Source organism: Chionomys nivalis, chromosome 4, assembly GCF_950005125.1.
Source record: "Chionomys nivalis chromosome 4, mChiNiv1.1, whole genome shotgun sequence".
Classification (NCBI taxonomy): Eukaryota; Metazoa; Chordata; class Mammalia; order Rodentia; family Cricetidae; genus Chionomys; species Chionomys nivalis.
In genome coordinates, this window is record NC_080089.1 from 89,614,242 (window position 1) to 89,758,420 (window position 144,179).

The 144,179-nt window shown below is 39.0% G+C and overlaps 1 protein-coding gene across 2 annotated transcripts; it reads left to right on the plus strand.

Annotated features, from left to right (window-relative positions):
• The first annotated feature begins 38,392 nt into the window (after positions 1 to 38,392).
• Plod2 (procollagen-lysine,2-oxoglutarate 5-dioxygenase 2) lies at positions 38,393 to 101,361 on the plus strand. Of its 2 annotated transcripts, XM_057768185.1 has the most exons (20): positions 38,393 to 38,743; positions 64,538 to 64,629; positions 64,951 to 65,087; positions 71,607 to 71,770; positions 74,857 to 74,969; positions 76,986 to 77,049; positions 78,612 to 78,709; positions 81,922 to 82,023; positions 84,517 to 84,642; positions 86,113 to 86,234; positions 88,129 to 88,233; positions 90,598 to 90,723; positions 92,368 to 92,509; positions 93,608 to 93,670; positions 94,598 to 94,711; positions 96,597 to 96,662; positions 98,037 to 98,141; positions 99,526 to 99,672; positions 99,772 to 99,897; positions 100,060 to 101,361. In XM_057768185.1, exons 1-20 carry the CDS (start codon positions 38,635 to 38,637, stop codon positions 100,213 to 100,215), a joined length of 2,277 nt encoding a protein of 758 aa, XP_057624168.1. In that variant the 5' UTR covers positions 38,393 to 38,634; the 3' UTR covers positions 100,216 to 101,361. The 2 variants fall into 2 exon arrangements, with proteins under 2 accessions (XP_057624168.1, XP_057624169.1); XM_057768186.1 differs by lacking the exon at positions 93,608 to 93,670.
• Positions 101,362 to 144,179: the final 42,818 nt, after the last annotated feature.

Here is a 144,179-nt window from a genome sequence, read left to right on the forward strand (position 1 = left end):
ACTAATACTTCTCTAACAGAAAAAAAGAATTCTTAAGCATAATAAGGTGGTGTTATATTTTAATGTAATTCATGCAATTTTGTATCGCATAATGGAATTTTATTGTAAAAAATTGACCAACGTAACTAAAAAAATAAAACAGACTCTTTTTTTATAGTTAAGTGGTTTCTTGTCCCCTTAGGTTCTTAGACTTTTAAATAAACATGTAATAGAACTAATTGTAAGATGGTATTTTATTTCCTGAGTTGTGAGTGAGTCTGAATGCTTTCCAGTGAGATATTAAAAGTAATGGCTTATTAATTACTAAGCTCTTTTCACTCTTATATAGATTTACTAATTAATTCCTGAGGCACTGAATAGTAATAACTAATATTCCTTTTTAAATATTTTGTCAATTATATTTGATAATTTGAGATATTTTTTCGTTTCTTTATTGATTTTATTGAGCGTTCTCTGAAGGATTTCTGTGATGGTCTCCATTTGCTACAAAAGGAAGCTTCTTTGGCTAAGTGTTGTTGTTGTTGTTGGTGGTGGTGGTGGTGTGTGTGTGTGTGTGCGTGTGTGTGTTGGTTTTTTTGAGACAGGTTTTCTCTGTGTAGCTTTAGTACTTGTCCTGGAACTCGCTCTGTAGTCCAAGTTGGCCTCGAACTCACAGAGATCTGCCTGTCTCTGCCTCCCAAGTGCTGGGATTAAAGGCATGAACCACCACTGCTTGGCTGTGTTTATACCAGTTTATATTTGCTCAAAATTTCACTGCCAGTCTTCATTAAAGAAGCTTCTTACTGCAGCAGACAGAGACTGGTACAGAAATCCCCCAAGTGGTCAAAATACAGAGAACAAATGAGAGTCTTATGCCCAGCCCCAATTAATATTTGACATTTATTTTATTTTATCCAAAATTTTAGCCAGGCGGTGGTGGTACACAACTTTAATCCCAGAACTTGGGAGGTAGAGGCAGGCAGATCTCTGTGAGTTCAAGGCCAGCCTGGTCTACTAGAGCTAGTTCCTTAGAAGTTAGGGCTGTTACACAGAGAAAGCCTGTCTTGAAAAGCCGAAACAAGAACAACAAAAAATTATATACACGTAATATATTTATAACATTTATATCATATACTATCCCCCCTCTAATTTTCTTATCCCTCCCACTCCACATGTAAAACACAACTCGTATACCTAAGACTCCAGGAGCATCACAGAAGAGGTGGCAAAAGATAGTAAGAGCCAAATCACTAAGATATCTGCTGTGATATATTCTCTTCCAAATGAAAAAAAAAAAAAAAAAAGGAAAGATCATGAAATGTGGTTAGGGACAAGGGCTAAGAGTGGAAAGTGAATATGATCAAAATATAAATAATGTCAAAAGTCTCAAATAATTAATTAAAACACTATTTTTGGAGATTCTTCTATCTGTCTGTCTGTCTGTCTATCTAGATCCTTAGGATGAAAATGGAATTACATTCATTTAAGAAAGTATCAGTCACAGGTCCTCCTTTAGAGTACACAGCATCACCATCCATGGGTAGTTGGCTAGGTTTAGAGTACTGGACCTAAATTCCCTCCTATTAAGCAGGCCTTCAGTTCAATTAGGCAGCTATTGGTTACTCTAGGGATATAAATGTCTCTATTGTACCCTAGGTATATTTTGGTATTCTGGTCCTTGCTATGGTTTCTAAGCATTACACCTGTATCTTGTGCTGTGATAAAGCACCACAACCAAAAGCCACTTGGGGAGGAAAGGGTTTCTTTTACTTAAACTTCACAGTCCAGGGAAGTCAGGGTAGGAATTAAGCTAAGAAACTAGAGGCAGGGACTGAAGCAGAGGCCATGAAGAAGTGCTGCTTACTGACTTATTCTTTATGGCTTCCTCAGCCTGCTTTCCTATAGTACCCAGCACCCCCAGCCCAGAGGTGGCATTGCCCTAAGTGCGATAGACCCTCTCACATTGATCATTAATTAAGACAATGCCCTAGAAACTTCTGGCAGATGGATCTTATGGAGTCATTTTCTCATTGAAAGTTCTTCATCCCAAATGATTCTACCTTATGTCAAGTTGACAAATACATATCCAGCGCATGGTGGGTAAGAATATTGATTACCTTTCTTCCTTGGCAGCTTGTATTGCACCTTTCACTACTTTGAAAGTTAGCCCTCAGGAAGGGGGCCTCCAGGTCAGTTCCAGCTCAATTCCTCCAAGTCTCTTGCCCTAAGTGTGTGGTATCTTCAGCAATAAAGTTTTCCCTTCTTTTTCTGGAAGGCACACATGGGCAACAGTGCCCTTGTTGATTTTGCTGTCAGCTTGATTCAATCTAGATTACCCGAGAAGAAGGAAGCACACGATTGAGAAAATGCCTCTGTAAGATTGACCTGCTGGCAAGCTTCGTAATTAATAATTGATGTAGAAGAATCCAGGCCATCACTGAGCAGGCGGTCATCATCAGTTAAGGACATTTAAATTATATCTATTTCTTAGCTATTGTAAAGAGAATAGTGAATGTGGCTGAGCAAGTATCTATGGAGTAGGACGTTGAGTCCTCTGGGTATCTGACCCAAAGGTATGGCAAGATCATATGGCAGTTTTACTTTTAGCTTTTTGAGAATTTTCTGCCTGGATTTCTAGAGGGACTGCACCATCTTGCAGTCCCACCAACAGTGAATGAGAGTTCCCTTTTCCCACATCCTTATCAGTATTTGCTCTTGATTTTTTTCTTACCATTAGCCATCCTGACGGTGGTAAGATGAAATCTCAAAGTAGCTTTAGATTTCATTTATTTAGCTGCTAAGGATGTTGAGAACTTTTGACATATTTCTTAGCTATTTTTATTTCTTCTTTTGAGAACTCTCTGCTCAGATCCCTAACCACTGTTTTTTTTTTTTACTTTTATTGAAAATAGATTTTTTTTCTCACATAACATATCCTGAATATGGTTCTCACATGTTACTTTGCATAAAAGGACCAGGAGTTACACCTTAACTATATGCTGTGTTCTTCTGGGTAGTGTTCGGTTAATTTTCATTTTAATGTCATATATAAAAACAGAACAGAATGGCATCCTGTTTGATATTCTGGAATAGAACTGAGAAGAACGTGAGGCAGGAAGGAGGTCTTCTCTGAGGTGTGCTCTCTTCAGAGTTCAGTATCATCCCTGCCAGTGCCACAGTGGTGCCAAGCAATCATACGTCCTGTGTTCATACATGTCTTAACACATAAAATCCTAAACAATGAGGACAATATTTTGCTTTTAAATTCTCCACAAGCAATGTAATTTTTTTTACCTATAGCACAAGAAAAATAATATAAACATATTGTAACTAATACATAATATTAACTATAGAATAGTATATACATAATTCTCTTCTTGTCCACTTAACAGCAGGTGAATTTTTCTAGTACACTCTTTACATTGTGTTTACCTATAGGGCTTGGAGAGTCTCTGTTCTTTTGGTTTTTCGAGACAGAGTTTCTCTAGATAGTCTTGACTTTTTTGGAACTTGCTCTGTATACCAGGCTGGTCTTGAACTCATGGTTATTCACCTGCCTCTGCCTCTTGAGAATTAAGGGCGTGCACCACCCCCACCACCCAGTCCAAGTCTCTGCTCTAAAACCACACCTGTTAAGACGAAGGCTGACCACCAGCCTCATAAGGGATGATAAAATTGTTGCTGTTTGTTAATGGGGACGGTAGACTCCCATCCAGCCTCTCTTCATAATCAGACATTCAGATAACTTCTCACTATTAACTTCTTCCCAATTCTTACTCGTCTAGAATCAAGCTGTATTCTGCCATCAGTATCTTTGGTTTATACTTCAACCAGAATTTCTAGGCTTCCTACAGCAAGAGAATTTTGTAATCATTTACTTTGCAATCATAACAGCAATAGAACGGAACTGCTGAAAACAACAAACAAACAAGCTAGCATGAAATTTGGTACTAGGTAAGCATGGGAAATTCTATAATATACGTATGAAGCAGTTACATTGTGCTTGCAGATCATTGCAGTATGTTAGGCCTCTGTTTTCTATTTGAAATGTCATCATCTTTCAATCAACACCTCATTAAATTCCAGATTGTATTTAAAGCTTAAAACTCCTAATACTGTTGTTAGATAAAAGATTCTTGATGTGGAAACACAACTCTCACCTCAAAGGGAACAAGGAAGAGTTTGTTCTGGAGCCAAATATGTGTGGCCATGAACACAGATTTAGTAACCCCTAATTCCGTGTTCAATGGAAAAGCAGTTTCAGGAAGCTTTCATAGTAACAGATAAAAGAAAGTCATAAACCATATACACTGGTGGGGAAATCAGAGAGGCAGGCTATAGCAAAACAGAGAACCTCAGCCATGGCCTCAGTGCTCTGTGTTGTCTCTTAGCCTTTGATTTGGTGTAAACTGGTGTTCTGCTAAGTTAGTATGTTCCAAAGGCTTTCATCCATCACAGAACATTAGGTCCCACACTGAGGTGGTCAAGATACAGCTCTTTAGGGGCTAAAGCTAGCCCAGGGTAAATTGCAATTGAGCTCGAGAACTTTTCAACCTCCCCACAATTGTAGACGTTCCAATTAGCCTAGAAGGTGCTTCAGGTGGAAGGTACAGCTTCTAAGAACTTTTGTCCCCACCACATTTATTATCCTAGACTCAAATAAAGTCTTTTGCCAAGTTATAGGACATCTTCACTGAACAACCTTTTAAAAACTTGGCCCAAATTGTCTTCACTAAGAGTCATTAAGACAATTAGAGTTTAAATTCTTGCATTATACTATATAACAACAGAATTAAAATTGTACTGTTGGTTTTGTAGGTATGCATAAATGGAGGGTACTCAGGAAAAGCAACTGAAGACCAAAGCATTGTCTGTTTTTGCAGCCTTCCCACCGCTGGAGTCAGGAAGCTGAATATGAATGGTGGGCGACAGGGGGCAGCACAGGCTTACGGGTTTCATTTGCAAACCACAGTCGTTCTCAGCCAGACTCAATCTGTTTCCGTCCATGAGGTTTAAGGATTTGAGCCAGGAAGTGACATTTAGGGCCACTTGCTCTACATTCGAATCCACAAATGAGGGAATTGAAAGAAATAGAGGTGCGACATCAATGTACCCTGGAAACTCACCGCAGAAACAAGAGTGAAAGCACAGGTCTGGATTTTTTTTTTTTTCTTTATTTTCTTTTCCATGTCCTTGCCATAAAATCATGACTTTCGCAGAGTTTTGAAAACATTTAACGCAACATGATTCACAATGTTGGTATTTTGAATTATTCTTAGTTTTCAAAGGTGTTTTTCAACATTCATGTGGTCTGTCTACATAAGTAACCTAGCACCCGTAGAGACAGGCTCTCACTGCTGGGGCAGTCCAGTCCGCAGGGCAAGAAGAAAGAACATCAGCAACAGTTACGTTCTTCTTGCCGCTTCGGAGGTCAATTTATCCCAGGGTGGTGGAAAATGCCAGACATCAGAGTTGTCTATCTCGGTCATTTGGTGGAAAATGATTCTTTCCAGAGATTCACTGGACTGATCCCTTAATGTGGATCCTAATGAGCTCTAAGGAACACCTTGGTCCTCCTGAGGAAGAAGCCATTGGGTATGGCTTCTTTTGGCTGCATACCATTTCTGCGGTAATGAACTCTGTAATAACGGGAGCTCTGTGGGCACTTCTGACGACTCAAGGCTTTGCAGGCAGATCTATTACATGAAGGACAAATAAACATGGTTTTGTAAGGAAGCAAACACTTTTTACAGCTTTGAGATTTTTTTAATTTTACTTATTGTATGTGCATATATGTGCATGCCCGCTTGTATGTATAAGGTCAAAGAGGGCTTCAGATCTCTTGAAACTGGAATTATAGGTGGCTGGGAGCCCCCATGTGGGTACTGAGTCATCTCTCTAGCTCCTGTAACGTATTTTTGTGATGAAAATGATCCACCTGTTTCAGGTAACTGTTGGGCAAATAATAACCTTCCTGCATAAAAACACAAATTTAAAAATTTAAAAAGGGTGTGTTTCATTTATGTGTGTGTGATGGCAATTCAAAGCAGGGAAATCTACAAACACGTTTCATTTGACTAAATCGATACTATTCTTATATCCCTAGCCATGTCCTCCAGGTGTCTAAGAGAAGTTTCAGACAAGCAAAAATAAGATTTTGTTATTTTATTCATTTATTTTATATTTTTATTATTTTCACAATAAATTAAAGGGTTGCCTTGACTTTGGTAGATAAAGGAAATAAGACCAATGGCATCATTAATTCTGCCTACATGTGGCCTAACCTGCCTGCTGACCCAACAAACACCGTTTAGACAAATGGCTGGGGTGTGAGAATATTTTATGCATAAAATTTGACAAGTGGAATGTGAAGCCTCATCAGCTGTAATGATGTAATCATCTACTTAATTTCCCTATTACATTTTTTTCTGGTTCCTCTGCTTCTACTATCTTCATTCCATTTGCCTTTCCTGTGGCTTTCTGTTTATAAAGTGTCCCTGCTATTTCTTTGAAATATGGACAGAAGAAATCACATTCAGGTGGTGTTGTTTCTTCACTTTATAACTTCTATAGGAAAATGTTTTTTATCGCCAGTATTTTGTGATCTTCCTGTGTGAATAAAATCGGTTTTGAAACGGGGGCAGGAAGGAAACAAACATCCCTTTTATCCTGGTTAGGCTAATTAAAGAACATATTATATTCTCTTGTAACAATCAGCCTAACGATGCTACAGCAGCATGCGTTTCTTCCCTGTCCCAGGCAACCAAAGGCCCCATAGAGTCTTTTCTATAAAATCTGTTCCATGGGTGTGCTAAGAATATCCACTCTCTTAGACAGGCTGCCTCCCCAAAGACACACAAAAAGGGGTAGATCTGCCCATGCCCACTCTTGCCTTTCACAATGATTCCTTGTGAACTCCATTCACAGCAAGGACACGAGGGCTGAAAAGGACTCAGGTGTCTTCTCTAACACCTTCTCTCTGCACAAGAATGCTGTAGATTGTGAGTGACCAAGATGGAGGTTGTGCTCATCCATTCAAGCCTGTTGCCTGTTTTCTAGGCAATACTGCATTTCTAATTTGCTGTGAAGCCTGGGACATAAAGTGTTTCTGCACAGCTAGATGGAGACCTGGTGACTGCCCATTCTGTGCAATGGTAACTGGCTTTTATGTTTTTTGTCAATGACCTTCTCTGTCTCTTTTTTTTTTCCTGTGGGCTCCAGTGTCAATGTCATGGTTGACACAGAGAGTTTCTTATACTGTGCGCAGATCTTAAGAACAGAAATTGAATGATAGAACAAGATAACAGAAATATGGACTTCTACCCAAGACTTTTAAAATAAAGTAATGCTACCCCATAGCTGTCAGAAAAATCCAGTGGCAAACCTGCTTGTAAAGAATGAAGAATATGTTTTCTTTGTTCTGAAGGACTTTTACATTTAAGCACAACAACAACATATTTACCCCTGAACACAAATGCTTTTCTTTAAAAAAAAAAAGAAAGAAAGAAATATGTGTATGATATGTGTGTGTGTGTGTGTTATGTGTGTGCATGCAGCTACCTCTAAAGGCCAGAAGAAAATGTCGGATTCCCTGGAGCCAGAAGTAATCATGCTTCAGTGTACTAGAAGCTTCCTTGGAATATGAATAAGCATCTGTCCTTAGCTATTGATTTAGCTGTCTAAAGATAGATGCCAGACAGTGTTCTAAAGACTCTTGTGGGTTTTGTGTTGGTTAGATCAAGAGCTATTGAGCATTGGTGTTCAGTTTCTTGTGACACTTGGAAGTCACCTGGAAGTTGTGGGAAATCCTACATCTTGACTGGATTCCATAGCAACAGCAGGGAACCACAGTTCCCCAGAACTCTATCCTGACTTCAAATTTAAGAATGTCTGCCTCCAGGAAATTTTCACCCAATTTGCATATAAAACAATAAAATACACTTTCTTGCTTTCATGAATTTTAATGAAATTGCTACATGGAATACAAGAAGTCTATTTCAATGCAAATTTCAAACCAAGTGTGGAAGCCCAAGCCTTGTAATCTCAGCCCTGTGGAAGTTAAGACAAAAAGCTCCAGGCCACCCTGGGCTACATAATGAGACCCTGTCTCTAAACAAGTACACACATAAATGTCAATTTCAGAAATCGATATTTTTAAGTATTATTTTCAATCATGGTAGTTGTATAGGGGAGTAGGTGTCCTAGGAGTCTGGACACACAGGATCTTAGAGTTGGAGCTAAAGACAGTTCTGAGCCACCCAAATGGGAGCTGGGGAGATATTTGGGTCCCTTAATGGGGTAGTACATACTTTTAACGTCTGCCATCGCTCCAGGCCCCAAACACCATTTTTTTTTAATACAGACATGTTCCAAAAAATACTTGAAACTTACTTACACTCACAATAAAATAGTCTGCTTTTCTGAATACACTTGATGAAAATCCAATCTAATTGGAGAGCATCCTGTAGTATTTCCCTAGGATTTTACCCGTGAAATCTTGCAACCCTACAGACACAAAATTACTCTAAAAGTCACTGAAGAACAATTCTGCTGAAAAGAAGGAGAAAGGGGGTAAATTTTGGGGGAGAGAGCAGAGAAGAATCTCTTAGGTAATGTTGACTGGAAATGTCTATCTCTACCCTTCTCTACAAGTCCTCAATATTGAACAAGCTTCCCTTACTCAACACAATAAATAGGCAGATGACTTCCAAACCCAACTCATTTCGCTTCCAACTGTATTAACCAAGTGAACTTGCTTTAGCTTTGCTAATCTTTTTTTTTCTTTCTTTTTTAAAATCTGAATCATGCAAATGGTTCTAAATCAAGACAGTACAGGTGGACTGGTGTGTGTGTGTGTGTGTGTGTGTGTGTGTGTGTGTGTAGAAAACTCAGGTCTTTTCTTGCGACTTACTATCTATGTGGAAAGAAACTTCAGAGTACAGATGTGTCTGCTCAGCTAGGAATTCAGAGAAACATATCTCCTAACTGATGATTTCAATGTCATTTTCCAATATAAACTATGCAATCTTCTTCTGAAGGAAAGACTATAATCCCTGCCAATATAGAAACGCCGCTTCCCAGAACGTTCCATTAATCACACAAAAGAGACATAATGAAAAATAATAACAAAAGCTTGCACTGCAAATGAATGATATCCAACTGTGAGTATTATGCATCTCCCTCTCAAGTTCTAGGTGTTTTCTAGAGTCACAAGGAGTCACTGCAATTGTTCACTATACTTTGTGACCTGAAACTTACAGCAACCCTTGCTAAACTGCCTACATCCTAGGAAGGAAGTTCTGTGCTCTCCACGGCTGTGTCTAGAGAACTAACTCCACAATGACCTAATTGCTTTGATGACAATGTTATGGTGAGAATTTTCAGATAACTGGGTTTTTTGAATCTTGATGTAGCAGTGATGTAAAAATGGAAAAAAAAGGTTTTTCTTTGCTCTATGTAAGGCAGGTTAGACAGGCTTTTGTACAGTCTCAAAGCAAACTAACCCAGAAATATCCAAAGAGATAAAAAAAAAAAAAAATCTGGTAACAAGGCTAACTGTAAGTACTGACTTTCTGAAGGGAAAGAGAAAAGATGAAAGCCAAGCCACAAGATTATCTCCTCTGAGACTGCAGCCATCCTAACTGGGGATCATGGACTGAGAAAATAGTCATGTTCCCCTCTGAGTGGAAGCATGAAGTCATTGGAACCTACTGCTGAGTCACAGACAAACTTACGGGAAGATCCTTCCAGTCTAGACGACAAAGTAAGGGAAAATTGAAAAACGTCGGTCCCTTAAGTCTTGGTTAGCTCCTTCAAAACTCTCAGTAAGCTTCAGATTCCATTTCTGTTTTCAGAGCTCAGGGAAATCACATTACTTTAGGGTCCTCTTAAGTGATATTAAATCATTCCAAGCTTACAGTATTCATGAACTAAACAAGCCATAACACATCCAACCCTTCAAAAAGAAATATGAGTAGCCATATTATCTGTCTAGGTATAATTCAGATGTTCACTTTATTTATTTATTTATTTATTTTTGGTTTTTCGAGACAGGGTTTCTCTGTGGTTTTGGAGCCTGTCCTGGAACTAGCTCTTGTAGACCAGGCTGGTAGATGTTCACTTTAGAATTCTAGAAGTTTTACAAATGTGATCAACTGCATGTGTCTATCTATTCTAAACTAAATATTTATTCCTAGTGAGGAATTACTCACTTGGTGAGGAGGACTGCTTAGAGGAATGTGTTGTGGGATATTCAATGCATGCAAGTTTCATTTGGGTTAATTAAAATCAACCTTGGGGCAGGAGCTCAAGTTAGCAGATAGTTGGTGGAAAGTAATCATACAGAGTCAGAGAGTGAAGCCCAATACGCTGATTTCCAAAGAGAGTTTGGATTTGATGATCACACCTTGACCTGATGTTGTTTAGCAACTTTGAATGCTTGGGACAAGGTTAAAGAACAAGGTCTGAGTCCTTTACTAAAATTATACAAGGTACCCAAGAAGCCTTTACTGATTTTTTTTCAAAGATTGCTTTCAGTTGTAAATAGAATAGTATCAGATCTAGTAGTCAGAAAGATATTAATTGAATTTTTGACTCTTGAAAATGTTAATTTAGGATGTCAGAAGATAATTAGGCCTTTAAAGATAAGATCAGCACCCATAGATGAATGGATTAGAAATACACCTGACATTGCACATCACATTTATAATGCTGCTTTAATAGAAAAAGTGATTTCTAAAATATTTAAGGAAAATTAAAATATCTGATATTTTAATTATGGAAAGTAAGGTCATCTGAAGAAGGATTGTAGGCAAAGCTTCCCTGGAAATAAAGCTTTGTTTTGTATTTTCTAGAGATAATCCAAATAGAAGGCCCCAGCCTTTGGGAGTCTGCAGAAGGTGTGGCAAAGGCCAGTGTTGGACTGATGACTGCAGATTCACGTGGGACAGGCAAGATAACCCTTTGCCATTAGAAGCACCCTAGGGGGCCTCTCATGGCCCCAATATCAAATTTGTTTCAATAATTGTCTGTTAACATTGAATATACTCATCCACAGAACAATTAAAAGATGTAATGCCAGTTTTTAAAAACCATATTGCTCTGGATAATAAAATAGCTTCAGTAGATAAAACAAAAAAATTCAGGAGAGAACATAAAACAAGTATTTTGGTAAATTTCTATAAATAATTAGAGACCAAAGCTAAAAATAAGAATAAATGACATTGTAATTGAAGATTTAGTAGACACAAGCACAGATGTAATAATAGTTTCATCAAATAACTTGGCATCCAGATTAACCTCTTCAAGAGGTAAATATTTAGCTTCTAGTGATTGGAACTATATCTCAGGTGAACAAACTGAAAAATGGGTTGAGCGTATAGGACCAGAATAACAGGTAGGAAAATTAAAACATATGTGGCTTACATAGCCATTGAATTTATGGGGACATGATTTACTGCAACAATGGAAAACATGGATTAACATTTCTTCAGTCTCAGAAACAAGCCATAAAATAAAGACTGCGTCTGAGAAAAATATTAAAAGGTGTTATCAAGAATTGTCAAAAATTATTCAGATTGTATTTAAGCAGAGCACAACAGCTGCTGATATTTCAAAGGCATCAACAACCCTACTTTTAAAATGGTTAAATGGGAAAAAAATAGACAAGAGACAACAGAGTCAGGAGGCCACTCAGTAAATACTGAAAAAAGCTTTGTGTTTATTTCTCATAGCCTTTATATATACTATTCCATAAATGACAGGAAGGCAAAGGACTTCTTTACCAAAATGCAAAGAACAAAGTAGCACCTTCTTAATACCCAAAATATCCAGTAAGAACATCCTGTTAGTAGCCACAGTGTAGGTCAAATCTCCTGTCATATCACCTTGAAGGAGCAAGAGCAGGTCTAAGCTCTCTGACCTTTAGTTAAGGTGGAATGGATCCACTTCTCTGGGCTTCCACAACTGACAAACCTGTCTTGGTGGAACAATGACCTTGGACATCATAAAAATTAGATCCTCACAGAACTCTTGGTACAGGAGCAGTTAAATGCTCAACCAGTTGATGCTCAACCAGTCCTTGGGAATCCCCTCTATTTGTCACTAGAAAGAAAAATGGAGAATGTCGACAGATTTAAGAACCATAAATAAGGTGACTCAACCAATGGGCTCTTTACAGCCTGGAATTCTCCTGCCTCCTTCTCTATTACCTAAAGTATGTTTTATTGTAGTGACTGATTTAAAAGAGTACTTTTTAATTACACATTTACAAGAACAGTAGAGAGAAAAGTTTGCCTCCACAGTGTCCACTTATAATTCTCAACCTATTAAAAGCTACCAGTAAGGGGTCTTGCCACAAGGAATGTTAAACAGCCACACCTTATGTTAATGTTTTTCATACAGCCATTAGAAATCTTAAAATTTTCCTCAATCTATAATTTATCATTATATAAATGATATCTTAGTAGCTTATTTAGATGCACATATCTTAAAAAAAATTATGAAGAAAAGAGAATGTTGCCTTGTTGGAGATTTTGAATTGCTCCTGAAAAAATATAAAGAGGAGATTCTACTAATACCTAGGATATAAGACAGGTTTCCAGAAAATTCAACTACAAAAGTACAAATCAGGAGAGACCAATTACAAACTCTTAACGATTTACAAGAATTGCTAGGAGATATTAATTGGCTATGGCCCACAATTGGTTTGACCACCCATGAATTACGTAATTTATTTCAAAACTTACAAAGTGATAATGACTTAAAAGTCCAAGAAAATTATCAGCTGAAGCTGAGAGAGAATGGGGTCTAGTAGAAAAGAAATTAAAGGATGCACTTGTGGATCATTTGGATCCAGAGTTGATTGTATTTTGCTTGTTTTACCTTCTACTCATTCACCTATAGGAATTCTTATGAAGTTTTATTTTTGTTTTCACAGGAGCAGAAAAGCTATGGATACCATCAAGATTGATAAAGATTAGATTTGAACAGGAGGGAGAGAATACTTGATTAAAGAGGGGTGATGGTTCATCAAATAGTGTGGCCATTCAATCCAAACTAAGTTATAATACTAACAAATGCCTTTCATTTTATCAAGATTAAAAAATGAATAATAATAATAATAGTATTTTTTTGGATGATAATTTCCCAGAAGCACAATTGCCTTACTGACATGAAAGGAAAAATGGAATTCTTAATTCCCATATAGAATGTTAATTTGTAGATTGCCATATGACCCACACCATCTTTGACATCAGCTTTTGAGTTTTCTTCTTAAGTAAAAAGGATATTTTTGTTGTTTGGTATTAAAACCCCAGTTAACAGATTTAGAATGATTTAAGAAAATTCAAAGGATTACTGTGAAGACAGGTTAGAATTCAAAATGAAGGTCCCTTGTGATCTAAATTAAATACATCTTAAGTTTATATGTATGTGTATACATATATAATCACATAAACCATGATACATTTAGTTTCAAAATTTTTTCAATTAGAAAACCATGTTTTTTCTATTGCTAAAATACATTTTGCCTTAACAAAGATAGAACCTGTCAAAAAAAGAAACTCCTCAAAGTTAGGTTTGGGGCAGAGTTCGTTTTTGTCTTTCCAGGAGAATAAAAACATTGAACTAAGGAATCTGGAGAACACTGGGCAAATGAAACATCTGAAGAAGGATGAAGCATCCAGAGAAAATGTTCCAAGAAAAAGAGTAAACTGGCCTGATGGTATAGCACGCCGCCAACAAGATGGGATTTCATAAATCTTCCCAAATGCTTGTTTCTGCTGTTCTCTGGAAACATAGAAGGCAAATTGTCTTCTTTTGGTCTCAATTCAAGCAAAAATTAAGCTCGCTTTGGAGTTGGAACATGGCTTTCTCATTCTCTAAACCCAAGCATGCTTGTTAAATAAAAATTCAAAATCTTTGTCTTATGTCAGAAGGGACACATGGAATGGGACAGAAGGAAACTAAAATTAAGTGACCATTCTATTGCCCACAAATCTGTTACTTCTTTAGTTTTATTTTGACCCTTTAAAGCTATTTTTAAGATATAAGTATTATCTCATAACCTACAGGACTATTGCATAGATGTATATATCTGTATACCTGTATCTATATATCTTTCTGCCAGGATATTAAGTCATAAAGGGTACTAACTAATTCTAGAAATAAGCTTCAACTACCTTTCTGTATATGAGTTTGGGTTTGAATGTGAAGCAGGTAATTTGGAAATAAGTTTGTATATCCCAAATGCACTTAATAGATTGTGGCTCTTTAACCTTTCAGATTTTATCTGTATACGACATTTAAAATATTTAAGTTCTCTGCAGTGAACCATGGCCATTCCTAACAGCAACATCTGAGGTCTCCAAACAGATGTCCTACAATGACAAATCCACCTGAAGTGTGGTAATGCCATTAAGCTGACAAACACCACCCAAAGATCAGTTTCAGACTACAAATATTCAGGACAACTTCAAAATTGATAGCTGAGAGGGTCCAGCCTCATAGACTACTCTAGGCAGGACTACAGATATGCCCAGAAATTTTCCATTACACAGAGACTGGACAACAAATCATATAGCTAGCTCTCCTAGTACTTGACCATTATCCCAACTGGTCACAGTCTGGGAAAAAACTAAGCAAAGGAGGTTAAATTCAGAGATTTCTTTCTTAAATGAAAAAAAGGGGAGCCGGGCGGTAGTGGCGCACACCTTTAATCCCAGCACTTGGGAGGCAGAGGCAGGCAGATCTCTGTGAGTTCGAGACCAGCCTGGTCTACAAGAGCTAGTTCCAGGACAGGCTCCAAAACCACAGAGAAACCCTGTCTCCAAAAAACCAAACAAAAAAAAAAAAAAAGGGAAATATAGAGATGATAGGATAAAAGGTAGATTATTGAATCTACTTTTAAACTAAAAAATAACTATCAATCTCAAATAATTTACATTGTTATGGATTTTTGTATATTGCTAGAAATTTAAAATTAATTTTGTTAGAACATGATATATATACATATTTGTTTCTACCCTTATTTAAGGGATTTTGTATATTGATAAAAATTTAAAGTTATTTTTGTTAGAAGGTGCCTTATGTATGTTTCCACTCTTGTTTAAGGAATTTTTATATATTGATACAAATTTAAGGTTGTTTTGTTTTAACATAGTGTATATATGTTTGTATTCTTGTTTAAGGTATTGTACCTATGCAGCTCTTTGAAAAATGTAACGCAATCCGGGGGAGTTAGGTGGTGCACGCTTTTAATCCCAGCACTGGGGAGGCAGAGACAGACGAATCTCTGTGAGTTCGAGGCCAGTATGGTCTACAACAGTTAGTTCCAAGACAGACTCCAAAGCTAAGAAATCCTGTCAAAAAAAAAAAAAAAAAAAAAGAGTAATGTAATGCAATGTAAAGTTCTAGACTGAATTAGCAAATAATTGACAGAAAGTAATCATAGTCAGAGAGTGGGAGATGACAGAGAGACACACAAGAAGTAATAGGGAGGTTTTGTGCTTTTTTTTCTATTTTTTTTTCGATTTTTTTTCTATTTTTTTTTTTTTCGAGGAGCAGGAAGGGCTCTTTCAAGATACCAGCAAAAATGTCAGCTAATTGCTACTCAACCTCTCTGAGCTAGAAGGTTTTCACCCCAGTCTCTGACTCCCAAGTCTTATTGATAAACAGACCAATAGAGATTTAGTTAAAAGCTGTATTTGGTGGCAGCGACAGAGTCGGTGCCTACAGCTTGTGGGAATGCAATTCCCACCAGGCTGCCACCTGAGCAGCCAGGCCAGTGCCAGAGAAGCAGGTCAGCAACTGCAGAGCTGTGATTACTTCCTGGAGGAGCAGCAGATTAAAGCACAACCTCTGTGCTAATGAAAAAACAACAGGAATGCCTTAAATTCTCTTCTTTGTTGTGCTGTTTGGGAAACCATCTCTTAGAAGTGAATCACTACTCCTCAAACCACAAAACTCCGTTTGCTACAAAATCTCTGATTAATTAGAATCTCTTACTCCCTTCATGCACTTACTTTTAGGGGTTTAGCAAACTGGGGTTCATCTGAAAACATCTTGCTTTCCATTTACTTGTATGAGAGACAAAACAAGCCCGTGTTATGTTTTGTTATCTCAAACTATCTTCAGAAGTCATCACCGCAGAAAGGCACAACTTGCCCCTCTTTTGAAAATACTTGCATCCATGAAGAAAAAAATGTAGCGTACGACCTTCTGTGTCTAATTTCACTTAGCACAGTGTCCGCAGTTACATCTGTAGAGGAATGTGGTATCATAGTGGTGTTGGGATATCCTGACTATTGGGAAGCCAGGCTACCTGAAACTGGGGGCATGGCCTCCCTGCAGGATATAGGGATCCTGCTCTTGGATCCGCTACAGCTGAGTTCTGCTCTGTTCTTGCAGAGCTTTCGGCTTCTTCTCTGGTCTAAGACATTTCCACTGTTAACACTTTGCTAAAAGGAAGCCCCCCTGTAGAAATGTAGCAATCTCCTTTGGCTCCGGCCTTGCTCAGCCCTCCATAAGGAGCATCCTAGCTAGGTTCTTCTATTCTGCCCCGCCTTGCTGAGGCCCCCTAGAGAGGTCTCAGTAAGGTTTCTCAGCTCAGTCCCTAAGTGACAGCCCAGTCAGATTCTTTTACTCTGTGCTGGCAAATGAAGGTTGTAACCCAAGACTCTTTTGAGAAAGAAATTTGTTTGGAAGGAGAAATCCAGGAGAGTGGCTGCCTCTGCCAGTAAGGAGAATTAATGGCAGCTCTTAACTGAAAGAGTGGAGAGGTTTATATAGAGCTTCTTAGGGGCAGAGTTTTCCCAGAGAGAAGTGGGATTGGTTAATTTTTCCTTGCTCAGTTTAGCTGGTCTGGACAAAGATGGCTCTGACTTCATGGCCAAACTGTGTTTCTTTCATTGATCCTTTTTAGCTTTTTGACTCTAATCTTAGGACCAAGGCATATATCTTTCACTGGCTCTGATTTTAGGGAAAAGGGTGTTTCTTTGACACTAGTATCAGAGCTAGGGCACATGTCTTTAGTCCTGGGTTCAGGGATAAAGATGTTTCTCTCACTGGCCCAGGTCTCAAATACAGAGTGTCTTTCTTTCTCTGACTCTGGGTTCAGAGTCCAGGTGCTCAGTGATTGGTTGGTTTCCTGCTCCAGTTGTCTGTTTTACCCTACAACATCAGTTTGCAAAAATGTCAGCATATCTGTGGCTACATAGTATTCTGATATGTATGCATACCATCTTTTCTTCCTCCATCTGATCTGTTGATAAGTAGTTGCTCTGATATCATATCTTGGTCATGTCGAATTATGTAGCAATAAACTTGGACGTGAAAATGTTTCTTTGAATGCTTCTTTCAAAGAAACATTCCAAACACCCACATACACTCAGAAGTGAAAATGAACGGAAGGGTTTGGTGAAAGTGATGACCCAGATGTGGGACAGCGATTACTGGAGGGAGAAACAATGAAAGGCTTTTTTTAACTGGTCTGAGAAGACATGAAATGAAAATTATAGTATTCTACAGCCCAGCTTGGGAACTGTCCAGAGTAATACAGGGTTTTTATGAGGAGAAAGGAGAGTTCAATGTCTCCGAACACTGAGCAATGATAAGGAGGTAGGGATATTTGACTACACCAATTTGCTTAGTGCATATTGTATACATATGTTAAAATATCACACTATACTTTATAAATCATTATGGTTATTATTTCTTAATCAAAAACTTAAAGTTTCTGTGGAGGTGAAAATTTTAACTACCCTAACCTGACCCTCACACACTGTACAAGCATAAGGTTAATGTTTTGCAATTTTCAAATTAAAATAATATTTTTTAAAAACCTTCCTGTCCTCCAAAGTCACTTTCTTATTATTCTCAGAACTCAGTCATCAGAAATATAATGTATTTAGTTGTTTGTAACAAGTTCTGAAGGAGCTAGCTAGAGATGGCTCACTTGCTGTTTTTGCAGAAGATAAGGTTTCATTCTAAACACCCACATCAGGCATATCATATCTACCTATAACTTTAGTTCCAGGATTTCCAGTGACTTCTTTTGGCCTTTGAGGGGACCTTTATACACATTGTGGAAATATATACATACAGGCACACATGCACACAAACACACATACACAGCTAAAAAGTAATTAAAAAAAAATAAAGACCCCAAGTTCTGAGAAACTAAAGATGTTACCTACAATGTTTATAGTATAGCTTCATTGTTCATACAGTGACTGATAAGAATCAGAGACTAAACAAAAGTCATTAATGTTGAATAAATGCCCCACTGATAAAACAGTATGAGGGTCATTAAAGAGAATATCCTGAATTTTCTTTGTGTCTCCATAGAGATTATTTGCACCTTCAATCATCAGGAAGTAGCCTAGAACTATGCCTGCATTCCTAAAAAAATGGATTATGGATGTCTGTCTTTGTTTAGGGTGTTGCTTAGAAGTTGTTGTGGATGATTGTCAGGAAAAAAAGCTAAACAAAGATTAGATTAAGGATTTTTATTTTAAAAAGAAAAACAGGGGAAATGCTGTGGGATAATGCTCTTGTACACTGTAAAGATTTGTCACTTGTATTCATTTAATAAAACACTGTTTGATCAGTAGCTAGGCAGGAAGTACAGGCAGAATGTCCTGGCTAAGAATTCTGGGAAGAGAAGAGGCAGAGACACAGTCATTGGCCAGATGCAGAGAAAGCGCAATGAGATGCCTTACTAAGAAAAAGTACCAAGTCACATGGCTAAATATGCATAAGAATTATGACTTTAAGTTGTAAGAGATAATTAATAATAAACCTATGTTTTGTGTCCAGATTATGAACCCAGGGGGGACCACCAGAAACCAGGGAAGTCCTGACTGCTATTGGCAAGGTTTCATTGTTTTATTGCAGGCTCTGTTTTATTGCTCTGGGAAACTGGTCTCAAACACCCTGCAGCTAGGTAGAGGTAGAGAGAGGAGAGAGGACTCCCTCTGTTTGGTTTGCCTTTTTAAAGGCACAGACGACAAACGAGCCCTTCAGGGTGGTCGGGGGCGTTGGTACAGGTGCAATTTTTTTGGAGGTCTTTACCTTTTCCCATCCGACTTTGTTAGCAAGCAAGACCATGCCCTCCCTGAGTCAGGATATCCTTATCACCAGATGGTCGAGTAGGCGTCCTGACTCTATGCTTTGTATTCTCCAGAATGTGTGGAGGGGTGCACTATCCTTCCTGGGAACATAAAGCTAGTCTGGGGTTTTTGATTTTTAAAACACTCTGCTAGGAAATTCCTTCTTGTTCCTTTGAGAATAAGGGATGAAGGTCTTACACCTGAGCCAATAGGCTAAACAGTTATAATTAATATAAGTCTCTGTGTCTTTCTTTGGGACTGAACAGCTGTGGGACCAAGTTGGACAGAAACTTCCTTCTACAGTTTATGTTGTGGAACATTTATTTCATGATACAAAGATGTGTTGCATTCTTTTATGCTGTGTTTGTTTAACTCTGTAAAGCTGTATAACTTAGCCTGTCTTAAACACCCGATAGCCTAATAAGAGATGAATGGCCAATAGTGAGTCAGGAGAAAGGGTAGGTGGGGCTGACAAGCAGAGAAAAGAAGTAGAAGGAGAAATCTGGGAGGAGATGAAGGAACAAGAACAAGGGAAGAGGACGCTAGGGGCCAGTGGCCCAGCCACCCAGACAGCCATGGAACAAGAGTGAAAGTGAACTATACAGAAGCAAGAAAAGGAAAAAGCCCAGAGCCTAAATAGATGGGATAACTTAAGTCAAGAAAAGCTGGCAATAAACAAGCCAAGCCGAGACAGGGCTTTTATCAGGAAGAATAAGATTCCATGTGGTGTGTGTATTTACTTGGTAGCTGGGTGGTGGTCCCTGCAAAAGAGTAAGAGTAAAAAACAACCAACTACATGTGAGGACATTAAAAACCTAGAGGCTGAGCTGAAGACATGGCTCAGTGGTTAACAGCACTCACTGTTCTTGCAGCAGATCAGAGTTCAGTTCCTATCACCCATATGGTGACTCAGAACCATCCTTAACTCCAGTTCAAGAGCATCTGATGTCCTCTTTTACTCCATGGGCCCCAGGCATACATGTGGTGCAGATAAAAATTCATATGTATTCAATTAAATATAAATAAATTATGTTATAAAAACCTAGAAGCTCCTTGTTACCTTTAAAGGGAAAATTCTTTGAAGAAAGATTTAAACAACCTAATACCCCAAAGCATTTAAATTTTGGTACATAAATCATAAATTTAAATCTTATTTAAAAACACAACAAGGTTATCATTTAACTTAAACTCTGCCTTCTAGTACGTTTGTTTTTTCTTGACTCCCAGAACCTTCTGCTATCAAATCTAGGATTTTTTAAATCAACATGTAACTCTGTCCTACTTTGTTATCTGTAGCATTGTATGATGAATGAAAATTATTTTAAATATGGATAGGATTTCATTCTTATGACTCACTCTAAGATGTGTTCTGTAGAACCTCAGCTGCCAGATGTTGTCCTTGGTCTATCCTCAGCTGGCAGCAGAGCAAAACTTGCTCTCCAGGCTTAGAGATGGTCCATGTAGTACACACTGGCTTCAAAGTACAAGACAGATGATTAACATACAAGTTCCTTCTTCAAAAATGTTTCTGCCAAATTTCATTTGGTTCTCTAGCCTCACTAAAAATGTCTCTGGTTTCATGAGAATAACTAGCAATACAATTTCATTTGTGATTAGGTCTACTTGCCTGTACAAGGCCAGAACAAGCCAAGTTTGAATGTGTTGCAGATAACTCAAGTTCATTTTTATTAATCCCTCAAAACCTACAACTTGTCCTTTAAAAATTCTCACAACTCAGCAGCCTGGGAAAATGTCAACTGGTGTACAATGAGCGGCTTACAAGAGGAAACTCTTGCAGCATCTGCTGCTCCTCGTGCTCGTGGGGGAACGACAGGCTTTCCCAGTACTGCCATGGCTTCTCATAAAGCCAGGAAGCACACAGTTTTATAAACTCACCATAATTTTATAGTTGCTGGAGGGCAGTTTTATGAGCATCAACTCCTCCCCCCTTTTCCTACTGACTTTCATTATTAGATTAGGAAGGTGCTCCAATAGAAAACATCTTGGTTCCAGTCACATCTTCTTATTTCAAACTTTACTCTTTATTTTTTATTTTGGATAAAAATGCATACTATGTTGTAAATGAAAAATGACATCAATGTTTTGCTTATACTAGAGACTTTCAAAGTTTTAGGAAGCAAAATATGGCCCAGCTGAACTCCAGGGGTACAAAAATGCACAACATACAGAAGTTCTCGCTGAAAGTCTTTATTATCAACTTAACCCTAGGTTCCTAGAACTGTAACTAAAAAGAAGTGGTGACATAGAGATTCACATACATAGATTAAAAGAGAAGAACACATGAAAATAACGAGGCGCTACTATAACAACATTAAGAATATGGATTAGGGTTCAACATTACAAGAGATGAATCTTGCTTTATTAGCTGTCACATGGAATGTAAAACAGATGATTCTTAAATACTGAAAGCCTGCTCAGCAGAGGGAACCAATGAATTGAGTCATTATATGTAGCCAAAAGGAGAGAGAAAAGTAAATGTATTCATTCATTCATCAGGTGGTTATTACATACCTACACTTTCAAGGCTCTATGCCAGGGATTTAGGGGAATTCAAACAAGAGTCAGGCATATCCCTGACTAAAAGGAAAATACAACCCTTGTATAAGGACCTTAGTACACTCAGAAACATTGCCATTACTCTATCATGTTAGAAAATTAAATAAAGTTTGGGAATTGCTTAAACATTTGTTTGTTCCCTTACTCTTCAGATAAGTAGATCTTGTGAGCATCTGGTGATAATCATATGTGTGATAATATTAAGCAATTGCTCTAAAAAAGATGGATAATTTATAAAGGAGACTTGGATGCAGAGGAATGCCAGGCCAGGCAGAGGAGAGGGGAATTTTCTTAGGTGCAAAGATCTGGAAAACTCTTTAATTGATAAAACTGTTTACTGCGTTCCTTCTTCTTCTGAAATTCTGGTAATATCAAATTAATTCTTCAGTGGGGAAATTAATGTTGATAATAAAGTTTTAAAAGAATATATGTTTAGTATGTTGGTCACTCAGAGTTTATTCAAGGCTTCCAAAAGCTTAACACTTGGTTAACTGTAAGTTCAAATTCCACTGTGAAGCAAAGCGATTCTTAAAAAAAAAAAATTAAAAAAAAAGAATTCATGATTTAGGTTATTGAATTTAGGGGATCAGGCTATGCAATTTTCACACAAGTGAAAAGGTTGCTTTGTCCTCTGTATAGAAGATGTATACCAGTTAAACAGAGATTTAATCCCTACAAACTGTGGAGTACAAGAACTCAAATAAGATCAGCCTAACAAAGGACAACAAATCAATGCCACCCCGTACTGTAAAAAGCACACAGCTTTTCTTTCTTATCCTCTTCAGGAGCCACAATATTACAGCCAGGCTTAAAAGCTGCACTCTAATGCTTTTCAGGGTTTAAAAGCTAGGCCACTCCTGTTTTAGAAAGGGGTTACTTTGTCTGGAGATAAGGTACGTCAGAAGAAAAAGTGGACATTGACATTTAGAGCTGTCCCCAACAGAACAGTTGGCTTCTCATCCATTAACTGTCTATCCACACTGGACCCAACTTCAGCACACTCAGCTCTCTCTGGTCTGTTGAATATCTTCTTGTTGCGTGTTAAGGAGATTTGGGCATTTGAAGTAAACCTTCATATAATTGTAGTGTCTAAAGCAAAGGGGCTAGAAGACAAAGAAGTGCAGGCATGAAGTGGATTGTAACAAGCACAAAAAAATTATTCATATGTGACACACAAACAATATATTTGAATAAATAAAACAATTTTTATTTAACAATAAGCAGTCAGAAAAATAGATTATTAAAACTCCAATTATGACACCCAAATGTTGAGAGTGGCAGATAAATTTATAGGATTTTCTAAGAAGCAAGAACATGAAGGCAAGGAAATTCTACAAAGCAGTTGGAGAAGATAAGAGAATCAAAGAAGCAAATGTAGGACAGATAGAGAAAACAGAGAGGAATAACTTTAAGAAAATAATCCAGTGAAAACTGAGCAGTGTGTGGCAAACACTTACCTGTGGAACACTGCTCTGCCACCACTAGTGAACTTTAGAGTGTAGGAATCACACAAGACATTAAAGAGGAGAACAAAGGAGAGATAAGACAATGTGTTTTAAACACAGGCCTAATCCAAGTCACTGCTGACTGGACAAGCTATCCAAGATTCTGGAAGATGGAGCAACCAATCTAGAGTTCTGTGTTCAAGAAAATATCAATCAGAGCATGAGAAAGGGCAGGACTGAATATTTTAGTGTGTTGAGTTTCAAAACACTTTCATCCATCTTTGGGAAGTAACTAGAGAATGAACACTGTCAAAATATTAGAGATGTGAACCAGGGATCGGGGATAAAAGGCTGTGTGGATTTGAGAGATGAGGAATTGCATGGGAAGAAACAGCTCTATCTGTTCAGTGAGGTCCAGGATTTAGAGCAAACATTATGTCTAAGAAGAAAGGAAACCAATTCAATATGAATTGACCATCTTCTTGGCTGTTTTTCAGTTTATCTTAAAGACGTACTGTATTGATGTGCTCTTTCTCACACAGCCCAGACACACCTGCCTACAGAGGGCACTGCTGATACTGGGCTGAGCTCTACTGTATCAATTAGTAATTTAAAAAGTGCTTCACAGAAATGTCCATAGGTCTATCTGATGGGGACAACTCCTCAACTGAAGTGTCTAACTGACATAATATTAGCCATTATAAACCTGAAGGAGCCACAGATTCCTATTGTTTTTGTTGAATTGTCTAGATATAAGGAATAAACATGGATGTGTAAATAACTCTATAATAGGAAATGGAGTTCTTTGAGTTGAAAAGTCTCCCAAATTTTATTAATGTCATAGACAGACAAAGTATGACAGAGACTCTGAGTAGTGTTCTGGTCCCAGTGCCATGACAGACATCATGGCAATGAGTTCTGAAGAAAGGAATATGGGCCCTTGTAGCATAAGAGGGTCTTTTCTTATAGATTTGTGAGGATGGGACTAATTACATAGCACAGTTCTGTGGCCAGCCTCTGATGCTCAAACAAGAGGGCAGGAAGAGTGTGGGGAGCAGAACAGATGGCCGACAATACCCTTTTTGATACCTGAGTGAGAAATCAAGGCAGCTGGAAGTTCTCTAGCTAGAGATTAAAGAGAATGTTCTCAGTAGAGTGGCTGTCAGTGTCTTGTGAGAGGGAGGGCTATTGTAGGTGTTATGGCCTGAGAAGCAGTCTGATCTGGACTCTGACTTCACATTCCCACATGGATATATGCCCAGGAATGGCATAGCTGGATGATACAAACAGTGATTCTACTTTTAGCTATTATAAGTTCTTCATATTTGACAATTGTACTATTTACACTTCAGTGAACACGGTTTCCTTTTCACACACACTGATCAGCATTTGATGACAGCCATTTTGGGTGAGTTTCCATCTTCATTTTCTTTATGGCTAAATGTGACTGGAAATTTGGAAGAAATCTCAATAGAATTCTTACACGTTATCTTGGAAATTGGGGTCTCTTCCTGGGGTTGTTGGTCTCATTAATAAAATAATTTGATAATATATTGAAAAGGAATCTGGAGGGTAATTTTATTAGATTTAAAAGAAAAACCCCAGAGCAGGCAAGCTATAAATCCTGGCAGCTGCCTTGGGGAGGAAGATGGAGCAGAGAACAATGAAACCATGCTGTTGAGTTAAGCAGAGGTGGATGCCAGCCACACAAAGAAGACCTGCAGACACATGGTGACAGGCAGGTGAGCTTTAGAGAAAGTGAAAAAAAAATCATGCTTAGAAAAAAGAAGAAAATGACAAGTTTATGCTCTTCTAATTCAGAAGCAGATGATGGCATTGTGGCTCTGTGAGAAATTATGGGAAGGAAAAGTACATTGTCTATAATCAATCCACCCATTTCTTTAGTATAATTAAAGATGAATGCCCTTCATGCATGGTGGTCCCTTGGCTGGATGATTGATGTGCACTCTTGGAATGTCTGGTCTCTACCCAGGTCATAGATTCTATTCTCCGAACCAAAGGAATTTTTCCTAAATGAGTTTTTATTGCTCCTGCAAAATAAGGGTGTTAAACATTTTTTCAAATGGTCATGGTGTCTCTGCACAGCAATAGAAATCTTAAAACAGTTCATTATACAATTTGTTAATTTCTTGATTTTTCAATTGTTGAATCATTCCTGTTTCTCCAAGACAAAGCCAATTTGTTGTGGTAGTTGACCTTGTTTACATATGTCTATATTTGGGCTGCAAATACTTTAAACAGGATTTTTTACATGAATGTTCATCAGGGAATTTGTTTTGTTGTTGTTGTTGCTGGGTTATGGTATTAGAGCAATACTGGCTTTATAGGATTTGGGGGCCCTTCCTTTTGTTCCCTTTCTTTCTTTTTTCCTTCTTTTTTCTCTTACTCTTTCTTCTTTCCTTCCTACCTTCTTTCCTTCCTTCTCTTCTTTCTTTCTAAATAATTTAAGAATTGCAATTGTAGGGGCTGGAGAGATGGCTCAGAGGTTAAGAACATTGCCTGTTCTTCCAAAGGTCCTGAGTTCAATTCCCAGCAACCACATGGTGGCTCACAACCATCTGTAATGAGGTCTGGTGCCCTCTTCTGGCCAGCAGGCATACACACAGACAGAATATTGTATACATAATAAATAAATAAATATTTAAAAAAAAAAAAGAATTGCAATTGTAAATCTTTAAAAGTCTGGTAAAATTCTACTATGAATCCATCTGGACCTGAACTTTTTTTTCTTCAATCTTTTTATTACTGTTTGATCTCCTTATTTGTTAATAGTTTGATTAAACTATTGAACTATTGTTGGTCTATGATAGCAATTTGGATAAATCTAGAAATTTGTCCATTTCTTTCAGATTTTTCTATCTTGATAAAATACAGGGTTTTTAAATTGGTGCTTATAATGTTTTGAATTTCATTGGTGTCTGTTGTAATGTTTCCCTATTTATAATTTCATCTCTGATTGTGTTGGTTTGGTTATCTTCTTTTTTTTTTTTTTTTTTTTGGTTAATTGTACTATGGGTCTGTCAACCTTTTTAATCTGCTGAAAAACAAACAAAACATTTTTTGGAATTTGATTTTTTATTATTACTTGTTTTTTTTGCTTTGTTTTGTTTTGATATCAATAATTTCTGCTCTGGTTTTATTGTTTCTTCCCAAGCTCTTGGGTTTTTGTTTGTTTCTTACAAAATTCTTGATTTGCGTCTTTAAGTCAGGGTTTTTTGTTTGTGCATGTTTTTAATTTTTTTAAAAAGATGTAGGTACGTAGAGTTCCAAATTTACCAATTATGTCTCTTTTAATGTGTTTCTGAGGTTTTTATGTGTTGCATTTTCACTTTCTTTAAGTACAAGGATTTCAAAAGTTTTTTTTTTCTTTCTTGGTTTCTTCTTTGGCCTACTCATCATTTAGTAATGTTTAGGTAATGGAACCAGCCTAGATGTTGATCAACAGACGAATGGGGAAGGGAAATTGCTACATATGCACAATAGAATTTCATTCAACTGTAAAGAAAAATAAAATCATAAGGAAAACAGAAGAAACTTGAAATCATTGCAAGCAAAGTGGCCCAAACTCAGAAAGGTAAATACTGAGTATTTTCATTCATATGTAGATTCTATATTATAATTTTTATTGCATGTGCACATGTGTGTGCATATATGTGTGTTATAAAAGTGGAAAGGAGATTATAGAAAGGGGAAAAGTGTTAAGGGAAGGTTGGGAGAGAAAAAAGCAGAAGCAAATAAAGAGAATAAATGTGATGTAAAAACATAAGGTAGTCTAACAGAAGGAAGGGGACAGCAGGAGGTGGGATAAGAGGGTAGGGGTTGAGAAGTGGGAATGGAGGATCAACCAAAACAAAGCCCATGCAAAAATGCCACCAGGAAACCCACTACTCATGTGCTAACTTAAAGAGAAAGGAATTAAAAATATTAAATGAAAAAGCAAAATAACTTTATGAGAAAGAACTTAGAGAATATTTAAGTTAGGTTGCAAGCCCTTTTGTTCAACAGTAAAAACTACAAATAAGAAAGACAAAAGGAAGGAATGAAGGAATGAAAGAAAGAAGAGACAGAAAAAAATTGTCTCCTATTGTTTATGCTTTGAATAAATATTTGGTCGTAATTATTTTTTAAAGTAATAGAAGGTTCAAAATTCTATCTTTCCTTAGTTTGTATTACATTTTTAAAAAATGAATGCTGTAAACTAACATAGACAATATGTTGGTCCAACGGTTGGCAACAAGACTCAACAAGTGAAGATGCCTGCTGCTGAGCCTGATGGCCAGCGTCCAATGCCCAGGGCCCACATGGTAGAAGAGGAGAACTGACTTCTGCAAGTTGTTCTCTGAGCTTCACACATGTGGTGTAGCATGGACACACACACACAAAGCAAAGCAAATAAAAATTTAATAATTTCCTTAAAAGAAACAATACAAAAGATCATAAATCTCATGTTTTATTATTTAATGATATAGCAATATCAAGCACATCTTAAACTATAAACAAGTTATCTAGATAAAGTTATTCAAATTATTTTCTAATCTAGGATCTTGAAATATCTTTAAAATCTCTACTATCCAATACTCAAATAGCATTTTTTTCTACCTTTTATTGAGGCATACTATAGATCTGAAAAACCCAGCATTGTGTGGGTATTTGAAGGGAGAGTCTGACTCATCTTGGAGTCTGGTATTGTCTGGAATGCGATAGCAACTTGGCCTTTGTGAGCTAGAGCCATGCCTCTGGTAAAGACGGTTCCATTCTGGTTAATGCTGTTCCATTCTGACAACAGCAACGCTTCTTACCTTTCCTGCCTTGCTGACTCCTATGACCTTCCGATGATGACTATGTGACAGCCTTGAATGGAATAAAGAAAAAAAGAGATTTTCCTTCTTTTAGGTTTCTTTCTATTTTTTTTTTTTGGCATTTTTGCTGCATGGCTGTTATAAATGTTATTTATTTTGAGTTAGGTAATAAATATTCAGTGCCTAAAAGCTGAACAATTCAAATGAGCCATTAAAGTAATTCATTTTATAGTGTTTTCCATTTTATGGGTTTAAAGCTTTCATGGAATAACTGAACCTTATTTAAAAACACAGTCTAAGTGATCACATGACTTTTAGAGCTTATACCTGCATTTTTGGGTAGATGTTGATTATCCTTTGAACTTAGTGGTTTTGACTTTGGGGTAAAATTCACGTTAATTATCTCTAAATTGTGATTTTTAGCAATCATATTAATGGCTACAAGAGAAAAGCAGAAGTGCCCCATGCTTTAACAAGGCAACATTACAGTTATTTAGGAAAACACTGTGATTAAGTGGGAGATAAATTAGAGGGCAGCTTCCAAATGGCAGCTTTTTGGTGCTGGAGGGGTATGATGAGAAAGTCAGAGGACCTTAAAGAACAGGTGTCTGCAAGGAGCTGGTGAGCCTTTCACGTGCCGTGAGCAAGAAAGCTGCATGCTCATTACAGTGAGGTTCACAAAGTATCAAATGGCTCTGAACTTTGCCATCTGTGCCTGGAATACGGAAAATTACACCTGATGTGAAGTACAGCTTTAGAAGCCTGTAATGTAATGGAAACTAGTCCAAAGGAGATGGCACGGGCTTTCTGAGGTGGTGTGCGCAGACTCAGCATTAATGGCCACGCTACAACATTTTCTTAATTGGTACACCCTTTCGAGTACATGCTCCTTTTCAGTTCCATGGCAAAGGCGTGTCCTGTAGTATATGCCACAGTACTCATATTCCAGACTAAGCGTGGGTAGTGTTTGCATGACATATATCTGAATAATGGTCATTTGTCTAAGACCAAAGCTTTATAACTTCTGTTATTTCATATCCTGTCCATAGTATCTTATAGTATCATTATCAAAAATTATTTTCATTACTGATGGATCTCTTTTTCTTTTCAACATTAGATTATACTTCATTTCAGGGTGACATTCTTGAAGCACTCACCATAGGGCATTATAATGGAATTATGTAACTCAAACTGCTCTTGTTGTACCAAACAATGTAATATATATATATATATATATATATATATATATATATATATATATATGTATATATATATATGTTAGGATCTGCTGGAATCAGATTTGCAAGTATAAAGATTAGTATACCACCAGCAGTGGCAGGGCATGAAAGGAATCACTCAGTAGCAGTAGGTGTGTAAAAGAATGGTTTGTGCCACCAAGAGGGCTACTGGGGTTCGAGGCTCAAGGAAGTGATAAAATCCCATTGTTTGGGACTGTATGTAATGGTAACCTCAGCTTGAGATACCTCAGTGTAAAAAGCACAGCTCTTATCTCAATGGGAGCCAAGTACGAATAGCCATAGCCTGTGAACACAGGTTCATAATTCACAAAATACCATCTTCCAACATGGTAGCAGTTCCATAAAGTTTGGATTGTAACAAAACAAAGTCATATTATTATAAAAATCAACTTGTGGCAACAGCAGCCAGGTTATGAAAAAGTGGAGAAATCTCTGCTCTAGGCCTTGGATGCTATCTGATGACAATTCTTAGCTTCTGAGTTGATGGAAGCCAGTGATGTCTTATACACTGCCAATAGATTTTTTTTTTAAGAGTCACAAGGATGAATATTAAGGGAAACACAGTGGTGGGCAATGGATGACCATAATTAGAGCTAAAGGGAACCAAAGAACTTGGCTCTTGACCTGACACATTCCAGCTCTCCACAATCACAGACGTTCTATTTGCTTTTTTTTTTTTTTTTTTTTTTATCTTTTTGCTTTATGTGGGTTCTGGGAATCAAACTCAAGTCTTCAGTCTTGTGAGGCAAGCACTTTTACTGCTGAGACATTGCAGAGGGTTTTTTGTTTTTTGCTTTTCTTTTTTCTTTATTTCATTTTTAGAGACATCCTTGACTGTTCTGGAACTTACTTTGCAGACCAGGCTAGCCTTGATCTCAGAGATCTGTCTGTCTCTGCCTCCCAAGTACTGGGATTAACAGCATTAAGAGCATGTCCCACCACCACCACCCCAGCTGCACAGAGGTTTTTATCTGTCAATCAGCATTGAGGAATCTTTAATACAGGTGTGAGTTTTTCTTTTAAATACCAATCCATAGTTGAATTCATCTAAATGTTCCATTCTAGTCCCTATTCTCCAGCCACAATTTGATATCTGGGTTGAAAGGTGAGGAGGAAAGAGGAGAGGAGAGAGGAACCAGTCTGTGATCTGACAGGGACTGTTTCCATTTTTCTCATGGCGACCAAGCTGTACCCTGCTGTAAGTGATTTTGCACTGTAAAAACAGACTGTGTCTTTTTTTCAGACTGTGTCGTTCCTTCATAGACTCTATTCTTTTTAATTAATTAATTATATTTAATTACATTTTCACTTATTTTGCATACCGACTAGTTCCCCCCCCCCCATACCTCCCATCTACCCCTCTCCCCACTCACTCCTCCTCTGCCTTCATTCAGAAGGGTAGGCCTCCTATGTGCTTGAACAAAGACACATCAAGTTGAGACAGGACCCAGATTCTCCTCCTGCATCAAGGCTGGGTAAAGTAATCCAGCATGGTGAAGAGGTTCCCAAAACCCAGCTAAGTGCCAGGGACAGGTTCTGATCTCACTGCTAGAAGCCTTACAAATAAACCAAGCTACACAACTGTGACACACATGCAGAAGGCCTAGGTGGGTCCCGTGAAAGCTCCCTAAGTGTTCAGAGTTCATGAGCTCCAGGAGCTCAGGTCAGCTGTCTCTGGGGGTTTCCCCATCATGACCTTGACCTCCTTGGCTCATAAAATTCCTCCTCTTTTTCTTCAGGAGGACTCCCAGAGCTCTGCCTGGGAGAGCAGGCAGTGGATCTCTGCTTCTGCTTCCATTAGTTAATCGATAAAGGCTTTCTGATGACAATTAGGATAGTCGCCAATCTTACTACACTAGGTGGTTGTTTCAGGTACCCCCTCCACTATTGCTAGGGATATTAGCTGGGGTCTTTTTTGTGGCTTCTTGGGAGTTTTCCCTGCACCAGGTTTCTTCCTAATCCTGAAATGCCACTCCCCCATCAAGACGGGTAGACTCTATTTTGCAAGAAGTGTTTCGTTCCATGTTGCAGAGAGAGGATAATTGCATTTAGTGAACTTGTAAACACTCTGATCCGCCTGGCACTATACAACAAGCACAGAGTGATACTTAACTTATGCAGAAAAGCAGAGTTACCTGATAAATTTATAAAAAAACAACTGGGGCTAGTGGAGCATAATGGAAGGTTAAAATCATATCAGGAAACTGAGCCCAAGAACTTACTGAACTTCAGGCTGAGGAAAAGGTTAAGCTACCTCACTTGGACCCCATAAAGTGGAGGACCCAGACACTGCCATGGTGAGAGTCCCACAGTCCTACCATCTGACCACCCAGTGTGTACATCAAAGGATAAATAGGCAGAGAGCTCCCAACTGTCCCAGGGACTTCAATAAGTCTCTGTGGATATAGCCTACTTACACTGCCATTCATTCAGCACCCTTTGTCTGTCTGCTTGGACCTGCCACCCAACTGTGCACCCGTTCCTTCACCTGGATCTGGTCCTGCTCTCCCCTCTATAGCTAGCATAGTCCCACACCTCATTCCTGCAGCTCAACTCTGACCTTACATTCTGTCTCCATGGCAGCAGCATTTCCATAATATCTCCAGTCTGGGTTCTCAATATTCCTCCTGCAGAGACTTTCTTGCATCTCAGTTACCCAGCCTCTGACTCTCAAGATTCTTTGAAACTCTTTAAACTCTGCTTCAGTCTCTTTAATCATTTTAGCTATTCTGCATCTGGCACAAGGATGTTATATTTATGGTGTGATATGGAAAGTGTGGTCTGAGAGCTATTATTAGCTATTAAGATTGAAAAGAAAGAACTTGCGTTTAAATTTGGCTAGTGTCTTAGAATTTCTATTGATGCGATGAAATGCCATGACCAGAAGCAACTTGTAGAGGAAAGGGTTTATTTCATCATACAGGCAAGTCCATCATCGAAAGAAGTCAGGGCGGGAACTTGAGGAAGGAACTGAAACAGCAGTCATGGAGTAGTGCTGCTTATTGGCTTACTCTCGTGGCTTGCTTAGCTTACTTTCTTTTAGCATCCAAGACCACTAATCCAAGGGTGACATCACCCACATCAATCTCTAATTAAGAAAATTGATTACAGACTTATCTTCATGCCAATCTTACGGAGACATTTTCCTCAATTGAGAGTCCCTCTTCACAAATGTCTGTAGCTTGTGTCAAGCTGATGTCAAGCTAGCCAGCCCAATTGGCAGGCAGAAAAGTGGGTTTACTTGCCATACCCTATGAGTTAATTTTTGTTCAATAGATCTTGACCCTGTTGAAGGACCCAAGCATGTTTGTCTATGTTTATAAAGTAGTGTGTTCATGTACTGGTCTTTTAGTCAAGGCCTTCTCTACATAGACCTGTGTACTTATTTGGTGTAAAGAAAAAAAATCTTAATACTTTACAGGATAAATGAAACTTAGGCCCTGGGTCCCTAAATTGGCTCAGTGACTTGAAGCCTTTTCACCAGAAGAAGCCATCCCTGAAAGTCAGTGTAAAGAGATAATTCACTCCTACAAAATTGTTCTTTGAGCCCCCCCCCCCACATACCTGTTGTAGCACACATGCAACCCCTGCTAAAAATAAAATTTTTAGGCCCTCTATCTAAGACTTCTATGGCAGTGGCTAAGAGATACTTTTCTTAATGATTCATGATTGTGACGTGGGTTTCTTTCCAAACAAGACTAAGCTACAATTCCCAGTCACTCCTCATATCCACAGCATATTTATGACACTTGAGATTTCTTAGCTTCAGGGCAATGTACCCCTGGGTCATACTTAATTAAGGAAACATGAAAATTGAAAATCAGAACCAGAAAGAAATCACTAGAAACTACTGTTGAACAAGAAGACATGACATTATCCCATGGCTAGTCACAGTTAGTGGAGCTTTAGTTATCTGTGTCAACAGACATGTTGACTGTGTCGACAGACATGTTGATATGACTGGACTTCAGTGAGACATGTTTGGATGGTAAATGCAGCCACCACAAATGTCTGCTGTTGGGCTTGTGGGATGACTCACAGCACAGACAGCTCTGTCCCAATCATTTTGACTAGTCAGAAAACATCTGCTAGAATCATCTTCTCAGAATACCGTGCACGATTTGGCTCTTCTTTTGGTCCTGGCCTACTTTATTTTTTTTTTAACTTGGCTCAGTTATTTTTCTGTCTGACATCATTTTCCAATGTACATGAACTTAACAACTCATGTCTACCTAGGGAAGATCCCACATAAAGTGACTAAAGCATGTAATTTAGATTTGAACAATGATATTTAATTTGAAAGTGTTGGTTGGGAACAATGATTTCTTACAGAAAACTATATGCTTATTTATCTCTAATGAAATATAAGAAATGAAAGTAAATTTCTAAAAAAGATCACAATAAAAATCAGCCCATGTTCGCTGTTTTAAGTAACTAGCTTTGCTGACTGAGGATTTGATATGCTAGGCAGCTCACTTCATTTTCTCTTACTGGCCGAAAAGGCATTAGATCTTTAGTGTTTAGTGTGTATGTGTATGACTATATATATATATATATATATATATATATATATATATATTTATATATATAAAACCTGGGAAATCATCTTTGCTTAGTTTATAGCTTGAAAACCTGGAAACTGGCTGGGGACCCTGGAGCATGTTACAAACCTTCCATCGTTGAAGGGCAATTTCAGCTTTGTGGTAACTTAATCATCCCTAAGTGCACTCTGATGTGCTCAGAAAACGCATGGTTTAGATGGACTCACAAAGGAATGCTCTGCTGTTTTCTCTCATTCTCCACCATCTGGTTTCTGCTCCCTTCTGGGGTTTAGATCTCAAACTTGTATCCCGACGACTCAAACCACTCTCCTTCCTTTAAGTCTTTTTGTGGATCCATTTTGTTTGTCTGACTTTATCGATTTCCTCCCTCTCCAGAAAGCCCTCTTTCTTTCATTTCATGTCTCGGTTGTCTGGTTATTTTCTGTCCAGTTTGTTTCTTATAACGTTCCCCCCTCTGTCCACCCCAGGTATGAAGTATGTTCCTAGAACATTACATCTCATTCACTCAACAAATATTCACTGAGTAAATATTCCTTGACATTTTTTTCTCTCACACCCACATCCAGAGCATAAAAGTTGTTGGCTGTACAATAAAACTTGCTGAGAAGTAGACTTGGATTTACTAGTGCCAATGTGTTTAAAGCCACTATGGCCTCTTTGCTGGCCTTCAGTCCTTAAATCGGTCTCTAGTGTTGCTTTTTCGCCATGATCTATCCCTTGGTTTTTCATCTAACATCTGGAGTCTTGTTCTTTCTTAACCCTCCTCAAGGCACACCTCTGCTCTGCTTACAACATTCACAGGACTTTTTGTTCACCTAGGTCAAAGGAGGAAGTCAGGCAGGTTCTCCATATGCTCAGCTGTTCGCCTCTTCATCCTTATCAGTTCTTAGGTTTTATCTCACTATTCTTAACACAACATGGAAGCCAGTGTGATCTCTTGCTTTCCCCTAACTTCAGGGTCTCTGCATTTCTGTTTATCGTGCCAGGATCACCTTGCCCATACCACACAACCCAATTATGTTCTCTGTAATGCTGTCCCAGAACCATTTACTAAATTTACAGCAAATTTCCTCTTTTATGTTTTCTTGATTTCTCTGTATCACTTATTACATTCTAACAATATCTTTTCCTCACTTGGGAGTAAAAAATGCCATAAATTTTTCACTGATATTAAAAAATGTCTCATAATAAAAGCAACAAAGCAAATAGTCTTGGACAAAGACTTAGCGTGACATAAACTCCTTGAATATTCTGTCCTATCCAAGTTGTAGGCAGAATCTCTAAGGAGGAGGAGTGGGCTGCTTATTCCTTATCTTTATACAGAAAGGTAACATGAACCAAGGAGCATAGGCTTACTCTTGATTTTCCTTTGATCTTACCATTTTGAGCATGCCATTCTGACTTCTTATAGTCCAGATTTACACAATCTTTGGGGGGTTGTTGTATCTCTGGGCATAGCAGGCTGGGAATGTGTGGAAAGCAAGAAGTGTTTCATGACTCCTCAGTCAACGAATGATAGTGTTAAAAGTGAAGATAGCCCAGATATCTTGTACCTTGGCTAGGCCATCTATGGGGGGTAAATTTTACATCAGGTCTGTTGAATGAAGGGCCCCACCCACTAAGTTAGACTACAAAATGGATCAACTCCTGATTGTCTTTTCTCAAATTTTTCAACATCACTGATGTGGGAAGGTCGTTTGTCTATCTGTTGCTTTCATTGGTTAATTAATAAAGAAACTGCTTGGCCTGCCTGATAGGTCAGAACATAGGTGGGTGGAGTTTAAAGAACAGAATGCTGGGAAGAAGGGTCATGAGGGCAGATCGCCATGGAGCCAGCTCCTAGGTCAGACATGCTGAATCTTTCTCGGTAAGCCACCACCTTGTGGTGTTACACAGATTATTAGAAATGGGTTAATCAAGATATGAGAGTTAGCCAAGAAGAGGCTAGATATAATGGGCCAAGCAGTGTTTAAACGAATACAGTTTGTGTGTTGTTATTTCGGGTAAAGCTAGCCATGTGGCAGCTGGGCAGGACGAAAAGCAGGCCTGCTCGCCTCATCACTACACCTCACCTACTCAGTTTCTTCTAACACCACACAAAATGCTCTTCCTGTATTCTTGGATCAAGGTTGGCCTATACAGGAACCAAAATGATGTCAGTCATTGCTACACAAACTTGGCAGTGTAAAAATAAATCATCTGTTGTGCTTTGGGAGACAGCAAGCCAGATCAAACAACTATAGGATATAGAACAAGGAGGCTTAATGTTTTAGTGGAATTATCTGAATTCTAGACTAATGGGTTAGGATTGTTTCCAGATCTTCTGTTAACTCTTTTGAGTTTAGAGATGAAAAAAATCATGAGTATGATGGGTCTAGCCATAAAACAGAGTGCCCCAGTTTGGGACCCGAAGCAACCATAGGAAAGTTGGCCAATGAGAATAGAACTTGAGCTATAGAATTAGGGGTGTGTTACTTTAGCAAGCAAGAAAGAATGGAAGGAGACAGAGAAAATGAAAAAGTTAAGACCTCCCTGGGTAGGTGGTATTGAGAGCAGATTGTAGCTGTGTTCCTTGCACCCGGCTGCCGTCCACCCAGCTAGCTTAGCCCCCGAAATAATTACATGGAAATTGTATTAATTAAAACACTGCCTGGCCCATTAGGTCTAGCCTCTAACATCTTGATTCAACCCATTTCTAATAATCTGTATGTCACCATGAGGTTGTGGCTTACCGGGAAAGATTCAGCATGTCTGACCTGGCAGCTCATGGCGGTTGGCTCTCTGTCTCTCCCTCCTTTCTCCCAGCATTCTGTTCTGTCTACTCCGCCTATCTAAGCTGCTGTCCTATCAAAAGGCCAAGGCAGTTTCTTTATTCAACCAATGAAAGCAACACATAGAAAGAAGACCCTCCTACACCAGCAGAGTTGTTGTTGTGGTTATTTTTTTCTGAACCCATGTGACTTAAAGCATCATTAGACAAGACAAAGAAACTGGGTGTGAGATCTGGATTGGATGAGCTAAAGATGCTAAGTGTTTGTCATGGGGACATTCAAGTAGATATTGCCAGCAGAAGGCAGGGCTGGCAACCTGAGGATGACAGGAAGGATTTGGTTTCATAATGGGGCACTTTCAGGCTGTGATTGAAGTGTCTGGCTATTTTGAAATTCTCAGAGACACTTCTGACATTGAGACTCAACAGAGCAGGAGAATGTCATAGTAACCAATAATTATTGGTGGACTCTACAGTTCAGCATGCATGGAAATTCCAGTACTAGCCCGGCAAATTGAGGACTTCGGAGGGTCGGGAAGCAGGAAGTCAAGTTAAAGGACCTTTGCAGTGAGAAGTCTGGAATTCTGGAAACATAGTTATCCAAAAGACTGGCCATTCTTCTGAAGGCTGGATCTGCTTGCCTGGCCTGGATTCAGGATGCTGGACCTGCTACCCACATTGTAAAGAAATCCATCCTTCAGTGAGTCCTTCTTCAGAGGAACCAAGTCTCACTTCATTCTTCCTTATTTCCGTCTTCTCCAGTCACACTTTCCGTCTCTTTATTTCTACACACATCTGACCTTTCCACAACTTTTCTTTATTACAAAAAGAGGGCATGGCGAGGGAGACAGACACACCAAAATCTTCAAAACACTGTAATAACTGCCTTGGGTTTAGTCTCAGAATTTTTTTTTCCTCTAAATGTCAGACTCCAAATATTTAAAAACTTTCCTACCTGTTTTTAATATGCCAGCTACTATTCCTCTTGTTTTTAATGCCAATTTTACAAAAACTATGACCACGAACTTGAATAATTTTAAGTTCAAAAGTTCTGAGTTAGAATGAGTATTTCCTTACTCCTCTTATTTCAGGGAGATTTAAGTAGAAAATTTCTGAATGCGGTCAATTTGATTCTTCTTTCTTTCAGTAAGCATACTATAGCGTGTGTGAGACAAAGTTATCAAAACTTTCACTGACACACAATTCAGTTTAAATTTTGGGCTAAAGTGTGAGAATACAGGAAATAATGACTGCATAGGCACACTTATCAAAACCTAAAGTACTGGAGGTGGCTCCCAGGAATGGCTCCTCTGCACCCTCAGAAGTAATTTTCCATGTGTTGGGCAGGAAGATCTTGTAAGACGCAGCCTCAGGTTACAAAAGCTGGCTTGGTTTCCGCCGCATTTACAAGCTTCATTACTGGAAAGAGTCTAAGACTCTCCTGGCATTAGCAGCCCGGAGAACCGCTGATCGGACAATAAGTTTCTGTTTACAGACTAAAATCAAAGCATGGCCTTCTCTGACATAGTGATAGCTAAGCTAGGAAGCCAGTGTCTGGGATGGATTCCCCATCACCGTTGCTGGGAGTGAAAAGTCAAGCAGACTGAAGCCCCGCAGCCACCTCTCACCACCACGCTAGCGCCCGGTTCAGCAGGGGAGGTCTGTCCAGGGCGCGCCGTGGAAGCTTCCAGAATGCGGGGAATGGGAGCAAAGCTCTCTGCCCGCAAGAGAGCTCCGGGGAGCCCGGGCGTGAGGCGGTGCACGTAGGCGTGGGCGGCTGGGAGGGTGGGGGCTCAGCCTCGACAGCCCGGGAACTGGGGGTCCTGGAGCAGCGCCCCGCCCCCGGCCCCGCCCGCCAGCCGGGGCCGCTCTTAAGCGGGCGCCGCCGGCACCGCGGGTTCGGCCGTCCGCTCCGCGCGCTCTCGCTTCTCCGCGTTAGTCCCTTTCGTGCCCTCCGCCCGCTCCGGTGTCCGTCCAGTCCGCGCCGTCCTCTCGCCACCGCCGCCGCCTTCCGCCGCCCCGGGCCCGGGTCTGGTCCAGCGCGCTTCGGGGTCTCCGCGTCTCGCGAGAAGTCGCCGCCGCAGGCCTCCCGGACTCCCGGGCGCAGGGGAGAATGAGGGGCCGCGGAGCGAGGCCGGGGCACCTCCTGCGGGTGCTCGCCCTGCTCTCGTGGGCGGCGGGTCTGGGCGTGGCGGAGGAGACGCCCTCGCACATCCCTGCAGGTGAGCTCCGCACGCCGGCTTCCACGGGCGGGTCCGGTGGGCACCGGGCACCTTCTCTTGCCGCTTCGGGACCTAAGAGCAGGGGCTCCATGCTTTCTGATGGACGGTGACAGTGTCCCCAGCCCCGCGGGAAGCACCCGCCATCCTGCCTCTGTCCCTAAAGCGTGCTGGGGACCCACTGCGCGCCCACCCACTCCTTCTGGTCCACTTGGGCACGCAGAGTCAGGCGTCCCTGAACCCTGGCCCTGGCCAGGGTTCGGAAGCTGAACTGAAATTAGTAGTTGGAGGCAAGTTCGTGTGAACCCGGCCGCCTATTTGTCTAAGCACGACTTGTTGCGCTTTATCGCGCAGGGGAGTTCTTTGGCGGTTTCCACTTCTGGCTCTTGGGCTCAACTCCCTGGAACGGAGCCTTGGGTTTAAATGACCTGATGTAGCATTAGTGGGTGGATGCGATAAGTCTGCCTTCTTGAATAACTAGTTAGATCCTTTTCTCCTGGAACCTAAACCCACGAGCAAACATTTCCACCCCGGGATTCCAATTAAGAGGGTGACATTTGGCACAAGTCCAGCTGGTCTGTGTAGCCCATCGTTTTGTCTTCCTCTTCGGGCAGTTCATGAAACTTAAGCTCTTAACAGCCCCTGCGTCTGTGAACAGTGCTTGCTTTGTTGGCTACAGAAATGGATTTCTTTATTCTATCAGTCACAGGGAAATCTGAACCTGTATGATTCTTCTGAATTGGAACTAAATTTAATCACACATTGAAGGTTTTTCTTTTAGCATAACACTCGAAAATCCACACAAATGCAAATAGAGACATACAATGTAAAAACCTACCTCGAAAAGTTTCTTTGTTAAAACACCCAGATAAGCTTTTATTGATAAATAAAAATAACCTTGAAGACTTGCCAATTTCAGAGTTTGGCGTCAGAACTTTTTTGTGTATGTGTTTTATGCCACTCCGATGCCACCTCTCAGTTTTTACAGAGGATATCCATGCCACACTCCTACCTTTAAATTTGTAGTCAAAACTCAATTCCTTCCCTGTGCAAAATTTCAAGTATCATGGAATCAGATATTAAAGTACTTAATGGAGTGTAACATCAGAGGAAGGAATTTCAGATATGAATGTTTTCCATATAAATTCCAGGGTTGGCATCTGAGACTTGGTTTCTTTGGTAGGTAGGCACAGAGTTCAACTAAAGGTTAGAAATTTTAGTGTGTACCAATGGGGCCAAGCAGAGCAGTCTCCAGTCAGGCGACATACGTACGTAGGTGCTCTTTCATGCTTTGTGATAAGCTAAGAAATGCAGGAGATACATTGTTCAGTAATTTGGTCAGATCGGTCAGCGGTGGTTAGTTTTATCCCTGAAAATCATTACATAAATCTAGAAATAATCTTTAAGGTCTAAATTGTCAACAGAGTGCCTATCACTTCTGACCTCCGTTACTTGTCAGTGTGTCCGAACTAGTCAGTAAAAATGTGTTCAGAGTGGGGGAGATGGCTCGGTTGGTAAGGTACTTAGCCTGAAAGTGTGAGGTCTGAGTTTGGATTCCCCGGGGTCCGCTTTAAAGCTGGGCATGGTGACCTATGCTTGTAATCCCTTTGACGATGAGATCTCAGACCCAGGCAGATCCCTCAAACTGCCTGGCCAGCTAGTTGTAGCCTGCGTGGCAAAGATGCCTGTGAATGTGAGACCCTGTGTCAAACAACGTGGAGTGACTCCTGAGATTGTCTTCATACAAGGCAAACCCATGAGTGCTTGCTCACCCTCCCACACAGAAGGAATTGATTCACTCAACATTTCTTGGCTCTATCGAAATTTTGAGCCATAGCCTTTTGCTCTTGATGGCTATCTTATGCATTGTAAGTTTGGCTGTGCCTTGATCTCTACCCACTCGATGCCAGTAGCACCCAGAAATGAATGTGAGAATGAAAGAAGTTTTCAAAAAATCCAAAGGTCGGTCTTCTGAAAGGCTTGAGAATCCCTGTGCAAGATAAATCTCTGTCCTAGAGGTAACACAACTAATGGTATGGGGAGGATAGTGGCTCTTCCTCTGCCTTTTCATTTACTTTTGAGGGTTTTTGTGTAGCTCCTGGGTTCCTGTGATCCTCTCATGTCAGCTTCTGGAGTAGCCAGGACTACAGGTCTTCACCCCTTGCCTGGCAATGGTTTTTTGGAAAGCAAAATTTTCTAGCAATTTTCAACTATTATAGTGAATGTGCTTTTGGAATATGCTTCCTGGCTTTGGGATGTGTGCTCAACAGTTGGGAGTGTCCTACTTGTTACAGCAACTGAAAAGTCTGCCGAATGCTGCCCTGCGTGCCTTTTGGCCGCCCCTGCATTCCAGACCCAGAGAGAATGTAGACAATATTTCAGTGAAAACCATCATTTGTACTCATTTGTCCTTGAAGCATTTGTCAGAATTATCTTTCTTGGAGCTTTCCCGGTGGAGCTCTCCAGTCAAGTTCATATGTGGATGCTTGGTTCTGTGCTCCATGCCTTCTAGATGAGAGGAGGAGAGTGTGCTCCTGCCAAGTCTTTGCCTCCTGCATACTAGACTGCATCCAGTCTATTAGAGGCACCTCGACGATTTTATGAACTAAATTGGGCAAAGACCAGTGCAAACTTGAAGGAAATGGTTTTAGACATTTCTGTTATGGCTGGTGTTTTTCAGCGACGTTCATTACAAGCTCTTTAATTTGCTGTGGTGCATTCGAGGAAGACAGAAAAGACTTGTCCCTATCTGCTGATGGAAACCAGCAATTTATAGGGTGGAGATGGGGAAAGGAGTCCCTGGAGAGGCTGTGGGTGGGAAAAAGGGAAACTCCTCTGCACTTTGTCTGTCTCTCTGTCTTCCCTGTATTTCTCAGTCTCTCTGTCTGTCTTCCCTGTACTAAGTCCCCTAGACAGTCTAGCACTGAGGACATTCCTCCCCTTGCTGTCTTGTTTTTGCTTGTCTTTCTTTTATAACTTTTTAATATGGTTGGTTTACACAACTCAAATCTATTTTGCTTTGTGTTTATGATTTAATGACTTACAGATTATTCAAAATATATTTTTGCTCATTTTTACAGTCTTTAGAATACAGGCCTAACCCTTTCACCACAAAGAGATTCACCGTTTATTTTGTTTAGTTTAAGTAGTACGCAGCCATTGAGGTTGCTAGCTGTTCTTTTCTCAGACTTCAACTAACTTGGCCCAGCATTTTTTTTCTCCGTCCGGTAACCTTGCTGCCAAGACTGAACATTGCAACCATGTCCATCCAGGAACTTGTTTCCAAGTCATTGTTCGTGGGTCTTCTCTACAGCTCAGGTTTTCTCCCAATTCCTCTTAATAAATGACAGTGTATTCAGTTTTCCTTCAGGTGCTCGTGTGCCATTATAGGGCCAGAGCTGAGATTTGAGACGGTCCACACCTCCCACAGGCCACTGGGGAGCAATAAGAGTGCTTGTATCCTTTCTCCAGGCTGTTCTGTTTCTCCATGCCCTTCCTACCCTCATTACTGCTCTGCTAAGTATGGGAAATAAGTAGCAGTTGGGACAGTGACTTAGAGAGATGGGCGTTTAACAGGGAAAGCATGCTGTTCGTAGGTCATGTGCATAGTGCTATATTTGCAAGACTGACCACCAGTTTGCCCCTCAGCCAGCGACAGACTGCAAACCATAGGTCGAATCCATAGATGACGCCTGACTATTTGTTTTCGTAGTACCTTCCAGCAGAAAGACTTGCCATTTTGGGGTGGATGGAAAAGTTCAGAAGGAAAGTAATACATCATGGCATGTGAGAACTTTATGAACTTTATGCTGTACTGGCTGCAGCCGCATTCATGTGCTGGCACACTGTCTGTGGTGGCCTTCGTGCTCCCAGGCAGAGCTGAGTAGCTCTACACAGATGGCATTGACTACTCAGTCTGAAATGTTCGCTTGCCTGTGCTGGTCCTTGAGATGACATTCTCATCGAAGCTGTAACACATGTAAATGGCTCCTCTCTTGGAAAGAGCCACTTTTGGGACAGTAGCAGCTGGCTCTGGGCATGCCAGAGGCCTGGTTTTCATTTTAGATCTTGCCAGTGATTTGTGCAATTTCTGAAATATAACACTTGAATCTAACTCAATATATATTTTGATGTAGATAACGTTTATGTAGTCAAAACAAAATTATCTTTACTTTGGCCAAATGGGAAGGAGATGTATTTTTCTTTAGATTTATTTATATTCTAGAAACTTGTTCAAGGACCTTGGTGATGAACTTTGGCTTAATTCTTTGAATGAAATAATTAGTACATTTGTCATTCAGAATTTTTAGTCTCTAGTAACTGTGACAGTAAATCAGCCTGAACGGAGAATGTGGTGTCTTTTCAGGTGACTTCAACTATTTTGTGTTTGTATTTTACTTTTTTCCCTCCGTGAACACATTATACAGGAGTGTTTCCCAAAGTTATTGAGATTGTAGTTAGCCCCAAATAGTTACTCAGAGTAGTGGAAGATGGGCAGTGTGGCTGTCCTGAAGCTGCCCTGAAAGCTTGCTTTGTTAAGCCATTGCTGACGTTCAGTGGAGCTCTGTTAAATTATTACCCTACTCTTTGTCTCACAAGGATGCGTTTTATACTTGGGACCCTTCATGATTTCAAAATGTAACTTCAGATGAGTTACTGTTTATGTGAAAATGCAATTTATAATTTAATGTATAGTAATTTCATCTAAGTTTTAATATTTTTCATTCAGGATAACTTCACTTAGATTGGAGATGCATTATTTTCATGCAGAAGTGTATTTTTTCTTTCTTTAGCATTATGAGTATTTTCATTTTAAAAATCAGTTCAAGCCAGAGCATTTACACACTTGCCTCTTTGGTTCATGACTTGCAAGTTTCCTCGTAGTCCTGAGAGTGTTGCCTTCCCATTAACGTGAATTTTCTTAGAGTTCTTAAAGGAGATGATGTTATGGGCACAGTGGCTTATGGTGACTCAGTTTGTTAGTCCTCCATAGAATTTCTGTACTTGCTACCCGAACTTTAACTTAATGCCTGGTCTGTAGCCCAGCCGGTGAGACATCTATATAAGGAGGCCTTGGGCATCTTTACTCATTATGTCAAGCTTAGCCAACACTGAAATCTTTCCTTTCGCTGCTCTTTTTGATCGCCACTTCTCATAAAACAAAGCCAGCATCTGTGCAAGTTTCTGAGTGACAGGGACAATCCCTCATTGCCAGGATGGGAGAGCTCTTGCCTTGGAGTAGCCTTTCTGTCTGCCTGTAGATTTTTGTTCCTGATAGACAGCTATACTTAAGACTCTTCACCAGAGATGCAAGTCAACCAACCACCACATTTCAGTTTTTATGCACATGATTATCACTACAAACAGCCCTGCCCCGTGTTGATTTTTAGTTAGCATACAGTAATATGTGGGGCTAAATGTGAACTTGTCAGGAGGTATTTCTGTCAAACTAGGGTGAATTTCTTACGGAGGCCAGAGTTAAAATTACATCTCATTTGTTGTATTGGTTATTTATTGAGCCCAGGGCACATCTCTGCCCCTGACTTTAGTTTAGTTAGCTTGGAACTATAATTTGTATATGGTTTTAGGGTGCTAATTACTTAATACCTATCCCACAGAGGGGAGTCAGTTATTAGGTACTTCTCCTTTTTTCATGGTAGCGTCTCACTCATATAGCCCAGGATGGTCTAAACTGCCAATCCTCTTGCCTCTCTCTCCTTAATGCTGGTTATAGTCCTGTGTCACCATGCATGCCTCCTATTTTCGGTGTTCTAGATTGAGTCTCTCACAGTTCCTCAAGCATTTAAAAACTCTTCTTGCTTCTGTAAGTATGGTAAACACCAGCAGCTATTTTGTCTTGAAAAATTTTGCAAACTGTTATTTAAATCACATCTTTGAAAACCCAAATGACCTGGCTAACCCACTGTCCCAGGAACTCTTGCAAGCCCTGGTGCCCAGCGCCTGCTGGTTGTTTGTTTGGGTTTTTCCAGTCGTGCCCAGGCCAGCTCTGAGGCCTCTTGTCTTCAGAGGTCCCAGCTCCCCTTCCAGCCATGCTGGTATTTCCTGGCTGCCAGGGCACTGTGGCTGTGACCAGAATGGCCTGCTAATCCAGGCCCTACTCGTTCCTGCCGGCCCCTTCTAGAGGACAGTTCTCTTTTTCTTCTTAGTTTAGTTTAGACTAGGTTGGAATTTTTCAAACAGTGACTTTACTAGGTAACCAAGGGCAAAACAAAACCAAACCCGAGTCTGGAACATCACCAAAGCAAAGCAATGAACAGACATACACAGCAGACAGAGTTCTCAGTGTTTTCTTACCTCGGCGTCCTCAGAGCCTCCTGCTCCTGGCACAGCCTGGGTTCCAAAAACCCTTGCCTAACTTTGTTTGGCTAATGTTTTATCTCCTAGTTTTCCCCAGCACAGTGTTTCACAGACAGCTGTATCCAAGGTAGGAGTCCGTGACATTCAAGGTAGAATCTTTTTAGTGGATGTCATATTTGGGACCTCTTGGCAACACGTTACTAACATAACCCTACCCAGTTAGCGGTCCATTTTCTTCAGCAGGAGGAAGACTGTTTTTATTTATTTACTTACTTATTTGTTTTACATATGTAGTTCCTGTTTTCTTTATTAGTTCTTTGAGAGTTTCGAGTCTGTACATATTTTGATTATATTCATCTTCACCAACTTTTCCCAGATCAAACCCCTTCCCTATCCACACAGCTGTGTCCTTTTTACAAAACCCTACAAGGCTAGTTTGTGCTGCCTAAATATTCTTCAAGGGGATGGTAAACTAACGCTTCTGTCGTGCTGTAATTCTTGGTTTTGAGCAGTGATCTGCAATGGCTTTTGTGATTCCCTAGTTTACTAAACACTAATTTAATTAACTGAACTATTTTTCCCCTAATAATACTTTCTGTTGGTAGCTAACAGTACCACAGGACCCATTGTTCAATACTCTAGATACAACAATATTTCAGGGCTCAGATATTCATTAAATGCTGTTTTGTTGCTTTATGTGGAGGGAAGAAAAAAGTAGCACAAGCAAACCCACCATAGGTGCAGTTCTTTTCTACACTGAAATGACAGAAATCATGATAGGAAATCAAAGACCCGTCAGGATAAATCATTGGAAAGAGTGTAGACAGCTGGCGCCAGGAGGCAGGGATCTAAGGTCCCTTGGTTCTGCAGCCGAGCCCCCGGCCCCCAGCAAACTTGATTTGCAGTGTATGATCGTTCCCTCGTTGATACGTGATACTTCTTGAATTCTAAATGTAGGATGAGTGGCAGAAACCAAGTACTGCCAGAATCAGAAAAAAGGTTTTGGGAAACTTACTGTTACTTGATTAGGCAAAAGAGGACAGAGATGCATAGTGGTCTTGTCTTTTGAAATCTGTGTTTGCTCTTAGTTACTGTAGCTCACATGGGATTTGACTGAAACTTGATGTGGCTTTTTCTTAATGAGTTTTTGCTTTAGAGGTAAGATAATAATGGCAACAGTTACTAGAATTCAATTTACATTTTAAAATATCACAAATGTTCCCTGAGAGAAAAACAGTCTAGTGTTTGTATGAAGCTATTTTCTGTCTTCTCAGAGGAGTCAGAGAAGCCAGTCATTTAAATATTGCAAAGCAGTTTTAAAAGAACTGTATATTCTGTTGCTCCTTCCTATTTAAACTGTATAAATCAACAAGGGCGGATGCTGGTAACCGTGGAATGTTAAAAGTAACCCTATATAGTGTATGCTATTTAAAATTGGCCTTCTTCAGTTTGTTACAGAAATAGTTAATTTGTCCTGTAGTTTTCAAATATGACATTTAGTGAGACAGAACCATAAGTTTAAAAGAAATCACGTTATAGAAGAAAAGTGCAGGAATGTATGTGCGTGTGTTCACCTATGTGTCTGCACCCACACGTGTACGTGCATGCTCGCATGTGCTGTTAGCTACAGAGATCACCCTTAAGCCTTTAGAATGGAGTGACATGTGAGCATGCTTTCCCTGATATGTTCTGGACTGCTGTCTCAGCTGTGTTTGTTCTTGTGTTTGTCCTTCCAGAACAGAATGTTATCTAGTGAGTGGCACAATCTTACTGATAATCCTAGGAGATTTTTTTTTTTTTTTTAATCTTCTTTTGGGAATGTTTTATCGGCTGTTTCCAAAAGGACCACACCCACCTCCCACAGTTAGGGACCAAACTTAGGGTCTTGTTCTTGCTAGGCAAGCGCTCTACCACTGAGCTAAACTCCCATCTCTCTAAAATGACTTTAGGTAAATTAACAGAAGAAGTTCAAACAAGACAGGTAGAAGAAAAGAATGTAAATTGAAAAAACAAAATTACCTTTGTTATGATACTCTCAAATTGCAAAAAAGCATTAGTCTTAAGTACTGGGAAATTAACTATGACTTGTTAAATGAGCAGATAAACATTAACAATTATTTGTCTAATATATTATGTATTAAAGAAATATCTGGTTTATTAAATGATAAACTTTTATGCACAGGTGTGCATGTACATTTACACATGTGTGAGTTCATGTGAATGTGGGTACACATGAGCGTGTATGTACATGTGTGTGAAGGACATAGATTGAGGCTGGGTATCATCCTAGATCCCTCTGCACTTTTACTTATTGAGCTCTCTCCCTGAACTCAGTGCTTTAGTATTTTAGCCAGCCAGCTTGCCCCTAGGATTTTCCCTATCTTCTTCCTTGTACTGAGATTATTAGTGTGCCATATCCACTCAGTTTTTAATATGGATACTGAGTATTCAAATTCTGGTCCTCAAGGTTGGGGGCAAGCCCTTTATCTACTGAGCCCTCTTCCCAGCCACTAATTAACTAATCTTTATCTTTTTAAGTGTTGCATACTTTGATAGTTTATATGCTCTTAAGTGCAATCATTTTCCGCTACTGGGTATCAGGTCTTAAGTAGCCAAGTCCATCATATACATCAGTTAATGACTCCGTTACCTGACTGAGGTGCTTGTGTGGCTTATGATGATGTTGGTGGGATTAGGTGCTCCTAGCTGAAGTATGAATGTTTTAAAACATGCACTAACAAAAAACAAAACAAAGCAAAACAAAAAAACCCAACCCATCACTGATAATGCATTTCCTTTCTTCTAACCAGGCTTGAACTCTTATAGGCCAGTGTGAGCAGCTCAGTGATAACAATGCTTGACCGGCCTGTTCAAGGACCTGTGTCCAGTTCCAAAGACTGAAAATGAAAGTAAACAAACATGTAAGACATGTGTTTTTTTCAGTAGTCCCACATGTGAATTGATTGAGGAGTACTTTTGAGTTAGGAAAACCTTTTGAAAAATACTCATGCAAAGAGGTGATGGAGGAGAGGCAGAGAAATCTCTTTGAAGTGTGGAAGAAATTACAAAACATATGATCTGAAAGGGTGCAGCCAATTAAGAAAAATGTTATCAGAAGCTGTTGATAGGCACTGGCATTGGAGGTATTTTGATTATGTAACCTAAACCCTAAATTCTATCCAAAGTAGAAATATATTTTGGACAGTTTCACTGTAGGGTTTTATCTAGGTTATGCTAAGTGATGCCATGGCATTTATATTGACCATATCGGATGGATTCTTCCAGCTGTTGTTGCTAGACCATGTTAGACAGACACACACGTATGCACTACGTGCACACGCACATACATTTATGAAGGAAATTAGCTGACTGCTTCCATGAATAGTGGAGATAAAGAAGTGTGGATGTTCTGCGGTGTACAGGACGCTGATTCACATGTCTCTTGGTACTTCTAAGTCTGCTCTGCTGTGAATGGCCTTAATAGCTGTATTAATTCCATTTTCAATCTCTTGAACATTACAATGAATTTAAGGACGGTATTACTTTATTCTGAAATACTGAGAGAACCGTAGAAGGAGTACGGAAGAGTGCTTGCTTTCTGAGAATAGCCACAAAGCACTGATAGATTCCAAATGGTGAGTTTAAAGTACCTAGGATGTTGCCTCTGATACTGGGATACATGATGTACTTGAAAGCCAAAGGCTTTACAAACGGTTAGCATAGTAACTGTGAGTGACAGATGGTGTAGAAAGTGTAGGGCTCTAGTTTAGAGGATAACGCTTTTGAAAGAAAACAGAGACTTAAGATGTCACACGTTAGCTCATTATCCTCTGCAAAAGCTTCTTAACCTCTGAATTATCATAGTTCTATAACAGTAATAATGAGACCTAGGCAATTATTTAATATCAAATATAATAATACCTATAAAAGAAGCATGCCTACAAATAGAAATTGCCCAATTTGTGCTATTTTGTGCCATCTTAAGAAATATAATTCTAGTTAGTATTTTTAAGTTGGAGCCTAAAACAGTGGAATTACTCTTATGTTCCGATAATAGGAGAAATACAGGATTCAGTGGGTTTTTAACAAACTAAGATGTAAAGACAATATTTTCCTAGGGACTCAAAGGTAATAAATAATACATTTAACAGTGTGGATACTGTCTTTTTGGTGATTCTTATTACTCAGTTTCAAAAGTTAACTTTTCCTTCATTTTTCTGTTATACTATTTTTTCCTCTTCATTTTTTTTTTTCCTTTCTAAGCCCAGATTTCCTTGGAACCAATGCTCATGAATCTGATTCCCCTCTCCCCTCCTGAGCCCTGCAGGCTCCCCTGATTATTCCAGGCGCTCAGATGTTGTTTCAGCCATTATTGCCCTGTCATTCCCGCTTTTCTAAACTTCAGTAGAAGAATACGCACAAGTTATTAAAGGTCTCAGGCAGCGCTTTAAATAAATAATCTGAAGCCGTCACTGTCTCAATTCATCTTTGCTGCTGTTTCTCAGAAATCCCTTCTCCAGGAGGTCTACTAGATCTGGTTCATTATCTCTGTTCCTGACCTCTCCTCCCAGCTGTCTCCACCATACTCTGGGCTGCAGAGTCAAATCTCTCCCGCTTAGGGGGTTTCAGAAAAGTCAGATAGTGTGAGGTTTTTCAGAATCAGGGAATTTTAACTGAAATGTTTTTCTTCTCTTGGTGGGGGGAGAGAGAAGGAAGGGTGGGAGAGGAGGGGAGGGGAAGGGAGATGGGGAAGGGGAGAGAGGGACACAGGTCAACTGACTGAAACACGCCAGAGCTTCTTTCGCTCAGGACACAGGGCAGGGAGAGTGTGGCACAGCTTATCTCTAGTTACAGTTATACAGTGTCTGATTTTCAGCTGTTTATTTAATTTTCCACTGTGTCCTTTTTACAGAGTAACTTTTGTTAGATTTTAGCAAATACTTAGCAACTCCATTTACATTTCTGAGGCGGGATCTGGCCTTTCTCAGGAATTTGAGAAGGGTCATGAGATAACAGAAAAATTCTGTCTCATTGATTAGGAGGAAGGGACTTGACTTTGCCTCCAAGTGCTCAGGAAACTGGAAGTACTGGATGGAGCAAAGGACCTTTGAAATGTGCTGCCTCACTAGCCAGCAGCAGCAGCAGCAGCAGCAGCAGCAGCAGCCAGAACTGCTTGCTGTTTTCTCTCTCTTGCTAAGTAGACACTGAGTAGCCTCTCCCTAGCTTCTGGTAACTATGATTCTATTTTCAGGGTCTAAGAGATTATTTTAGATCCATGTATGAGTGGAGTCATGCCTTTTGCCTTTCTGTGCAGGCTCTTTTCAGTTAACTAAATGATCCCCATTTCGTCACTGTGATTCTTTAACTCCCCCCCCCCCCAATACTTTTGGGTTTCTCCTGGTTCCTGTCCCGGAACTCACTGTGTAGATCAGGCTGGCCTCTAACTCAGAGATCCAACTGCCTCTGCTTGCCAAATGCTGGAATTAAATGTCTACACCACCACTGCTGGCCCTTTAACTCGTTTATGGCTGAGGAACATTCCATTGTGCGTATGTGTCATGTTCTCTCAAGCCACTCAAAATGAATTAATGACTTACATTTAAGGATTATACACGTTTAGTCAGCTGCATGGCAGTTGCAACTTTATGGCTTTGTGTGTGGGGGGTATGCATGCACTGATATGCATGTGCTTTGTGATTTTGTGTGTGGGGGGTGTATGCATGCACTTATATGCTTGTGCTTTGTGGCTTTGCGTATGGGGGGTATGCATGCACCGATATGCATGCGCTTTGTGACTTTGTGTGTGGGGGTGTGTGTGCATGCACCGATATGTATGTATTTAGAAGATGCATTTAAAACCTATTTGCTTTCTTTAACCTAAGATCTGTTTGTTTTTAGCTATATGTACACCCGTGGGGTGGAGATTTGTTCTTGAGTGCAGTTGCCAGCAGAGAAAAGAAGAGTTAGTAGAATGTCCTGAGCCTGGAGTTAAGTGGGCGTGGCCTGTGTGGTGCTAGGTCCTGGAGCTGGTAGCCGTCTTAACTCACTGGACCCAGCTTTCATTTTTACTGAAGGGAAGACAAATTAGTGGGTCTGGATTTGTTTTGACGCCATGTGTCAGTGAGTGCAGGCTTTCATGTGTAGCATGTTCAAAAGTAAGAGGCATCAGAGCACCAAGAGAATCATGAAGATTGATCAATATACATATCATGTCTTTACTTAAAACTGTGTTTTTTTTCTCACAGTGAAATGGATTTCAGTAACTGAAAGTACAGTTGAGAGTAAATTAAATATGTGTGTGATCCAACTATCAAGTAATAAGCAGAATATTGTGATATTTTTCCTGTTGATGTACTTTCATGTGTTTTGTATCAGTGTTGACAAGCATTTGAAGGCAATTTTGTATTATGCCTTGCTTTAAAACATTGCTCATTGTTCTCTAAGTATTTCTTACAGGGTTTGTTTGCTCTCAGGTTATGGTTTTATGTAACATTTTGACTGTGAAGGGGTTGCTCCAGACTGCCTTTGTTACTGCTCACTGTTGGACAAATACATCATTTAATGTGATGTGTTAGTACAACTAATTTTGTAGTAATACTACTGAAAATACACTTTGTTCTCCATTTTTACTTACTTGCATGTTATTTGTAAAAGAAGGATGTGTTGTGGAGTATGAACTTTTTTTCCTGTGTCATGTATCTAAGTGCATAGCAGAAAGCTGTGTGTATTGTCAACTGACCCTCACTTTTGTAGTGAATCATGGCAGCTCTGCTAATACCATAACTACTGATTTATTTCTTGAATTTGTAGGGATTTCTTTACTTCCTATTTATCAGAATAAGAGTTTTTTTTCTTCCCTTCATTTTTTTTTTCCCTGTGAGATGTCATATTATTTTACTGGAATTCACTGTCTAGTTTAGGAAGTGCAGTAAAGAATTATATCAATGAATGTGAATCCCAAGGGGGAGGGGAGAGAGAGAGAGAGAGAGAGAGAGAGAGAGAGAGAGAGAGAGATCTGGTATAAGAATGATCGAGTTGGAAATAATCATTTTAGGTCTCCTCGAGGCTTTGTTCTATATTTGTGTTCTAAGTGGGCTGGGGGATGCATTGTTTCTGGAGAGGAGGCTGCAGCAGCAGAGCTTAAGTAACAGCTTCTTGAGCCCAGGGTGTGTCTGCAGAATAGCCAGACCAGTACGCTTGCGGTGGGTGGTACCCAGAGTTCATAACCAGAGCTGGAGAGGTACAACTCAGCAGTTAAGAGCACTGGCTGCTCTTCCGGAGGTCCTGAGCGCAGTTCCCAGGAACCACATGGTGGCTCCCAGCCATTTAAAAAGGGCTCTGATGCCCTCTTCTGCCATGTGATATATATGCAGATAGAGCACCATATACATACAATAAATAATACTAAAATAAAAAAAAAGAAAAAGAGTTCAGGCCGACAGACAGGTAGGGAAGAAACACAGTGGCAAAGAGTCTGAACTTTACTGAAAACAAGAGAAAAACTGCTGAACTTTTCTGAGAGGAAAGAGAACATTTGTGTGACTTGTCAGGCCACCTTTCTGACGACAGTGTAAAGAACTGATTGATGAGGTTGCAGTGATTGCTGTGTGGTCTTTTAGAATATAGGTTCTCGTGGCCAAGGCAGGAGGTGGTGGTGTCAGAATAGGAGAGGTGGCCAAGGGAGCCTGGGCCAGTTATGCTGATAGACCTTACAGGCAGGTTGCACATGAACATGAGAGAAGAACATAGGATGTAAGGCATCTCTACAGTTCACACATAAATGACATGTTAAATGTTTAAATTTTCTTCAGTCGTTACAGAGTAAAAATGCACTCTGTCTGCTCTAACTTATCTTCTGATGTGGATGTAGACTAGAACTTTCTGAGAGCCATTGGTGACTGTTTTAGTAATCACTTACTAAAGTGTTTAGCCTTTTTGTCCCTGCAATATTATCCGAGGGCTTAATTTAGTGGTGTGCTGGGACTGAAAAGCTGACTGCTGAAACAGGATTCTGCAATTCTGCAAGAGGATTTGGAGTGTAAAACTCCAGGAGTATCTGGAACAGCTGCTGTAGGTCATTGACCCTGTGACTTTGGGACACAGCATTCTGCAGAGCTTTAGTTTTAGAACTGAGAAATTAGGTTCCCTGGAAACTTGTACAGTCCCAGCGAGGGAAATGGAAATAAGCGGGGGAGGCTCGCTCCAGGGCTCTAAGATCAGTGCTGAGGTTCCGCTGAGTCAGCTGAGTGTGTTCCAGTGTGATAACATATTTGATTGGATGCCCGATTAGCATGCTACTGGCCAAGACTCCTCCCTCATCCCTCATACTCTATTGCAGTACACTAATTAGAAACTTTATTTTGAATTTATCTTTTTATTTACTTATTTATTATCTTTTACAAATTAAATTTGTTTAAAGACAGGCTTTGCTTTGTATGTTTCAGTTTAAGGAATACGCTGGGTATTTATGTTCCCTGGGAATCTTTTCCTCCTATCCTTTAGTTCTCGGGGTTGCTTTGCAGTGCCTGATAGTCTTTTCTACTAAACATGCAGCTCAAGCAATTTTAAAAGGGTGTTTAGAGGTGTTGTCGGTAAGTGTTAGCCCTAGCTGTCAGTAAGGGACAAAAGGTGAGAAATAGCTGGAAAAGAGACTGGAAGGAAGAGGAAGAAGAGAACAAAATGGTGTTGAGAGGCATCAGTGGAGAATAGATGGATGCAGCTGGACCGTGAAGTTAGTACTAGGCAGCTCTGCTAATAGACAAGGGAATTCATTGTATTGCATAATTTTCTACTCTGTGAAGAAGGGAAAACTTTTTCTACACACTCCTCACTCTCAGTGGCTGTGGTACAATACTCTGATAAAAGCAGGTAAGGTTTTTCCAGTTACAGTGCCGTTGGTGGGGATGCCACAGTGGCAATAGCTTGAGGGACCTGGTCACGTGTTGTGTTTACAGTCAGGAAGTAGAGTGTGATAAATTCTTTTGGGCAGCTCACATCCTCCTTTTTGTATAGTCCAGGATCCCAGGCCAGGGGATGGTGCTGTCCACGTGGTTGGGTCTTTCTACCTCAGCCTAGTTAATCTCTCAGGTGATTTTGGATCTCATCCGGTTGACAGTTGATAGTAGCCGTCACATTATTCTGAATGATTCAGAAAGTAGTTTTCTTGGTGACGGGCTGGTGGAAAGAGTCGGTTCATGATTGGAGAGATGGCCCGGCAGTTAGGAGTATGCAGAGGTCGTGAGTTCAATTCCCACATCAATCCACTCAGTCTGACTGTAGCTCCGACTCTAGCACAGCAGATGCTCTGGCTCTGTGGGCCCCTGCACTCACATGCACTTACCCCACCCCCTGTTAAAACTAAAAACAAACCTTAAAAGAATTTTTTTAATGATGTGGGTTAAATAGTAACAATGGTAGTTTGTCTACAGTATGTTTAAAGGTACTTTCAAAGGTATAAACATTTTCTTGATTAATTTGTAATTCCAAGGGACTGGAGAGATAGCTCAGCAGTTAGGAGAATAGAAATGACTCTTACAGAGGATGCCTGGTGTGATTTCTGGTGCCCCCATGGCGGACTACAGCCATCTGTAACTTCCAATCCCAGGGGATTTGACTTCCTTCCCAAGCACCAGACAGACATGTGAGTTTCTTCTTTGAGAAATCTTGGAATTAAGAGCATTCGGGGCTCACTGGAAGAGGTCAGCAATTCCAAGGAAATACTCATGGCTAACACTGCTTCTTGGCTGTAGATGTCAGACATGGATGAGTAGTAATAGCATGAAGCTTTGAAGTACTGGGCAGAGTGACCCTGCATTGTAAGAGATGTTTGGAGTGCTTGCCATTCTGAGGATGCTGGTCAGAAACTGGTCGCATAGAATACTGGTTACGCTCTCATCAAGAGTGAGGATGACCCCATCTCCTGCTCCACAAGTGCCCTACAAGAATTGCTGACTGCTCAGATACACTGACCAGTGCCTCTGGGATTTATACATGAGTGCCTTGTGTGGATTTATACACAGAGGTTGGATTGCATTCAAAGAGCTATTTTACAAACATCTGCTTTAAATGTGTGTTATCTTTGTGACTGATTAGTGCCTTGCTGTGTTCTTCTGGAGTAATCCCAGTGTTTAAACAGCTACGTGGCCTGCCACTTATTTCTATTATTTTGTAGCAAGAAACTAATTGAATATGACTGCACAGAATACAGGGCAAGAATGGGGGACCAGGGAGAGGAGGGCTAGCTGGATGATCGTTTCATTGTGAGGATCCTCATCAGTGGTTTTGCCAACAGCATATCCTTTCCCAGGCGTGTTTCAATGTATGTATTCCAAACCTTGTAAAAATTGTTTCAGCAAGGGTGCACTTACGTGGGAATGTACACCAATGACTTGTTTAGTCTACAGATTAGTTTAAAATGAGGATAAGTCCCTGCATACCGACTGTCCAAGTCTGGTGAAATTAGAACTAATGTGAAGGGCAGAAAGCTTTTGGTGCTGGGATGAGCTCAGTCACCACCTTTCATACAGGGTAGTAAAAACCCATATTAACACATTTAGGTTTCTTCTTAGTTTCTGTTCATGATTTTCCTGGGAACAGCAAATATCAGTGCAAGAGAAGCTATTCTGGCAATGTTGCCTTCCAGAGGGAGAAAGTAACATTTAGGTTCTTTTAGGATCTACATTGTCACCGTAAATAGGTTTCACTTAAACATTTGCTTACTGTTTTACCCATGCAGTAGACTTGTGTTCTGGTCAAGTCATCTTAAATAATTGGGAATTCCTTCTTCCCTCCCTTCCTCACAAACTCCATGTAAAATACCAGTTAGTTCAAAACACACCAGATTGGTTGCTTTTCACTTCCTTCACTGCTACTCGTTGGTTTCCATCATGACCTCTAGTCTCGAGTGTTCCTGTAGACCCTCTCCTAGCCAGCAGTGCCTGAATTTATCCTTGCTTTTTCAGCGAAGCCAACCAATCCTGTTAAACTTTAGTCAGATGATGAGAAAGCTCTCTTGCATAGTACTAATTGCATGGTCTCCAGAGCCAGATTGTCTGGACCCAAATCTGGGATTCAGTCAGTTCAAATACATCTTATTTAGGGCAGTGTATTTGATGTAAACTAGAGAGCATTAATAGTTGGATTTGATGAATAGTAAGTAGACATTGTTAGTATTGCTATTAGCAGATGCTGATCTTGAAATCTGTTATGTTATCCCTTTCCCCAAAATTCTGATAGCTTCCCATATCAAGGTTAAAATCTGCAGTGCTCTGTGAGTCCCTGTGCAATTTAGGAGCAGGTCTGAGTTTTGCATGTGTCACAGCTTCTCCTTCTTGATGGCTTTTGGCCATATGCATGCCTTTCTTGTCCTTCTTCAAACTAGACACCATGCCATACTTTGTATCCATTGTTCCTTTTACTAGAAAGCTTCCCCAGTTACCTGCATGGCTCACTGCCCCAGCATCAGATCTCCACCTCAGTGTGCCACGTGTATGACTTCGAACTGTTGCTGCGGCCGTGATTCCCTGTGTTTCCTCCCCATGTCCTTTAGTGCAGAAAGCTGGAACGCTGTGCTTTGTGTTTGCCCCCTGGCAGCAGAGGTTGTTTGTTTTCTCTTTTACTCACTTTGGAATACCATGCTTTTAGGACCCTGTCTGCCACATAGTGGAATGCAACACACACTGAAGCAGCTGGTGAAATTCTGACATCTTCAGAATGTGTATCCTTCGCTTGCAAACCTTTCAGAAATGCCTTCTCCCCACCCCCAACACAGAGCCTGGTACTTCTCAGAGCTCTGCATGGCCTTTTTCACTTTGGCTTCTAGATGCTGTTTCTCTCAGCAATACATTTAACCATTTCTTTTCTTTTTGAAAGCAGAAGATGGAATTCTCTTGCCTCTATTTCTTATTATCTAAATCTTACCCCCTTTTCAGGAACTGCCTCCAGTGTTTTTTTTTTCTTCTGTAGAATAATCCTGAATATTCTTCAATTGCTTCTCCTCCTCTGTCTTGTTGCACACATCTTGTTGTGGATATTTGCTGGCATACCTAGGTCATTAGTTGTATAATGTGATTCCCATTCAGCCTCATCAGTATCTCCTGGTGCACAGAAATTTGTTTCTCTGAAGTTCCTTGTACACATTAATTGAAGAGCATTGTGACCCAGCATCTATGTAGGCCTTGGGTAGTTCTGACACATGTTGATAAACCAGTTGACAAGGACATTGTCAACTGATGGAACAGACTGGCCTTACCTGACATTAAGGAACTAGTTAGTAAATTATTATTACTAGCACTGAATTATCAGGGTTCAATGGTCCCTTGGAGTAGAAAAACAGAAGTGGGAATGGGGGCCCAGAACTGCAATGTCCCAAGAAAGAGTAACATGATCATTTCTCTGAATGTATGAGAAACAGGGAGATGTCCCACAGGACAAAGGACAGTGAAGGAGATGAAAATCTGTCAGTGTTGACATCTGTGGTTTGGGCTGTCTTCGTTTGAGCACATTTTAGATAATAGATGGTTAGCTGCCTCACTTCCTGTGGGGTTTGCTGTGGGCTGATTTTGAGACTGGTAAGCCATGCTAAGGCTAAATGTGGCTCACATGGCTTCCTGTGATGGATGAGTGAGTACCTTAGGTTCCAGCTTCAAGATAGAGCATGACAGGACTGGGGACTAAAGGGAAAAAAGTAAAAGTAAAAAAGTAAAAAAACACACAGAATAAACAATAACAGGTCAAATGTGTTTCAACAAGCTACATAATCCACTTCCAGATTTTAGGAAGTCTCTGATGAAGCATTTGGTCTGCAGATGGGCTGGTTCATCTTTCTATTTTGGAGACTGTTGATGCCTCTGAAGCCTTGGAATTGGATAATATATACTCTTATGGGGGTAGGTGGATGGCAGCTCTTTAATTCATTGATATTAGAATTACATTTAGTGCTCACATTTTGAGATATTTGGAGATATAGAATATTCTGTCATAAATTCTGGAAAATTGCATTGTAGCTCATTGATTTTGGATACCTTTTATTGTTTGTGGTATTGACACATCTTCCTTAGTTAATGACTCCTCTCCCATCACAGCCAGCTCTCTAAAATTATACAGAAAAAACTTGTCCCCCCCTTTAAAGGAAATGAGTTACCACAAACAGTGGTTGATTCTTTCTTCCCCTCTTACCCAAGCAGAACCTCTCAGTCCCTCAGCTATTACTGTATAGAATGACTTCCAGATCTCTTCTGCTCTGGTCAGACTTCATATACTCCACTCCTCTATGTAGCTTATCTGTGTCTTGTGATTTTCACCCCTGGGGTGGAGCGGACAGATGTTACCTGCCTTGTTAACATGGCTGTTTTCTTTGCTTGCTTTGGCATGAATTTTTTGAGCCTATGTTCAAGTTCGTCAGGTTTTGTGTTGTGTTGTGTTTATGTTCATTTTAAAAATTTAACTCAGGCTTTACTTGCTTGAATTGCAGTCCCCTTTAGCACCATCATTCTTTGGTGTCTGAATTTTGTTTTCACATTATAAACTCCAGAAGGAATTTTTTGGATCTGTGTATATAGTTTTTGGCTACCATCCAATTCTTACGTAATTTTTTATTTCAGTGTTTCTGGGAAGGAATTACTGTGGATGTGGGGGAGTGGATCCCCTTCATTTTTCTTCTCATTGTTTATCAAATTGAGGTTGGGCTCTTTTAACATTCAAGTCTGAGTAATTGAAGAGAAGCAGAAGCATGAGCCTAGAGTATCAGATGTTGGTGAGATACTCTTATAAAGTATTTCGGAATGAAGTGTATCTTGTACAGATTAAATAAGTTATATGGCTTATGTTTTATGAATCTTTTTCTTAAGCATGTGAATATTGTTGCAACAAGGGCATAAATTTACCTAAACTTGTCAGTGTGTGATGGCCAGGTTTTCTCATTTTAATTTCTGTGATTAGTGGTTGTTATCATTGCTATAAAGTACATGGCCAATAATATTTTATATTGAAAATTTCATCTCATGTTAGGGTAGAGTTTTATAGATTTAATCTTGCAATAATTTTTACTATAAAATATGTTAATTTTGATTTTAATTGCAATATAAGTGACCTACTTGCATGCTTGAAAATCTCTTTAAGCTTCTACAGGTTTGTGCAAGTTACTTTGTCTTCCAGTCACTATATGGCTACCTATAATAATAAACATAAAACAAATGGCTGCATATATTACCATAAGAAATGGTTTGTAAGGGAAACAGTATATCCAATACATGTACTGTTTATGTTCTCAATTCTAGTATCTGTTCAGTCTAGCTTGAAATAGGTCTATAGAAACATGGTTTGGAGTGTTTGGGGAAGAGCCCTTGTAATGGCTTCAGTGATGTCTGTCACTGCTTGAAACTTCTGCCAGCTGCTTCTACTGTTCCCAGAACAGTTGATCTGGCAGAAAGAACTTACTGCCTTCTGCTAGGATAGATTATCATTTGCTTTCTTGCAAATGGCTAGTGACGTCCACCCTGTCATCCACAGTGTGCACACTGCTGTGGCAGCGAGCTTCTCCTGGTTCGTTTGTGCATTTCCCACACTTAGACGGTTGTTGAGAAAGAGAGATGTGTGATGGCACCGCCTCTTCCGACTACTAGCCCTTCTCTTTGTACACGCTTTATCTTTCCATCTTGCAGCTGAGTGGAAGCGCAGGTGAAAACATGCTCTTGTCTCCCATTGTCCTTTTGAACTTATGTTAGGAATTGCTCTTGAGGCCCTTTTGTCCTGAAAAGTTTCACAGTTTCAAAAAATAAAAATTCCTCCCTAGCCACCTACACTGCAGTGCCTTTAGTTTGTTAGATTGTTTGTGTGGTTCAGTACTTAGCAACGGAATGCTACTGTAAGACCTAGGAAAAGAGGTTTTAAGATTTATTTTTTTCTATGTATGTTTTTCTGTGGGTGTTTGCCATGTGTGCAAGTGCTCACTGGGGTCAGAAAAGGGCATTATCAGCAGTTGTCTTAACCCCTGGGTCATGTCTCCAGCCCCACCAAAAACCTTATTTTTCTTTTTTGTAACTTGTATCCCAAATTTACTATTAAACTGGTAGCTGCAGGATCCTAGGAAAGTCTTACTTTCTCTTTAGACTACCTTTTTTTTTTCTTTTGTTTATAAGAAGTGATTTTGTTATTCTGTCCCTGAGATAGTAACTACTCTGTTAGGCAATGAGTCTTAATGGGTGACTAGGGCAGGCTTGCCTTCTGCATGACTTCTGGGCCTGGAATCTAGTTGCGGTCTTCTCTGAATTCTGAGTCTTGAAATGATGGACAATCATATAACTAACCAGTTGGCATTCTTGAGGGTATCAGGGCCCTCCTACACTTAGCTCTCAGGGATGCACCAGAAGACTGAGGATTCAACACTAGTTATCCTCACACTTGCGAGTTTATCAGGCAAATGCAGCTCTTGGAGATCTGTGGAGAGTCACATGTAGGTCTTCAAGTCTTTCCTGGTGAAGTCAGACAAGACAGGGTTCCTAGCAGCCAGCATGTGTGAGATGTTGGTCATCTGGGTAGCACAGCCTGTGACATTTTCAAACTCCTTACCACAATTACAAAACCCAGCAAAACAATCAGATGGTCAACAAATATCACTACATGGGCAACTTAGGTACAGTGAGCAGTGCTTCAGAGTAGGGTTTTCCCCTTGCAAATATTGTAGACAGTGCCTGGGCTCCCACTTTCCAAACACCACCGAGGACCAGCCCTCCAAGCAGGCCTTCTCAAGAGGGACAGCCCAGGCTTGCCATTCCTTCTCTGCACACACAACATTCCAAAGTTTGCTTTCTGCTCTTTGGGCCTTTCCCAGATGAGACCACCTGAAATAGTGGGAACAGACGGACTGTACAGATTGACTCCGACATTCTCCTCCTGGCTCTGCAAATAGCTTGTTTGGTGACACTAGCTAAGTCACTTATCCTATTTAAATCTATTCTCTGTACCTGTGAATGCCAGATAATGCTGTGTTTGTAGAAAATGATTATGTACACGTATGCGTGTGATATATAAAATCATTTGTCCCTGAATCCACTTAGTCAAAATGTTTATACATGCAATATATACATGTTTGAAATTTTTTTGTGCTCCATTATATGTGCAATTTTATGTATCAATTAATAATAAATTTAAAATGTTTCTTAATCCACTGACTACTCAATGCTGTAAAAACCTGGTGGTTTAGTTAATGGTTGAGGACTTCTTGACTTTTGGAATACCATCTAGTTGGAAAGAATTTGAACATAAGTTTTTTGTTCTAATAAATTTGTAAGTGCAATTGTTGGAAGAGAGCAGGAGAGTATGAAAACCGTATGTGCACTTGACTGCTGAGTCGTCTCTCTTGCCCTTATGTTGAGTTCTTTTTTTTTTTGTTGTTGTTTGTTTGTTGTGTTTTTTGAGACAAGGTTTCTCTGTGCAACAGGTGTAACAGCCCTGGCTATCCTGGAACTCACGTTGTAGACCAGGCTGGCCTCGAACTCACAGAGATCCGCCTGCCTCTGCTTCCCGAGTGCTGGAACTAAAGGCGTGCGCCACCACTGCCCAGCTTTATGTTGAGTTCTTGAATTGGGTGTTGAAAGTTTTTGAGTGGTTCACACCAGCACTTTGTTTCCCTTTCTCTAATATTAAGTACTTAGGTTCATTTCTCTTAATAGTGATGCTGAAATACAGGTGAGATGGCAGCTATCTGTGGGTGATAGTAGAACACACCTGCCTTTACAGCAGTTGTGGTCATTGTGCATTGGCTATTAGCAACAGCACAGGAACAATAAGGGTCTTTATTTGTCATATGAATGATAGTGTCACGTGTGAATTTTTTATTGGGCTTGCTAACATTTTTATCTTCCTAATGGTCACATTGAATTATGGGTCCTATTAAGATGATAAAATTCTTGTTATTAATTTATGCTAGTAATGGTAAATGTAATGATCTATTCAGTCAAATCTCTGAACTTGTAGCAGTTTTTGATTTATGTAGAAAAAAATGGTTTAAAATCATTATAGAAAAAGAGGCCCTTATAAAGTATTCTCTTCATCTTCCTAAGATCTGGTGCTCTGTTTTAACATGAACTGCGAATGGTGACCTGCCAAATTATTAATCAGTGAAGCCATGTTTTAAATATTAAAAGTGAAGTTTATTCATATTTATTTAGTTTATGTGTTTATATGTATGAATATATTGTTGATGCCTGTGTTCATATGAAAGCAGTCATATCACAGCATTCCAGTATGGAAGTCAGAGGAAAACCTTGGGGTGTTGTTCCTCACCCTTCTACTTTTTTAAATCTGGGTCTTGGGCTAGAAAGATGGCTCAGTAGTTAAGAGCACTGGCTGCTCTTACAGAGTACTTGTCTATTTCCAGCATCCACACAGCAGGTTTTAACTGTCTGTAACTCCAATTTTAGGGGATCCTAAACCTTCTTCTCTGTCCTTGGTAGGTAGCTGGCACACCTGTGGTATATACACACATGCAGATAGGGCGCCCATACACAGAAAGCAAATAAAACAAATCTTTAACACAAAGACTGGGTACCACTGTATATGGCCTGCTGGCCGAGAGCTTCTGCAGCTTCTCCTGTCTGTGCCTTGTGTCTCCCCTGTGGAGTATGCTGGCATTACAGACCCTTGTACTGCTGCTGCACTCAGCCTTCCTTGGATTCTAGAGAGCCGGCTCAGGAGGTCACACTTACCCATCTCTCCAACCCTGGAAAATTTTGTTCTCTAAAAATAATATAAAAATATCTTTAAGATACCTTTATTCAGTATCTTAGTTACTGTTCTGTTGCTGTGAAGAATCATGGTGAAGGCAAATCTTCAAAAGAAAGCATTTAATTAGGGACTCACTCACAGTTTTAGATAGTCCGTGATCATCATGGTGGGAAACAGAAAGGCATGGAGCTGGAGCAGCAGCTGAGAGCTTTACAACCTGGTATTCAGGCACCAGGGAGAGATGATGGGGCTGGGGCGTGCGGGGGCGGGGGGGGGCAGACAGACTGACAGAGACAGAGAGACAAAGGCAGATGTTGGACTTGGAAGGAGCTTTTGAAACTTCAAAGCCCACCTCAGTAACTCCTCCTCCATCAAGGCTATAGATCCAAATCTTTCCCCCAGCTGTTCCCTGCCTGGTGACTAAGCACTCAAATACACATGAGTCTGTGTTGGCCGTTCTCATCCAAGCTGCCATACTCAAATCCTCACGCCATTAATTACTAGATGACTTTATTTTTATTTGCAACATTTATTTATTAAACCAAAAATTTTGTAAGATACACTTCTTTTTTAACAGAAATCTAAAAATGCGTTACTTGTCTTAATGAAAATGTTTTTCCATTTGTTTTGAATAATGAGTTTATTTTACCTACATTATACTGATTTTCTATAGTAAGTTATTTTTAAAACTTGAGGTGCAGAATTACCTTAGTTTATTAACCGATTCCTATGTTTCATAAATCCTATGACTAAAGATTGTGTATGATTTAGAGGCCATGCAGAACCTTTTCAGTTTTCTTGTATCTCTAGGCAACAGAGAATTAAGAGGGATAACTTGGTGCTTATAATGTTGAGATGTTAGTTTGGCTGCTTTAGTCCATGACTGCTCGTAATTCTGGAAACAGAAATGCTCCCACTCTTTAGTTCTTGCTGGAAAGGATGAGTCTTTTATGAATTTTCCAACATCCTTTTGCATGATAAATATTGTCCATCTGTCTACAATAGCTTTTATAGATATTTGTCAATAAATCCTTAGTCTGCCTGCCTCTATTAAGAAGAGATACTAGACAGAATGAACGGAAAAGCCACTATAAAAAGCCACTAAAAGGTGCATATTTACTGATGACATTGTTAGCATTGCTAATTTTTGTTCCCATTACTGTTTAATAAACTAAGCAACACATAAGGGATACAAATGTAATGACTTTTAAGATTTCTAGTACAAGATGTTATGAGTATGAGGAGAAGTAAGACTTTTTCTGAAATCTGCTTTCAATTTGTTACGTTTCTTTTAGAGGCTAAGAATTAGACTTGCAGTTAGGCCACTGATTGCTGCTGCTGAGTAGATAGAGCTTGCTAGTAGGTCACGTCATAATATGCCTCAAATCTGGCAGGGTTTACAGGTTAAGCTGGCTGATGAAGTGATAGCCACAAAAGTTTAACCCTTATGGGTAAAATAGGCATTTTATGAAAGCTTTTCTCTTGTGTTTGAAATCTCACTTCAGAAGCCATTTTCGTTGAGCCACTAACGAACTTTATTTGCTGTTAAAATAATTTCTTACTACATGGCTTCCTCGTTGGATAACTCACCTGAAATGCCTTTATTTCAGTAATTCTTTGTTTAGTTTTATCTAAATTAAGTAATCAAAAGCATCCCCATGAAATGATGAAGTTTGTAATCACTATAATATAGCATGGAGTGGTGATAGCATTTAACTTCTTGCTGAATCTTCTTTTTTTTTTTATTTTTTGCAGATAAACTACTAGTTATAACTGTAGCAACAAAAGAAAATGATGGATTCCACCGATTTATGAATTCAGCCAAGTATTTCAATTATACTGTGAAGGTATGATTTATCTTTCTTTATTGGGACTTGCTAGAAAGTTCTTCATTTAAGTTTGAAAAACAAGAATAAGAGAAAATGAGAAATACTTTCAGATTCCACTTCTATGGGTTAGAGTCAACTTTTGAAGTGTGTGGTATGGTGTATTAGTCGTGGGTGGCATTGAAGAATTATGACCTGCTTATGTATTAGTTTTCTTTTCTCTAGTATTGTGCTTTTATTATAAATAAATAGTTGGTTACTATCCATGTTTCTTATGACATTTTTATGCTATTGTTACCATTGGCATTTTTCTCAGGATGAATTTTTTTATTTCATTCGTAGGTTCTTGGTCAAGGGCAAGAGTGGAGAGGTGGCGATGGGATTAATAGTATTGGAGGGGGCCAGAAGGTGAGATTAATGAAAGAAGCCATGGCGCAGTATGCCAGTCAGGAGGATCTGCTTATCTTGTTTACTGAATGGTAAGAGAATTAGCCTATGCGTTTTTCAATCTGTATTGTATTACTTTGAAAGATGGAATTTGTAACTGAAGTTTAAATGTTGAATTATTTTACTGACAAAGAATCATTATTGAAATAACTATATTTTTCTCAGTTATAACTGGTTTCTATGATAAGCAACCTCTGTTTCTAAGCTCCAGCTTAAAAGCAAGGTTGTCTTATGCTCAATTTTTTCATTAACAGGAACTTTTTTTCTATGTAAAATAAATTTATTATGCATGAAAAAAATCACAAGCTGGGCCAATCTTATATTAAAGACGATGAGTTATAATAAGAACTAATGAGTAAAAAAAGGCATAGTTTAACGTTTTTGTGAAATTCATTTTAATCTTGAGCTAAAAGTGTGATAGAGATCATACTTAAGTACACAATTGAGGGAGACAACCAAATGGATTCTGTTTAACTATGAACAGAAGTATCTTGTAAAATTACAAATACAAGATAGATAAGAGACCCTGTGCTGTCAAGAACAAAGACCCTTTCAGGCATTAATTTCTTTGCATTTATTTACTTTTGAACTTGAACTGAAATCCAAAGGAATACACATCCTAAGCATGCATTTTGCCATTGAGCCATCCCACAGCCCCCAATGCCATTTGAATAGTGCCATATTCTCCTAATTAGTTTGAAATACCTATACTCTTCCCTAAACTTCTTATGTATCTTAAAAAAACACCAAGTTGTGCCATTTATGTAACCTCTTTGTGTCTTCCTATTGTTACAGTGTTGTTACTGATCATTTTAAATCCTGTTGCGTTTACCTCATAGGTATAGGAAAGTCATCTTAAGTCTTTTTTTTTTCAGTACATATTATTTACAGATAAAAATAATGGTGGTGGTTCTTTAGCAAAACTATGTGAGGATGGCATAAGCTTTGACATAGAAGTAGAAATAATGACGCTCCAGTGCCACACTTAAAACTTCCATGCTTAGAATTTGATGTCTTCCAAGCAGCAGCTTTGCTTTTTTGTTTGTACCTTTTATTGCAAGATGAATTGTGGAATGGAAGGTATGTTATGGCTTGTGCACTGTGAAGCTTTCCACATCATCTAGTATTGTCATATGTGTGTGTGTGTGTGTGTATACATATATACACATTATAGAATATCTAGATTAAATGCTGAGCACATATTTCTTGTACTCAAATCACCAGCTTAAACCTGACCACAAGCAAATTTGGATTTCAATTTGCAATAGATAACCTGTAAATAAGCAACCTAATTGAAAGTAATCTGATTTTTAGGTTCCTGAGCCCCTGAATTTGAGGAACCTGGTTTTTCCTATGCTTCCCTTCCGAGCCTCCTTTCTTCCCTACTCGTAAGATTTAGTCTTGGAAAGTTGGCAGTATGGGAGCCATCTGTTCCTGACAGACAGAAGGGGGACGTTATGAGACACGGGTGTCCTGGGGCAGGTCATTGTGGTTCAGTTCCATTGTATTGAAGACTCAACTTGGTAGGAAAGACAAGAGTAAGGAAGGTCCAGTGTCTCTAGGTGCAGTCAGGGTCAGCCATGTGTCAGCGGACCGGCTAGATATTCCTGAGAGCAAAGCTTTAAAAGCAATACCTGTAGTTTTACATAAAAAAAGGTTTATTTGATGATGCGTCCTCCCTGGCAGTAGTGACAGCTTGTGCAGACATGAAGGGCTTGTTATTAGTGATGGTCAGGTTTCATTTTCTTAGTAAGAAGGAATTGAAACACACCACTCTGGATCCTTGTTTCTGTACTGTCTCTTTACTTTTTCCAAGAAAGGCTGAAATTGTTAGCTGTCTCTTTAAACTTAGTTCACTGTGGTCAGTTCATTGGTGCAAATGTGCTAAAAAAAAAAAAAAAGTTAAATAGGAAATGGGTGTGTTTTCGGTTTTCACACTGTCTGTGTGTTCTATTCGATACTCACAGGCTTTAGTGAGTATAGTCATGGCCACACGGAAGTACATGTTCTTCAGAGACTTTGTCAGCGTGTGATTGCAGATGTTTGCTATATATGATAGCTGTGACTGTGTGTGTGTGTGTGTGTGTGTGTGTGTCTGTGTGTGCGTGTCTTTATCTTTGTGTGCTGCAGGTACTGAAGGCTTCATAGTGTTGCATTGGAGTCTGTCTCTGGAAATAGCAAGATGTGTCTGAGGTGGAGACCTAAGACATAGTTTTCAGGTGTGGGCCTGCATCTGTTTCATTTTGTTAGTTTTTATTTCAGCCGATAACTTAAAGTTAATGGTTCCAATGATTGTAATTTCTATTTAATTCTATGCATGTGATGATCAGTAAAATATTGGATTAGGGAGGAATGGTATAAGTTACAGGAGACTTCTGTGGCTTTTCTCCTAGGCTACCCAATAGCCTTTATATCCTGTTTAGATATGATGTAATTCATATATTGGTTGAGTCACCTAGTTGTTTATCTTCAAGCTCCTATGGGCCTGTACAGATGATAAAGTCCTGAGTTCAGCTTATAAAGGAGAAGATGGAGACTGGTTTTAGGGAGACTTTCGTGATGAGGTTCATAGAATAGAATGGATGTTTGGATGGGTAAGGAGAAGGAAAGGATAGTGAGACATAACTGGAAATAAATGATATTTTCCTGCCGTGTTGGTATCTGGAAGAGCTGACTTTGGAAATGTGCCTTGAAGGCAAATGGTTTGGACCTAGGTAGAAAATACATGTTAAGTAGATGCTCATTATGAAGACACACTTGAATCTACATGCAGGAACTGAGATTAAGTTCTGAATAGGATAGTACCTGGAGATTATTTGTGTGAGCCTGATCCACGTGGATTTTATTTTATAAGACAGGTATTCATGAATGGGTCTTGTGTGGCCATTGTTCTGTAACTCAGGGACCTACACTTGCTTAGCTCGTTTGTGACTGCTTTTGTACCAGCCCGGCAGAAATAAATTTTTTGATAGAGTCTATATGGCCTTCAGAGTCCAAATTGTCTTCTGCAGGTCACCGTAAATATTTGGTGACTCGTATTTTAGGCCATAGCAATTGACTCTGGGGTTTGGTGACTTCAAGAGAGTGTTAGACTACTTGAACAAGGAGTGTGTATGACAGGGATAGCAGATCTCAGGGAAGGTGCATGTGTAGCCTGTGGGGTCTGTAAATCAATCTGGGTCACTGTGTTCAGGGAGAGGAACTGGATAGTAGAGGTAAGACGGAATCAGTAAGACAAGGCAAAATGATTTTGGTGGAAGCTGCCATGAAAAGAGGCGAGTTAGGATGGATGACGGAATTTCATCCAGTCTGGGTAACTGTGGATGAAGGTACCACAAAAATAATACAGAAGCACAAACACTCATAAAAGTTTCAACGACCTGTTGGAGATAGAACTGTGACATGCCTGGGTTCAATCTTATGGGTTTTGCAGGACTTGAGGCTATTTACCACGCTTAAATGTGGAAAGTTTTATTTTATTCTCATATTTAAATGGACTGAGTTCCTGTGAGAATTATTTTATGACCTCTGTGCATTCGATTTTTTGCAAAAAAATACATTTTTTTTTACATTTTTGTGGTTCAAATAATTTTAAGTAGAAAAACTTTTTTTGAGAAGTTTTAAATAGGCACAAAGACATTTTCTGAGGAATTTAAACAGACACCTACTAGAATGAAATGGGGAATGTTTCACCATCCTTACCTTTTTAGCTGTGTGTGGTGGCACCTGCCGGTACTGCCAGTACTTGAGAGGTGAAGGCAGAGGGATCATGAGTTCAGGGTCAGCCTGGGCTTCCTAGTGTGTTCTTGGCTTGCCTCGGCTACATAAGACCCTATCTTGGAAAAAGAAGTATTTTACATTTTTAGCCAAAGTAATATTCTTACTTGTATGAAAATAATTTTTTTCATAGACCTTTAAAGAATTATATTTTAAAAGTAATGTTTATAAAGTGCTAACTTATCAAATTAAACCTCATACTCCTTGTATGAGCTGTTGACCTCATTAATAGTCTGAGATATAGTTCTTCACTAGAGTTTTCAAAGATGAAAAACATTTGCTTCCCAAACGGTAACTTTTGGGGGGCAGTAGTGGGGATGAAACCCAGACTTCCCTCACTGGAGGCCAGTGGTGAACCTGGAGTTAAATTTCCAACCTCATTGAGTATATGGTGCTACTTTCACACTTTCTAAGGTTAGATTAGAAATCGTGGTTCTTTGACCTAGCAAGCTACATTTCTTTACTGTTTTCAGAAACTGTCTTGGCCTCCTGAGGCTCACTGTATATCTTACTCAGAGTTTGAATTTTGGCGTTATCTTATTTTTTTCTAACACACACACACACCCCACAACAACAACAACTGGTGATTTGGAATAAAACAAGTATGTTAAAGGTAGGACTGATGAATCCCAGCCCCAGGGAGGCAGAGGCAGGCAAGTCTCTGTGAGTTCGAGGCCAGCCTGGTCTACAAGAGCTAGTTCCAGGACAGGCTCCAAAGCAACACATAGAATCCCTGTCTCAAAAAACAAAACAGAACAATCACATATCTTTAAAGCTTATTTTAAGCTCATGCACACACACACATACACACACACACACACACACAGACTCACTCGCTCTGACTTTTCTAAGCAGTTCCTCCTCCAGTTAATAACCAGCAGCTGTCTTGTTTGCTTACACATGTACAGTGTGCTAGTAGCTGTTAATCAACAACATTTCTAGCCTCTTACCCTGACTTATGACTAAGGAATTAAACACGGTTAAACAACTGGCTTGGTGCTCCGATAGCTGATAGCAAAGCTTGGATTAGACTTCAGCCATGTGCTATGATAGACCTTTGACTATGCTCTTAGTACTGCTAACAACATCTCACCTATTGATTGTGAAGACAAAAACTTATTCTACTGTGTACCATGTGTCTGTAATCTTTCTGTGTCAGTCTGCCCATCTGGATTTTCATGAGCAGAAACTTAATTTTGGCATGCAATAATTCATAGTAGAAATAAAAGTAACTGATAAAATTTAAATTTTCTAGAACAATCACAATTAAGAAATTAGCTGATGTCATCATTGCTTTTAGCAATGTTTTTATTAAAAAGGGGGAGATGTCAAGAATCGTGGATTATATGAGTAATTTCAGCCCTTGGGGTGGAGCTAGGGGATTTCAAGTTTGGGGCATTCTGGGATATATTGTGAGACTCGTCCCAAAATAAATTAGTAGATATCAATTTTGTTTAACAGAATTACAGAATTTAGTTGTGCAGTTTTTACTCATCTTTGAGTTCGCTGGTCCATATTGTAAAGTACATGCTTTAACTAGTAAGCACCCTGTGCAGAGGAAAGACCAGAGCAGTGCTGACAGTGTCCTTTATAAAGGACAGGACCTGCTGGTGATGTCCTAGTTCCGTCACACTGCTGGACAGAGTGAGTCATGTGGCATGTCTTCCTTCGCAGTACTTTCGACTAGGGATTGCCATGTGTTCAACTTACATGAACGGTGCCACTATTAAAGGGACAGGTATTGTGTCTGCCAAGAGCCTAGTGGAGAACAGAAACTTACAGTATTTTTGCTAAAAGTTACCTCAAATATTTTTTGGCTTTAAAAAATATGTCATAGAAATAAGCAACAATTTGAACTAGAAATGACTAAGTCTCACATGTGCATACCCAGCGCGTACAGCTGGAGAGCACAGACGGAGTAGGTGCTCTTCCTGACGGGCTCCATTGCGCATCTGCAGTGTTAGCTGCTAAGGAGTCCTTTGCAGATCTCAAGGGTATGAGCTTGCCCTTCGCGTTGGCTGCCTAGAATAACATTATCTTAGTGTCCTGCAGGCATTTGGATTTTAGGTACACTGATGTAAAAACAAATACAGATAAATTTGACGCTGTAATAAGCTGGGACTTTCTTCGGAGAGTTTAAGTTTCTCATAATGGTTTTCGCAGTTAATTTTCTATTGGGCTGTGATTCAGTGAATTAGCTTGGAACAAATAAAGTCCAGGAAAAAAAAACTGGTAAAACATTAGACCTTAAATTATTTCATTAATTTTAAACTCGATTCAAATTTATGGAGCTTTAAAAGGATGAATTGTCTGATGAAGAGTCCATATTTCATAGTATATGCTGATGACAGTGTGAGACATTTATCTAAACCGCTTTTCAGAGATAATCGTGGATTGGTATACATGTCCCTGAATTATTTGACCCTTAAGATGGAAACTTTTATAAGTGTTTATGCCTGTGCCTACAATTTATATGAATTGTAACACTTGCACACTGACTTACAATTTTTATTTTGGAGATAAATTATTATCTATATGAAAAATATCACATATTTGTATTTCATTTGTCAATATAGAGTAAAACCAAAATCTAATGTAGTTTATATGATGTGAGGTGGGAGGAGGTTTTCTGACTTGTTCTCTAATCAGATAACTTAATCCTGTGTGGATTCTAAATTCTCTCTTTTTAGGGATTTTTTTTCTTCATTGTGTGTTTAAATTCTGAACCATGCATGCATTCTAAAGCTTTTTTTTTTTTTTTTTTTTTGAAACAGTTTTGATGTTATATTTGCTGGTGGGCCTGAAGAAGTCCTGAAAAAGTTTCAAAAGACAAATCACAAAATTGTCTTTGCAGCCGACGGGATTCTGTGGCCAGATAAGCGTTTGGCAGACAAGTACCCTGTCGTGCACATTGGAAAGCGGTACCTGAACTCGGGAGGTATGAACGATGCTGCTGTAGATGGGAGGCATTCAGCCTCACAGCCGTGATTGTGCTGTGATATGCTCTGAAAGCTCGTGTGCATCCCCATGCCATAGCCATGTGTGTAGGCCATGGGGATGTCTGAATTTCCATGGTGCAAGTGAGAATTCACGTCTTCTGGTTACCATTTATTGAGAGGTTTGGGGTCTAGGACATTAAGTTTAGTGCACATTATTAAAAACAGCCACTTGTTAATGTGATCTGCTTTAAAATACATTGTGTTGAATTGCTTATTTTGGCGTTGTAGCCAACATAAATAGTGTCTGAGTGTATAGAAATGTTGCATTCTCTAGTGAGTCAGCACAGATTAATTAACAATGATCACACACACGCCCTTAATGATAAATGAAAATTTGATTTTGGGTGTATTGTGAGTACAGAATTTGTTTTTCTTGAACTGAGGTAAATGTAAACACATTAGGATGGAGGACACGTGTTTTGTGTAAAAATGACCTGAAAAAAACCCTAATTTGGTTTCAAATGAGTGAGTTGATTTAGTGTATAAAAGTAAAATTAAAAGAAAAAGTTGCAGATAGAAAACCAAGCATCAAGTTAGGCATTTACAATATGCAGCAGTATCCAGGCTGAGACTGCAAACAAGGAGACACCATTGTCAAGTCAAGACTCACAGCATCCTGCAGAAATGGACTGGGGAAGAAGCGGCAGTACAGGGTTGCTGCGAATCCCTCCCTCAGTGAGCTTCTGGTTTCCTGTTTTTTTATGGGATAAACAATGGTAACCAGTGTTGGTTCAAGCTGTTCAGTTAAACACTATGTTTACTACCTTAGCTGTTAACTGTCTTTCCCATTTCAGAGCCAGGGGTCATCCTGGCCCAGGACATAGTTTTGGATACATGTGATGAAAATGTGCTTGAATCTGCCACAAGAGAGGGCTCTTAGCAGTTCAGTAAGCTTAAATAAGACATGCTAGTTTACCAGTATAGTGTATATTATAGCGTGGCAGAGAGATAAGTTAGGTCCAGTTGCAAGCCATGTTGGGAAGTGAGGTTTGGAGCAGTCTTTGATCCACAGTGGATCTTGTTCAGACAGCTCCATAAATACTGTTTGAGGTAAGCATGTGTGGACAATAGACATAGCTTAGTCATCTATGGTGACAAGCTTGTCATTTCTCTGTAGTGACTCAAGCTCAGCCTTTACATCTCTGCCATTTTACCCATCCACCCCACAGTCATAATTTAGAACCTCTCAGTCTGTATGAATCATGGACCTCTGAGACCTCAAGTTTTAGCCTGTACTTTTAGCTCCTCTTTCCGCCATCCCAACACATATTGTCTGTGCCTTTGGGACCTCTCGACCCTGGTATATCTTACCAGACTGTTCACCATCTCCGAGGGGCATTGTATTCAAGTCAGTATCTAGGATTGACTGTTAGACTGCTGACCTCACTGCCTTGCTATGAGCTGCCTGCTCACTCTTTCCCCTTTGGAGCCATTGTCATGGATATGGTGCTGTTCCTCTGCCCTGACCACTAAGTTCTCAAGTTCTCAGTCACAATAAATAGCTCATTTTGCAGTTTAGCCCTCATTAGAGGTTTTAGAACGTAAATTTTAAAGATGATGTATAGCTTTGGATTAGGTTGTATTTTTGCATTCAGTTATTTTTTTTTCCTGGAAAATTCATGCACGTGATATGCTATGGTAGACATTCTTCTGGATAGCAAGTGGTATAGTCACGGAGGGAAATTTCTGAGGGACTGTCAGTGCTGTGGAAATGACAGCCATTAGCAGGTAAGTGCTACTGTCACACCTAACACAGGGAAAGTCCTCACAGATAAAACACCAAGCTTCTATGGCCACGGATTATGAGGGAGAGGATAGCAGCATGAGCGTGTGCAGTCAGAGTGTGTGATTGCACAGTTTGTAAGAGACATTGAAAGGACCTGAGTTGTGACTTAGTAAAAATGTACCACTTAGTTTTAAGACATGTTAATCGAAAAAATAATAAATTATGAATGCATCTGAATGTAATTTTATTTCATTTATTTAGAGGTATTTGGCCTTAGAAGAAGGGTAAGGAAACAATTTTTTATAAGACAATATAAGTCAGTGAAAAATGACACATCAATTTTTATATTATTGAAGATTATTCATAGTAATTAAAAATACATTGTCAGGCTCGAGAGATGGTCTGTGGCTGAATATGCTCCCTGCTTGTCCAGTTCCTGACATCCCCATCCCATTGGTGAGCTCACAAGTCTTGTAACTCTAAGTCAAGGGGACCTGACGTTGTTTTCTGACCTCTGAGAGCACCTACACACTCATGGCTCACATACAAACAAGCAGGCAAAATAAAATAAACTGTTTTTTTTTTAAATTGTGGTCTGTGTGTGGTGAGTGTTGTCTGTCAGTGAAACAGAGCAGCTGGTTGCATGGCTGAAACTCGGGAAGACTTAGAAAATGACCCCGTTGTCTCTGTCTTTATAGATATGTGCTATTGGCAGATTCATCACAGAGGCTCGAAGGCCAAGGGGAAGACTTCAATTTTAGATTTCCTTTTTCCAGACAATGACATATAAAATTTAGCCAGAAAAATGATCTACCATGCAAAATAAGACTGGTTTCAAGTAATGGAAAACATTCCCAAAATTCCCTGGATAGAAAGTTTCTTCAGGATTTTTGTAGTTGATGACAACCCACATTCTTTGCCTACACTGGAATCTTGGCACAGTGGGAGACATTTCTTTCATTCAGAAGCAGTGGTTCCTTTTCAGTGGGTTCAAGAAGGGCCATTCATAAGGTCTAGAGGAATTCCATCTCACCCTGATCTGTCCCCAGTTAGCCTTACTTTAGTAACCTTGCAAAGTAAGTTCTTATTTATCAGTTAACTTCAGGAATGCATATATTTAAAAACATCTTTGATTAGCTTGCTTTGTATTATAATTAGTCTTGTCTTTCTATTATAGCATACATACATATACACTGGACCTTATGACTTTGCAGCTTTGTCAGCTGTTCGAATGAACTAACAATGACGTGCGCTTGGGTCTTTGAATTCTGAGCTGTCTGCTGTGTTTGTGTGTTGCAGGCTTCATGGGCTATGCTCCGTACATCAGCCGTCTTGTCCAGCAGTGGAATCTGCAGGATAACGACGATGATCAGCTCTTCTACACAAAAATTTACATCGACCCAGTGAAGAGGGTAAGGGAGAGCTTGCACTTTCTCTTTTTTACTGCTTTGGTTGCTTTGATTTTTATATTTTTCTCAGTGAGGGGTCAGAAACAAAAAGATTTTGGGAAACTGAATTGCAAATTATTTTTGTTGGTATCGCAGTTGAAACTCTCCACATCCGTGGAATAAGTACTGAGTAGGTGACCTCGGTCTCCTTCCTTTGGATATGAGAAGTGTCTGATTGTCTCTGTCTCTCTCAGTGGCTGAGTCAAAAATCTTGCCCAACTTAAGGTTCATTAAAGAGTAAAAAAATAGGTTAAAGACCCTGTTATTTGCCATGTTGTGTGGAAACACTTCAAACGACTAGAAAATTCAGGGCCTACCTCTACCAGCATGCAACCTCAGCCGCTGTATACTCACTGCCAGGTCTCTTGATATCAGAATGGGAGAAATAAGTAAAGTTTCTGAGCCTGGAGACCAAAACCAGCTCCAGACAATGATATCTGTGTGGAGCAGACATCTATCATTAAGACAAAATGTTCTAGCAATAACACTTTTAAACGTCTACCATGGTGCATGGCAATACTTTGAAACTTTGAAATGGCTTATGGATAAGCCCCCTGAAAAAGAGTTTGTCACACTGGAATGAACATCTCTGTAAGATTTGTTGGAGTTTGAGGGTGCCTCACCATTGTCCAGGTGACTGGTATTGCAGATATCGCATGAGACATGGTCCTGTGTAGACAGATCTCATTGCTTTTTATAGCCAGCTGGAGGACTAAGAATGTTTGCAAAGGGACTGAGCAGGTGGCTAAGTGGGTAAAATATTTGCCTTGTCAGCTTGACAACCAAGTTGGGATTCTCAGTACTGCATAAATGCCAAACAGGCTCACCTGTAGTCTCATTTCTGAGAAACAGCTGGAGGTCCCTAGACAGCTGGCTAGCTAGATTAGCTGAATTGATGAACTCTAGATTCAAGTGAGAGACCTTGTCTCCACATTAAGTAGAAAGCAATTAAAAAAAAATACTCAATGTCTATCTCTGGCTTCTAAATACATTTATACTCACACTCAGGCAAACACACACACACACACACACAAAACACACACACAAAACACAAATGTACATACTGGCCAAAAAAGGGGGAACAGAAAAAAGTGCTTTAGAGTATAAATTATAAATGAATAGATTATGAAATTCCAGAGATTATGGCCTGAGATTCTAGGGGCCAGAGACAGAGCCTCATTTCCTAATAAAAATATTGTAATTATCACAGATAGAATAACTAAACATAGTAGTGGGCTAAATAAGGAATATATTTGTCAATGTGTTTATTTTTTCCCTCTGAGATAGTGTTGGTTGCAACAATGGTGTGCTACTTTCCAGCAAGGTAGCTCTTCTCTGTTCCACACCATGTGTGGAGTGTGTATTTTCAGTGTCTCTGTGACCGGATGGCTGTCGGAGCCCTGGTCGTGAGAGTCAGACCGATAAAATGTAGGTTGGTTGAAAAAACAACAAAGTGCCATTTAAATTCTTGAGGTCTCCTTAGCTAGCCTTTCAGGAAGAGTCAGGAAGTGCACGTAGCATATCATGTAACTACACATAACATATAAATGCAATTTCATGCTTTTTCCAATACATACGCCATACTGAAAATCTGGAGACTGTTAAAACCGAGTCTGCCACTAACTTTATAGAGAGAGTTCATAAGATTGATTTAATCTTTAATTCAGAGAAAAAAAGGAAAGTGTAATTTGAAAAAAAAAATTATTTAAAATAATGTGAAGTTACATTTTGTTCATTTTCTGTGCATTTGTGATGTTTCTTGCATTGTGACTTCTGCACCCTGTCAGCAGGGAGGCAAGGCCTGTCTGTGTGTGCATCTACCTACAGTGCTGTCTGTCTTAGACATCTGAATATTTTCATTAATACACTGCGCAAGTATTTTAAACTGTAAATTACCCCAGAGATGCATACATCAATTTGACCATGTTGTTGGTTGTTTCTGTTATAATTTTCAATGTTGCCTATTTCCTTTTCTTTTAGGAAGCATTTAACATCACATTGGATCACAAATGCAAAATTTTCCAGGCCTTGAATGGAGCAACAGGTATAGATACACACACTATCTTCTCATAGTTGTGAATGCCTGTATTCAGCATTCTCTTCTGCAGTAGACCATTTGGAGCTATGACCAAGGTGCCAGCCTTGAAAATGTTTTTAAAAAAGATCAAGCACTGAACTTAATTTGATGTTTTCATATAGTTCAGAAAATTCTGTTCCTAATAGAAATATGCTTCTGCAGATGTGTGTATGCATCCAGACACTTATGGCAATCTGCATCAAGTGTGTGCACATGTGTGAGAACACTTACAGTGTGTGTATAAACCTACACACTTATGAGTATACTGTGTGCTCATACCTGCACATTCATGAATACACTCTTACAGAGCATGCTCACTCTGAGTGCACGTATGAGTACATACAAAGAACATGTACACAGTGACATACTTGTGAGTAGATGTACAAAGTATGTGTACACACATGAACTTAACATGACTATACTCAGAACATGTGTTCACACTGACAGACAAGGGAGTACACTCTAACAGAGTATGCACACATACCGAACTATGTGTTAGTACAATCCCGTAGTGTCTGCACATAACAACCTGCACATTTATGAATATATACACAATGTGTGCACACACCTGCATCTTTGAGTACACTCAAAAAGCATGTGTGCACACCAGTTTATATGTGAATACACTCTCACAGAGCGTAGGGGCATACATGTACACTTATAAATATACAAGCAAGCATGTTCGCATACTTGTGAGTGCATGTTCAAAGTGTGTATGCGCACACTTGTGAGTATATATGCAGAGCATGTGCACAAACCTGCACATGAATGTGCATATATCATGTATATATACCTGCACATTTTTAAGTACTGCCTCAAGAACATGTGAATAAACCTGGATAATTATGAATAAACATACAATGTGTGCACACAACTGCACACTTTTGATTACTCAGTTACATATTTGTGAGTACACACACAGAGAACATGTCCACACCAGCATATATAGGTACATCTGCACAGAGATTGCCCATGAACATACTTGTGAGTATTCTTGATGTTTTAATTTATATACTAAAACTCAAAATATTTTTATTTATTAATGTATATTATTTAAAAAGTTAAGAATATGTTATAGTTCTGTACAGTTCCTGCTGCTGTCCATAGAGTAATTAGGTTCTTGGGATAGAAGGCCAATTGAGAGCTGCACATCTGTCAGATGGCCAGTCAGCTCTGAAAGTCTTGCTTATGCCAGGCAATGCACCTTCGCCATACACACATTGCTTGCTCTTTCTAGAATAAGCCTTCAAGGCCGGTCTGGGTCCACTAAGATAAGTTGTGATAGTGGAGCCAGCTGGTGCCACACTGTTGGTCAACACGTCAGGGACCAGCAAATCACTCGACAACCCGGCTTAGTGCTCGGGCATTTGCTTGGAATCAGCCTGTGACTGCCTGTACCTTTCAATTTGGAAAACTGCTGACATGGACAAGATAGTTTCTATGCATTGAAAAATGTGATTGTGTGTCTTGGAAATCCATAGACCTACAGATGTTTGAAGTTAAGAAAAACTGTTCTCTTTTTAACCCAGATGAGGTGGTTTTAAAATTTGAAAATGGTAAAAGCAGAGTGAAGAATACGTTTTATGAAACACTGCCAGTAGCAATTAATGGAAATGGGCCCACCAAAGTAAGTACCTATGCCCATTAATTGATTGTCTGTTTCTCTGAGTTGGACTATGGAACAATATGGGAGGGTCATCATCTCTTTAAAACAGGTTCTTTGAAAAACTTTAATGTGGACAGTTTATTTACGTTGTCTTTTATGCAATGTAGCATCTGACTTAAAATAAACAGGGTTTTCTCTTAGCAAGATTATGACCTTCTATTCTATGGGCACATACTTCACTTTAGTGTCTACCTTTTTAGGAACAGTAAAGGTCAGAGACCCAGAGAGCAAGCCTTATTCCCCTAATTGTTCAGAGACCCAAGAATAATCACATGTGCTGCACATGAAAAGAAATAATTTCTTCAAATAATTTGATTTATAATAAAATCAATGACCTTAATCCATGTGCCCAAATCATAGTTCTTTGCTGCTGCAACCTTGACTCATAGCTAGATGGGGCGGGGATGGGCCCTCTGTGAGTGCAGATGACATCATATTTGGATGTACTTTGAAGAGGACTCAGGAAAGTTCTTGCTCGGTGCCCAGGAACCCAAGGCAGCCTCGCCCTTCAGCAGCTTTCCACACCTTCCCCTGCGGCCAGCAGAAATGTCCACAGTTGTTACGAGGGAAACAGATGCCCTGGTGTATGGGTATTGGGAGGATACCCATGGGATGACAAATACCAGGACATTTCCCATCAGCAGTACTGTTTCCCAACGTTTACTACTCTGGAAAAAGGGTAGAAGGTGGAAAGTTACAAAATCAAACTTTATTTCTGAAAACTGAAAGTTTTGCTTCTTTGTACTTTACCCCTTAGGACTGTTGGCCATTTTCAGATTCATACAGGGAATCTAGAATTCATGGCATAAATATTAAATTTTGATGTTATTTCTAAGTGGGAAAAGTGTCAGTCTTTAAATGTGAGGATTTTTAATGTGTCCAACATTTCAGGGACTTTTACTTCCTTTAAAAATATTTTCAATGACATTCTAATGAAGATTATGTATTTTGTAATTTTTATGTCCTTTCAAAGTAACATGTATTATGGAACACATTATATATATAATGTATAATCTATATATGTATGTTTTATTTTATTACTCACCTTCATTATTTGTCAATCAGAAGTACTTTCTGTGTTTTGTTTTTGTTTTGTTATGCACTTTAAATGCTCCATTGTTCTCTGGCCCTCTTTGAGAGGATGTCACTGTGTAGTATTGGCTAGCATTTACCTTGCCTTGTAGACCAGGCTGACTTTGAACTCAAGGAGATTCACCTGCATCTGCCTCTGGAGTGCTGGGGTTAAAGGTGTGCACCAAAACCATGCCCAGCCATACTGACTCTTGAAATGTCATAATGACTGTCATGACATATGGTTTCTGACTTCTGAGGTCCCATATCATCCAAAGCTCTTGTGGTGCTTATCAATTTCTTAGGTTTACAGAGGTTCAGTGTATCCACCTTTATAGCATTTAGGTAGCACAAAGACTTTTCTGTGCTGATGCAGTTTCCTGGCTTTAGCATTTTCTGATTGAAATTTCTGTGTAGTAGAAATATTTTGATAAGACCTAGGGAAGGACACTGGCAAAATGGCCGAGTTAGCTCCCTGTGTGCTGTATTTTTGGGTCTTAAGAAGCTAGAAATATTTTGTAAGCACTTACTTATGTGTTCTCACTTCTGTCTTTATAATGTTTGACTTTTTCTTTTGAATGTCTTACTTTTGCCATGTTAAAAAAACAAAAGCCAAACAAGAAAAGCATGATTAGCTAGCAGTGGTGGCACCAGCCTTTAATCTCAGCACTCATGAGAGGCAGAGGCAGGTAGATCTCTGCAAGTTCTGGGGGCAGCCATAGCTATACAGAGAAACCCTGTCTCAAAGCAAAAGCAAAAACAACAACAACAAAAAAAAAACCAAGCAAATATGAAAAACATGATTATATGAGCATAATGAGGATTTGAAGTGTGTTCTTACAGTGGTAATGTAATTTAACAGCAGACACTGTGGTATCAAGATTGCAAAGCATGTAGTAACTTTGTTACGTATACAACTAGAGAATGATTCTGCAGTGTCCCAATTTCAGAAAGGTTCAAGATATTTTGAGGGTTCAAAGGGAATTGTAGTCTGCTTGTTTCTTGTGCCAACTTCCTCCCTTTACTGACTACCCTTCAAAATATAAAATCACAGTTTTTACAAAATGAGATAAATCTCAATAGATAATTAAAAAAGAGGGTCTAGTCACAGAGGAGGTGCCCTCTCAGATGGGTAAGCATTCTCCACTGCTGCTTTTCTTTGGTTTGTGGAATGACTGTTTTAATCCCTTGTTGCATTAGTCCTCTGAGCAGCACCCCAAAGCCTGGCTGACAGAAGCGTCTCTATGATGCAGTATGTCCTTCTGTATATGTGTTGCTTTTATTGTTTGATGAATAAAGCTATTTTGGTCAGTGGCTTAGCAGAGTACAGCCAGGCAGGAAATCTGAACAGAAAATATATAGACATAGTAGGCAGAGTCAAGGTGACATCTTGTAGCTGCTGAAGGAGACAGACACGGGAACCTTACTGGTAGGCCATAGCCTCATGGTGATACATAAATGAATAGAAATGGGTTAAGATGCACAAACTAGGTAGGAATATACCTAAACTGTTGGCCAAACAGTGTTGTAGTTAGTATAGTTTCTGTGTGATTATTTAGGTCTGCACGGCCGGAAAATAAACAAGCAGGCTCCGTTTACGTCTCCAGAAATAGCTTTGTGTTCTTTGGTGATAAAGCTGCCCCACTCTTTGTTCTATGTGATGTGTTTGGTGAGAAGTCACCTTACCCTTGTCCCATTTACTGCAGGTACTGGGGCAACTTAAATGTCTGTGCTGGACATTTAAACACATTTATCTCATTACTGCATACTTGAATCATGGTGGTTTGTCTAAATGTCTTAATTGTTCCTTTAAAAGTTTACTTGGCCTATTTTTTTTGGTTACAATGGCAAATTCTAGTATTCCTTACATCGAGTTATATCAAATAATATGACTTATCTTTTATAACAACTTGGTCATTTCTAGACACAGTTTGTAATGATTCATCACCTGAAGAATGTGTATATGTTGGTGATAAATGTTAGTGTGATTGGGGAATTTTGCCAGGTGCAGACAAGAATTCTCTGAAGGTATGTAATTATATAGTGAGAACTTGGTGCCTACAGACTGCTTCTGTTCATCTGTTTTTTCCTGCATTTATTAGATTCTCCAGAATTACTTTGGAAACTATGTTCCTAATTCATGGACACAGGAAAGTGGCTGTGCTCTTTGTGATGTTGACACAATTGACTTGTCTACAATGGATGTAAGTGGAATTTATATGTATGAACATACATCAGAAATCTACATTGTCATGAGATTCACTGATACAGGAAAAGGGCAAATTGTTCTATAGTTTCCCTCGTATGTTTGATGATGATTTCTAATGTGAAAGTACAGTAACTTAGAAAATCTAGAAGCCTGTGCTTTCGATTATTTTGAAAGCACTAACAGCTGAAAGTTGACCTTATTTGCCGTAAGTAGACTGAGCAACTGACAACGTGCCAGTGAAGTCAGAGCAACACTGGTAAAAGTAAAGTCCCCAGAGACGTGTGACTGCAGCAGCTGTGGAGTGGCAAGGTCCCACGACACAGGGCACTGGAACTCCCTAAACTAGTGTTTTATTTCTCACCACAGTCTGAAGGGAGGATAAAAAGTAAATTGTCTACATTTAGTAACTTCTGAATAGAACTCAATGTCACTTGAAAGGAAGTTTTTTGGCCAGACTTTGAAGCAACAAACTAAATGTTTCCTATCTGGAAAGAGGGCCAGAACAGTTCTGAATGAATCCGCACCATGGAGATGTTTAAACACTCATCTTGATGCTTTTTGCAGAAAATGGTGTTGTCCTCTGGAAGGAGAATCAATTCCTTCTGTTTGGATTTTCCCTTCTAATTTAAACTTTCTGATTCAAGGATAAAATGTTAGTGTTCTGGTTTTTATTCAGCATATAAATAATTTTTTTGCATATAAATAATTTGGTTTCTGCGCTTGACTTACAACTTATTAAATTGTTCTAGAAAGGGAAAATTACTTATTCCTAAACATAATAAAATTCTGTAGTTCTCAAAACATAGTGAGCATGCAACAGGGACATAGAAATGAAGCATTTGTAGGAGTTAAGATCCTGCACACAGCATATGTTTAAATGTGGGTCGTAATGGCTTCTTACCGGGTAGAGTTAAATTTTTATCACATTTTTATTCATTTATGCTATGTGTGTGCATGTGTTTGTGTATATGTTAGTACATTTTGTGTGCATGTGTGGAGGTCAGGGGACAGCTTGCAAGATTTGGTTCTCTTCTTTTGCTCTGTGAGCCCTGTGGGTTAGATTGACAGGCTCAGTGGCAAACACCTCACTGCCCGAGTTCATCTTGCTGGCCCTACACATGCACATTTTAGATTCAGTTTAAATTTCATAGTTAAATTACTTCAATAAATATTAAAAGAGCAGCTGCAATGGATGTAAATTACTACTCTGAATTCCATCCTGCTTGTTTGTTTATAAATGTGGGATGGTTAACTTCTAAGGCAATTAGTATATTTGAATTTAACATTTTAGAGGAGATTATGATCTGCTCTTGACTCTTTTCTTCCATTAAATTGAAAACTCCTAGAGGGTAGGTGTACTGTTTCTAGTTCTTTGCATTTACTTCCTCATCTTGTAATTGATGTTTGGGCCAGTGAACTGATAAAGCACAATGGACAGGCTCACTTCCTTGCAAGCAGATGTTCACATATCCAGATAGTGGAGGGATATGTATGAAGAGATGGGAAGAAATAGCCCATTCAACACTTAATATGTGCAAGATTAAACACATCTCTATTTCTGGGTCTGAGTTTCTAGTTTAGTGGTAGTGGACTTGCTCAGCACGTTTGGGCTCCGTGAAGACTTCATGCAGGTCTGGTTTTAGTCTCATTGAATAATAATTCACTTGCACATCGGTTTTACTACCTTGATCATAACCTTTTCAAACAGTAGCTTCCATTCCCTTTGATAAAACCCTACCCATCACAAAGACTGCCATGGCCAATGTGTATTACAGATATTTTACATAAGAAAAGAAAAAAATTATACCTAACACATGCTTAAAGTGGATTTAAGAAAACATATAAAAATATTCACATTCAGATAATATGTTAACCAAAGAAAGTAGTTTTTCTTATGACATAATATGCTGAAAGTAAGTAAAAATAGCAAAACTTGTTAATAAGATGGGGTCATTCCTCTTTATCCTCCCTCTTCCTCTCCGTCCTCCCTCCTCCTCCATCCCCGTTCTTTTTTTCTTTCTCCTCACCTCTTCTTGTTCTCCAAGTCCAGAGGTAGGGAGACACTCTACCATGAGCAGCATCCCTGACCTAGAACTCTGATATTTTTTATACAGTTTTTTTCAAAACACCATTTGCCTTCTTTGAGAGGAGCCCTGAGGAAGTGGATTACTTACACAGGCTGTGTGCTATGTCATCCATATGGTGAATAGGATAATAACTTCCTTTACGTTATAAATCCATGTTACGAGAATGGTTCAATAAAATCACTTTGATTGGCTTCACAGAGGTAGACTTGCAGTGTTAGAGGACTCAGTGGTTGAGGCCAGCTTTGTGATTATGCTGACCTGAAAGTCTTGTGTTTCTTGTTGTTTTATTTGTTCTGTTTCTTTTCTTTTCTTTGCTTGTTGTCCCCTGCCCTGCTAAGATTTGAATAGAATTTGAAATTGTACTGATCATAATTTGCTTTTGTGTTTGCTCTAAAACGTAGGTCCATCCAAAGGTAACAATAGGTGTTTTTATTGAACAACCAACCCCTTTTCTACCTCGATTCCTGGACTTACTGTTAACACTGGATTATCCCAAAGAAGCACTTAAACTCTTTATTCATAATAAAGTAAGTATTTCAGTCTTGAGTGTTGAATGTGAGAATTCTTTTGAAGTGACTCCTCTTGCACTTTAAAACCAAGGAATGTTTTACACTTCTATTATGTCTTAAGAATTGAAAGTTTAATGTAATATTAAGCTGAGCCACATGAAATTGAGAGTTTCTGTAGATCAAAATGGCTGAAAATTAGCCATTTCCACACAGTGTGTCAGCATAATTGATGAGGATGAGCAAGAGAGCCTGTGCTCCTTTGCATTTGGTGTCACTGGGACTTTCTTCTATAGAGTGGACCTTGGTTTTTGCAGTAATAATACCAAAGCATCAGAGCTGACACACTTCCAGAGCACTGCCTCCCTCAGCTCAAAGTGGCATGCTCCTCACCAGCGAAACGCGATATTGTTATTTCTTCTGAGACATTCAGGTCCTCCAAACATGTACTTTAAGCAAGTCATTTCTGTCAATATTTGTTTTAGTTCTAAGTTGTCAGCTCCAGAGCTTCTTGTTTTCTGCTCTTGTGGTAATAGGTTTTTATTCAACTAATAGTCTGGTTTTTGGTATGTCTTATAATCATTTATTTTTTTCAGAGACCGTTTTCAAATTTCAGAAACCCATCTTTAGTAAGTTCAAAGAGTAAATATCAGACATGATTTGCTGTCCAGAATTAATTATAATATTGATACTTACCACAAATACGTAACACAGTTGTGGTTATATGCTTTTTGTTGACCTTTTACCAAATTTCAAATGGCCTTAAATTTCCTAACATCAATTTTTATCATTTTTTTAAGGCTGTGTCATGCAGCCTTACGGGACAACTGACCTTACCATGCTGGGACAGCACTTTTGAGAAAGAAAAGTAAGATGTGATGCATAGAAAACTCCATACACACTGGTGCTGGAAAGGAAGTATCCTAATTTCAATATAGCTGAATCAGGAATCGTCCTAAATTGATGGTTTTACACTGCTAGCTGGCTGTTGGTCAATGTGAATTTGCTAAATACTCTCTTTTTGTCTAAAGACAATTTTGTATATGGTCATTAATTGTACTCTTTGGCTTGAGAGATTATTTTTAAATTTTATTTTGCACAAATAAAAAGGCTGTTTATATACATAATATACTAATATTTATTACATTTAACAAACCTCACTTTTAAATTTTTATAGCAAATATCTAAGATTCTTAGGCAACAAGATATTCCCCCTTTAGTTAGAATTGTCTGTAATGACCAGGATTTAAGTATTATTGCAGGACTTGACCTTTTAGCAGACACTGAAGTAATTTTGAAGCAGCTTCTTTTTTTGGCTATTGATATAAATCTATTTTATGTTCTTTGATTCTTTTTCAGGTGATAGTTAAGTATGTTTTCTGTAAATGAATAACTGAATTATATAATTTATACTTTAAGCATGAAGTATTGTCTTTGTAAACAATTCAGTTTGTCTTCCATCTAATTTTTTATATTTAAAATTTGTTCCAGGAAGTTTATCATGAAAAGGACATCAAAGTGTTTTTTGATAAAGCTAAGCTTGAAATCAGTACTATAAAAATAGTAGGACCGGAAGAAAATCTAAGTCAAGCGGAAGCCAGAAACATGGGAATGTATGTTTGAATAATATATATTGAATTGTTATTCTGGTAGATGAATTTTAAGAAAAAAAATTTCCCCGATTTGTTCTGTTAAAGTTGGAAGGCACCTCTTTGTATGTGTGTGTCACAGATACAGCTGCAGGAGACAGTTCTGTGTGGGTGTAGTTACATAGGAGTGGCCGTGGGAGTTACTTATACTATTCTTTAAACCAAGTCAAAATACTTAATGAGGTTATGAATTAGCTGCAGCTAAAGATTTAAACAAAAGAGATAAATGAATATTATGACTGTAAGAGCAACATGTTTGTATTTAAAATTCATCATCCAGAGGCCATGTAGTAAAGCTCCTAGGCTGAATACGTGTGCTCCTGCTTGACGTTGCTAAGACTCTGTACTCAGAAGAGCTGCTTTCGGTTCTTCAGTACTCCAGTAGAGTACTTGTGAAACTCTGCCACCGAGCAGCTGTGTCTCCAGTGAATGCCAAGCTGATGCTCTAGCCAGCATTTTGAGAAGCTGCTAGTAAAAAGGCAAGGATACCGTGCCTTCTTAACAGGGGACGTTCTTGTCTGTTGCTGACTCTCATGCCTTGTACTGCAAGGCTAACGTACAGTTAGGGTTTCTTCTTGGGAAGGACTTTAGAGTAGTCAGAAATGCCCGTATCCTTAACTAATTCATTGGTTAATCCCTTGAGTCCCTGTTCAGGACTCACTCTCTCTGACGGTGTGGAATAACTGCTGTAAATTTTCCTGTCAATTGTCCTGCTTGGTTGCTAGTTTGAAAAAATGTACTGAAGAGCAGAAAGTGGCCAGTAGGGCCGGCTGTGAGACTGGAAAGATGAAGCAGGCAAGAGTATCCTAAATGCAGAAGCCATAGCTAACTGTATTCTAAATGCATGATGATCATAGGACGTCGCAGGTCATCATGGTGTCGTCAGTGGCTCTGTCCTTGATTTCCTATAGGAAACACTGCAGTCTCTCCTGGAAAAACGTGAGTCAGCATTTCCAGTGAGCAGGCAGGACATAACTGTCTTTAAAAAGCACTCTATGCAATCAAGTGTAAAATATTAATACTTAAGAAACCTTTAACTTTATCTCCATAATTCCTTTCAGACAATGTCATTTTTGTCTTAGCATGTGTAAGGCTGGATTAATCTCCATCAGCACACCACACACACACACACACACACACACACCACACTACAGCAAAAGTAACTTGAATCCCCTAAAAATCTGAATTATCAGTGATAATATTTGTGTATTTAGGTGTTTACATGTAAAAGGTAATTTAAATATCAATAAATTGGGGTAAGTTATTTCTTCTTTCAGAAAACATTTATACGTTTCACAAATTCCCATTGTTACCAGATGTTGTGTACGTGTGGTATATGTGTGTGCATAAGTGTATGCACCTATCATGTGCAGAAGCCAGAGCAGACACAAAGATGGCCTTATCTATCAGTACCTTATCCCTTCAGACATCTCTTGCTTCCCCGGAGCCAGTCTGGAGACCAGCCAGTCCCAGCCACCCCCTCTGTCTGTGCCCCTTAGATACTGGGGTTGGTGGCCTGTGTGTTGGACCATGCTCTGTCTTTTTACATGAATTTGGGCCATAAGTCCTTCTGCATGCACAGCACAGCAACTGCTATTATATACTGAACCACCCCTATAGCTCCTAAAGGTTTTTATGCCTTAAAATATTTAGTGAATTAAATATGTATCTCACTTGATCTAAAATTGTAGTGATGTCTACCTATGGATACATGGGTTGATGAATTAGTCATTTTCAGTATCATGGAAGTTTTGATTGAAAATACATTAGAACATTCCTACTTACGTTTGCTTTACATTAATATTTCCAAACAGGAAATTTTGCCTAATGCTTATTTTCTTTTCTTTCTCAACATCAGGGATTTCTGCCGTCAGGATGAAAAGTGTGATTACTACTTTAGTGTGGATGCAGATGTTGTTTTGACAAACCCGAGAACTTTAAAAATTTTGATTGAACAAAACAGGTACTAAGATTTAACATGAATTCATTAGTAATATGATAATTTCCCGTGTGTGGGCACACAAATAAATTGAGGTAGGTCATATTCAACTATCCTATACCTTTTAAGGTCCCAATACTAAATACTCCATTAGCAATCTTAGAAATGAAAGTGTCCAATAATATAGTCAAACAGTGACTGTTAATGGTATTTGGTCTGTTTTTCTATTTAAACCTATGTTTAATCATATTATCAATGTTTCTGATACTAAAAGATTTTCAATTTTTTTATTCTACATAGATATTTTAAACATAAGTTTTCATAAAACTCATCATTATTTTACAGGGTTATAGTTCTAAAATCAGACATTTCAGATACACTGGTCTCTTCACAGCCCTAGTTGCATTTACTGTTGTACTGAATGTCATGGAGCCCCTATTCTCAATGATTCAAATGCAATGGAATAAAGACATAGAGATCTAGATATAAGGGTCTTAATTCTATTTGATGCACTACAGCTACTACTGATGGTGTTGTTATTCGCTGTTCCTCACAGCTCACATGTACTGTTTGTCTACATTAACACACTATTTCTCCTAATGAAGAAAAGATGTAGAAGCTAAAATGTTAGCATGACTTCCTTATGTTAAATATTATATAGGAAATTTGTAATACTGCTTCAGAAGACACTGAGATTATAAATTAGAAGGGCTTCTGTTTTTGTCTTTTAATTGTCAAAATACTTGATGTCAGTTATGGACATTGAACCAACATCCCCTGAATACCCATAAAGCAAATTTTTCACCATTTTTTTTATAGTGCTCTAGTTATTCTACAGTACAAATCTGCATGCTTCTGGGCAATGTTTGGTAAATGGGAAAGTTAAAAAAAAATCTTGGTGGGCATGATATATATATATATATAGTAATTTTTCTTATGTGTATGAGTGCTTGGCCTGCATGTATATCTGGGTACTGTGAGTGTGTGAGTGTGTGTATTGCCTACAGAAGAGGCTGCCGCAGAACTGAAGTTACAGAGGGTTGTGAGCTGACATGTGGATGCTGGGCACTGAACCTGGGTCCTCTAGATAAGGAGCCATTGCTCTTAATCATTAAACAATCTCTATTCTCGATATATAATATTTTATATATTTATCTTCTGTATATGTACAAGGAAGATGCCAGCTCATCTTCACAAGTGTTAGGGCTGTTAATTAGGCTTCTTTGTGGAGTCCATAAGCACTGTGGAAGAATCGTGAGCTTTTCTTAAATTGTATGGTGCCACTGCAATATAAAAGTAATTGTAGAGGAACATCTGACTTTTTACTCATATGGGAAATGTTGGTAGTACAAATAAAGTTTCCCAAGGGAAGTCTGACATATTTCAAATTTGTACTCTGTTAGTCTAAATGGTACCACTTTCCATATAGTTATTAAAAGAGAATATAGTCACAGTGTCTTACTGTGTTTGCAATGGCTTTTTCAAAAAGCCACCAACTGGCTAAGTAATAAACAATAGAAGTTCATTTGACTCACAGTCTTGGAGGCTGAGTGTTTTGGCATCATATGCAGGGGCTGCCGCTGCACTTCCTGGCTGCCTTGTGAGGTTCTCAGCTATATCATGAGAGGAGGGACAAGCTGAGGCTGCAGGAGCAGGAAGTGGGAGCAAGGGAGGAAATGAGTTACAAGGTCCCTGCCCTTCTGTAACCTTCTCCGAAGTTAGGGACCTCTCAAGGTGTTGTCTCTCAGTCTCTCAGCGCCATCAGGGTAGCAAGTACATTTAAACCCTAGTTCCTGGGGACTTTCCGTTCTAGACAAGAGGCTCTGTTTTGTTTCTAAAGTAAAGACTGACGTATTCATTGCTACCAGGCCAGCTTACAACTACAACCTAGTATAAGAATTCACAAAATACTGGAGACAGATGGTAAAGTGATTAGGATTTGTTTTAGAAACATTGCCTCTTCATGTCTCAGCCCATCTGTGTGGGTTGTTTTTCATTCAACAAATATTCACTGACTCCCTTGATACTGTAGAGAGCATTCAGTTTGCCAGTTTTACTTGAATTTAATTTAAATACAATGACTCTCTTACATGTAACTAATGTTTTGTTAAAATATTGGTTATCTCAATATTTTGTTAGCATTTTCAATAATTTTTCCTTTTTGTTGCTCCTTTTAATTAACATAACTAAAAATTTCATTGTATCCATTGCAGAAAAGATGTTGGGATTTTTTTTCTTAAATTTTCTGTAATACACACACACACACTCACACATATATGCACATACTCAAGTAATTTATTAAATAAACTTCCCTGTGTTATGTGTCTTGCAAAGGGTACAACTCTTATAGTTTGAGGATTATTAATGATGTGGGTTTCCCTTTCTTAGGAAGATCATTGCTCCCCTTGTGACACGTCATGGAAAGTTATGGTCCAACTTCTGGGGGGCGTTGAGTCCTGATGGGTACTACGCTCGCTCTGAAGATTACGTGGACATCGTTCAGGGGAACAGAGTGTGAGTTACCCGAGTGAATCTTTTCCTATACAGCAGTAACAATCTGGTCCTACTATATTGCCTGATAATAATCTTTATCTCTCTTCCTTCTGCTTAGAGTGAATTTGAGAAGTAGGAGCTCACTTAGGTATTTATATAATACAAGTACAAGGGCACCTCTTTCCAGAGACCACAGTATATTTCACTTTTTAAATGAGCTGATGCGTTGGATACTTAAGACAAAGTGTGCTAGCCTACCATCTGGAAAAAAAGAGAAACATTCTTGTCTAGTATCTTCTTAACAAAGCTCTTTTGATATTTGATCGACTGTTAATTTAGAAAATACCAACTATCATCTAGGCAGTAAATATTACTTGCACTCATACTTGAAGTGGTGGACGGTGGAGGAGGAGCTTTACATCTGAATGATGCAACTATAATAAAGTTGTTTTTTTCCCTTTTTGTTTTTTCTTTAGTTGTTATTGTTAGCTGCTAGTGTGGTAGGTAAGAAATTATTTTAAGACAGTTCTTTATTATTTCAACTACTTTTATTGACTCTAAAATGACTTACATAGGCCATATATGTGATGCTATTCATGGACTGGATGGAAATGAAGGCTGTCAAATACAGAACAGTGCGTTCACGTTTATTGTAGTAAGTCATGGTTGTTTTTTACACAGTAGTTTCCTGCCTGACCTATCCACAGGATAAAGAGGGTGGTAGGGACCTTGGTCTGTTAGTGAGCCTGAGGAGAGATTGACGGCTGATGACGTGTGTATGCACCTGCATTTAAACCCTTAGAAAGAAGCATCTGCATTCCATCATAATTAGCCGGGCGGTGGTGGCGTAATTAATGCTTGAATTTGCCTGACAAATTATATGGGGCTACAGGCCCTTTGGTTTTTGGTTTTTGGGTTGTTTTTTTTTTTTTTTTTTTTTCGTATTTTCTCATCTAAGTAATACAAACTGATTATACTACATTTTCTTGGTCAAGATTTTCCCTTTCTGTTTTCTAAAGTGACAGACACAGGCCTACAGGCTGGTGCCTCCCAGATAGAGGGGTCCTCTCAGAATGGAGGTGGGAAAGGTGAAGACAGAGAACTGCCCACACTTACACTTCCAGATTTATTTCACCTAAAATGCGTCAATGAATTTCAGTATATATACATACATATTATGTTGGTTGTGGTTGAAAGAATACATTCAATTGTAGTGCTTATGAAGTTTTGTAGTATGAATACTTCTTCTATGGTCTATTTAACTTTGTAATACAGTCTTGGCACTAGTGTCTGCTCTAGGGAGCCATGTCAGCTGTGCCAGAACACACTTCAGTGTGTCATTGCTTTTGCTATCAGATGTTTTTGATTAAACAGAAAATAATTCTGTACAGTAGACTATCATGACCTAACTGCAGCAACGGTGGTAGAAGGGCCCCACAGCTACATACAACGTAAAGTCTATCTAGAGATAGAGATAAGAATTTCTCTTAATTCTCATTAGAATATATGTATACCAAAAAATTCATATTTGTCAAGAATCATATGCTTTACTGACTAAATAATTTATATATACAAATCCTGAACATATACAAAGCATTTATTTTAAATGTAAGCATGAAATACATTGTATGTGTGGTATTTTTGGAATGTATTTTTTACTTTCAGAGGAATTTGGAATGTCCCATACATGGCTAATGTATACTTAATTCAAGGAAAGGCACTCCGATCAGAGCTGAGTGAGAGGAACTATTTTGTTCGTGATAAATTGGATCCTGATATGGCTCTTTGCCGAAATGCTCGAGAAATGGTAAGATGCACAGCCGCGGCTTGCTTGGTCATTTTGACAAGATGGCCTGCTTTCCAGCCCGTGTGTCACTGTGTTTGGATACCTCTTTTCGTCCTTATTTGTAAATACTAGCCAATTTTTTTGGTTCTATAATTTTTGGAGAATAATTTGTGAACATCTGTAGCATAGTCTTTAAATGTTAGCGTAGGCCTGACTCATAAGCTGCATAGAAAGATTTTAATAAAGACAAAATTAAGAATAAGCTTTGTTCCCTTAAGAATTTATCATTATTCACTTCTGAAATTCTATACTAAAAATTGAGTTTAGTTAATATTAGTGTGAAATGTTCTTTACATGTTTATTAAGCTTATAATTTTTCATGAAATCAGTGACTACGTTCTTTTTTTTTTTTAAGTGTACCCTGTAATACTGATGGTACACTCTTACAAAGCAGGCTTCCTAAACTAGGGAAATAGTATACTTAATCCGTGTGAAAAGCAGATGATACATTAGTGTTTTAGAAATATACTTTTATAATAAAACATAAATGTTTATAGAAAATAATTTTTCAAACCACACAAATGTTTTAATTCAGAAAACATATATATAAGATTTTTTTTTAGATACTATTTTATTTCTCAATTTACATAAGCAGTCATAGCCTTAGGAATATCAGAAAGGTTGGCAAGTATTTTTCTTAGTTTAACAAGGCATGTGTTGTTCCAGTATGTTTATTGCCTGTGTATCTGTGTGCATCCTCATTGAACACACTCAGTACCTTTAATTGTATTTGTGCTTATGTTTGGCTGGTTTCACTCAACAGCGCATCCGGAATGGCCTCTGTTACTCATTTTTCCCCTTTGTCTTAATTATGTATCTAATCTAATGAAGTTTTGCTAAGGAATGAGCTTGGATATGTGTTTCACCAAACAAGTTGCAATAAAACAGTGGGAAGGCTGAAAGTGTTTTGTGTGCCCTGCAAGCTTTGCTTGTTTTGCATGTTGTCTAGGAAGGGCATTTCACAATGTCAGCTTTTTATCAGAGCTGCTGTATTTATGTACCACAATGCCTGGCAAATAGGTGTGCACATCAACTGACCCATGCTTCTCTTCATTTTAGACCTTACAAAGGGAAAAAGACTCCCCTACTCCGGAAACATTCCAAATGCTCAGGCCCCCAAAGGTGTCATTTTTACTTATTTTTATTCATTTTTCTTTATGTAACTATGTTAGATATGCTGTGTTGAGTGGCAGTAAAGTATCCTTAGGAGCCACGTTTGCATTGACTGGTAAAATGCTGGTACATGGGCTCCTTATCTGTCCGTGTGTGTGCTGTGAGGTTTTGGAGGAGTGTTGCTTGATGGTCAGGTCTTTGGTCATTGAGGTAATTTACATTTTATAATTAGCAGGTGAGAGAAATAACCTCCAATACTTTTACTCAGTGTTGTAGGGTTTTGGGGTGCTGTGGAGAGGAGAAGAAAGTAGGTATAAAATACATCTTCATTAGAGATGAGGTTCAAGCACTTGCCCATGTGTATGCTTGCCACTAACCTTTTTACCAACAAAAACAGGTACAAAGAGACATCCTTGGCCCAGTGCTATCTGCCACATTTGCCCTGTTTAGGGAAGAACAGGAGACTTCCCTCTTATCCTCTCTTAAAATGCCTGGAGAACTCTCTCGGGTCTGAAACAATGCAGCAGAAGAATATGAAGCACTGAAGAAGTCCTTTCAGCATCTTGAGTTCTCATAAAATACGTGTTTCTTTGAAAGGAAAAGAAGCTGAAAAGAAGATGCACGCCATTGCCGTGCATATCTGAAAAATATTTCTGCTTTCCCACAGGGATTTCTTTTCCTTTATCTGTCTCTAGGATCCCTGAGAAAGTGACAAAGCAGCCCAAGTCTCCTTCTTCTGATTGGTCATTTGTGCTGTTAGTTCTGTGTGTTTTCTGAGTTTCTAACAATTTTGATTTATTTTAAATAATACACATTTTATGAAAAATTAAAATGCATGTTTATGAATTAAATAGAAAATTTAATGCAGTCTATATATTTTTCCCATGATTAAATGTCCTGCACTTTGAGATTAATACTGCTGTTTTCGGTACATAGGGTATGTTTATGTACATTTCTAATAGACATGAATTTGGACGGCTGTTGTCAACTGCAAATTACAATACCTCCCACCTCAACAATGACCTCTGGCAGATATTTGAAAACCCTGTGGTATGTTCATGTTTAACTCCCTTGTTGCTTATCTTCCAGTCGCTCTAAATGAATATAAATCGAGTAATAGTAGTAACACATAAATGCTTTTAAATGAGTGTAAATAGTTGTATTTTATGATCTGCAATATTTCTAAACTTGACCAAAAACTTTTTAAAATTAAGACAGATTACCTTAAAGAAAAGGAAAAATTAGTTTCTTTGTTTTCTCTTAAAATTTCTACTTTCTATTTTCAAAAGGACCATCCAGTTCTTAATTATAGTTTTAGAAAAAATATGAATCACATACATATTTTCAAAAGGGGGTGGGAAAGACCTCAGTTATTAAGGATATGGTTTGGGGATGAAACTCTTCCATAACATGCAAAATGCATTAGGTTCATCCCCAGCTGCTCTCCCACTCTCACATATCCAGATACATCAAGAATTTAGTTTGGGAAAAATACCCATTATTTTTTCCACTTAGTAAAGTGTTATGAGGATTTTGTAAATATATACTGAAGATAGCCAGAGCCCAGTGAATCTTTCTCCCATGTAAGGAAACATGCCAAGTTGGAGAAATTTGATGCAGATAGTAGTCGCTCTTGGGACTGTTAAGAGGATCTCTTTCTTCAGTAGAGCTGGCACATTTTCCCTCGAGAAAACTTTCTTGAATAGTCATTTTGGTTATCTTTTTAAAATGTCTTCCCCGTGCCAACAGTGAGTTTTAAATTACAAAAACTCAGACTACCTGGTGAGAATAGTTTTTGATTTCACAGAAATAGCAGAATTCCAGAAAGAACTTTGAATATAGAATCCTGTTAGATAGAAGAAGATAATCTTTTTTGGCATTTTGATATTTTAAAAGTACTTTTGTCCCATTTTACCTGCATATCTTCAACGTTAGTGAGGGAGAAATGAAAATGGTTTTCTTTTTTATGGAGAGGGTAGCATCTCCACATTTGGGCTGGGTTTTGAATTCTTGAGGGTTCTGAGAGGTAGAATTACTTAGTTATCAGCGTCCAGGTGAGCTCTTAGTTTATATCCTGCATTGGATATGTTCCTATAGGAACTTGGCTCTCTTGTGGGCTTATGGCGAAAGTGCTGAACTGAATAGGCTCTGCTCACTTTCCTGTGGTTTTGCTCATTCTTTCATTCTTCTGTGGCAGAATACTTAGTGATTTCCCATTTTTAGAGTTTTTGAAAGATAAGTGAGATCATAATTGATTCAATGACTAGAAAGATGTTTTCAAATGAAGAGTTAGTGTTAGTGTCCAATCTAAAACTTTAACATCAATAAATACAAAATGATGACCCAACCTAACTGAAGTATGAGGTCTGTACCCAAGTAGGGAGTCTTTTCTGCCCTTAACACTCTGAGCTACATTCCCAATTCTATTTTTGTTTGTTTTGTTGTTTTTCAAGACAGGGTTTCTCTGTAGCTTTGGAGCCTGCCCTGGAACTAGCTCTTATAGACCAGGCTGGCCTCGAACTCACAGAGATCCACCTGCCTCCGCCTCCCGAGAACTGGGATTAAAGGTATGCACCACCACCACACGGCTCCCATTCTGTTTTTTACATTTAAACACCACATGCTTAATTTCTCTTATATATATATATAATTTATATATATATATTTAATTCTTAAATATCGCATATGAATCTGTCCATCATAATAATACTCAATTTTAATAACTTGAGACATTATAGATAAAAGGCTTTGTTCGTTTCATGGTATGGTGTACCCATACATAGAGCAGGCAAAGTTTGAAATATAAAACTGGCTTCTGAAAAGTACTATTTTGTCTAATTCAAAGCTATTTATACATTATTTGAATATTTTTCTAATGTATATTCTTATTTATGGAAACGTTACTTGTTTAAATGTGTGTTTTTTTTCCCCTTAGGACTGGAAGGAAAAATATATAAACCGTGATTATTCGAAGATTTTCACTGAAAATATAGTTGAGCAGGTTTGTACTAATAATTGTAACATACAGAGTGACTTTCCTGTAATTTCAACAAAACCTGATTTAAGTAATACTGCATTAGCAGGAATTTTAAATGTGGAATCGTTGATTGGGTGCAATTCATGAGACTCACAGCTTTTAAATTGTTAATGGATCTTAGCCTTTAAGCCTCACTCTTAAAAAAAAAAAATAAAGCAACAACTACCAAAAATCAATCTTTATTCATTTTACATACCAATCCCAGTTCCCACTCCCTCCCCTTCTCCTGCTCCCTCCATCCTACCCCTATCCACTCCTAGAGAGGGCTTCTCAGGGGAAGTCAGCAAAGTGACTAATCAGTTTGAGGCAAGACCAAGGCCTTCCTCCCTGTATCTAGGCTGACCAAGGTATCCCTCCATAGGGAATGGGCTCCAAAATGGCAGTTCAAGCACTAGGGATAAGTCCTGGTCCCACTGCCAGGCCCCATAGACTGCCCCAGCCACACAACTGTCACCTGCATTCAGAGAGCCTACTTTGGTTCTATGTAGGTTCCCTCACTGTCAGTCTGGAGTCTGAACTCCCACTAGCTCAAGTCAGCTGTTTCTGTGGGTACCCCATCATGGTCTTGACCCTTTTGCTCATATTTTGCTCCTCCCTGTGTTGGACTGGACTCTGGGAGCTCGGCCCAGTGCTTAGCTGTGGATCTCTGCATCTGCTTCCATCAGTTACTGGATGAAGGTTCTATGATGACAAGTAAGGTAATCAATCTGATTACAGGGGAAGGCAGGTTCAGGCACTTTCTCCAGTATTGCTTAGGGTCTTAGCTGGGGTCATCCTTGTAGATTGCTGGAAGTGTCCCTAATGCCAGGTTTCTTGCTAGCCCCATAATGGCTCCCTCAATCAAGGTATCTCTTTCCTTGCTCTCCTTCTCTGCCCTTCCCCCATCTCCGCTCTCCAGTTCCCTCAGTCTCTCCCCACCTCCCCTTCACCCCTCCTTCTATCCTTCCTCCCTTCATCCCTCCCCTCATGCTCCCAATTTTGGACAACACACAGACATGCAGCTGAGCACTGGTACTCCCTCCAGCCACAGAAGCTGGGGGACCATTGATAGTCAACGGACAGACAGTGGAAGCTTATCTTTGGAAAACACTGGATTCTCTTTCTTAAACAGTCCTTACTTAGAACGACCTGTTAAACATGTGCTCTATTCCAGTGTTCAGAACTGTCACTCAGATTCGTTTCATCAGGTCCGTGACACCATTGTTATATGCACCAAGAGGAAAACTGCCAATTCAACTGTGATGAAATGATTTTCTAGTAAAGATCTTAAAAAAATGTCTGTATATTACAGTCATTTCTGCTGTTGCCCTGTCTTCTAATGGTGGCACTGTCTTCCAGCCTTGTCCAGATGTCTTTTGGTTTCCTGTACTTTCTGAAAGAGCCTGTGATGAGTTGGTCGAAGAAATGGAGCATTATGGCAAGTGGTCCGGGGGAAAGCATCACGTGAGTTGTGATTTCACAGGAAGAACTCATGGGGAGGTGGGGCAGGGAGCCAGAGAGTTCAGAGGACTTGTGCCTTTCTTGTTACATGTCTCTGAGACTGTGAGCTCAATGAATTGGCCATCAAGAAAAGTTTTTAGTCTAATTTTACTGGTTGCTAATAGTTTTAAATCACTCCGTTCCTGCGTTCCTTTCTCACTTATGAGAGCAATTACAGTTTAGCCATGAGGAACTGGTATTGATTAGGAATTGCAGGTCTTCACTGATCACTGTTGTTTTCCAAGGACAGTTTTTTACTCCCTCTGCTCCTTTTCCTGGTGCACTGTAGTGAAAAGGCTAGGACAAGCATCCCTTGTCTACAGGGTTTGAGTCTCTTTGTAAAATAATAAGGTGAAGCCGGGCGGTGGTGGTGCACGTCCCCCTTAATCCCAGCCTTAGGGAGGCAGAGGCAGGTGGACCTCTGTGAGTTCAAGGACAACCTGGTCTACCAGACCTAGTTCCAGGACAGGCTCCAAAGCTACAGAGAAACTCTGTCTTGAAAAACCAAAAGATACAGCACTTGGGAGGCAGAGGCAGGTGGATCTCTGTGAGTTCGAGACCAGCCTGGTCTACAAGAGCTAGTTCCAGGACAGGCTCCAAAACCACAGAGAAACCCTGTCTCGAAAAAACCAAAAAAAAAAAAAAAAAAAAAAAAAAAAGAAAAACCAAAAAATAAAATAGTAAGGTGGAATCTATAATTCTGCTTTGTATTTACATTGCATTATAAAACTTGGCAGGGAATAATTCCAGCATTGATTCTATGTGTCTCTTTGAGAAACCACAGGGACAGACAGCCTGTTCCTTAACTTTACAGTGGAATTTTGGGGGATATTTTGATGCTTACTGCATTTGCCCAGCTTGGTTCACAGCTTTGTAGCTGACCAGGAAGAGGTGCTTTCCAAATATGAGGAAGAACTCCGAGTCTAGGGATGGTGGTGTGCTGGCCAATAATTGCTGAAAAACTTGAGTTTCACCAAATTAAAGCAAGGTTTGCAGGGCCTTTGATTCAAAGAGCACAGTAGTGGAACCTGCTCTGAGGGTGATTATAAAATGTTAGTTCCACGGTGTGTGTGCACGTGAGGGCTGAGGGAGTCCATCTTATCAACTTTATAGTGATATTGAAACTCACATCTACAGTCAGTAAGTAGAAAGTGTTTTCTCACCAAAGCTCGCTTCACCACTGATACACATCATGTGCAGAGCTCTGTTGTCTAAACGGTCTTGATCTTATCACGAAAACAGATGGCACACCATAATCAAACAACTGTTCACTTTATTGTGCATTATGATTCTTGATTGAAAAACGTAGAAGTATAATATCAATGTAAATTGTCTTGTTTGTTTCTAGGATAGCCGTATATCTGGTGGTTATGAAAATGTCCCAACTGATGATATTCACATGAAGCAAATTGATCTCGAGAATGTCTGGCTTCACTTTATTCGCGAGTTCATTGCTCCAGTTACGCTGAAAGTTTTTGCAGGCTATTACACAAAGGTAGTTGTCCTGATCCTCCTGCCTGCCCGCTACCAGTTCCCTCCTAAATATACTCATGTGTTTGCATTGCTAAGCAAATCTACTGGCTTGCTTTCCTAGGGATTTGCACTGCTGAATTTTGTGGTAAAGTACTCTCCTGAAAGACAGCGCTCACTCCGTCCGCATCATGATGCCTCAACGTTTACCATCAACATTGCTCTCAATAACGTAGGAGAGGATTTTCAGGTAATTATGACAAACATTGAAAATTTCCTGTAACTCTGGCCTTGTGGGGAAGACTCTGCTGAAATTTGATTTTCACTTGCTATTTAGATGGTGTGGTTTGAATATTGCTACTGATTAAAAACATAAAATATTAAGTTGATGTATTTGTGTTTAACTTTTTAGGGAGGTGGATGCAAATTTCTAAGGTATAATTGCTCCATTGAATCCCCACGGAAAGGCTGGAGCTTCATGCATCCTGGGAGGCTTACACATTTGCATGAAGGACTTCCTGTTAAAAATGGAACAAGATACATTGCAGTGTCATTCATAGATCCCTAAATTATTTATTTAACTCGAACTGAATCGTTCTTTGAGATGGATGACTGGCATCAACATGTCGTTGAAGTTGTGCTTGAGAAGATGAGAGGAATATTAAATAATGTCAACAGAACAACTTCACTTTGGGCCATACATTTGAAAACTTTTTATATAAAATTGTTTGACGTTTCTCAATGTCTGCTCTGAGCCTTAAAACACAAGTCGAAGAAGAAAGGAAAAAGTGAAAGTCGGTATTTATTTGTAATCTTTGACTGTCTCTGAAAATAATGACAGTTTTTAATAAAATGGTTAGGTACAAAGGCTTCAGTGATAATAAGCCTAATGATGTTTTCTTATTTAAGAAAAACCTGAGATTTTATTTATCATTGTGGAGAAGTATAGAATATGCTTATATATGAAAATCAGCAGTTCTGGAAACCTGGAATTTTGATGATTACTGAATTTATATGTAATTATTAAGCCATGTTGACCTCTGTGTAGGTTTGTTTTTTAGTAATTAGGATGAAAACCCAAAGAAAATATTGCACAAAGATTTTCCTCAAGAAACCTAGTGCAGGCAGCCAACGGGAGCATCTCCATTGGAAATAGACTTAGTGTGGGAAGCGGGTCTTCCTTTCTGTTTGAAAGTGGACCCCCGTGTTCCTCCAGGGCAAGCTCTCAGGGCAAGCTCTCAGGGCCTTTCTGCTCTGCACAGTGCTTCACTGCAAGTGTCCTTATGTCAAATAGGAATTTTGTTTCCTTCTGCTCTTTTTCCCCACTGATTCTAGAAAGTAGTGAGTAAGAAGAAGAGTTTCATTGAGATCAGTAGTACATTTCACAGTGTTTTAAAAACTTCTTAAGTCCTTGAATTTCATATCAGGAAACTGGTTTTTAGCCTTGTTTCTTCCTTTTTACCCTTGGTTGTTCTTTTTGTTATTTTTTCCCTGGGGGTAGCCCTTCTTACTTTCCCATAATCTATTTTATCATTCCTCAGTCTCTTTATTGCTTTTCTTCTACCCCACATTTTAGAAATCTCCACAGCAAAAAATTTTGATATCAGTTTTTAATATTCCTCTGAAAAGGGTTTAAATATCCTTATTATAGCTACTATTTTTAATTTAAGAGTTAAACTTGAAAGTTTTTATTCCCGGTGCCAAAATTCATTTTTCTGACTCTCTGTGTTAGAAAATGATGAAAAATAAAATAATTTAAAATACACTTTGTGATTTTTGTATTATTGATGGTTCTTTAGCAGAAAAGATATTGTAGACTGGTCTGAGAGCTGTAGTCATTTAGCTTGATGGTTTAGTATTATATCAGAGTTACTACCTAAATTCAATTGCACATCTCTACTCTTACAGTGACCAGGGAGTTGGTATTACTCATTTTATAGGAGTGGAAATGAAAGCCACTGTTTAATCAGCATACACATTTTTCTGGTGGCAGTTTCGAGTCTGATGATGCAGGCTCTGTGCCAGGCAATGAGTCCATAGTGTTTCAGCTGTAGGCATCCAGGCAACTGATTTGGGAAGGAAGTTGAGCCCTCTTCTTGTCCTCTCCTTTGTATCAAGCTTTCTTGTTAGACTGTTTTTGGACTGCCAGCCTGCAAATAATGACATGAAGACTTGTGTTGTTGTTGCTTTGTTTCTCGAGACAGGGATTCTCTGTAGCTTTAGAGCCTGTCCTGGAAATCAGTCTGTAGACCAAGCTGACCTCGGATTCAAGAGATCCGCCTGCCTCTGCCTCCCGAGTGCTGGGATTAAAGGCTACCACCACCCAGTGACATGGAGACTTATTAATTATGAAAGCTTGCCCTCAGCTTAGGCTTTTTCCCAACTAGCTCTTATAACTTAACCCATATTTTTTTAAATCTGCATTCTGTTGCATAGCTAAATTACTTCTTCTTAGTGGGGCACATCTGACTTGCTAGTGAAATTGCGCACCTAGATTCCTCCTTCCAGTTTCTCTCTTTCTGTTCATAGATCCCACCTGTTCTCTCCTGTTTAGCTATTAGCCATTTGGCTCTTTATGAGCCTATCGGAAGGCACCTTAGACAGAGACACAAGTTTGCAGTGTAAACAAGCATTCTGCAACACGTCTTTGTGGCCCTAAATATCCAAGGTGGATCAACTAGATTGAGAAAATATTTTAGTAATGATTTGTGAATTTAATTACACTTCAGGCAGAGTGTTCACAATATGTAGAGCTGGTCTGGCATTGGTGCCATCCAGTTGCACCAAATTGTAAAGCAATGGAGTTCTTTCTGCAAGCTAGCCTGACAGCCAAACACTGTTCAGGGGAGGCGCCAGAAGCCAAGCATTGTCTCCTATGTGTTATAGTACATAGGCTGTCGCCTAGTGTAGTGCACATCAGGCCATGGTTCCAGAAACTGAATAAAGACTACCAACTTAGCAAATTGTGTTTTTTTTTTTAATCTCATTTTTATGAAATAATATAAAGTGTATCTTGGAGTCATACGTTGTGAGAGAAAACAAGTAAACCTCCCATAAGTAGGTCATGCAGTCTATGGAAAAATGTAGGCTTGGGTAGATGGAGAAAACTGACTATTGAGACACGGTGGGAAGAGTTTCTGGAGCCACTTCTGAGGCATGATACATGCTTTCTCTTTTAGGAATAACAGAATGTGACAGATATCTCTAGAAGAGAGGCATATCGAGGGGAAGTGTTCTATTAGAGTATCTTAGGTGTCTTAGGGTTTCTATGACTGAGACAAAACCCCACGACCGAAAAGCAAGTTGGGGAGGAAAAGTTTATTTGACTTACAGGTCCACATTGCTGTCCATCAATGAAGGAAGTAAGGACAGGGACTCAAACAGGTCAGAATCCTGAAGGCAGGAGGCGATTGATGCACCCGCCATGGAGGGGTGCTGCTTACTGGCTTGCTCTAGCTTGCTCAGTCTTCTTTCTTATAGAACCCAGGGCCTCCTGCCCAAAGGTACCATCTACAATAGTGTCCCCCAGTTGATCCTTAATTGAGAAGATGTCTTAGAACTGGATCTCGTGGTGACGTTTCCTCAACTGAGGATCCTTCCTCTTTGATGACTATAGCTTGTGTCAAATTGACACATAAAATCAGCCAGTATGCCAGTTGTATTAAAAATAGATCCATCTCTCTGTGTCTCTGTTTCTGTCTGTCTGTCTTTCCCTCTGTATGTGTGTAAAATATTCTGGAGAGCACATAATCGTGGGAGGTCCTAAAAGCATAAATGGATTTTGTGCTTTTCTGCTGTTGCCTTGTTGCTGTAAACTCGCTATGTAAAAGCATCTAGAAGTGGGAGTACATTTCTGGGTGTGTGACTGGACGGCTTTCAGATCCTCATGAAGGTGTCAGGTTTTCAAGGTACCATTCCCATTTTTATGTTTTCTTCTTTATTCCTCTTTTCTTCCTTCCTTCCTGTTTGAAACCAGAACTTCCATTAATTTACACCTCTAACTTTTCATTTGCTAAGTGCATGGAAAAATCAGTATGAATGTTGTCCACCAGAACAGATACTTCCTCTCTAGTATTTCAATTCCATTCTGCTTTACCTTTGAAAATTTCTTATCTTTTATTGATAATTTTATGAAGTGGGGCTCCTAAGAAAGGGGTCCACATTCCCGCTTCCCTCTCTGGCTCTACACTTGCTAATTTGCCTGTTTGCCAAGAACGAAGAGTGTATCTTAGGTGTCACTGTTTGGACATGTTCATTTGGAGTGTGGAACCTATTTGCACAATGGATCTCTTTAAATTGCAGACAAATCGACTAGAATTTAAAATTGCTGTTCACAGTGGAGAGTCAGTCTGTGTAAATAACTTCCTTTCATTAGGTGATATTTTAGAAAATTAAATTATTTAAGACACCGTGAATGCAGGCTTGTCAGCACTGTTTTCCTGTGGCCTTTTAGAAAACAAGTGCAAACTTGGGACTGCTAGTAAGAGAAAGACATCGGAAAAGAAACCAGTGAACATGTTCTGTTTTCACTGACAAATAGGTGACTAGTTTTGAATGTTGATAGGAATTAACATAGGAATTTCCTCTGTATAATAGTTAAAAAGATCAAACAGTTATTAATTTTGAGTTCAAATAGCATGCCATAAAGATAGGTTGCCTGAAACCTCAGTCTACAGTAGATGCTACTTTATCACTTAGAATTAAGGCGTGGAGAAGGTTCCCTGTAGATTTGTATAGATAAGAAGCTGCTCTGTGCACAACGGCACAATCACTTTTAATGTAATTTTAAAAGATGTTCCTTATAATGTTGTTCAGTGAACTTCCAGACAGACTAGCATCTCTCAGAAGAGCACATGGGATCGAGTCACATGGTTGTTTCTGGCCAGAGCTCAGGAACAGTGCAAGCAGCACTGAGCAAACGGAAGCGTATTTCCTACTGAGCATCAGCATAATTGAGTAATTGGGACTAGTGTGTAGCTGTAAAATTAAGTTAGCCTTAGGTTGTGACTTACTAAGTTATTTTCATGTTTTATAAATATTTCCAAACTGTGGCATCACAGCTCCACCTTGTGGTTAAAATCTACACATGCGCATCTAATCTAAGCAGGAAGCAAAAACTTTCATTTTCTTTTAGTTGTTGCTTTAAAGTTAGTACAAAGGAAAAGTAGAGAGATGATGTTTTTAACAGTTCTTTTCAAATATTTCTGCTCTGATCTATATCAGTGTTTTAAAAGGAGGAGTTACAACACCTTACTCTCAAAGAATGAGCACACTTCCAGTGATGAAATGCTTTGTTCTCAATTGTTGACTACATTGTAGGCTTCTGTTTATATTCAGTAGGGTCTGCTAGCCTGTGGGACTAATAAAACGTGCATAGAAAATGTCAGATTCAGGGACACAACTGTAACCTGGGGCTCTCAGGTGACAATCTCCTGTCGCAGGAGCAGGCTCATAGGACTCTACTGTACACAGGAGCATCTTTTGAATTGCTGTATATGAAAAAGAAATAAATAATGATTATGACTGATCATCAAAAGGCCTATGATGGTAAAATTAAGGACAAGATGACTGGTTAGAACAATGGAAACCATGTGATTTAGTCTCTGAAAGTTACCAGATCTGTGTTTCTGACATTATTGATGTTCTTGCTGGTGTAAATGGAGGGAGGTGGGCTAAGTCATTCACAAGTTTGCCTGCTTGGCATATTCACACATTTGCAGCCACCCTTTCCTTGTGCCTTGGCCGTTGGGCTGAACCAAAGGGGCCCAGCTTACTCTTAGTGACTATCTCAAGTACAAGGAATGGGAAACGTTAGATGCTTGTGGCAGTGAGCATGCAGAGCTAGTCCTGGACAGGCAGTGACATGAACTCTTGTGACGTCATTGTCCTCCACATCAAGTCAATGTGGACAATCTAGAAAGACAGGAATCCACCCAGGAGTGGTGGCCAGCAGAGCTCCCGAGTGAAACTGCAGAAGAACTTACAACTTTGGTTCTCTGGAGAGTGACTCTCGGGGATCTCACTCCACACTCCAGGTGCTGCCTTCTTCAAAAGCTCTGCCAGCAAAGCCGAGCACCCACTTCAGGCCAAGTCAGACATTAAGAGGTAAACCCAAACCTCCAAGGTAGAACGATGACACTCGTAAGCCATTCAGCTTCCGTGAGAAGCGAACCAGTGTCCCACCGTCAGTGCTCGTCTGAGCATCTGACTATGTGCATTTCCCTCTCATGGCCATGAATGTCCCAAAGGCAGAAATGAAGTCTCTTCCTTCCACAGGCTTTCCAGCTCTGGAGTGTCTCCTGAATTCCGACCAGCCAGTGTGGAACCTGCTAAATGCTTAGCTGTTATGGGAAGGTGCTTTTATTTCTGAAATTTTATTTCCTTTGGACCAGTTGTCTCTAGGGGATTGGGTGGGGAAAGAAGCTTTGAACTTTACAGGTAAACATTTTTGAAAATGTATGGATTTTTATCTTGTGTAGGAGATGAAGGTATACAGTCTATCCCTGAATGGAGTGAGTACATACAGTCTCTCACAGGAAGGACATGTAGTCACTGGAAAGAGTGATTCATTAAGACTAACAAAAATTTACTGTCCCTGCTATTCTCATTATTTATTCAGTTTATGAATATCCTGCACACTGGTGGCATGGGGTGGTCTTCCAATGGGCATTTTAAATCAACAGAATCAGTGTTGCATAGCTTAAAATAGTGTATTTATATGTGCTGCAAAAGTGCTGTCTCTATAGACTATCTAAAAAGTGCCCGTTTAATCCTCTGACTCTGAAGTTAAATATATTTCTAAAACAGCCACTGATAAAGAGAATGGATTCAGATGGGGAGGAAGAGAGTGGCCTTGATGTGTTCACTGAAAGCACATGGTTACCCTGGTTACGGATGGCATTGCTCAGTGTGCTTGGCTGGCTGGTTGGACCAAGCACAATGTCTTTTTGGATTGGTGTGGGAAATGGGACAAATATTATTTAGAAAAGTTAAAATTAGAGTAATGTCTAGAGACAAAACAGGCTAGAATTTAGAGACTCTTGGCTGAAAGGTAAAATAGTGAATCGCACAAATGGGAAAGTGTGGTTTTGTAAAGGTATAAAGATGTTATTTTTAACTTCAGAATTGCTATAAGTGAATTGTTCATGTGTAAAGGAAACTTTCAGTGAATTCAAAGGTAAAGTAGTGAGGAAGATGGTAGGCAGGTTTCAGCAGGAATAATATTATTTATTTTTATTATTTTAATTTGGTTCCTTTGAGACAGGGTCTCTCTATGTAGTTCTGGCTGTCGTGAAACTCGGTCTGTAGACCAGGTTATCCTTGGACGCACAGAGATCAACCAGCCTCTGCCTTCTGAATACTGGGAATAAAGCTGTGAACCACCTGCCTACCGAATATTCTGATTTTTATTACAAAGCAGAAGTGGAAACAGGCATTAACTGTCATAGGTGGCGTGTCACTAGTTAAATAGCCTTCCTCTTCTAATTTGTGACATTTGTCCTAGCAAACAGTGTTTGCAATACATTTCAGACAGTTTCATCCTGCAACAAATCATTTTGTAAAACTTTAGTTCACTTTTAAACCATCTGTGGTCTAAAATGAAGACAGAACTAATTTCAAAATATGTCCTTGTTTCTGTGATATAGCTGATTCCTCTCAGATGCTGCGGCCCTGGATGATGGGCGCGCTGGTTGGCTTCTCTGGTTACAGGTATTCACTGAATACACATGTGCTTCCAGATTCCCTGCCTTCTCACAGCTGGGGTCATGTGACTCTGTGGAGCACTCACCAAGACAAGCACTTAACACCCATTTGGGACGCCCTTTGAGAGTTGTACCCTGAGAAGCCTTATCTCAGAGATCACTCTTAGAAACAAGGAAATTTCAGAGCCGTAAGACCCATCACATTTGCATGAGCAGTAAAGTTGATTATTTTAATGAAGTAACAGACTTTACAGTTTGCCAAGCAGTTTATTTCTTTGTACCTGATAGTTTGAACGAGATCCTCCATATTCTCAGGCATTTCAATAATTGATCCCCAGTAGATGATACTGTCTGGAGAAGCTTAGGAGGTGTGGCCATGCTGTATAAAATGTGTCACTGGGGAGCAATCTTTGAGCGTCCGAAGCCTCCCATCACCCCCAGTTTTCCCTTTCTCTGTTTGCTGCTTGCAGTTCTAGATCTGAGCTCCCAGTCCTGCCCCCCGTGTCTTCCTGCTTCCATGCTTCACCGTGACTCTGTTGGTGGTGAACTGGTAACCCTCTCGAACCCTGAACCCCAAACCAACCTTTCCGTCTATAAGTTGCCACAGTCACGGTGTTTCATCACAGCACCAGAAAAGTATGGTAACACAGCAGTCAACAGGAAGAGGAAAGACATAAATGGATAGTCACTGACTTAACCAACTTAGGTTTTTTCTTTTTTTGATGATTCCAAAGCAGTGTACTGCAGTATAAAACTCTACTTCAAATTTTGCATTTTTATCTCTTGTCAGGTTATTGGTGTACATAGTATTGTCTCTATGGTGCAAAGTGTCAGTGTGCTAAACTTCCCAAGAATCTTGGCTTTGGGGTTCTGGGGCTGTGCACTGATGTACCAGGATATCTGCTTTGTACTAAGTGCACGTTCAAATTAAGCATTTTCAATTTTATTTTGCATGTTGGGATGTAACTCCACTTTATTCAAGAAACCTCTGGATTTAGTATTTGTTGAATTTCCAATAATCAAATAGTAGCATCATTTGAAGCCTTACTGACTTTAATTTGTGTCATCTAAAAAGGGAATATGGTTGTTGGTCTATAAGGCTATGCAGTTCAAGTTCTGTGAACTGTTTGAATCTGACGTGTCAGTTCTATTGAGAATATGTTTGTACGTATGGGAACAGTATGAAAGACTATGCACACACATGCACACCAACAAAGTTTAAATTTTAATAATTGGCACTCTGGTTAAAATGCTTTACAAAATGTAATTCTAGCTTGCACTGAATTTTCTGAACAGGTCTTTATAATTAGAGATGTGACATGAGCCAGGGGAAGACTGACAAATTATGTTAGGTGAAAAAAAATCACCTTTCACAAGTACAGCAATAACCTAAAACTATATTTTAAAACCATAAAGTGAAATTGAATTCATTAGCTTTCTATGCTTTGCTCAAAAAAAAAATCAAAAAATAAGTAACTATAAACTATGGAACCGGAATTGATTGTTAGGAGAACAAAATGGTGTCTGACCACAATCGTCTATAATAACATACAATTGGGTTGCACAGTAGTCAGAGTAGTTGGCGTCGCCCAGAGTTTCTGAGCTCTATGAGGGTGTTTTCAAAAGAAGTCAGCACAGGTGAAAAGCATGGACTCAAGAATTTCTCTCCTGATATTTTGCAGCACAGGAGGTGGTTAGAAGTATCGCTGTGGTCTTTCTCTCTGGGCTAAGAGAGCCCTGGCTGTAGTCTCCGTTTTCCAGTAGATCAAAGCAGCTGGTTTTAGCTCATGTTCTTTTAATTATTAATGTCTGGGAACTCTCAGTGGAAAGATTCTGTAATCAATTCTGAATTTTTAGTTATCAGGTTTAAAGTTTCCTTATAGTGTACCATGGCTCCCTTCAGCAGAGGTGACTAATGCATTCTTTTGACCATATTTTCACAGAGTGCTTAGCAGTTAACTTTATAAAGAGATAAAGGATGTTTCCTACCAAGGGCAGATCTTAGATGTAGATCTAATGGGAGTGTCTCCAAGGAAGCCAAAATCCTTAATCAAGTTTAGCCGTTAGTGTCTGCCGTTCATTTTAATACCAATGTAAGAAATGTGAAAATCTTAGGTATGAATAAATTTTTGCACAATAAGCCAAATTTTACAAACTAATTTAAATATTTGTTCATTTATGTAAGTTCCATGGTTACTATATAATTTAGCAAGAATGGCACGAATAGGTATGATTTTGTTTTTTAAAAGATTCTTTCATTTTTTTTTTTTTATTTTCGAGTATACGTGTGAAGTCAGAAGAGGTCCTGGGATCTCATGAACCTGGAGTTACAAGCGGTTGTAAACCACCTGGTGTGGGTGCTGGAGACTGAACTCAAGCGCTCTTAACCACTGAGCCACTTTGCCAACTCCTGAAATAATTATTTTCAACAGAATTTTTTCTTACCTTAAGGCAGTGGATCCCTGGCATGAGGAGGCTTCAATGGGAAAGTGTATCAGCAGCATTTAGTAAACTTTAATTACTGGGTTTCAAAAGGTCCATTCAGTAAAAGAATTAGACTTCAAATCCCTTTTCTCTAAGCTTTTATTTTTCTTTCTGTAAATGTTACGAATGTAACGGTCCTAGCAGAAGTTAAGATATTCTAGGGAAACCATGAGAGACATGGTTCTCGTCTCTTCAGCTATCAGATTATTAAGATAGTGAGGCCCCAGCAATTTGGATTCTTTCAGATCACAGGCATGCTGAGAGAAGTAAGAACTGATGCCAGCCAGAGGATAAACCCATCTTCCTGGAAGATACTTCAGGGTTTTGACAACTCCTTGGAGGAAAGAATAGAGATGAGACAGTGATGAAGGCTTGAAAACCCAAAGCCGTTCCGGCTCAGGACTGTTCAGTTGTGCACAGGGCATCCCTACTGAAACCCACACCTCAAGTGCAGACCGTGGAGATTGGCTTTGGGTGGGAGAAGAAGGTTATTTATCTCTTTTCCTCTTCCCAATGTAGCCACATCTGAAAGAATCTCATTTCTCTGTTTTCTGTTTGTTTGTTTGTTTGTTTTTTTGACTATTGTTTGTCTCTTTGATTGGCCTGTTGAGGATGTGTAGCTGGCCCTAGCTTTTCAGGCCTGTGGGAGCCCAGGCTCTGACTCCAACACTTCCAGTAATGCTAAAAGCAGAACAATGTGTTTAGAAAACTATGTTCTCAACAGAAATTCATTCACTAAATCTGTATTAAGGTATTGAATTTTACCTTGAGGATTTCAATGCCTTCTAATTATTTAGTCGTGCTATTCCATCTTTATTTAAATTTTAGCCTTTATAGCATTTTTATGATTTGCTTTAACTTTTTGCTTTACTTTCTATTTCGGAACAATTCTTTACTTTAGGGTGTATGTAATTTATAATTTTAAATCATTTCTTATCTAAAACATTTTTCTTTTTTCTTTTACCTGCTTTCCTTTTTTCTTTAGCAAAATACTTAAACAACTTGGACTTTTCTTTTTCTGATTTGGTAGCTTAATTTTTCCTCTCTCTCTCTCTCTCTCTCTCTCTCTCTCTTTCTCTCTCTTGCTATTTATTATAACATTTAGAAAATGTGGGCTGGTAAGATGGTTCCACAAGTAAAGGTGGTTACCGCCAAGTCTGAAAACCTGAATTGGATCATTGGGAACCACATGGTGGAAGGAAAGAATCATCTAGAAAGACCCTAAAGCTTTATAAAATGTGGATATTAGTCCGAATTCCCTGGGTTTACATCCTGTAAGTGGAAAGAAACAAGGAACAAAGAAAAGGTTTGAACATTGATTGATGAGGAGTCAATGTTTAAAGATATCATACATTTCTCATGTTCTGATCTAGTTCTAACCGGTAGCTCAGCTGACACCAGGAGCTTCCAGTACTTCAGGTCATGCCACACAGACAGTCCTGGCGTTTTCTCTCCACAAATCTGAGAACAAAGAGTAACATTTCTTGCAAATGTACGATCCTAGGCTAAATACAGGACCAAGGCCAGTAATTCAGCTTACCCACAAGGACAGCAAGGTCATATTTGTGTCAAGACTGGGTATATCTAGCACAGACCAGCATCATTGGGGATGGTTAAGGGATCAACTGTACTTTCGGGAGAATTTCAAGGAACAGACACTCCCAGGCATTCTGCAGACACCACAGTTTACTTTTATTTAAACAGTTTAAACAGTTGACTTTTTCAGCAGGAGCCAAAGCTATGAAAACTAACATTATAAAAGACTAATCCTGTCGATAATTTAATTTCTCTCTAACAGTCTTGCTCTTTATTTGTTTTACCATCAACCTCTCCAAATACCAGACTGTAGAAACTTGGGTGCTGGAATTTCTCGTGTAGTGAGGATGGAAGTGGAAAGATCCATTCCCAGCCTTCCCAATGTGGGTATCACTGTAGGTGAAAAGCCTGTGCTGCTGGAAGACAGATTTTAAATAATTTTGGTAACACCCAGGATGTTTGACCTCTGAGTACCATGCACTGTGGGAAAGATACAAAGTTTTAGATTATCAAGATGAAGGCAAGAATTTTATTTTAGAAATTTTTTTAAATATTAAATCATTCCATTTTGTTTGTAAAATTACATGCAATTTTAGTCTGAGATTATTCTTCTTGAAAGTCATTCTCTGGGAAGAGAAATTCCAGCTAGTTTAGAAAGTGCCTGCATCAGAAAGCAAGCTGCTGAATTGTAGGCTGTTTCTTGCATTTCCAGGGCATCAAAAGAAAGCAGTGCTGCAATTTAACTGTTTCAGAAGTTTCTCAGCAGACTGGAGATCTGAGGCTGGTGTGGTCTTTGTTTGCTTTGCTTAGGAAGTAGTCACAGAACCTCAAGGAAATCTCTATGAGAGAACGTTCTGTTGTAGATGTCATTTCTTCATGTTTATGTGTTGATTCCACTCAGGAGTAGGATAGGAGGTGAGGTTGAGAAGTGCCCATGGAGAAAGAATTTCAGTGCTTAGCAGAAACTTTCCATCCCTTGCTTCACATCAAGACCTTCCAGCCTTCTAGGCTCCAATAACACTTGGGCTTGCTGGAGTTTGTATTTTTACCCAACTGAAATACTCCAAGTGAAACTTCACTAAAATAATGATTTTACAAAAAATTCATCGACAGTTATTAATATAAATTGTGAACTGGAATTCGATAAGAAGTACCATTAGTTTTTATTAATAAAAGAATTTAAGAGTGGACTCAATGGAAGCTTGAGAATACTTTACTAGTGCTTAAAATGAAAACCTGAGGGTAGGAAAGCTGTAAATTTCACAGGCATGGAAGAAGGAGAGTGGAGGAAAAAAGGAAGCCAGCAAGATCAGTCACTGGGCTGCAGCCAACACTGAGGTAGGATGGGAAGCTTTAGCAAAAGAGTAAGTAAGGGACCAGAAAGCAATGGAGCCTTTAAAAGCATACTTAGGTTCTGGCCAGCATCTGGAAGAAAAGGATAGAAGTGAAGAAAATAGACATTGTCAAACCTTTCTGAGTGACCATTCAAAGGCAGGCAGACCCAGACACATTTTTCTTTACTCTTTCCTGTGTACTAAAATAGCGTTTGGGAGTTCTGAGAAGGAAAAGTCCATTGTCTGTTTGCCTTCCTTCCTTCCGTCTGTCCTTCTGTCCATTTGTCTGTCAGTCTTTCCTTCCTTCCTTTCTTCTGTGATGTAGGATTCTCCTCTGTATGCTGTGAATACCATTGGTTAATAAAGAAGCTCTACCCTGTGATAGGGTAGAGCAGAGCGGGGGGTGGGGGGGAGATAATATGAATGCTGGGAGAAAGGGAGTGGAGTCAAGAAAAGCCATAGAAGCCATATAGCCCTACTGGAGACAGACACCAGAACTTTACCCGATTAGCCACAGCCACGTGACAATACACAGATTACTAGAAATGGGTTGAATTAAGATGTAAGAGTTAGCCAATAAGAACCTAGAGCTAATGGACCAAGCAGTGATTTAATTCATATGGTTTCTGTGTGACTATTTCAAGTCTGGTCAGCCGGGAATAAGTGACCTCCTACTACACTTCTCCTTCTCCCCCCCCCCCCCCCCCTTCTCTTCTTCTTCTTGTGGTTTATTTTTAGATAGGATTTCTCTGTGTAGAGCTGTCTGTTCTGGAACTCACTATGTAGACCAGGCTTGCCTCAAACAAGAGGTCCACCTGCTTCTGCCTCCTGAGTGCTGAGATTAAAAGTGTGCACTACCACCACCCAGATAAAGTCTATTGCCTTAAGGTAAACCTACCACCATGGGCTAGTCCCCAACCAGGTCCCTGACTTGCATCACTGTCTTTACCCATAGGGAAAAAGACAAGGCAGGCCTTAAGTAGAGGTGAAGCCTGTTCTTAACAAGGGTGTCAGTTGTTCTACACCCTTATCGGTGGTCTACATTTTTTGTTTTAGTTCTAGTGAATATGGCATGGTATCCCACGCTGACTTTAAAGGCCCATGTATTTATAGGTCTTTAGTGTTTTTTCATTCATAAGTCTTAGCCAACTTTATTATTTTTTTCTTACTGTTAAGTTCTTGGGGCATTTATCATATATGTAGTAAATATACTCAATTTCTATCCCAGTCCAGAACTTGCCTAATTAACTTTCAGACAGTGTCTTTTAATGAACAGAAAATTTAAATCTGAATTTAAAAAAAAATTCGTGTAAGTACATGTATGTGTTTTTCTGGGGTTGATGCATCTGAGTGCAGTGTCCTCCGAGTTAGAGGAGAGTGTTAGATAGCTTGGACCTAGAGTTAAGGTGGTTCTGAATGTTCTAATGTTGCTGGGAACTCAACCTGGGTCCCCCGTAAGGGTGGTACATGTTCTGCACTACTGTGCCATCTTTCAGGCCAAAAATTTTGATTATTGATAAATTTAACCATTATATACATTTTAAAAAGTTTAAAACTTGTTAGTTTTAAAGTTTAATCATTTTTAAAGCTTTCTTTAATTTAGAAATTTAATTTAGAATTTCAAAGAGTATCAGTAGGGAAAAAGTCTTAAATTTTTACTTTGAGAGCAATGAGTGTGTGATCTTTATATGTATATATTTTCTTTTATATGTGCTGTATAAATGTATGCATTCATTGGTGCACTAGCCTGTGTGTACTTTGAAGGCCAGAGGTTAATTTTGGGTGTCTTCCTCTGTTGCTTATTTCTGTTCACATTATTTTTTCAGGCACGTGCTCTTACTGAATCTAGAACTCAGTGTCTGAGCAAGACTGTTGGGTGAGCAAGCTCTGGGGAATCTTCCTGTTGCCACCCCTTCCCCCAGCCCAGATATTACAGTTCTGTGACTGTGAACTCAGGCTCTTCTGCTTACACAACAGACATTTTATCTCTTTAGCTGTACCCAGCCCCGATGTTGTAGGTCTTTATAACTCCACATAGATATCAATTGATTTCAGTTGAAAATATGGACTGGGTTGAGTAATGAAGTTGTAGTGATAAAGAATGATATGTGGGTCTGAAGCAAACCTGGCAAAGTAGACAACCGCGATGACTGCGGAAACTGATGGACGCTTGATCTGATGTACCCAGAAGAGGAGAGAGCAGAGTGAGAGACAGTCACCAACACACACCATCAAGTTTCTTTTTTTTTTTTTTTTTTTTTTAAATATTTATTTATTTATTATGTATACAATATTCTGTCTGTGTGTATGTCTGAAGGCCAGAAGAGGGCACCAGACCTCATTACAGATGGTTGTGAGCCACCATGTGGTTGCTGGGAATTGAACTCAGGACCTTTGGAAGAACAGGCAATGCTCTTAACCTCTGAGCCATCTCTCCAGCCCCCCCACCATCAAGTTTCTATTGGAGACACTGCGTTATCGGTAGTTCCTTCTACTTTGAGAAAAGGATATTTGCATCAGGGAAGGCGGCAAGCTTGTTTGGCATGATGAATTCTGGAAATTGGAGGATGAACCATAGTTTCAGGAGTGGGTTTTGCCTATAATAAGACAGAAGTTGGGATCTACGATGCGAAGGTGGTTATTTGCCAGCACACATTTGGATGAAGACCCCACCCACTGAAGGCGCGTAATGAAACCTTCTGTGACGGTTTGTGCTAATGACAGAGCAGGGGAGTTCCGAAATGAGGATGCTCCCCTCTCAGTGATGTGGCAGCGAGTGGGAGGAGGGCCCCAACACCCATCAGTTATCTCGGGAGGTCCGTTCTTCTCAAAACCTCAGCTTTCTGCAGAAGGAAGGATTGTGAAAGGTATTTGTGCAATTTCTCTTCGGTAGTGAAATGGCTGAAATTAAATTTGACTATTGCGAAACAGAGCTTGAAATGAAGTTTAAGACAGATGGAATTAAAACTCTATTTCATTGTCACTTTGACCTATCCTCCCCTCTTCAGTTTTAGCAGTAAATAGTGAAAGCTACACATGCATCTCGTCCCGCCCTGTTTGCTTGTTTTCGTTTCTGAGCAGGGACTTGTTAACAGATGCTGTCAATAATAGCAGATAAATGTAAAGATTTGCTTAAAAATACACGATATGCGAGCCAGCTCTCATTAAATCCTGGTGGCTAAAACAATATAAGGGAAGTTTGCATTTGTGTTTAGCACCTTAGCGAGCTTACTGAACTGTAACCAGTTGGTTGCCAAGAGTAAGCAGTGCTGCAGGACGCGGGCTCAAAGCTCTCCCCCAGTGTCTGCAGGTATCTCCTTTTCTCTCTCTGTCCAAATGGCAGACATCTGACTCAAAACACATGTAGATACTAGTTACAATGCAAATTAATCACGAAGACCATTCTTGACTGAGCATTCTTGAAACCATGAACTCAGTGCGGTGCAGCAACTACCACTTCTGGAACATCTGTGGAGCAGGGGACTGGGTTTTCACTTTGAAGTACCTAATGGTCATATGGGCTTTCCTGCGATATTCAGTACTCCTCATTTCCTATTTTGCTGTTAAATATTTGATGACTATTAATGGACTATTACTCCCTCCAAGCAATCTTTCTGTTAACTCTTACACAATTACTTGTCTTCTGGTTTGCTGAAGCAGTCAGACAACACTTGAGGCAACAGTGTCTGTCAAAGCAGCTGACCCTGAAAACTTCAGCATCGCATTCATAGAAAGATGCTCTTCATAAAGGTGACTAATTTTATCTTCTTTATGCACCTTATAGATTTCAGAGCAGCTATCTTGTCCTTTCTCTTCTGTTATTCCTCTTGGGAGTGTTGTAAGGCTTCTTTTGCATAGCACCATTGTGAGGACTCCACGCAAGATGAAGGGTGAGTTTCTTTGGAACGCTGTAGTCAGTCAGGGTACATCCATCCTCCAGCTGTTACCAGTACAATCAGCCTTTTTTGAACCAGAGCAGTTTCTTCCTTATCCTGAATCTGACCGTTACATTTTCTATGGTATTCAGTTCAACTGGAGAGGGATGGGATGGCCTTCCTCATAAGAGTCTTTACACACATCAGGATTTCGGTGACTATTCCACTGAGCTCTAGATTTCCAGAGATTGTTTAGTGTACTTCAAAAACTCTAAAGTACTTAACACATTTTTATATTAGGGTTGATGCTCAGCACCAGTGCTTTTGAAATGTTTAAAAGGAAGAAGTGGGCATAGATTATACAGCCTTAGGCCAGTGTAGATCAGGCTTACATCTGCTCATATAACACCTCAGATTACTGTAAAATGTGTATGTATTCAACTTTCCCTTCCAGAATGTCTCTCAAATTGTGGGAGGTCCCTGCAGACTTTACAGTTGGCAGGGAAAATGATCTGGGTGAGGAAAGAATGAAACCAATTTTCGTAATTGGTGCTGAGCCAAGACTTCTTGGAGTCTGACATGAGTTCAGATAGTTTTGCCATATTTAAGCAAACACAATTGGAAAAATTTTCAGATAACAATTAACTCAGCCCTGTGATTATAACCAAGCTTAAGGCATATTTACATTGAAGTTCTTTACAATGTACACATGGCTTCTTCCATTAAAGGGGTTCTTGTTGACTTGGAAACAATGCTCAAGATAAGTAAATATAATCCCTGTGGGAATTGGGATTTGACCTGGCCCTAGAAATAAATTAGGCTGTTGTAAAGTACAAATGACACCTCTCACAAGGATGAATTTTATGACATAGAAATCAATGCACAGTGCTTATAGAGGGAAAGGTCTCAGATAAACAGACGTAATATTTTGGGAGGTACAGGTGGAACCTGACTCAACAGGTTGCACAGAATTACCAGGGTATAAGCTATATTTTCCTCCAGTATTCCTGGAGAACAGCCAAATACCTTCTCTCTTTTGAGAGATCAGATGTGTGTTTAACTTTTTCTGGCTTCTCTGGTGCTTACCTGTGTGCACAAGGGCCTTGTCATCCTCTACATCAAATCACGAGAAAATGTATTTGATAGGCCACAGTAAAGTTGGCCGTGGAGCAGCAGGAAGCGTGGTGGCTTCTCAGCTAAGTAACAAAGACAAGGCACACAAGCCAGGCTCTGGCCAAGCTCCAAAAGCTTTCAAAGTTCAGTGTAGATCTCCAGGAAGGTTGGAATCTACAGAAACTGGCAGGTTCTGGCCTGGTAACAAGACAGTCTTCATCGTAAACGTCAGCCATGCTATTAACCAATCTGTAACCATGGCCAAAGTCTATTCTTGTCAGTAGGCCAAACGCCTCATCTGAAATAGATGTAGAAATTTAGACTGGAAGCCCTTTCACGGAAGTCTCTCATTCTCCTTTCTTCTCCCATTTCTTACAGTTAAAAAGGTTTGGCCACTTCAGAACTTAAGAGGTTTTTCTTCAGGATATAAGAAAGTCAGCTGTGAAATAGTCACTCCAAGGATTGGCTGCTTAAACAAGACTGTTGCAACGGCAATCTTGTTATCAATGGATGTGTTAACTTGGAAGAAGAAATTTTTGCAGGGTCCCACCCCTAGACAAAGAACTACAGGCAATCATGACTGCTGCAAAGGCTCTTAACCTCTCTCAGGGATGTGCCACCTCATTGGTTGTCCCATGTAGAATTGTCATCCCTGTAACCATATGCACATAAACAACCTAAATGGACCCAGGATCTTGTATCTATATGTGCATTTTTTGCATACACATACTTGCATATACAGTGTTTATATATGTAGTAACAATAATCCAACAAGCAAAAAGAAGCTATCACCCTAAAAGTGGGAGGGCATAGTAGGGATTCGAGAGAGGGTACTGGGGAGGGGCTGGAAGAAGAAGGGGAGGGGTGAAGTGATGTCATTTGATTTCAATTCAAATGTATAAAAATAAATCATAAAGAAAAACCCAAGTAATTTTATATCATCTGTGTTTCTAGTTTCTTGGGACAACTGAGAAGCTTTATCCATGTGAAGTCTGGGTGGTCACAGGGCAGGAACAGAACCGTGGAAGCCACAGTGGTGCCATCCCTTTACATGGGGTTCAGACTCTGTTGCCACAGTGCCCACACCCCCTCAGCATCCACTCTGACCTCAGCAGGCTCTTTGGTTGGTGACCTATGGGATTTTAGACCTATGATTTCCCCGCTAGCCTCCTTTCATCGCAGCAGGACTGTAATTGTCAGTGGGCAAACTAGTAATTACATCTTATTTATATTGCCATTTCAGCAGCCTGGCACACAAGCTGGAAAACCTTAGTACAAGACCAGACTAAATTAGCATAATGAGTTTTTCTCTTCTACAGATTTTCCTTGTAGGTGGCAGACTTCCTACACCGCATGTTTTTTTCCACATCTTAGTTGCTGGCTTCCTCCCTGTTAAACAGTATATCCTCAAAATCAGATGAGGATTTTTTAAAAATTAGATTCTTGTCCTCTTTTCAGACTGGATCATCTTTGGAACAAACCAAGTATGTAGCTCACAATGCCATAATTTATGTTATATCGCCAACTGTAGCTCCAAGGAGCCCTACCATAATATCCCAATCCTGTCAGAAGTCCTGAAATGTGTCTCCATTGATATCTATTCATCATCATGACTCTGGTCTCCATGAACTGACACTGCCCTGCCAATTCGCCTTCTCCTCTTTTCAAATGACAGGAAGAATGAAGAGAAATACAGACGCATTTACAAAGTGCGTGTTTCACTAGTCCTTTGTTTGTTTTTAAGTAACTATCATTAAACTTTGTCCTCACCCCTCCCCCTCTTTGCTGACTTTTCTTTTTCATTGGTGATTCTGTGAAAAATCAATCATTTTTCTTTCTGAGATAGTGACTGATTCCCTATGTCCTCTTACGCAGCAGGCAGGATTTATGCATCGGAAAGAGGACCATTTGAGTCTAACAAAGAAAAATGTGGCATTAGGCATGACCTTCCCACTGTTTCTGCCCTGGTCTAACCCAGGAAAATGTGAGGATACCACCCTCCTCTCTCTAGATATTTAATACTTACGTAGGTGCTGGCATTGGTTCCCTCTTGCCAGGACTAGGCAGAGACAGTTCTTTTTATGTTTCAGAAATGATGGAAGGTAATTTGGCCTGGAGCAACCTTTACTCAGCAATAATGTACTGCCATCTCTCTCAGCCTTTGTCAGGTAACTCAGAATCAGGACCCCTTGCTGATTCATGCTGATATCAGGAAAAATGCTGGGGTAAAGTTTTCCAGTCTGGCTAGCCAGAGTTGCTGCAGATGCTACATGATACACGATTAGCTAAGAAAGAAGGGAGGACTCTGCAGATCACCCTCTTTACAGCACAGGGAATTTCAGCTTTCAAAGCATTTTGTCAATATTTGCTATCATTTCCTGAGATGAAATATCTCTTGAAATGAAGAAAAATTAAGGATGTTGAAAACTCTTAAAGATATTGAGCTCTTTTTATTTCTTCTTTTAAGAACTCACTCTTTTAATCTATAACCCATTTTTGATTGGGTCATTGTTTTCTTGATTCTTTGCTGAATCCTTCGTACATTTTGGGTTTTACTCCTCTATTGGATACATAGCTAGCGAAGATTTTCTCCTACACTGTGGGGTTCCTCTTCACTTGATTATTTCCTTGCTGCACAGAAACTTTTAATTTTATGTCCCATTTCTCAGTTATTGGCCTTAATTCAAGAAATGGAACTGGATTCAGAAAGTCCTTTCTTACATGTTTTTCCTGTAAAGTATGCTTTCTGTCTGTTTTCTTCTACAACTTTCAGTGTTTCAAGTTTCACATTGATGCACTTGGTGTTGGTTTCTGTGAAGGTGATAGGTAAATGTCTAATTCATTTTTCTGCGTGTGAACACTCAGGGTATTTTATTTGGGACTGCCTTGGATCTATAACTTGCTTTTGATGGGATGGTCCCTTTTACAACATTAATTCTACCAACCCATGAGCATCAGATATCTTACCTTTTAGTGTCTTTCTCCATTTATTTTTTCAGAGACTTAATGATTCAATTGTACATCTTTTACCTCCTTAGTTAGGCTTTTTCCCAGATATTTTTTAAGGATGATATTAGTGGGAGTATTTTTATGATATATTGCTAATCATGTTTGTCTTTTGGTATATAGGAAGGCTACTGATTTTTGTAGGCTGATTTATATCTTGACACTTCAATGGACCTGTTAATCATGTCTCAAGGTTTTCTCATACAATTTTGGGGAATCTGCTATGTATAATATATCAAATGCAAATCAGGATAATTTGACTTTTGTCTTATTTGTATTTCTTTAATTTTCTTCTCTCATTTTTTAAAAGTTGTATTTCAGATGGATTTATTTTATCTTCTGTATGTCGGTGTTTTGCCTTCATGTTTGTTTGTCTGCCTAGTTCCTGAGGATGCCAGAAAAGAGCATTGGATCCATTGGAGCTGTAATTAAAGGTGGTTGTTAGCTGCCATGTGGGTGCTAGGAATCTTACTGGAGTTCTCTGGGAAGGCAGCAAGTGCTCTTAGCTACAGAGCATCTCTGTGCTGTTCTACCTAGTGCTTCAAGTACTGTACTGGAGGAAGTAGGTATAATGGAAAGCCCTGCTCCCTTCCTTATTTTAATGAGATAGTTTCTAGTTCATCTCCGTTTTTGATGATGTTGGCTGTAGGTTTGTTTTTATATATAGCTCTTTTTATGTTGAGTTATATTCCTTCGAGAGTACAGTAATGATATTGAAGGTCTTTAAAACATCAGTTTCCAATCCCTTCACCTTTTCATCTGTTTAGCTCCATCACTGCCATCCAGGGGCTCACCATCAATTTCTGAACTATACACTTAGAAGTCCAGATGGGTTGTTAGCAGGGTGTGACTTATTTCTTTCTGAACCTCTTGACTAAATCTTGTCTAAACCTTACAAATCCTTACTATTTTCTGTGGACTATTTAGCTTATTTCTAAGCTTAACAGAGTTTCCGGAAAGGGCCCAGTAATTAAAACCACCTTGACTGTCCTGCAAAGCAGCTGTTTACTTGCTGAATTGCTGATCTCTTTTGTACACTGATTGCCTACTCAGACTGGAGGGTGTCTGAAGAGGGGAGTCTTCAAGCGTACTGATCCCTAAGAGTCATGACATGCTGGGATGCTAGGGACAGGTGTGCATTTGATATTCAGGACTCCAAAAGCTAATTGCTTCTTTTAAGTCTGTGCTATAGGAGTGTAATTTTCCTATTTGTTTTTAAACATCAGAAATGTCACATTATGGCTTTTAGTCCATAGGAGGGCAATGTTGAGCTGTAGGAAAATCATTCTAGATTTTTGCAAGAGGGCATATAGAACTGCTTAATTTAAAACTTAATGAATTGAAACAGATTAACTGATTTAAGCATACTACAAGAAAACACTTGTTTAACACTATGCAGGACACATTGATGCTCCATCCACAGGTTTGCCATGCTGGAAACTGTTGACTGATGTCAATAATCTTCATCACCCAAAGTCGGACCGTATCTGTCACTTGGGAGAATATTAGATTGTTTACTGTGGAAAATTGAAGAACTTGAATTCCTTAGATGTAGAATATGGTTTATCTTTTGCATAGGACCTACAGCAGATGTCTAACTAAGGAGATGAGAACACTAGTCGTTCTGATTCCCATGTTCGCTGACACTCCTGCTAGGGGCTTGGGTTTTAGTTGCCATTGGCCAAATGCTGTCCTAGAGCTTTCAGAGTCAAAAATCAACCAAATGTTGTCTTAAATGAGTTATAACTTTTAAAAAATTTATACATACATAGTTTTATCATCATTTGTGTGTATATTCCGTGTGGAGATGAGAGAACAACTTTCAAGGTCAATAGTTCTGTCTCTCTCTTCCTTGTTAAACCAAGTCTCTTATTTGAGCTGTTTTATGTACTGCAGGCTAGCTTGCTTACAAGCTTCTGGGTGATCCTCCTGTCTCTACTTCCCATTTCACTGTAGGAGTGCAAGGACTACAAATGCAGGCCATGCATTAGCTTTCTTATGTCAGTTCCAAGGTCTGAACTCAAGTTATCGGGCTCCCTGTTTGGAAGCATGCTCACTCACTGAGCCATCTTGCTGCTATAACATGAGTACGAGACAAAACTGAATTCCATCCAAATCTTAAGATGTGAAAGTTGGCTTTATTTTAGTATTATTATCATAGAAAGAGCCATAGACTGACATATAACCCCACCAATTTTGATCTGTATCTACAAAAAGTCAAATTAAAATTTTAATAGAATTTAAATATCGTTATGGGTTTGTGTGGAAAAATAACAAGTGCTGTACTTCTAGTGAGACCCAAAAGTAACAGTCTTCACTAGCTTGAAGATGTATCTCTTTTTCTGTACTGTATGTCCCTCCCACCTTGGTGCAGGTCTGTGCGTTTACTGCCCTAAGGCACAATCTGGGTAGTGAAAGAGCACCATTTCTCCCACGTTCCTGAATATAAAAAAGCAGGCAGCGATGGAATAACTCAGCCTGCCTATGTTTATTAGTTGTTTAATATATGATAAACAATGTAATATAATATATTGCTGCTAATTCAATTTAATCTGTGCAACAATAGCTTACATTTGTTATTAATATGATTTACTAAGTAACGAAGCAGAGCTTCACAGTGAGTAAATAATTTATTTAACACCACAAATCTTTCTGAGAGACAGAGTCCAGTGTACCAGGGGATTTACCTTCATCGATTTTTCTAGTTTAAAAGTGAAGTGAAACAGAGAGTAGGGGAGGTGATACTGCGGTTGTCACAGAGAACAGGGAAAGGAAGTAAGCTGGGCTGATTCCTCATTAGCCGTAGCTGAATACTTCTCATTCCGTATGAGGAGGGGGAGGTGAGCAAGGTATCAAGAGAGAACACCCACCATGGTATGATCCAATCCTTGATCTGCTAGTGTGTCATAACACTTTTTACAGTGATGCTTCTTCACTCAAGAGTATAATGCCCTGGTGAGTAGAAATGGTGTCTTTAGGTTCTTATGATCCAGTATAGCATTATATGCAGCAATCATGCTGAAAGATTATTGCCAGCACTTCTGGGCAAACACCCACACCATGGAGGTGATATTACTCTTCATCAGACTGTCCAGTGTAGCTTCTGGAAATAAGGGTGTGTTGGCACACAGTGTCCTACTCTAGCTAGCATCCATCATGCTTATTTCCTAGGAAAATTATAACTCAGAATACTCCATAGACAGGGAGTAAAAGACACCATTATTTGAGAAAAAAAGAGGGTGGCAAACAAAGAAAACAAAGAAGAAAAAACAGATTGTGGGCATTGTTGTAGCATTATTAGATTGAAATTTGGATGTTGAGAACCGCAAGGGATTAAAATTATGCAACAACCCTGACCTCATAATATAAAGTAATTCCATCATGCTCTCCACACTATGTTTGTACAAATGCATTAATATGCTTTAAGTGGGATCACTTACACTCTCCAGCTTATCTCAAAAGCATGAACTGAAACTCATAGGTAGAAATCAGCCAGTCTATCATCTCAATTAGACGAGGTCCAGGACCATTCAAAGCTGAAGAGGTCAGCTCAAAAGAAGTAGTGAGAATATAAACAGTTTACAATGATTACCTTTTTGTGGATTTAGTATAATTATTTCAGAAGCCTGGTTTTTGCCCTAGATGAGGTATCCTCTTAGTTCCTAAGAGGTTTTCCACAAAGTCCAAGATACAGTTCTTGGCTTAGCTCACTTGCAATTTAAGAAAGTTTCAAAGTAAGTAAAATATTTTGCTTTGCATCTAAATAAAATATTTAATTTTATAAATTCATGACTTTATTCATGTAAAGTATTCTAAGATACTACATTGAGTTCCCATATATACTGGACACAATTTCTCTAATTGCTAATATTCTGTATCCTTATGGGACCCAACTTATGAACCAGTATTACTATATTGTTATTAACTGAACTCTATACTTGAGGTTTTTTTCTAGTGATAATTTTAAAGCTCTCTGTCTCTTAATCCCCACCCTTACCTCGTGTGTGTGTATGTGTGTATTGTGCTTGCCACAGTGTGTATGGATGGAAATCAGAGGAACACATGACCTCCACCTTTGGTGTTTTTTATGTTGTTGTTTTTGTTTTTCAAGACAGGGTTTCTTTGTAGCTTTGGGGCATCCTAAAACTAGCTCTTGTAGACCAGGCTGGCCTCAAACTCACAAAGATCCTCCTGCCTCTGCCTTCCGAGTGCTGGAATTAAAGGCTGCACCACCACCGCGAGGCCAGCCTCCACTATTTTACAGATAGTTTCTTGGCTGCTGCTGCATAAGCCAGGCTGGAGGACCTGCAGGTTTCCAGGGAGTCTCTTGTTTCTGCCTCCTATCTTGCTGCAGGTGTAGTGGGATTATAAAGAAGTGATACCTGTTGAGGGAAATTTGTTTGTGTTGTTTCTCTGAATCCACATTAGGCTGGGCAGAGAGGAACATAGAGTTTTCTGGCCCACTCAGAGGAAGATAGAGGGATGCTCAGAGGAAATAAGAAGGGTCTTAAAGAGATGTGTGCCCTTTTTGATCTGGGAAGGTAAGAAGAGGGTGAGGTGATCATTTCTCACTTGTTCCATTGATCTCTCAGGTTTATTTCCTAATATTGAACACCCAAGCTTTATTTTTTAATAAAAGAATAAGAGAAGTTGTAATAGATACCACATCTTCTAAGGTTCCTTGAATTCCCCCACATCTTGACTGCAATACAACACTCAATTCAGTTATGTCACCTCAGCCTTTTCAGTCTTTGTCATGACTTTAATTGTTTTGAGGTGTTCTAGCATGAACATTTGTAGAAAAGTTTTCAATTTGTTATTGTGGTTTTGTTAGGTTAGTTGTTTTGGAGGAGACCAAAGTGATGAACTGCCATTATGTGACTATAAACTGTGAAATGTTCATAGCTTTACTCCCTTGTAAAAACATTGATGCTTTTGTCTTGGTTTTGCTTCCTCCTATGTATATCCCCATCTTAAACCTAAATAATCCAGACTGTTGATAGTTACAAGTCAAGACTTTAATGAGAAAGTTATTATGGCTGTCTTAAGTTTTGTTCATTTGTCTGTTTGCTGAGTTTGTGCTTTATTTTATCTGTCGCTAGCATTTTTTTTGTTCCATTCTTTGTAAGATACTGTTTTATATCAAGGGACCATGGGGTTTCCCAGCATTGTGGTGATTTAACCTGCTTTTATGAGGTGTAAACCACTGGTATTAAAGTGAAGGGATTACATTCAAAGGTTGAATCTAATACATAGACTACGAATAGTGTATTTTAGCTTGGAGACCTGAGGTTATGCTTACACGCTCAATAACTGTGTGAAGTGTACTACCTCTCCATTGCCGTAACCTCCTCTTTTTATCTCACATTTTTCAGAATTGGTACAATATACCTGATGTGTTTTGTTTATTTGAAAAAGCTTGGAACACTGTTCAAAAAGGCACGTACTCTTTAAATGAAAACGTGAGGTTCTAAAATGATACAGAACAAATATAAGGGATATAAATAATTGCTCTGAAGACAGTTATCACTATTTCAGAAAGACTTGTTAATTCACTATGCCACAAACTGGTTGCTTACAGTAGACAAGTGTCTCCCAGTGCAATGGCTGCCCTTCCTCAGGAATCTTACGAGGAAAACCTTCTCAGAATTAGTCATTGTAATGAGCGTCTTTGTTTTGAGGTTTTGGTGAAAATATCACTAAAAATTTCTCAGAATTGGTCACTCTAATATGTCTTTGTTTTGGGGTTGGTTAAAAATGCCACTGTGTCGATTGCTTGGCCAATAGCTTCTTATTCAGTGTACACGTAAGGTCTTCTTTGTGTAAGGCTTATTTTAACAGGATGCTGAGCTGATTTTGAACTGTAATTGTAAACAACTGTAACATGAGAAAAGGAATTGGATGTGGGGTAATGAGGAGAACCTGGCTCATACTGGTCCAGCAACGTGGCTGAAGCTTCGTGGGACCTCAGCTGCTGTGCAGTTTCGCAGTCATCACACACTTTACACAGGCTGCTCAAACGATTGAGCATAGCAGGTATGAATTTGGAGGCTGGAAGGTTTCTGGGAGTCACAGAGATCTTCTAAAAGTGACCCCTGAATGCTTGGCCAAACTTCCCTCCCTGACTCCATGTACCTTGTTCATCTTTTTCCTCTTGAAGCAGAGCTTGCTGGCACTCAGACAGTTCTTCAGCTGGCTCCTACCCTATTTTCCTACACACGATCATCTATTTAAATTAAACCTTTACAAAATGAATCTACTCTTCAGGCTTGGTTCTTGGAGGATCTAGGAGTAATACAGTGACTTGGGATCACTTGGCATTTTGACTTTTGAATGAACATATTTTCGTGGCACTGCAGGGAGATGAGGCAATGTGAAGGGGATCCCTGCAGGGTGCTGGTAGCATTGACTGGTGCAAAGCTTTGGAGCCTGAGCTGGACCAGAAAAATATTTCATAGTAGTGTAGGAAGACTGCAGCAGCTCAGAGTCAGCAAAGGGAACAAGGGAAGAAAGATGTAACAATGGGAGACTCATTGTACACTACAGGAACTGAATCAAAGGCAGCTTAAAAATAATTGGAGCCATGTTTCACCCTGTTGGAGACAGAAGGTAAAATGTGTAAATGGAAGATCTTGTATGAACCTGCGATGTTGGATTTGCCCATACAAACTGGCAGCTCTTGGTGTGGATTTGTAGTTATGGGTGCTCATGCAAAAACAACATCATTCCAATAACAATGAGCATGCATATCATATAGTATTTATTCTTCTTAATTTTTTTGAAGAAGTGAGCTTCTCTTTGTCCTTCTTTTATGTGTATGGTATACATGTGTATGTGGCATGTGTGTTTGTGTATAAGTATTTGCTTGTCTGTGTGTGTGTGTGCGTGTGGAGTCTGGGGCTAATATTAGGAATCACCTTCCATCAAATGTTCTTCCATTACTCACTGAGGCATAGTATCTCTGTCACATCCAGAGCTCACTGTTACGGCTAGTCCTGCTGATGTCAATGAAAACTTCTCAAAAGAAGCTGTGTTTAGCTGTGAAAAAATTCCTGGAAGAAATCTGTCTGCAGTGACTGACTGATTTCAGTACTAGAGAACTAACTTGAATGTTATAAGTTCAGAGGCTAATTACCTTGTCTTGGTATAAGTTCTGGCCCTCCCGAAAGTAGAAAGGGCCTTGCCCTTCTATGATGGAACTAACATCCTGTGACAATAGATAAAAATGTTTTAAAATCTATTGACTTATTAGCAGGCAATTAACTTCTACCAACACAATAATCTAAGCATGTCATCAGATAGCAGCTTGTGCCTATAGAGAATCTCCCACCGGCTCGTTGTACATGCCTCTCTGACGTAGCTCCAATGTATTTTAAATTTTCTTTGATTTAGGACTTTTTATGTTCTGTAAAACTGCAACACCTTCTTGAAACTGCTTCATCATTGGAATGTGGGATTGGAGGTAACCTAAATCTCTGTTTCTGGGCTATGGTTCTTCAAATGGCTCCAGAATAAACTGCCTCTCTCTCTCTCTTTTTTTTTTTTTTAAAGGGGGAGGGTTTTTTTTTTGTGCATTGGCACTAGCTATCTTTTTCTGAAGACTCTCTCCAGCTGGAAGGAGGACACCATGCCTAATTAGCATTTATGGGGGCTCTGGAGAACTGAACTTTGGTCTTACTTAAAACTTTTAACTATTGGCCCATCTTCTCAGTTGTGTGACAGTATTTCCTGGAGTGAGACAACACAGACACACACACACACACATACATACACACACACACACACACACACACATTGGCTCATCTCAGAGTCTATCACAGAACAAAATAATGATTTCTCCAATGTCCCATTTGATGACCTAATGAGCTTTAATTTGGCTTACTAACAGGAGTGTGGGTAGGGGGTTACTTTTAAGGAGCAATGGTAAGTCAACATCACTTCAATCACCAGAAATCCCACCCTGATATGGGTGATGACTGCCTCAAACTACAATCCTATGGGAAGAAATGTTTTAAGTTGGAGAGATTATTGCCAAGGTGAAGGGTGGCGCCAGCTCCTCCACACCCATGCCACCAGAGCCAGTTCTCCACATCACCACTGGTGTCACCATGGAGGCTGGTGAGTGGTGGAACCAGCTCAACATGGCACTTGGTCATCAACACGTCTCAAAGGGGCATCCCAGATAATCTCTGTGAATATCCCCATGGCCTTTGGTGGTGACACAACTCACAAGGCATCAACACAGACCCCTGCTATGGTAGGGCCACAGACCAAGACATGGCTCTTGGAGGCAGCATGGTCTTAGACATCACCATGGCCTCAGGCAGCAGTACGGTCTGAGATCTCACATCATGCTGTTCCTCATCCCCATCACGTCTCCAGTTCTGCCTCTCTTCATAGTGCACAGATTGCTTCACTTCTCTTTCCTTCCCATATCTCCTATATGTATTTGCTCACCAGAGTGGAGGGGCAGCAGGCTGGGCCTCTACTCTTCATTTATTTTTATAGGTATGATATTATTATTAAGATAAAATACTCATTTTCCTTCAAATTAATTTTTACTTACTATTTTTCTCACCTTTATCAACTTTTGGAGAATTTTATATAATGCATTTTGATTGTATTCACCCCTCCTCCCAAGTTTGTCTTCCTATCCACCCAACTCTATGTTCTCTTTTTTTAAAATAAATCTCGTGCATCTGGCTATGCCCATATACTCTTCAATGCAAAATCTCCAAATGCAGGGCAGTCAACAAACAGGGACCTTACTCTTAAAAAATCACTCTCCTACTCCTAGCAGTTATCTAAAGCCAACTGCTACTTAGCTGAGGATGGACTTAATACTCAAAAGCTGAATGAATGATTCCATTGGGTTTGTCAAACATATACAAATTCACTCTACACAGGACATTTTCATAAGCTGAAAATATAACCTCTGCTCCTTCCTGTTTGACTTCCATCATCTCTGATGCTAAATTAAAATATCTGTGATTCTTGAATTGGTCTTGCCTTTGTAAACTGTATTTGAAGACCATACATACTGAACCTAGTATAGCATGGTTTTATTCACATCAACACACAAATGTCATTATCATTTTCATTGTGGTTATATTTCTAATTAGTCACTTCATTTAAGTATATAAGAAACTGGGAAAGAACAAAATTAAAAGGCACTTCTTTAGGTACAACTTTTAAAATGAAGATATACAACTATTTGTTTCTATGAACTTTTGTAGACTCCTTTATATTTTGCGTTTATTTAAAACCTCAGCAAAATTTTAAGGAATTAAATCCAATTTAGTGTTTTTTTTTAACCATTATGAAAGCAATCTAGAAATAAATAACACAAAATTAAGAGGACAATCTGTAAATATTTGAATTAAGCAATAAACTTCCCAATAAATAATGGGTCAATAAGAAATAAAAACATAAATTAAAACTGGGTTTTGGCTGAATGATAGTGGAAATGCCACCTATGACATTTGGAAGCCAATTATAACTTTAATGTATACAATCAAATACAAGAAAGACTGAAAAATGAACTAAACTTTATATTACACAATTATCTAAACATTATATTGAATTTAATGGAATATTTTTTGGAATCAAACCCAAGCCATTGAATTTTGCTAAGCAAATGTTCTACCACTGAACTACAACCATAGCCCTAATTAAAAAGAAGAGATAGTTAATTAAAAAGAGAGAAAAATTCTGCGTGGTGGTGGCACATGCCTTCAATCCCAGTACTTGGGAGGCAGAGGCAGCAGAACTTTGTGAGTTTGAGTCCAGCCTGGTCTACATGAGCTAGTTCCAGGACAGGCTCCAAAGCTACAGAGAGACCCTATCTCAAATAACAAAAACAAAGCAGAGAGAGAGAGAGAACATATACAACAATAATGATGCTACTGCAGGCATATTCTATGAGACTGAAATTAAGTGAAAAGTCTACCAAAGGTTCTAATAGTAGGCACAAAGTGCTCATCTAAAATAAGAAAAAAATAACTCCACTGAAGATTACATAGAAACTGAAAATATAAGTAGGAAGTTTTTGCATCTTGGGAAATATTGCGCTTGTGCCACATAGTGAGAACCTACCAATTAGTCAAGCAAAAAGCAAAGTAAATACAGTACAAATATACTTTGATGCTCAGCATCAGTAGTTACGGGAAACCTACAAATCAAAACTACTTTATACTCTCTGCAATGGCATTTTACAAAACCTACTAGCAAATGAGCCTAGAGAACAAATTAGAAAAGGAAGTAAGGACTTGTGGGATGAAGAGAAACAGGGCCGTCCGTACACTCCTCAGTTAAACATGCAAAATGGTGCATCTGTTCTCTTTGGCACATCTCAACACATTAAAGATGGATTAGCTTGTGACCCAGAAGTTCCCACTCTTGGATTTATATACCTAAATGATTAAAAACAAATGCTCAGACAAGCGGTTTACATGTAACCATGGTAACAGCATTCATAACAGCCCACGGAGGAAACAACCCAAATTTCTATCAACTGATGAAAGAAAAAAGATGTTGTGTCATTTTCATAGGAATACTAGTGAGTCCCAGAAAGGAACAGGCTGCTCTTAGGTACTATTGTGTAAGTGAACCTTATAAACATCACTGAGTGAAAGAAACCAGAGACAAAATGTTACACGGTGCAAAATTCTATTTGTGCAAGATATCCTCCAAAAGGCCAGTTTTCAGGGACATAAGGAAGGTATGTTGTTGCCAGAAGTTGGGAGGAAGAATAATGAGTGGCTGCTAACGGGTGTGTGATCTCTTTGGGGATTTGTAAAACTGTTCTAGAGTTAATAGCCATGATAGTTGCACAATCTGTAAATATTTGATAATCTACTGACTTGTACATTTTAAAACTATGAATTTTATAGAATGTGAACTATATCTCAAAGACAGGAAAATAGGAATACATTGATGCTAAGATGTTTGAAAACAAATTAAATACTTTCTTGAAAAACACAATTTACATAGGACTTTTGGAGAAATCCGGGGACTAAGAGATGGCTCAGTCTGTAAATGCTTGCTGCACAGGGATGAGGACCTGAGTTTGAAGCCCAAGCACCCATACATAGAACTGTTAGTGGCACAGCTATCAGGCTAGTGCTGGGTAGGCAGAGGCGGACACCTCTGGAGCTCATTGGGCAGCTAGTCTGTTGGAGGGAGTGGGCTGCTTGTTCGTTCTGGCTGCCCTGCTAGCTAAGCCTTGAAATAATAACACAGAAATTGTATTAATTAAATCACCGCTTGGCCCATTATCTCTAGTCTCTTATTGGCCAACTCTCACATCTTGATTTTACCCATTTCTATTAATCTGTATATTGCTACGTGACAGTGGTTTACCGGGAAAGATTCAGCATCTGTTTCTGGCAGCTCTATGGCATCTCTGACTCTGCTTCTTCCTCCCAGAATTCAGTTTTGTCTTCTCCACCTACCTAAGTTCTTCCCTATTAGACCAAGGCAGTTTCTTTATTCATTAACCAATACAAGCAACACACAGAGGGGACTCCCACATCACTAGTCTAGCTGAATTGGTTAGTGCCAGGTTGAGTCATCTCACTGGCACAAAGTTGACATGAAAAAGACCTAGAATGAGCTCAGTGGTATTCTGGGAGGTTTCATCACATGGTGCTTTGTCTGGGCAGCTTTTACTTCCCACGTTGTTGGAGGAGGCCACTTGCTTGTCCTGGCTGCTTAGCTCCAAAATAATCACATAGAAACTGTATTAATTAAATCACTGCTAGGCCCATTAGTTTTAGCTTCTTATTGGTTATCTCTTACATATGAATTTAACCCATTTTTATTAATCTGTGTATCACCATGTGGCTGAGCTTACCGGCAAGATTCCAATGGGAGTCTGTCTCCAGTGGCTCCATGGCTTCTCCTGACTCTGCCTCCTTTCTCCCAGCATACAGCTTTGCTTTCCCTGCCTATTCTGTTCTTCCCTGCCATAGGGTCAAAGCAGTTTTTTACTAATTAACCAATGAAAGCAACACATAGACAGAAGAATCTCCCACACCACCAGGTCTTTTGTTTATATATTATGGTTTCTAATTTTGTGCTTTTATAGAATTTCTATGTGTATGAATGTGTGTCTTTACATCTGCATATACTTTTTCTTTGGTTCCTTTTTTCCCTACTTTTGTTTTGCTCTATTTTGAATTGTTTGTTGATTTATTTTAGAAGCCTGTTTTCTCATGAGAGAGGGAAAGGAAAGGTGTAGATTTGGGTGGGAGGGGAAATAGAGCAGACATAGGAGGAGTTGGGGGAGGAGAAGCCATAATCAAAATATATTAATTATATGAAAAAGATTTTCCAATAGTAATATTGCAAGAATGAGTAGGCACTGAGGTCATTTCAGCTAGAAGGACGAAGCCAGAGCTCTGCTGGGCAAGTGTAGACAAGCTAACCGATGAAGCAGCATACATTCTTGGAGACAAACATATACTAACACAGAGACTGCATTAAATAATCTTGCAAATACAGGTTATAAGTGAAATAATAGATTCTCCAGTACATTTTCTACATCAATTGATATTAGATAAAATAAATCTTAATTACTATGTACATGCAATTGTTTTGCAACTGATTTTTTAAATTTAAGTCTGAAAGATGAAATGACATCAAAACAAAACATGAGAATGTGTTCTTGAGATAGCAAAAAGTCCCCACATTATTCCAAGGAGCCTCTTGTTTATCCTGGCCACCCAGAACTGAAATAATCACACAGAAACCATATTATTATATCCCTGCTTGGCCCATTAGCTCTAGCTTCATATTGGCTAACTCTTACATCTTAATTTCATCCATCTTCATTAATCTGTGTATTGCCACGTTGCAGTGGCTTACTGGCTAAAGATCTGGCATCCATCTCTGGTGAAGGCTCTGATTCTGTTTTTTTCCTCCCAGAATTCCCTTTAGTTTTCCCCATCTAGCTCTGTTCCCCTACAGCTCTGCTATAGACCCCAAACAGTTTCTTTCTTAACCAATGAAAGCAACACACAGACAGAAGGACTTCATATACCACCACATTGTTTCAAAAAGCACTAAGTGGGGGTTTATGGATTGAATTTTTTTGAAAGTGATGCTATTCTGTTTATCAATAACCAACATTGACAATAGCCAGAGGAAGTAGGCAAAAATACATTTATTTTCAAATGACAAATCTTACAAAGTAGTTTACCCAGTATGTATAAGTAACTTTTAGCTTTTTTGTGTGTTATGTGTTGTTTCCCACATGCTAAGGAAGAAAGCCTTTTCAGAATTTAATATTAAAATTCAAACATTTAAATAAACAGATAACAGGAAAATTTCAAGGTGGTAGAAAAACCTAAAAGAAATGGTCTCACTACAGTTAGTCTTCAGAGAAATGCAAATTTATCCACAATACAGTATCACAACACACCCAATGGAATTGTTCCAATTGAAATGATTAATGATATTTCTATTGGTGAGCATTGCAAATATTTAGAATATTTTATACATTGCTGGCAAAAAATATTAACAGATAAGATTTCTTCAAAAAGTTGATGGTATACTAAAACTAAATAGACATTTATGTCTAACACTAATATTTCTGGGTATATGATTGAATAAAATCAATCACAGAGTATATCTGTCATATATATGAAACAGACTCAATATTTTACTACAGAGACACTTGCTTATTAATGTTCATTGATGCTCCTTTTACAATAGTCAGAAAGTAGAAGATCTCAGATGGCCATCAACTGATGAATGGATAATAAAAGTCTGGCACATTTACACAATAGAATATTATTCAACTTTTAAAACAAAATGATAAAATCTTGAAATGAATAAATTAAACTAGAACCAATCTTTCTGAGTGAAATAACCTAGACTCAGAACAAATGCCTTATATTTTCTATCAACCCTTCATTTTTGTGATTCTTTGTGGATTTTCTTTGTTGTTGTTGCTTGTTTGTTTTATTTTTTCTGTTTCCTTAATTTCAACCCTGATTTTGATTATCTCTTTTCATCTATTGCTTTGGGGATTTGTTTTTTCTTATTTTTTTAGAGATCGTCAGTGTTGTAATAGGAGCGGTGGGCTAAGTTCCTGGCACCCGGCCGCCTGTACGGCTAGCTTTAGTTGGGTGCCACTCTGTTGTAATAGGAGCAGCGGGGCTGCTTCCCGCCACCCAGCTAGCTTTAACTTTACCCAAAATAATTACGTGGAAACTGTATTCTTTTAAACACTGCCTGGCCCATTAGTTCCAGCCTCTTATTGGCTAGCTCTTACATATTGATCTAACCCATTTCTAATATTCTGTGTAGTACCACGAGCTGGCTTACCAGGAAAGATCTTAACCTGTGTCTGTCTGGAGTGGGAGAATCATGGTGACTGCCTGACTCGGCTTATTTCTCCCAGCATTCTGTTCTGTTTACTCCACCTACCTAAGAGTTGGCCTATCAAATGGGCCTAGGCAGTTTCTTTATTAATTAACCAATGAAAGCAACAGATTAGAAAGAAATCACTCCCACATCATTTCCCCTTTTTCTGTTTAAACAAAAAAGAAGGCTTTCATTTTAACATAGTAAAATTACATATAGCAAAACAGTTATCAAACAAGAATTACAGTTACAATATTTATATCTATTTTATCTTTTATCGTAACTAAGGAAAACTACAACTATGTATCTATTCTTCAACTCCATCAAAGACTCCACAAGGATATAATATTACCTAAGCAAACAAGAAATCCAAAACTCTAGAAATGACAGAGACATCTCGCTGCCCACCATTCCTATTATTACACTTCAGGTGTATCCTTAAATCATTATTTTGAAATCTCAGTATTTTTGAGGTAGGTACTTAGTCTAAACATTAACTCATGGGTCAATGTTCATTGTGTGCTATAGATTTCAATATGTTGTGTTTTTCATTCATATTCAATTCAAGAGACTTTTAAATTCCCTTTTTGATTTCTTCCTTAACCTGATTATTATTCAATAGTGTGTTATTTTCTTCCCATGAGTTTGTGCATTTTCTGTGTTTTCTATTGCTGTTGATATCCAGTTTAATTGCATTGTTGTCAAGTAGAATACAGGGTGTTGTTTCAGTTTTCTGTACTTGCTGGAACTTGCTGCAACTATTTGAATATTAGCCCCTAGGAATAGGAGGGTGTTAACTGTTCTCAGAGGGAAAAACAAAACAAAACAAAACTTCTGCTTTTTGGTGCCAACCATAGTACACTGTATAGTCTTCTTTCTTTTTCTTTTTCTAAAGATTTATTTATTTATTATATATAAAATGTACTGTCTGCATATATGGCTACATACCAGAAGAGTGCACCAGTTCTCATTATAGATGGTAAGCTACCATGTGATTGCTGGGAATTGAACTCAGGATCTCTGCAAGAGCAGTCATTGTTCCTAACCTCCAGCCCTGTAGTCTTCTTTTCATCTCTGTTTGGTGAATAGAGGATCCTGGCAACTTTCAGAACAATAGTAATAAGGTATGTATATATGTTCCAGGGACACACAATATATGAAATGACTCAGTGTGAGATGGGTCTTCCGCTGCCTGGGATGGGGGGCAGCCTCCAGCAGTGCAGAACTTAAAGTGAATCCATGGAGTCAGAATCCTATAACGATTTTATCTGAGGACACTAAGGGAAAAGACAATCATACAATCCCTTGTTTCCTTCTTTATTCTTCTGATTCTGTATTCTCTCTCTTCAGCTTATATACCCCAACAAAGTCTTTAAGGCAATATAGGAATTACAATATGTTTACACTCTATTTTTCAAGTGAATGATTATAATGAATATAGGTAAAAACTTGTTTTTCATCTCTCTTGCATGATTAAAACAAAATCATCCCAAGAAGCCACATACAGTTACATCTAAGTAACTTGTTACAGATTAACAGAGTCTGAGAAAGCAGGGCAGTTTTCTCAGCCATTTCTTTGTTGACAGACTGGGTTTTGCAGCTACAAAGAAAGAATCAATCACTTTATTATTTATCTCAAAAGGTAATCTTATAATAAATCTTAAAGGAGTCACAAACCTAAACTTTTATACATGAAAAACAATCAGTCAAGGCCAGGCGGTGGTGGTGCATGCCTTTAATCCCAGCACTCGGGAGGCAGAGGCAGGTGGATCTCTGTAAGTTTGAGGCCAGCCTGGTCTACAAGAGCTAGTTCCAAGACAGAAACCAAAAATCTACGGAGAAACCCTGTCTCGAAAATTAAAAAAAAAAATCAGTCAACTCTACTTTAAATCTTTAGGGTTTATACCCACTTATCAATAGTTTATCATATATATATATATATATATATATATATATATATATATATATCAGGAAATTTTGGGAAAAATGGGTACAAGAAATTGATCATCATCTTTGATCACCAACCAAGCACAGCAAGGAAAGTACATCTGCTAATAACACTGAGGGCAGTTTTGTATTTTTGACTCCAATGTAATGAATCTATAACTCAAGTACGTGTCCTTGTGAACTCTAGATTGTGTTTTAGGATTTTTATTCTCAAAGTTATTATCTGGTCTAACCAGAAGTTATTCTAAGGATTTGTTTCAGCTCTGATGCACACCGAGACCTATGAATACACCTTTCAACATCAGGATTAGAATTCGAGCCAGCTTGGCTCTTGGGACTAAATTGTTTTACTTAATCATTAACCTCAGCCAGTTTATGAGGCTCCTCTGTAGAAACTCATGTGTTCTAGATGTGTGACACTTCCTTGTTTTATTTTTAATCATCAAAGCTCTACTTAAACTAACATTATTATCAATTAGACCGTGTATCTTAAAATACACTACATTATGGGCAGTGGGGGATCTTTCTGTACCCATTCACACCATGCCAGATACCATAGAAAGATGGCAGTAGCAAACGTGTAAGGGCACAGCAGATGCAAAAGACATTCTGGAGTCTGTGGTCTTGGGGGCCTTGCTCTCTGAGATTCACCCATCAGGGATTTGACTCCTGGTAGACTGACAAGTGGGGAATTCAGTTGCCACCTGCTGCCCCTCTGACATGTCCACCTGCATGGGCACTCAAATGAAGTACACTGAGCATTTTTTTTTATTTTTAAGTGATAAACAAAATTTTATTGCAAAACCACTTTAAAGGAAAATAATTTTTAGAGGGGCCATAACACAATTCTCTGAAATTACCATGTTAGAAACAGACATAGAAATGTAGAAGGATGTTTTATGAAAGGGGTTAAGAAGGAGACTTTTGTTATACTTCTCTCAGTCTCTGAACCTCAAGACTGTAAGAAAACAAGTATTATACAGAAAAATTTAGAATGTTTCATCCAAAACCTACAAAGGGTCTCACCAGGTAGTCTTGCCTGACATAGACCTCACTATGTAGAACAGGCTGGTCCTGAACTCAGAGAGATCCACCTACCTTTGCCTTCTGAGTTCTGGATTTAAAGGCATGTGCCACTACAGATGGGAGGTTCATTGAGTATTATAAGAAATGTTGCATCTGTTATTTATAAACCAACAAGTAAGACCTTTTAGGAATAAGACACTATAGGTATATTTAGAAAGAATCTATCTCCAGTTTGTGCATGATGATATGCTAAATCTGATAACTTATTTAAAATATTTATAAAAACAAATGCTATCACCTGCAACTATGAAGTTAACCGTATACTTTATTTGTGACATGAGATAATGGTTTATTTTGACAGTGGGAATAAAAATAGAATTTATTATATTATGATCTATCTAAATATGCTGTATTTTTGTAAACACAGTATTTTTAGGCTGTACTGTTTTCACATAACAACTTCAGATGTGGAAAATATTTAGAACTTATAAAATAGTGTTGTTAACGACTTGATTTAATAATATTTTAACCAATACCATTGCTAATCATATCTCTCCAGATATGAATTCTAGGAAGTGTTTTGTGTTACTTCTTTGCAATAATTTTGATTTGTTCACATAGCTTTAGAGAACTGAAACACCCAATTGACTCTTGATTAATTGTTGAATTCCAAATATTGAAAACTTGGAAATTTCTCTAGTTTTTAGAAGGAAACTCTGGTGCCTCTGATTTCTAGTGAGCTTCAGATTCAGCTTCTGCCTGATCAAAACACTTGGAAATTTTTCTTGAATTAAGACTAACTTTCGCAAAATTTGGATGGTCTTCAAGTATTAAATTTGCTACATTGCTGGACAGCTTGCAGACTGACTTTTATAAATTGTAATGGGGATGTTCTCTAGTTAAGTACATTACATGTAACATCTCCAGTTATAAATTTGTGAGATTTCTTTAGTCCCTTTGAGGTCAACCCAGGACAAGAAGCTAAAAACCCCAGAGGTTTCAAGACTGTATTTGCCTGGGATTTGAGACTCTGTGGGTCAACATGACATTTCCATTTTTGCATGCAAAGAAAACACACAGTGTCCATTTAGACTGTTCGTCCACACTTTTTCTTCTGAACCACAACATTTTCTGGCCTTCTGGTTTATAGTTTAGCATTTCCAGTCAAAGAACAGCCCATTTATTTTAAAGGAAGAAAAGGTCCTTCAAATTGCAGGAAAAAATAGAGCAATTAAAGTGGGCACAGTTCCATGAAAACTTATCCCTCCCCCATCCCAGTTACTGACTGGAAAATATGACTATTGTACACAGCACCTTCAGCCTTGAAATTCATGCAATACTGGGAAAAGTAAGGGTAAAATTTTTTTCCCTCGATATCAGCTTGAGTAAATAGAAATTCTACTGGGCAACATCCTAACAGTGAAAGAGAGCCTTACACAATGGAAGCTCCATAACTTGTGTACAGGTTCAAATAGTCTTTTAAATGTTTAACTATATTAATGACATCTGGATCGCAACATGTTCTATATGTGAACTGGTAAACTAACGTAGGACAAAACAAGGAAACCTCATCTATGAACTTAGTGCAATAAAACTTCCTTTCGAATCTACTTCAAGTGAGGACGCTCACAGTGGCTTTTGGCTGTGAGCCCCTGAGCCACATTCCATCTATTCCTACTGCCCTTTTCCAAGACCAAACACATTTATAGAATTTCCTCTTCTTTGATTCTCCGAGAAAACCTTGAATTGACATGAACCTACCAACTTCAAGCTAGATTGTGTCCGACATTCTACACCTGCTTCTGTGGAGACTTGGATAGACTCTGGTCCACCAGGGTGCAGTGGGCCAACCATAATTAGCTTACACAATGAAAGGAAACAATTTATGACTGTGGTACATCCCTTAAGTTGATAATTTTACATTTATTTTTACCTAGCCGATATTCTTTAATATAAACAAATCAAATGTTCACTAACAAAAATAAAATGTGAGGATTTTCACAGGCGAAGTCAGCCTTCTGTGGACTAGGCAATCAAGAGTCATTGAGCATCAGTGATAAACCACACCTGAGGAGTATACACTCTGGGGTTTGCTAAACAGCATCTTCTTAAGCCTTCTTAGTGTTCCTTCTGCATTTGGAAACTTGCTTCCAAATTGCTCACAGATTGTGAAAGTGCTAATTGGTAACGTTCCTGTGCTGGTTCAGTGACTCCCACATTCTCTGGCAGTTGGTTAAGCTAAAACGTGTAACTGCTAAAGGTGCTGTTTTAACTAAAGCCATTTAAATAGTGTTTTGCTTGTTAATTTGGGAAGCTATCTTATGCTCAAAACTTCAGTGATTCCTGAAATTGACTTGGCCGGGATTATATTTACCTCAGTTACCGAACTTCAAATTTGGATAGAAAGTATATTGCTAGATGGACAGGGTAAAATAAAATTTACAGATACTGATACTAAACAAAACATTTTAGAATTTATTGACTTTTCTTTGCTTATAAATATGTTTCGTGTACGCATAATTGCATCGGCATCTGGAATATACAAGATCGTCCAAGCATCAGTAAGCACCTTGGATATAAAATCAGAATTTAAATCTTACTTTTGAATGTTTCCAGGAATATGAATTAATTACATGTAAATAAGTAGATACAGTGCCCATTTCTTCTCTCTCCTCATCTCCTTCACTGTGTTAGACAGAAAAGGGCCATTGGTAGAAGTAAAATGAACTAAGCATTCAGAGCAAGACTAATGTTATCCACTCTTAATTCTTCTGAAGTGCTTCTAGATGTATCTAAATCTCTGGACAGGCATCTGGGAGACAACCGTGTCCTGTCAGTTCATGTTAAATATAATCTTATACTTGGAAAGAAAGGAAGCTCCTGAAACTAGAGAATATTAGCACATTAGGAAGCATTATCAGTAGCAAAAGTTAAGGCAAAAGAAAGAAAAGGAAAATTTTTATCAAATTTTCAGAATTATTTTCTGTCAAGTATTATATAATATGTCTCCAGTTTTAAAGAAAAGAAAACCACAAATTTTGGAGGTTCTCTACATCCATAGTATGGACTAATTTGAAGAATGTTTAAAATGACCATTTTGTTTAGTGAGTAATTTTCTTCCTTCAATGATGAAAATTATGATTAACTATTTTAGAGGAGTAGAAGTTCAAGACAGGGTTTCTTAGTGTCGTCTTGGCTTTTCTGGAACTGTCTGTAGATCGGGCTAGCCTATAACTCAGAGACCCATCTACTTCCTGAGTGCTTGGATTAAAGGCTGTACCACCACCTGGCTATGATTAACTTTTTCAGTGGAGTTACAATAAAAATAAATTAGTGATTCTTTATAGTTATCTTATTTTAGCACCATTTTGATTTGGAAAATCATATCATATCTCATTTAATTGGATGATTGGATATATATATTATATGTTGCATTTATCCCTTTTCCTTCTTTATTAGGCCACATTTAAAGAAATATTTGATTACTCTATGATGTAAAAAGTGTATAAACAAGTTTGCAATGGCTTTTTGTTAATTTTTGAACCTTTTCAATAGAGCTCAATGGGCCATTCTGCTGGCAGTTTAGCAGAATAGAACGAGGATAGTGGAGGCTTAGTACATGAGATTTCAGAAGGGAACAAGGATCTATCAAGAAATAGGCTAGGGTTATTTGTGTGGAGTTCTGACAGAGAATCTGCAAGCATTACATGCGTGACTAAAGAACTTGAGTGAGGTTGAATTTGAAAGTTAAAGGATAATGTATTTTATAGGAGAAATTTCAAGGCAGAAGAGAATCCAGACTGGTGGCATAATTATTGTTCACTCTTCTCCAGATAGCCCATGAAAAAGAACAAATAGGCAAAATATATATATATATATATATATATATATATATATATATATATATATATATATGTGTGTGCTTTTTGTGCAACTTGCAGTCTCTTCACAGTCTGAAAAAGAGGCAGAAGTTTTTAGAGTGAACCTTCCTGCTCAGAGAAGAACAAAAGGAAGACTGCCCTATGAGGGCAAGATCTCATTTATTAAAGTTTCCAACTTGTGGAATTTACAATTCATTTGAAAGGAGAGCGTCTAGACAGAGGATGCTGCCAAAAGGGTTACATACTTTTGAAAGCAATTCTAGGGGAATGTTTCCTCAGGGTCACTACACTTGGAGCTGTAGTCCAAGATGGACCAGAAGGTGACAGTGTCATCTACGTGGCACTGGTTTTGAAAGTATGAAAGATACAAAATTGAGGGCGTCACAGAGTTTTACATCATGGCTCTACAGAAATTTTGTGGTGATAGTGGAGTCAGTGCCCTCTTAATGAGGTCCTGAGAGGTCACTGAATGAAACAGTGGAGGTGAACCCTAAGTTGCAATGGAGAAACATGGAATTCGAAGAAAACAGTAGGATGTTTACAGAGGAAAGCTGTAGGTATAAAGTAGAGTCATCCCAAGACAGATGCTATATATGTAGTACACTGCAGACAGAAGAGCTGAAGACTGGAGATACCCAACCCCTTTGGAGCCAAGATAATAGTACCATGAGTCTTAGATGCTTATTTTAGGGCCCTAGGATTTGGTGTTTTCCTCTGTGAGTTTTGGTTTTGCTTTGGCTTATTTTCCTTTGCTATGGTCCATTCTTTTCTCTTGGCAAATGCCAGTGTATGTTTTCAGTGGTTTGAAAGAAAAGAGTGTGGTGCTGTTAGGAGGTCTGGCTTGTTGTAGTAGGTGTGGTCTGTTGGAGGAAGTGTGTCACCATGGAGGAAGGCTTTGAGGTCTCCTATATGCCCCAGCTATGCCCAGTGTTACAGACCACTTACTCTTGCCTGTAAGCCAAGATGTAGGATTCTTGGCTATTTCTCCAGCACCATCCTTGCCTGGATGCTACCATGTTGCACCAGGATGATAATGGACTAAACCACTGAAAATGTAGGCCACCCCATTTAAATGTGAAAACCCTAAGACAGTGTTGGAAGAATGTAACTTCCTCTTTAATTTGATAAAGGTTCACAGCAGTTTGCTTTAGTCTCAGAAATAGTTTCAGGGGGCTGGAGAGATGGCTCAGAGGTTAAGAGCACTGGCTGCTCTTCCAGAGGTCCTGAGTTCAATTCCCAGCGACCACATGGTGGCTCACAACCATCTGTGCTGAGATTTGGCGCCCTCCTCAGGCATGCGGGCATACATCGAGGCAGAATGTTGTATACATAATAAAAATAAATAAATCTTTAAAAAAAAAAAAGAAATAGTTTCAGACTTTCAAACAATGTTGGAATGGTTAGTGACTATGAGGACTTTTGAAGTTGGATTGAATTTATTTTACCATTGTGAGACAGTCATGAGCCTATGGGGATAGCATGGAAAGTTATGATTTAAAAGCGAAAAAATTTAGAGCTCAATAAAAAGTGATATATTTAGTTTATAAGTTGATAAAGGTGGATTTATAATGACTAATTCTGACTGTTAACTTGACAGGTTATATATTTGTTTAAGAGAAAAGCTTGTCTACGAGGGATTGTCTGGATTAGGTTAGCGGAAGGGAGAAGACCTAACCTAAATGTGAATGGTACTGCCCTGTAGGTTGGGCTCTTGAACTGAATAAGAAAGGAGAGAGTGCGTTAAGCAAAAACATCCATCTCTCTTTGGTTCCTGATGGTGGATATGATATGAGCAGTTGTCTGGCGTATCTGCTACCATACATTTTCCGTTATTGCTGTGTCCAGCATCACCTGGTTCTAGAAACCTGACTAGCAAGGAGGGAATGAAGAAAGGACAGACACATGTACAGGAAAACTTAGCTTAGGCAGGCATTCTTACTCTGATGCAGTGACATCACCCCTTAACAAGCCAGGACATCAGCGCATTTACTAAGTACAGCTGGAAGGTGGCTCTAGCTAATATCAGGGAGAGGTGTCAGTAGAGAGACAGTCTCAGGTTGTAAACATCTGGGAGGAGGAATCTGGGGCTGAAGCTTTCTCTTCACTGTGTCAATATTCACAGAGGGACCAGAGGAAGGCTTTGCCAATTTCCTTGGGTCTGAGACATAGGTATTTGTCAATAATACACAGTCCATCCTCACCACACAGCATGATGGATTGTACTCTTGTACTTTGTGCCAAATTAAACCTTTTGTTT

Coding starts and splice junctions, on each gene's coding strand:
- Plod2 (XM_057768185.1), top strand. CDS start 38,635: ATGAGGGGCCGCGGAGCGAGGCCGGGGCACCTCCTGCGGGTGCTCGCC. Junction 84,643..86,112: donor AACTCTTTATTCATAATAAA/GTAAGTATTTCA, acceptor AATTTGTTCCAG/GAAGTTTATCATGAAAAGGA. Junction 99,898..100,059: donor ACGTAGGAGAGGATTTTCAG/GTAATTATGACA, acceptor TTAACTTTTTAG/GGAGGTGGATGCAAATTTCT.